At 46.3% G+C, this 121896-nt stretch overlaps 6 protein-coding genes and 1 non-coding gene across 11 annotated transcripts in view; 1 reads left to right on the forward strand and 6 right to left on the reverse strand.

Annotated features, from left to right (window-relative positions):
• The window catches only part of NUDT19 (nudix hydrolase 19), a 7312-nt gene extending 2087 nt beyond the window's left edge, over positions 1 to 5225 (reverse strand). Inside the window, exons 1-2 of the mRNA XM_016220881.2 lie at positions 4509 to 5225; positions 190 to 397 (exon numbers count right to left, since the gene is read on the reverse strand). Of these exons, the coding sequence (XP_016076367.2) occupies positions 190 to 397; positions 4509 to 5210 (910 nt within the window). The 5' untranslated portion in view covers positions 5211 to 5225. The remainder of the gene's footprint in view (positions 1 to 189; positions 398 to 4508) is intronic.
• Positions 5226 to 17922: 12697 nt separating this feature from the next.
• On the reverse strand, positions 17923 to 18850 carry RGS9BP (regulator of G protein signaling 9 binding protein). Its single transcript, XM_087826834.1, has one exon. The coding sequence runs from the start codon at positions 18848 to 18850 to the stop codon at positions 18143 to 18145; it is 708 nt and encodes a 235-aa protein (XP_087682960.1). The 3' UTR covers positions 17923 to 18142.
• A 1115-nt stretch (positions 18851 to 19965) lies between these two features.
• On the forward strand, positions 19966 to 67671 carry ANKRD27 (ankyrin repeat domain 27). Of its 3 annotated transcripts, none has more exons than XM_016221046.2 (29): positions 19966 to 20041; positions 29428 to 29559; positions 34832 to 34942; positions 36899 to 37055; positions 37794 to 37948; positions 38377 to 38436; positions 38524 to 38577; positions 38676 to 38741; positions 38829 to 38905; positions 39597 to 39718; positions 40953 to 41031; positions 41742 to 41874; positions 47402 to 47494; positions 48737 to 48864; positions 49448 to 49530; positions 50397 to 50512; positions 50912 to 51004; positions 52158 to 52355; positions 53452 to 53511; positions 53610 to 53729; positions 55009 to 55053; positions 57325 to 57447; positions 60354 to 60551; positions 61415 to 61534; positions 62348 to 62509; positions 63502 to 63613; positions 64353 to 64431; positions 64620 to 64692; positions 65987 to 67671. In XM_016221046.2, exons 2-29 carry the CDS (start codon positions 29458 to 29460, stop codon positions 66218 to 66220), a joined length of 3153 nt encoding a protein of 1050 aa, XP_016076532.2. In that variant the 5' UTR covers positions 19966 to 20041; positions 29428 to 29457; the 3' UTR covers positions 66221 to 67671. The 3 variants fall into 3 exon arrangements, with proteins under 3 accessions (XP_016076532.2, XP_087683258.1, XP_016076533.2); XM_087827132.1 differs by having other exon boundaries at positions 65991 to 67671; XM_016221047.2 differs by lacking the exon at positions 55009 to 55053.
• Positions 67672 to 70133: 2462 nt separating this feature from the next.
• On the reverse strand, positions 70134 to 77144 carry PDCD5 (programmed cell death 5). The gene is made up of 6 exons (XM_087827133.1): positions 77035 to 77144; positions 75733 to 75770; positions 73573 to 73634; positions 72607 to 72698; positions 70652 to 70723; positions 70134 to 70323 (listed from the first exon to the last, which is right to left on the reverse strand). Exons 1-6 carry the CDS (start codon positions 77098 to 77100, stop codon positions 70273 to 70275), a joined length of 381 nt encoding a protein of 126 aa, XP_087683259.1. The 5' UTR covers positions 77101 to 77144; the 3' UTR covers positions 70134 to 70272.
• A 3901-nt stretch (positions 77145 to 81045) lies between these two features.
• Positions 81046 to 84437, reverse strand: RPL13 (ribosomal protein L13). Its single transcript, XM_016221081.2, has 5 exons — positions 84153 to 84437; positions 83702 to 83843; positions 83324 to 83497; positions 82199 to 82255; positions 81046 to 81409 (listed from the first exon to the last, which is right to left on the reverse strand). The coding sequence occupies exons 1-5, from the start codon at positions 84254 to 84256 to the stop codon at positions 81251 to 81253; spliced, it is 636 nt and encodes a 211-aa protein (XP_016076567.1). The 5' UTR covers positions 84257 to 84437; the 3' UTR covers positions 81046 to 81250.
• On the reverse strand, positions 83555 to 83637 carry LOC148091004 (small nucleolar RNA MBII-202). Its single transcript, XR_015716083.1, has one exon. It is a non-coding gene; the product is annotated as a small nucleolar RNA MBII-202 (small nucleolar RNA).
• A 3974-nt stretch (positions 84438 to 88411) lies between the features above and the next one.
• SPG7 (SPG7 matrix AAA peptidase subunit, paraplegin) lies at positions 88412 to 120740 on the reverse strand. Of its 3 annotated transcripts, XM_016221054.2 has the most exons (17): positions 120546 to 120740; positions 118689 to 118791; positions 117171 to 117260; positions 112592 to 112833; positions 110091 to 110230; positions 108673 to 108775; positions 107126 to 107251; positions 106579 to 106741; positions 106028 to 106201; positions 100110 to 100234; positions 99065 to 99167; positions 97506 to 97616; positions 95599 to 95714; positions 92708 to 92864; positions 91696 to 91862; positions 90949 to 91026; positions 88412 to 89104 (listed from the first exon to the last, which is right to left on the reverse strand). In XM_016221054.2, the coding sequence occupies exons 1-17, from the start codon at positions 120726 to 120728 to the stop codon at positions 88904 to 88906; spliced, it is 2382 nt and encodes a 793-aa protein (XP_016076540.2). In that variant the 5' UTR covers positions 120729 to 120740; the 3' UTR covers positions 88412 to 88903. The 3 variants fall into 3 exon arrangements, with proteins under 3 accessions (XP_016076540.2, XP_016076542.2, XP_016076543.1); XM_016221056.2 differs by lacking the exon at positions 106028 to 106201; XM_016221057.2 differs by lacking the exons at positions 99065 to 99167; positions 100110 to 100234.
• Between the last annotated feature and the right edge of the window lie 1156 nt (positions 120741 to 121896).

The following is a 121896-nucleotide window of genomic DNA, read 5'->3' on the forward strand; positions in this document are numbered from 1 at the left end:
AATGTGTACGTGTATATATAAAGTAACTTAGAACTTCTGGTTATAATAAACATTATGAATATGACTTTGATCTTATTACAATAATGCCACTGTAGTAAAACAGACTGTAAACCGTGCCTCTGTGTTGGGCAATACTGCCATATAGCCCAGTGAATGAAATGGGAATACATTGATGCTTCACTGATTTACCTGGTAAAAGCGAGATGAGCCCATCAGCAGTTAATAATATGATCGGCATCCATCTTTCCACCCCTTCTAATACATGATCCAAACAAAATTTGTGCAAGTCAGAGAGAGAGGCAAAGTTTTCGAGTCTTCTTATTTCATAGAACTGTGGGGGTGCCAACCAAATTTCTTTTGATATGAAACTTTCAGTTGCCTCTAACGGAGATGACCACTGTGGAAGACAAAGGTAGGGTTTCCTAAGGTTTATTCCATAGATAGTACAAGATTTGAGATGGTTAGATCAGTACCTAAGATCTAATTGAAGATATAAAGTTAAGTCATTAGTGTGCCTTGCTAGATTCCTGGGACAACATGAAAAGGTTTGATGAAGAAAGCTAGGTTGATCTCCTTCAGACGTTGATTATTGGGATACTGACCCTGAGAACTAGTAAATAAACCAGGATAGATCACCAAGAGTTGAGAGTCATTCAGCATAAAGGACAGGAGATACTGAGAAGGCGAAGTAGTTCTGGTCATTCCCCAAAGCGCAAAGACTCTGAAGTGTAAACTCATGGCAGCCGACTTGAGAACTTAGTGCCCATTTGTTCCTCCCATAAATAGGTGCCTTGGCTAGGCCCTGAGGATGTGGTGGTAGTGGACAAGAAAAGCTCTCTCAGGCCCTATGGAGCCTTCCATAACCAAACTGTAGCATGCTGTGTACATGTTATAATGGGGTAAAGAGGAGCAGTAGGAGCTTTGAGGAAGGTCAAGAGCATAACTCAGTCTACAACTCCAGAATGTAATAATATCATGGCATCAACCAGCCAGTGTTTGCCCATTTAACTTAAGTGGCCTCCGTGCTGTGACTTACCCTCCCTTCTCAAGCTTTCTTCCATATACATTTGGATTTTTAAAAAAGCTGATTCAGTGAATATGGAATAACCCCAAAAGGTCTTTTTTAACTGGTTTACAAAATACCCACTTACACTGGGGAAAACTGATTCCCATGCCCAAACCCAGGGAGCTAAAATTGATTTCTGCCTTGGATAACTATGGGCCAAAGGTTTACAAGCTTGTATGTGCTTAAACATCCCCTAAGAAACTTGTTAAATCTTCAGTCTATAGGGCCCAGAAATCTATGTTTAACAAGTAGCCCAGATTATTCTTAAATTGGCTGCATTTTGTAAACAAAGCTTGGGCCTCAAAGGACCACCCAATCTTTAAGTTATTTACAAAGTATTCTACTTTATCAGTTCTATGTGAGTTCAGTGACAATTACCAAGATGAAGGGTTAAACAATAGGCATCAACCCACTTAATTCAACCTGTTCAGGTTAGTCCAGACCATAGGTTAAAAGAACTTACCTTATATTAGTTACTGTTTCTAGTAAAGCACTGCTCAAATACTTTATGTAAACCATTTCCAGTCCTTAGATCAACTCTGCATACTGTCATTTTACAGATAAAGAGGCCTGGGCAGCTATTCTATCTAGAAAATCTAGGCTTCAAACTTGGGGTGGAGAGTAGGGACCGGCTCTAAATTCAATTCTGTTTCCACTAGGTTTCAGAGCCTGGGAACTATTGATACTTTAGACCAGATAATTCTTTGCTGTGGGAGGCTGTCCTGTGCACTGAAGGTTGTTTAACAGCATACCTAGGCTCTACCCAGTAGAAGCCAGCAGAAGTCCCTGAGTTGTGACAACCAAAAATGACTCCAGACATTGCCAAATGTACCTGGGTGTGGGATAGGCAAATCCCCTATTAAGAACTACTAGACTAGAGCACATTAAGAATTATTTATTGGAACCTCCCCTTGCAGGCATAAGTGCTATATTACCTTCCCCCAACATAATGTAAAAAATAGGTAAGTGGACAAAATCTATAAAACCACCATTTTGAACACTGGAAAATACAGAATTGTAGTACGTGAAAAAAGAAAAATAAATGAGGTGAACTCAGTAGAGTTCCAAGAGTTGCCAAGGTTTCCTTCCTAAAGGTAATCCCCAGACTACAGCACAAGAAGGGAGAACCTAATCAGAGTGTATGATTCTCACTGACTTGAGGAGACAAAGACCAGGGTTTGAGAAGACCCATAATAGGCGAGAATCTGGAAGGCAATGCACCTGAGAAGAGGGATCCACACAAGGTAGACCTCCAGAAATATGTACTGTACAGAGTGCCCTCGAGTCTTCACTAAATACTTATCTACAAATGCATAAAGTGAAACCACATGACACTGGAAGACAATTCCTAAGAAAAAACAATACCTAAGAGCTTTAAGACTGACAACAACTGGGCTCACCTAGGGCCAAAAATATTTCAAATTCCCTCCAACCCCAGTGGAAAGGCCTCACTGAATAGAAGGGATGTTTAGCAGACCCCAAAAGGGTCACACATTAGAAGTGCAGCTATTAGCCCTAGAATAAGACTACTATAGACCTACCCTAAAACCGCTTTAAAAACAAACCTCAAAAGGATCAAGTTCATTTTCCATAGCTTAACTTCCTGCCACGAAAACTCTAACAATCCTTAAAGGAATATAACAAAATCCAACTGAAAATCACAATGTCCAACATCCAATCAAAAATTTCAAGACCCACCACAAAAGAGGAAAATATGACCCATAACTAGAGGGAAAATCTGTCAACAGAAACGGAGATGATGAAATTAACAAAAAAGGGCCTTAAGCCATTGTACAAGTATGAGATGTAAAGGAAAATATGAACATGATGAGAGAAATCGAATATATTTTAAAGGAACTAAATGAAATTTCTAGAGTTGAAAAGTATCTGAAATAAAAAACACACTGGATGGTATTTACAGATTAGGTACTACATAAAAAAACAGGGAATTTGAAAACAGCAATAGAATCTATTCAAAATAAAGCATGAAGAGAAAAAAAGATTGAAAAAAATGAACAAGTTATGAGTGACCAATGAGACATTTTCAAGTAGTCCAACATACATGTAACTAGAGTCCCAGAAAATAGCAGACTTGAATCTAACCTTAATGATAACTATATTAAATAGAAATGATCTAAGTACGCCAATTAAAAGACTGGAATTGTCATATTGGACCTGGCCAGTGTGGCTCAGTCGGTTGAGCATACTCCCATGCACCAAAAAAGGTCATGGATTTGATTCCTGGTCAGAGCACACACCCAGGTTGCGGGTTCAATCCCCCGTCAGGGTACGAACAGGAGGCAACGGATCCATGCTTCTCCCTCACAGTGGTTTTCCCTCTCTCCCTCTCCCTTCCTCTCTCTCAAAAATCAATAAAAACATATTAAATAAAAAAAAGAGCCCTGGCCGGTGGCTCAGTTGTCATCCCCTACTACACCAAAGGATCATGGGTTCGATTCTCACATACCTAGGTTGGAGGTTCAATTCCTGGCCCTAGTTGGGGCACACGCAGGAGGCAACCAATTGATGTTTTTCTCTCACATCTCTCACATGAATGTTTCTCTCTTTCTCTCTCTTTGCCTTCCTCTCTCTCTAAAAAGCAATGAAAATGTTCTTGGGTGAGAAATAAAAAAAGAGAGAGAAACACACTTTAAAGACACAGATAGGTTACAAGTAAAGGATGTAAAGAGATATACTATGCTACTATGCAATTGCTAATCAAATGAAAGGCAGAGTGGCTATATTTTACCAGATAAACTTCAGATGTCAGAATGTGGAATATTACCAGGGGTAAAGAAGGAGAATTCATAATAATCAAAGGGTCCATCCACCAAGAGCTAACAGCCCTAAACGTCTACGTAGCACCCTACAAGGGCTCTAAAATACATACAGCAAATCCTGATCGAACTGAAAAAAGACGAATCCACAACTATTCGCTGAAGTTTTAAGCATTCAGCACAGTACTCGGTGGAGCAAATACGGAAGACCCGAAAGCCACTATCAAGGAATCTGACCTAATTGCCATTTTTACAAACACTCCCTCAAACACAGAATATTCTTTTTAGGCGCAAAAGGTACAATCCACCAGAACAGACCATACATGTGGCCAAGTCTCAATGAATTTAAAAAGATTTAAATCACACAGATTATGCTCTCGGAGAAAAGAGAATTAGACTGCTGTGGAGGTGAAAGGACTTACTGCGCGTCAAGTGCTTAGGAGGGAGCCTGGAGCCTAACAGGTGGTCTGCTCGCCCCTGGGATCCCCGCAGCGGCGCCCGCGGGGGCGACAGAGTCGAGGCCCTGGGGCCGTGAAGCCGCGGAAAACCCTGGTTTTGGCCCGCGGGGCTGGGGGGCCGCTCAGTCACTTACGGGCTGCAGGCCCTGACCCGGAGGTTGTGGACGGGTACTGGCCGCAGGCCGGGGTCCCGAGAGGACGCCCTACCTGGTAGCCCACCACCTCGCTCAAGTCCGGGCAGACGGGCGGCGGGTCGCGCAGGCAGCACAGGAAGAAGGCCGTGTCGAAGCGGCGGCCTCCGCGCTGCGTGAACGGCGTGAGCCAGACGCTCCAGTCGTGCAGCGCCCAGATGTCGGGGGTGCAATCGAGGTGCGCGCACAGGCGCAGGAAGAGCTGCGGCTCGCGGTGGACGCGGGCGCGCCAGGCGGCCAAGTCGGGCGGCGGCGGAAGGGCGCGGCCCGGCGCGGGCGCGGGCGCGGGCGCGGCCCGGGGCCGCAGCAGCAGCACGCCCGCCTCCTCGAAGGTCTCGCGGATGGCGCAGATGCGGAAGGCCACGTCGTCCGGCAGCGCCGCGCCGGCGTCGGGCGCCGCGGCGGGCAGCACCGGGAAGGAGGTTCTCGAGCGGCGCGCGGGGCCCAGGCCGAAGCGCGGCGGCCCGTGGTGCGGCGCGAAGAGGCGCAGCCAGTCGGCCGAGCGGTCTGCCGCGTCCACCACGCCGCCCGGGAAGACGTGCGCCCCCGGCAAGACGCCCTGCTGCGAGGAGCGCTGCAGCAGCAGCAGCCGGAAGCCCTGGGCGGGCAGCGGGGGCAGCGACGGGGCGGCGGAGCCGGGGTGCGTCCAGCCCGCCGCCAGCACCAAACTGGCCGCCTGCCGCCAGGGGCTTGAGCCCGCGCGCAGGAAGCCGGTCATGGTTTCTGGCCTCCGGTTCTGGCGCGGCAGGCGCTCCAACGCACGGGCCCTGTGACCCCCCAGGTCTTCCGGGCCTGAGGACGGAGGCCGGCGTTTCTTAGGTGGAACTCCGGGCGCTCTGGGCATCCCGGCCATTGGGCCTTTGTAGGCTCCTTCCTGTGGGAGGGGCGCGGTACCGGCGCGAGCAAGCACCGCCCCCGGTGCCCATGTCCCCTGCCAGGCCACTCTCACGCGACAAGGGCTGTCACAGCCACCTTAAAGGAGAGCCTCCCAATCCACACTCGGGACACTGGGCCAAGAGCAGGAACGCTTATGGGCGCAAGTCACCTGCTGGAGGAAAACTGCGATGCAAACCCGGCCCTGGTGATGTTGCTGGAAAAGGGACCTACCTGGCCCTGAGCGGGTCTGCCTAGGGCCAGCTGGTAGTGTCTGGGCTCTTCGTGCAGGGCAGTTTTCAATTTCACAACAGGAGAGTCCAGGTGAATTTTAGAGGACGTTTATTAAAGCTGGGGACAATGAAAAAAGGAGGGGCTGAGGAAATGAGCCTAGGCTGGGCTGCTTTGGCTCACTAAGAAGTCAGAGAAAAGGGAACCTTAGGGAGAGGTTCAGGGGGGTTTGTCCTGGCAGAAGTGCCACTGCCCATTGCTGCCTTGGTTGCAAGCCTCCTGGGTCCCTTAGAATTTAAGAGATGCTGCCTGTGGGGAAAGAAGGGGGACCTGGCTGTGCTCCTGGGAGGCAGAGCAGGCGCTGGACCTTCATTTTGAGGGCTTTTAAAGGCTGGGCAGTTAGGGGAGGATCTCAATAGAATATTCATCAGTTTTATGCTGAGGATCCAAAATGAGATTTATTCTCTTTTTTTTTCTGTAGCGGAAAAAGAAGGTAGGGTGGGTGACATCTCTAATGGACATTTAATTGTCCCTCATACCCAATGAGCAAAGACAATCTCAGTTTCATTCAATGAAATTTCAGTAAGTTCTAAATGTCATTGCCAGCTGTAACAGAAGAGACAAAAGTCCACATGGGTGTGTGTTAATAAGGTCCCTGGCAACCCGAGTCCAAGACTCCCATCTTGGTATGAGCAATTCACAGAAGCAGGAACTTGGCATCCTACAAAGCATAAAGTGACCACAAGCCCCTGCCAAACCACTAATTGGATTTCTGTTATCTGCCTCTCTGAGTAGGGTGACTTAAGCTACTTACCCTCTGGTTGGGGGAGGAGAAGTACAAACCATTTACTCTTAAGTGTCCCTGGTTTAGGGAAGATAGGATTTACTAGATCGCTACAAACTGGCATCTAGATTTTCTAGATGTCTGCAAACTGCTGTTTATCTGTCTCAGTTTCCTGATTCCGCTTGTCCTGGCTTACTAGCCTGTCTCAGTGACATCTACCTGACCAAAACCTGAGAACTAGGACTTTCTCCCTTAAACCCTGGGATGACACAAGTACGTGTTTCCTCTTTTGGGGAGGACCCAAGGGGCGGTGCCTCAGCTTTGCAGGCTCACATGATCCCCACCAACGAGCAAGTGATAGATGAACCAGAATCCACATCATAGATTTCCCACTGCACAGCCAGAATGTGAAAGGTCCTCTTTGTGTTGTAGGCTGCGGAATGGCACCACGAGTCAGACTGGTGGGGTCAGATGGGACCTGAGTTCAGCAACCTCAGTACTTGAGTTCTGGTTAGGAAAGAATTCAGAGCCAAGACTCCAACTCTAAGAGAACATTTATTTAGAAAGTTGCAGAGGTAGAAGTAATTCCTAGAAGAAATGGGCTGAGGAAATGAGTTATGGAGGTAAAGGAAGGGCCCTTGGAGCTTGGGAAAGAGAAAGGTAATAGTAATGGGCCTTGGGGTGGGGGAGGGAAAGGGAAAGGTGAGAGGTGCTTCCGGGAGGGAGGGAGAGGGGAGGGAAAGAGAGCGCACTGGGTCCTCCATCCTAAGGGTTTTAAGGCTGGAGATTTTAGTGGAGATCCCAGGGAAAGATCTCAGTAGAATATTCAGCAGCTTTCCAGATGTGTCCTTTCAGAGTCTGGGTCTCCACTGATTGGTCGACACCAGGGATGGGGTCATTATTCAATGCAGTTGATCCTGAGGTCAGCAATGGCTGGGTTTGTTGCCTTCTGGGCCTGGAGCTGAAATACAACTGAGGCCTAGATATTATCTCTAGGGAGGAAAGGTCAAGGGTTCCAAACCCCTCGACCAATGATAAGCTAGGGGAGGAAAGGTCACCCTGGGATCAAGGTCCCACCCTACAATTGTCTATTTCTAGGCACCCAGGGCTTTCTGCCCTGGTGACCTTGTGTACCTGGCCCATCATCCTTGCTCTGCTCATGCCTGTCTAACCACCTACCACACCTGAGTCCCTGCTCCCCAGGGTAATCTGCCTTGTGGACACCCTGTCAGTGCTCCTGGGGTCACTTTAAGCATCTTAGGTCATTTGAAGATTTCCACTTTCATGGGAGATTTTAATCTGGGCCTGGAGAAGGGAATGTCTCTCTGCTCCACATTTTAGTGGCTTAAACACTCTCACCTCCAAGAGAAACATTACTAGCTCTTAGAATGTTTAAATCTGTCTTCCCTTCTACAACTCCTTATCAGTCGCCAACAGCTTCTCCCACAATTGCTATTATAATTGATCCTACATCCATTTTGTCTTCTGGATGAGATGTAGACTCTACTCTTGCTGAACCTTATTTACAAGCTATCATTTTAATACGGGTTAGTGCCTGGAGGGGAATTCACAGATGGCACCACCAATGTTTAGGTGGCTTTTTGTTAGCATTATTTTCTAAAGGTGCAAATTCCTGTATACTGACTGCATCCCAGCAACAGAAAATGGGGCCACAGGTCGAGAAAAGCACACATGGAGGCCAAGGGAGGACACATGTCCTGGGAGGGTCTGCCAACTTTCATCCACCTTGAGTAAAGAATCCACTGTTGGGGACTCCTTCCTGATCTGCTATACTTCGGCTCTCTGCTCTGGGAATCATTTCAGAATCATAGAGTCTGAAGGAGCACTCTGGAACCTGTAATTTTACCAATCCCCTGCTCCCCAAGGGTTCCAGTGCTATGGGTGATAGGAGGCTATAAAATGTCACAGTGACATGATCAAATTCATATCTTCGAAGGTCGCCCTGATAGCAGTGTGGTGACTCAATTGAATGGGGCTGAACTGGAGGCCCATGGAATGTGCTAGGCAAGAAATAATGAGGGCCTGCCCAGCCAGTGTGGCTCAGTGGTTGAGGGTTGACCCAGGAACCTGGAGGTCAGCGTTCAATTCCCGGACAGGGCACATGCCCAAGTTGAGCATCGACGTAGGATCCAGGAGATCGCTGTTTGATTCCTGGGATCAGGGCACATGCCTGGGTTGTGGGCTCAATCCCCAGTAGGGGGAGTGCAGGAGGCAGCCAATCAATGACTCTCTCATCACTGAAGTTTCTATCTCTCCCTCTCCCTCTCTCTGAAATTAATAAAAACATTTAAAAGGAAAAAAAATAATGAGGGCCTGAATTAGGAGAGTGGCTGTGGAGAGGGGGTGAGGTGGGGAGAAGGGAATGATTTAGAGAGTGTTTAGGAGGTAACTTGATGTAATGTAGTAATGGGTGAATATGCAGAGCAAGGGAGAGGAAGGTTCTAGCTTGGGAGACCAAAGTAACAGTCCTTCAATCCTAGGAGTAATATTTTCAAAGCACTCACCATGTGTGAGGCATTAGCAACTTTGTAAGGATTAGTTGTATAATCCTCACAAAACTCTATAAGGTGAAAATAGTTAGTCCCATTTCACAGATGAGAAATCATTCACAGAGGGGTTAAGAAAGGACACACTCTTCACTGTAAAATAACACCATGGTTTTGTAGGTATAAATGTTTATTTCTACATCAGCTGGTTTTCCCAAAGGTGGCCAAGTCCAGGAGTACGTAGCAAAGTGATACACTTTGGTTGGATCTTAAGCAATGCAGAACGGCCTCCAGAACTGCACACTGCCTGTGGCTCTTAGGTGGCTCTATGATGATGCAGTACCACTTTATGTATGTATCCAGAGATCACATCCTGTAACCTCAGTTATCTGAACCGTAGCCAAGAACCAGAACAGAAGCAAAGGACAGACCCTGAGCAGCAAAAGAGATACAAATATATTCAAATCTAACATGCTCTGCTCACAGGAAAAACTAATTTACAGATATATTACTTGTCTATTGCAGTTAAATTCTTCTAAACTTGGTGACTTAAAACAAAAAACATTTACTATCACAATTTCTCTGGATCAGGAATTCAAGAGCATCTTAGCTAGGTGGTACTGACTTGGTATCTCCCATGAGATTATGGTCAGCAAGTCAGCTGGGACTTGACTAGAGACGGGGGAAGGGTGTCCATTTCTACAATGGCCCTATCACATGGCTATCAATTTGACACACTTTTTGTCCATATTTATAACTTTATTATGACCGAAACACCAGAAGAAAGTCTAAGATATAAAAAACTGGGAAAGCTACCTGTAACCCCTGTCATGAAGGATTAAGAATTAGAAAAAATGGAAAAGAAAAAACCTCCAATTGTGTAGAAAAATGGGCACGAGATCATGAAAAGACAGTTCACTGTGATTTCTTTAAGGTCCTACACCAGCAAGTACCAAAACCTGTCTCCAGATTTTGTTCTGAATGCCCTGCCCAGCCCTGTTCTGCTTGGGCACAGTGCAAGCTACCCGAGGCCTGACAGTAAGTGCACACAGCCATCCACTACTTGTGCTAGCAATGACCATGTGCCATTTGTCACTTTGTTTATGACAGCCATTGCTTACTTCATAGCTAAGGAAAATTGGCTCTGCATTTTTATGTTCTACTAGTCCTCTCTAGCTATCTTCCCAGTAAGAAATTTCCTTCTTTGATTAGAATATGCATATTCCTGAAAGAAAAACACATTACAATCATGTCACATTGCTTCTTATCTACAGCTCCAGGTGGGCTTTTATTTTAATCTCTCATTCAGTGAGCCCCAATTCATTTCTGTTATCCATTATTTATCAGGTTTTTCACTTGAAAAAGGGAGAGAACGTGATCTGCAGGGCTAGCCATGCCATGGAGAGATTACTTTAGCCTGGAGATTCAACAGTAACAGGCGTTTGCTCCACCTGCCTATAAACCAAGGCACGCCACCGCCGTGAAACAAAACTCACCTAGGAATGACCAGCGGCATCCTGTGCACCAAGAATCACCACATAAAACTTATTTCTCAAAAAGTTTTTTGAGAGGAGTTTTTCAAAGGCTCACAACATTTTTTTCTCAAAAATGTATGGGTTCCACCCTGGCTAGTGTGGCTCACTTGGTTAAGCATCCTCCCAGCAGGTTTTATGCCAGGTCAGGGCACATGCCTGGGTTTCGGGCTGGATCCCCAATAGAGTGGGTGCAGGAGGCAGCCAATCAATGTTTCTCTCTCTCTCCCTCTCCCTCCCCCCCTCTCTGAAATCAATAAAAACATATTTTTTAAAAATATATGGATTCCACTTATGTGACAGTTTGGAAAAGGCAAAACTATAGGGACAAAAATCAATTAAGTGGTACCCAGAGCCTGGGGTGGGAGGAAAGGATTGACTACAAAAGGACATGGGAAGTTCAGCCGGTGTGGTTCAGTGATTGAGCGCAGACCCATGAATCAAGGGGTCCCTGGTTCGATTCCCAGTCAGGGCACATGCCCGGGTTGCGGGCTCGATCTCCAGTGGGGGTTGTGCAGGAGGCAGCTGATCAATGACTCTCTCATTAATGTTTCTATATCTCTATCCCTCTCTCTCTAAAATCATTAAAAACATTTTTTTTTAATTACTAAAACATTTTTAAAAAGGACATGGAAACTTTTTTGGGGTGATGGAAACGTTCTACATCTTGACTAGGGTGGTGGTTATATGATTGTATACATTTGTCAAAACTCAAAACTGCATACCTAACAAGGGTGAATGTTGCTGTATTTAAATTATACCTCAATAAGTTTGACTTTATAAATGTATGGATTCCAATCTCTACATCAACCTGAATTTCCCTCTGTAGCCTTAACCTTTTTGTTACATAACTTCTCTCATTTGACAAGTTTATCTAGTTTTAATCTTCAAAATGATTTTTAGCAGATTTCACCTATGCTATAGAAAGTAAAATGTTCTCTTATATATTCTTTTGGAAACCATCCCATTTTTCGGACTCCTAAAGTAGTATAACCCGCCGGTGTGGTTCAGCAGTTGAGCCTCAACCCATGAACCTGGAAATCACAGTTCGATTCCTGGTCAGGGCACATGCCTGAGTTTGGGGTTCGATTCCCAGTAGGGGGCGTGCAGGAGGCAGCCAATAGATGATTCTCTCTCATCACTGGTGTTTCTCTCTCTCTCTCCCTCTCCCTTCCTCTCTCTGAAATCAATCAATAAAAACATTTTTTAAAAAAATAAAGTAGTATGGTAAATAATAACAGCAGTGGCAGCCAACACGTACTGAGCCCTGTGCCTGGAAAAAGTCATCTCCACATTCCTATGAAGTTTACCGTATTATTACTCCCATTGTAAAGATAAAGCAATCAAGCTCAGAGAGATTAAGGAGCCTCTTTAAAAAGGTTGGATCAGAACTCATATGTACCTTACACTATGGGCAGTGCTCTTAACCTCTATGCTATTCTATTTTGATACCGTATTTCAAAGAATGTTTCTGATTCTCTGGGATAAGATTCCAGAAGTGTTTGGGGGGAAGGTTCTGAAATTGTTTCTCATTATAATCGAGACCCTGTCAAAAACATATTTTAATAACATTTTCTAGATGATAAGAGCATTCAAATGTTTTTTGTAAAACAATATAACAACACTAAATAAAAATATTGAAAAAACACCATTCATAATCCCACAACCTTAACAAATATTTTCATTTCTGTATATTTCCTTGTAGATCTTCCCTATATGCCTAACACATATGTACAAGCAGGGGACACTCAACTTCGCCTTCTGGCAGCAGCATTTTTTAATTTTTTTTTTTTTTGGTTAATCCTCACCCGAAGATATTTTTTCTGTTGCTTTTCAGAGAGAGAGAGGGAGGGAGGCAGGGAAGGAGAAAAAGAGGGAGGGAGGGAGAGAAGGAGACTGATAGAGAGACTGGTTGCCTCCAGCACGAGCCCCAACCAGGGTCGGGGAGTGGACCCCCAACCCAGGTATGTGCCCTTAACTGGGAATCGAACCCGAGACCCTTCAGTGCATGGACTGACGCTCTAACCACTGAACAACGCCAGCCAGGGCCTGGCAAGAACATATTAAAAAGATTCTTCAAAATCATTTTGCCAGTAGGAGCCCTCATTTGGCTTATAAGCCTCAAGTTTATATGATTCTAAGCTTACACACCAAAGAACCAGGATGCCCAAGATCTCATATTACAATGAAAACACTACGAATCCTCTGTGGAATGATATGAAAATAGGTAAATGAAAGAGAATACTTTTCCAGAAACTCACTTACTCCTCATTGACACAGGATTGCAAGATGTGGTCAGTCCCTGCTCTTTTGGTCTGTTCCTAAGAGCCAAAGAAACAATATTTAAATATGACTTTGATCTGTGTTGACCACAGCTGAAGATCCCTCATGTGAAGACCTACATTTCTTTCTGGATTCCATACTGCATTAAGAGGTGAGTACAATAAATAAATTTTTAAAAAAGAGTATAATCATATTGTAGAACAGTACTTGGAGATATATAATCCTGCAGTATTTCTGAACACCTCTTTATGTAATGAAATCTGTAAAGGGTGAATATGTTGATCAGGACATTCACTTCAATTCAAACATGCATGAGGATTAGGAATATATATATATTTAAATATATCTTTATTGATTTCAGAGGGGGAAGGGAGAGGGAGAGAGAAACATCAATGATGAGAGTCATCTTTGATCGGCTGCCTCCTGCATGCCCCCAACTGGGAATCGAGCCCACAACGCCGGTATGTGCCCTGACCCCGGGAATCAAACCACGATCTCCTGGATCCTACATCGATGCTCAACTGCTGAGCCACGCCCAGCCAGGCTGAATATATATTTTTAAATCACAATAGCTGATAGCTGAATCATTTCAGGGTACCTTTTCCAACTAAGTTATAAATGCTGTATCTTATCTTTAATTTTTACTTATTATTAATAAACATTTTAGTTAAAAGCATCATTCAAACAGTAGACACAAAGCTTTTAATTCCAACTTGGATCTGATGCTGATACTGGACATAATGGGTCCGTTACTGCCTGTCACCACTAAGTCAATAAGTAGAGACAGGGTTGAATCTTTTGTGAGTGTTTATTTGAATTGTCAGCAACAGGAGAGAGCAACAGGTATGGCATCTTAAAAGAACTTCTCTAACATCTTCCACCAGCTGGCTGATTATACAGGGATAGGGAAGAGAAGCTACAGCAGTGTGGAGGGTATAGCAGGATGAGGGTCTGTGGGGTATGTGGTCAGTGTGTCTGCTTCCAGGATTTTGAAGTCCAATAACAAGGTAGTCAATCCTTTTATGATGTCAAACAGCTTAGCCCGTTCCTGTTATCAGAGAATGGACAGCATTCCTGGGGCAAACTCCCAGAGGGGGTTGAGCACCCAGACACAGTAACCAGGTCAGGGTGTGCCTTCTTTGGTTCAGACAGACAGACATGATTTATAATATCTATGAACATTGTTAGTGCCCCAGCATTCCCTCCCTGCCCCTATCAATGCCACATACAAAACAATCCATGCTGTGCTCATGTTCCCTGACCTCAGGCAGCCAATGTAGTTATAGTTCTGAGGGCACCAGGTTACTTACAGAATAGAATTCTCCCAGCCTCCGTGACAAATGACAGGTTTTCGCATCTGTAATTTGCCATAATCAGTTTAGGTGGTCCCACTGCTGGATACAACAAACTGTTTAACACATACTAGGCTTTCTTGGACTTAGACGTAAGGTCTAAATTTAAATTCCTGATCTAATATAAGTACTATAAACAAGTAGCATTTACACAAATTTGCTTTTAAGTCCGTCCACTAGTTCTGATATGGACTAAAATCACAGTAAGCTTAGTTCGTTCTGATTTTTAAAATTCACATGTAATTTTACCAACAGACTAATTTTAGATAAAACCCACCAAACTGTAAGATTCCATTTCAATATGCACCAAAACCAACAACATAAAACAACAGCAAAAAAACAAACAAAATAACCTTTTGTTGTTTGACTGCATTCTGTTCAATGTTTTAAGCTCTGAAAGGGACATCTGAGTTAGTGAGGGCCCGCCCCCATTTCACAAATGAGGGAAGTGAGGCACAGGGAGGTCAGTGACTTGTTGGAGGTACTTGGAGAGAGAGGCAGACCCCTGCCAATTGCAGCGGGTCAGGCCTTGCCGGAGGAGGTACAGCCCCAAAGAACACAGGGGCCAGTCCCACAGCACTTTACTTCTCAGACTGACACGCAGACTCACACTCGGGGTCTCGCACCCTTAACAAGCATCCAATACAGAACAGAGAACTACATTCTGAAACGCAACCAAGTAGCTAAAAACATACCAGTGTGCACATTGAAAAGGAAAATGCAGCATTATCAGGGTCCTCATGCAAACCAGGACTCTCTTCAACCAGAACTACTTTTTAGTCATTCGACATCACACATCTCATATGTAGCTTACTGTAAACTTTAGGTAAGTCATGAAGTTTATGCTCTACTTTTACTCACCAAAAATGTTTTCCCTTGTAGCATTTAAAAAGTATAAGTTCTTAGAGCATGTAAAAAAAGAATTTGCCAGCAGGCATTTTTTTGCTTCGTACAAACATTATTAGTTGGTGTTTTTAAAGAAACTAATAGCAATAATTCAAAGTTCCCATGATAAGTGCCTTGGCATTCCAAGTTCTTGTTGTCTCACTATCACATAAAGCAGAGCTGTTTTCCCAAAAGAGAAACCAGGGATGTTTCCTCTTTACAGGGATTTAACTTCACAAGAGAATTTACTTCACAATAGCGTTTTACTTTGGAAGTAAAGATCTATCTTCTAACTTGTACCTTTAATTTGGGAAAGCAGATGTTCTCTGCCATAGATTTTAACATTGACCTCTTCATATATATCCTACATAAAACATGTTAAATTATTGTTTTTTTCCGATCATTTGTATCATGGTATAAGATCATACCAAATGGTTTTTAGAGAATTAGTAACTTATATCAAATATCTAAATTAAATCAGGCTTCTACGAGAAAGCAATTTCTTGAATTATATATAGAAATGAAAGCAAACAGAGTAAGGAGACTATTGCTCAAGCGGGAAGTAATTTTGCATGTATCGTAGAGCAAAAGTCCTATTAGGCAATGTGATAGCTACAAATAATGCCAACTATTCCTAATATTTAAAGTTTTCAAACTCAGAGTTGTTTAGGCTAACAGACCTACAACATAAATATGTTTATTGTAACTCAGCCTTTTTTTGCAACACTTCATCACTAATTTTAGAGAGCAGAGGACTCTCAGAATCAGGTACAGATCTGATTGCCCATATAAGAGAATACCCAAGGATCTGCCAAATGAATGTAAAGAGTAACAACAAAGAAATTTGTTTATCCCAGTTGCTCTCTATGGGTTACAGTGGGTTGGGTATCCTCCTGTGTACCAGGAGATCGATGGTTCGATTCCCGATCAAGGGCACATGCCGGGGTTGCCAGCTTGATCCCAGGCAGGGGTTGTGCAGGAGGCAATCGATAGATGTTTTGATGCTTCTCTCTCTCTCCCTCTGCCTTCTTCTCTCTCGAAAAATCAATGAACTATTCTTTAAAAAAAAGAGAGTCACAGTCTTAGAAAGAAAATAATCTATTTAGGGCTTGGTTTTTAGGGATATCTTCCAACACTGGGTCACAAAATGCCCCAGCCTCCTCTTGCCTGCGATGAGACTCTGGGGAAGGTGACAGAGGTTCCATGTTGTGTTGTGTATGGGAAAAGGAAGAGAGGAGTTAGAAAACTGCCTGTGTCATCTCTGAATACACCCTCGCCATCAGGTGCAAAAGGGTTTCATTTGGCCACTATTCAGATTCACCCAGACTGGATGAGGAAGAAGATCCTTTTAATGAGTTATTGTCATAAAACTTTTAGTCGGCTTAAGACTTTATGAGTCTTTTAAAACCGTTATCATAGACACTGCAAACATCTCATATTCTAAGTTACTGGAACCTGTGTGCTGAGGAGGAGTGAGAATGGGCTGGGCTGGGAGGTCGTCCCTAGTTAGGACTGGGTGCCCAAACAGCACGCCTGCTGCTATTTGCCTCTGCCCCTTGGCCTTCCAAGTTGCCCTTGTGAAAAACCACCAATTCTCTCCTCTTGGTCCCTTTTCTCACTTTGGGGGTAAAAAAGAAAAAGAAAAAAATCCTTGTCAGTTTTGAGCCAAACCAAAGCCTCTGAATTTTATTCCAAATTATTACCTTTAGGGAGTTAAATGTATCTCTTTTTTTCTCAACAGATGCTCTCTCTGCAACACAGATAGGAGGTGGCAGCTCTGCTCAGGCAAATCCCAGCCTGAGACCCGGGGTGTTTTCTGTATTTCCGTATTTATTGACCAACAGAAGTAAGGGCCACTTAACTTCTGTCATCTACACCTGTTGTTCCAGTACTTTTTCCTATGACCTCCTGCCTTCAAGATCAATTTTAAAAATAGATGCAAATATATATTTAGTAACCAAAGCATATAAGTAAAGACTGCTGTTTGACTCATTGGCTTGTACAAATTCATGGCCAAATGTCCTTTAAGAAAAAAAACCCAGCTTTGATAGTACACAATGTGGGTATGTGATTTCTCTTTAAAATGGTTATTTTTAAAACACTTCTTAAATTCCAAGTTAAAACTGTTACATTCTCTGTGTGCCAGTGATGCCACTATATACCCTCCCCCCCCCCCAGGGGTCAGTGTTGGGGTCAGAGAGCTGTGCAGCTCCTTCCAACACCAGCTCTCCAACTGGCTGGCAAGCAAATTCCAAGGGATAGACAGGATTAAGGGCTCCAAAGAGGATTCCCCAGCCCTCCCCCAATGGATCAAAAACTCTGGTCTAGTTCTGGAGCAAAAATAAGCCAAAGAGAAGGAGAAAGTCCCTGTTTATATAGCCTGCAGCCCTTCCCAAAGCTTGCACACCTCCCAGACTGGCAGAAGAGAGCTCTTTTAAATAGGCAGTGTTCGCAGTGGGTCCAGTGCCCTAAGGGAAGGTTCTATGACCCTTTTCTGGTTTCCTAAGTAGAGTCAGACCCTGCTCGAGAGAGCACGACCCCAAACCTCTTCTAACTGCTTTTGGTGACTAATGGCTACACTCTGCCAAGAAGCGCCATGGTGCGCCATCGAGAAAGCACTTTGCATGAACTTCTGCACTCTCCTAAATTCAGGTCCCCAAAGGATTAAGGTAATAAATAAAAAAACACCCTTACATCCTGTTGCAATTTGTCTCTTGTCCAGGAACAAACAACACGCCCTCCCGCAGTAAAACAGGCCCCCTCTCCACACTTCATCACCCCCTTTTTCAAACTGCCCCATGTAGAGATGGGAGTCGCCAGCAGGGGTGGTGACACCAAGCCAGTAGGGGTAGTGACACCAAGCTCAGTGTGCCCCAGCTGCACACGCGGTAACCCATTAACTCAGAGGTATCTGGGGTCACTGTGGGCGGTTTTGTATTAATAGAAGATAAAGCTCCTGCATACATTAGCGGTAATACCCTGGCGGCTTAACTCCTCCCTGGCCAGCATGAGGAAATCACGTACTGCTGGTACCTGTGCGCTTGAAACACGCTTGTACACCTACACACACGGCGTTTCAGAACCGCTCCCCTTAGCCACGCCAGGTTCCACTCCCATCCCGAGTCCTGGCGGTAGAGGTCATCCTGGGAGAGGGGTGTCTCTGGGGAAGGAGCTGCGGTGGCGGCGGGCCCGTCGGGCGTCGGTCAGCTCAGCTTTGCCACGCACACCGCCAGGGCCACAGCCGCCAGCAGCACGGCGCTGAAAACCGTGGCAGCCAGGGCCTTGCTCGGGTCGCAGGGCCCCGTGCGCTGTTCTACCGACACAAAGCCCGCCGAGGAGGCGCCGGCACAGGACAGGAGCTCGGCGCCCGCCGCCTGCCGGGCTTGCACCGTCCAACGGGGCACATTGACCTTCATCTCCATGTCGTGGATCATCCTGCCCACCTGAAGGATCTCCCGCTCCAGCTCGCGCAGATCGCCCACGTCGAAGTCGCGCTCCGCCTCGTGCCGCAGGGTGCGGACGCTCAGGGCGCGCGCCGCCACGCCAGCCGCACCGCCGGCCACACCCGTGCGCACCAGCGGCCGTCGCGGCGCGTGCAGCGGGAACGCGGTGCCGAGCGCCAGCGCGCGCCGCATGTCGGCTTCCAGCAGGTCCAGGCAGCCGGAGAAGGCTACCCAGAGGCGCTCAAACTCGGCGCGCTCCTCGGCGCCCAGGCCCTTGTCCCGCAGCGCGGTCGTCAGCGGAGCACCAGTAGCCACCGCCAGCTCCTGAGCCTTCTGGCGCGTCTTCTGCAGCTCCTCACGAAGGTTCTGCGAGTCCGCCGAGCCGCCGACGGTCAGCACCAGGTGGTGGTAGCATGCGGTTGCCCTGTTGAGCGCGTCCAGCAGCGCCTTGCACTCCTCCCGCGCCATGGCGGTGCGCTCCGGCACAACCCGGCCGCCTGCGCCCCTCTCGGCCTCAGGCCTTCAGTGCGGCCGAACACGGCCAACCCCGACTGCGGCCCCGGGTCGGGCCGCTGGCATCCTCCTCATGGCCCAAGGCTAGCTCCACGCTGCAGTGCTGTCGACGGAGCCTGTTCGGGATTCTCGACGTGCACCTCTGAGGACCGGGCGCGGAGAGGGAGCTCCTTTAGCTGCCTCCCGTCCCCTCGTCCATCCTCCCAGATACGCTCCAAGTCACACGCTGAGCCTCTGCGCCGCCCTGGCCTCCATGGTGGTCCCCTGGGTTGTGGTCTCCATCTTCCTCTAGTGCAGTCGCCAGGGCTAGCCCCGGAGCGGCACGCCCCGCCTTAGCAGCTGCCAAGGGCGGCCGGGTCGTGTTTCTTAGGATCCACCCACCCCGCCTGTCCGAGCCGGGCGCTTCCATCCCCAGGACGAGGGATAGGCGGGGCCCGGGGCACGGAGGTCACGTGTTGGCCCCCCATCTCCCCCTCCTCCTCACCCCATTGCAGTTCTGGAATATTCGCGCTTGGCAGATCTAACTCTCTATTTTACGGAAGGGGAAACTGAGGCCTATGTTAAAAAAAAGGGGGGGATGGGTCACTCGACATCTATGCAAGTGAGGGGACTAGAACCTAGGGACCATGACTTCCAGCCCCCCCCCCCCACCAGCGACGGGAGTGATGTGCTTCGTAGGACTGGGCACCTCCGTCCTCCAAAGCAAGCAGTGAAGGGCTATCCCTGGGGCGGCACGGCTCCCGGGTCTCCCCATCTAGATCCAGCCCGCTTTCCAGAGACGAAGCTTAAACCCCTTCCCTAGTGTCAGAGCTGCCCTCGGCCCCACCCTCTTCCGTTCCGGGCACGCGCAGTCGGGGCTCTGGGCCGGTCCCGCCTCAGTAGGACGCGCAGTGCGCCGCCTGAGCCCCTCCCCCTGCTGGGCAGGCTTAATGATTGCTCTGCGCGCACGTCACTCTGGGTAAAGGCGGCCGCTCATTGGGCTGACTCGGGGTTGAGGTACGGCTCCGCCCAACCGTGGAGTAAAAGGGTGGGCGGTGAAGTGGGGCCACGCACTGGGGTGGTGGTCCCGGAGGCCCGAGCCCATGGTCCGGGAGGTGTCGCCGCCGCTCCGGGAAGGGCAGGGAGTGAAACTATGTAGCCTTTTAAGTAAGTCTCTCTCCTATCTGCTCCCGTGCCGCTCTTCCCTCGGGACGGCTGCGCCTCGGGGCCCAGAGGCCGGAGGAGGCCCGGAGCGGGAAGGGGGAGGTACTTTTTTTCCTCTCTGCAGCTGGCGCCTCAGGGCGTCCCTGGGTGGGGCGGTGGCCCCCTGGCGACCCCCAGGACCCCGACCCCTTGCCCGATGGACCGCCCCGCCCGCGCTCTTCCGGTCCTGTCTGCTGCGGGACTTGTGCAGCCTCTCCTTTCCGGGGTGGGGTGAGGTGGGGAAGAATGCGCCCTCTGACCCCACGGTTCTGCGACGGTTCAGCGGGTCCCTGGTCTCCGGAGTTTAGAGTTGGGGGCAGTGGGCGGGACCTTCGCTCCTGAGTTGAGTGGCCTCCTGGATTTGCTGGCGGCCTGGCCGTTAGGGTGGAGGGGAGGCTGTTGGTGGGTGTCCAGGTCTCGGGCCGGGCGCATGTGGGCCCTGGGTAGGGGGCTGATGAAGGCGCAGGGGAAGGAAAAAGGAACGCCTGCATGCTCGCCTCTCGCGGGGTGGGGTCTCCTCGTCCGCCTAGGTAGAGAGTACTCCAGGAAAACTCTTAAGCACCAAGAGATAATACGGACTCTGGGTCTGTTCAGTTCCATTTTGTTGGAAGTGGACTGCCCAGAGGTGCTAGAGCTAGGCCGTGCCCCTCAAGGTGCTGGGGACCTGGGCACTTGGGGCCCTTGCTGGGCCACGAGAGCAAGTGTCTGGTCTTCAGTGAGGATTTAGGACGTTCAAGAAATGAGGGGTAGGCTAGACTGGAGGGACTACTAGTTAGAGCCAGCTGGGGTTTTCTAAGTTTATGGGTTTCCTGGACATAGGCCCCTATTTTAAGTAATGCACCATTGCACTAGCGTTAGAGAAGAGCAGTGGACATTAGTGTTTCTAGGTCACCTCTCTGGTCTAGGTGTTGGGACATTCTGGAGCGTCCAGAGGGCTGGGCCTCAGGGCTTGCTCTTACTCAGCAGTCTGTACTTTAATCCATTGATTCAGTGGCCATTTGTGGCGAGGGCTCAGGTTCTCTCAACCCTGGCCATTCTTTGTGGTGGAGGACCTCAGCCACCCACCTGCCAAATGGGCGCCTTGGTAGAGGTAGAGTAGTTTTCAGGACAAAATAGTGGAAGGAGGGAGAAAGCATCTCTCTGGGAAGCTGTGGGGACAGCAGAAGGAAATGAGGCTGCAGAGGTGAGTGGGAGATCAGATAGGAGAGGCCCTTAATGCCAGGCAGATGTGTTGAGAGTTCATGTAGTAGGGAGTGGAGTAGAAGTCATTTTGGAATCCTGCACAGACCTCAGTGTTGGAAAGATCACTTTGTGGTCTTTCCAGTGAATAAGTTTGAGTGACACCGGGAGGCAGAGCCTGTGGGGAAAGTGCAGTATGGGAGCTTGAACAGATACTTCTCACCAGCCCTAGTGACAAGAAAGCAGCTGAGGCTGTGAAGTTGGGTAGACCCTTTGGGCAAGCTCTTCTGAAATAATCCTGGGGGAGTGAGCTGTAGTATCTGCATAGGGCCTGTGGTCAGGTTTTGATTATGCTTCCCTGTGGCTCTTGGGTTGTGCTGCCCTCATGAGGGCAGACGCTGGGTCTTTGTTACTCACATGTCTGTGCGCTGTTAGTGTGTCTGCGCAGGTGCGTGCGCTGTTTATGAACTGCCAAGATTAGGTCAGTGTTGGGTAACTTCATCTTTTAGAGGAGCAGAGGAACGTGACCATGTGGTGGTAGATACTGCACCTAGGGAGGATTTACACCTGAAGAATCCAGACCTGGTTTGTCCTCAGGTTGCTTCCACATCTGAGAGACACTGAGAAGTGGCCCTTGGAGCTCCTGCCTTTCTGTCCAAGATACTGGCAGGGAGGTGGGTGCTGGTGACTTCACCTACAACTCCAGGAGCAGGGTGATGGAGTGGCATTCTGTGGAGCAGTTGTGTTCCTCCAAACTTTCCTGCTCCCTTGGTGGTCATACCCCTTTCCAGCCATGAGGCCTTCTCTCCCTCTGTGACCCTCCACTGTCCAGCTGTCACTGTGTTTCCAAGCCCTGAGGACACTGTTTCTGTCTTTTAGCCAATGCCTGCATGGCTGCCTAGGGCCATCCCCTCACCCTCCCCTGGTTATGGACAGTGGATTTCCAGCTCCGGGGAGAGATGGTACCTCCCTGGGAACTTGAGCTTCCTCTAACACCCCACTATTATTTTATTCAAGTGGGAGAACCATTAACATGTCTACAGTGAACCAGGCAGCCAGGTACAGCTTGGTGTTTCAAAGAGGAGCTTTGAGAAAAATATGTATGAGATCCATAGATGTTATAGACCAGAAGGACACAAGTGACCATAACACCGTACATTATATCATCAAATTGCTTCCATTTGACATTAAACATAGATGAATAGAAAGTTTTTCCTTTCAGCCTTTTCCTTCTGAATCACATTAAACCAGCTGGAAAATATTGCTCATCAGTTAGAAAATATGCCTGGTCAGGGTCTTTGGTCAGGTCCCTGGAAGGATGGGAATAGCCACAGCAGTGAGATTTCAGCAGGGAGTGCATCTCTGGGAGGTGCAGACTTTCCTATGCTGGATTCTGCTGAGCCAGGCTGCACACTGTCACCAGCTGTCCCTGGCCAGCCACAGTCATCCAGGCTAGCAAGACAGTTGAAGACCACAAAACCACAAGTGTGCACACTGCCTCCTGAAATACCTGGTACTGGCTTGAGTCCTTGCCTGGCTGTGCTGATCACAGTGTAACTTCAGATAATTCATGTTCAGGGATATTTGATCTCTGACTAACTGTACTAGATTTTCTGTAAATGATCCCATTATTTGAACTTAGGCAGGGGCGCAATTTTTAAAAAATATTTTTATTGATCTTTAGAGAGAAAAGGAGAGGGGGAGAGAGAGAGAAACATCCATGTGAGAGTGGAACAGTGATTGGCTGCCTCCTGCACACCCCCTACTGGGGATCGAGCCCACAACCTGGGCATGTTCCCTGACAGGATATTGAACCAGTGACCTTTTAGTTCATGGGACTGCACTCAACCAACTTAGCCACATCTGCCAGGGCAGGGGTACAATTTTTTTTTAAGTTTTATGAGAGGATTCACTCATCTTTTTAGTTTTACAAGAAAAAAGTCAGTTTACTTTGTATGGTATTTTAAAATATAAAACTAATTCTTACAAGTAAACTTGTCAGGGTATTAAATATTATTTTTAATCACTTACTCCTATGTAAGAATTCAACTCTGGCAATAAGCTCCAGATTATATGTGATTTATTACATATTTTTAACCCTGGGACAGAAAGGTCAAGTACAGTACTGGACAGAGCTCTTTGAATATCTATCCTGGACAGAGGGTTCAGTCACTGGCAACCAGGAGGACTGATGTCCAAAAGAAAGCAGATGACTTGGTGCTGAAAACAGTAAGCTCCATGCCATTCACCAGCAATACCTGCTAAGAGTCTTGTGTGTTTCCATAGTTTATGCGTTTGAGCTGAATGTTTTGATGTGGCATTTAGGGGCCTTCTCTTACCTTGCTGCCCCTCTCTGGCCCACTCTGTTTGGATTCTTATTATTTCCCTGAACTCATCAAGTCAAAAAAAGGTTACTCAGGTTTTCTGTGCCCACAAGAACCTTCACCTGCCTCCTGAACCTTTGGTCTTGTTCTGGTCCCTGCCAGGATGCCTCCCCCAGTTCTTGCCCCCAACCTCCTCTCTGCTGTTCCTGTCTCTCTCTCGTCCTCACTTTTCCCAGCACTTTTCTGGGTTGGTTTTACTCTTCTGGTGCACATTCCTTCCCTCCCAGCCAGGTTATCAGTTTCTCCATCAAAGCCATCCCTTGTCACCTTCATTTTGGGGAGGGAAATGTTAGTTTTCTGCCAGGATCTTTCAGGAAGAGCAGGAGTAGCCCTTCGCAGCTTTAGTCCGACCATATCATACCCTGTTTCTCAGGTGGTTTTTGTCCAAGGCATCTTTACTTTTGCACTCTGCCATGTAGAACCACCTGTGTCAGGAACCTGGAAGAATTTTGTTTTCTTGTGTCTCTGGCCCACCAAAATTACATTATTCATTTATTCTGGTAAGGACTCACAAAAGGATTATCTGGACTCGTAATAATTGAATTCAACAATTCAAATACCTAAATTGTTGCAGAGCTGTCTCTGGTGTCTAGGAAGGGATTATATGTAGCTGTTCTCATGCTAGGCTCTTCTCCCTAAGCAGATTTGCAGGGAGCTCAGTCCCCAGGAGCTGCAGCCAGAACAGCTCTGCTGGACCAGACCAAGGGGGTTCCATGTGGGGCCTATGGAGCTGTCTGCCAGGGGGACCTTTCCTTTAGGGGAAATGAAGTGTGGAATCCTTGCATCCATGGCTCATGAAATAACCCCTAATCCAAGCATATTTATTTTACATGATGGGTGTAGTGGTTAAAGGGATAGGCGTTAGAATAAATTTTGACATCTGTATGTAACCTCGAGTTGGCCAACTGAGCCTAAGTTTCTTCCTGTGGCTTGGAGCTAATGATACCTGTAGTTATTGTGAGCATTAGTTATTATCAGTTAACCATAGTTATCAGGAGCATTAAAATGAGATGAGGATACCACAGTGCCTGGACAAATACTGTTCTCAAATGGTGGCTGTTTTTATCAATAATAACTGTAAGAGAGAGAATTAATAATATACTTATGCATACTGTTCTGGTGTTTTCCCAAGGAAGCATATTGGAATATTGTTACATAGCGAGAAAGTAATTCAGTTTTCACTCATATTTCATTCATCTGATTATATCATGGGTAAGTTTGCTTGATGCTCCTTAATAGTTGCTAATTTTCTCTTTTGAATGAAGAGGCCACAGGCTCAAGTGCAGAACCTTTGGCAGACAGTAGTATCTAGCAAGGTTTTAAATAATGTGAATTGTTCTTATAATTTTTATTTTTAAGATTATCTTCTTTTTATGGAAAGTGATACTGGGTGTTTTGTGGTTGTTGTTGTTTTTTCATTTAAGTAGTAGTAAGAATTCTTTTAAAAAGAGATTTTAAAAGGGAGTAGGTTTGGTTTTTTTTTAATATATCTTTATTGATTTCAGGGAGAGGGAGAGAGAGATAGAAACATCAACAATGAGAGAGTCGTCACTGATCGGCTGCCTCCTGCACACTCCTGACTGGGTATCCAGCCCACAACCTGGGCTTGTGCCCTGACCAGGAATCGAATCTCGAGTAGATTTTTAAAGGAAAATGTCAAACGTTAACAATAGAGCTATTGCGTACACCATGCAGGTTATTTGTTGCACAGGTGCCCTGCCTGGGAGAGGGTAACTGTTGGAAAACGGACTGATAGGTAGCCTATGAACTGTTTACCAAGCCATGTGCCCTGGGATAGGATTGTACTGGTTTCTAATTCTCACGAAGGGACCATGTGGGCTAGCAGTAAGTGATGTTACATTGGTATGCAGCATGGCAGAAGTGATGAGGGTGGAATATAAATGGGAATCCTGCAAGACATATTTGTATTCTCCATTGCACAGAGTGAGATGGAGACTCGGAGAGGTGGAATGACGTGGCTAGAACTCTGCTCCTTTTCTGTGCCCATTTTCCATATTCCTCTCTGAGAGCTCAGTGAAACCACACTTATGTGTGATAAGAGGAACAGATCAGGGGCAATGGAGGCCCACTCACAAAAGGAACAAATCTGTACAGGATATATAAATAACATCTAATAAAAGTTGTATGTGGCCCTGGCCAGTTTGGCTGTCATTACAGTGTTGGCCCGAGGACCAAAGGGTGGCGAGTTTGCTTCCCAGTCAAGGGCATGTACCTCAGTTGCAGGTTCCCTGCTCAGGTCCAGGTGTGTGGGGGAGGCGACCAAGCAATGTGTCTCTCTCACACCAATGTTTTTCTCTCTCTTTCTCTCTCTCTCCTCCTCCCTCCTTCTTCCCTTTCACTCTCTCTAGAAATCAGTGGAGAAAATGTCCTCAGGTGAGAATAAAAAAAAAAGTTGTATATGGTCTTTATAGAGAAAATTTAATTGGAGGACATAGAAGAAGATGTACGTGGAAAGACATACTATGTTCGTGGGTGACAGGATTATTATAGACCGGCCAGCATGGCTCAGTGGTTGAGCATCAACCTGTGATCCAGGAGATTGAGGTTCGATTCCCCGTCAGGGCACTTTATTGATTTCAGAGAGAGGAAAGGAGGGAAAGAGAGAGAGATAGAAACATCAATGATGAGAGAGTCATTCATTGTCTGCCTAGCCCGCAACCCGGGCATGTGCCCTGACAGGGAATCGAACCCCGATCTTCTGGATCCTAGGTCCATGCTCAACCGCTGAGCCATGCCCGGCTGGACCACACCAAATTTTGAAGACTTAATAGGAGTAAAAAAAGAATGTAAAATATGTCTTTAATAACTTTAAAATATTGATCACATGTTGAAAATGTAATATTTTGAACATATTAGGATAAATAAAATATATTATTTAAATTTCACCTTTTTTTATGTGGCTACTAGAAAATTTAAAATTACATATGTAACTATGCATAATATGTATGTTATTATATTTCCTACGTATATCTGTTGGATGGCACTGGTCTAGACCATTGAAACAGTAGAGTCTAGAAACAGACTAAACATATATGGGAACTTGGAGTATGACAAAGGTAACATTATCAGCCAGTGTGAAAGGGATAGATTATTCAAAAAACAATGATGGGGCCCTGGCCAGTGTGGTTCAGTTGGTTGGGCATCATCCCATGCACTGAAAGGTAGCTGGTTCAATTCTTGGTCAGGGCACATGCCCAGGTTACAGGCTCGATCCCTGGTACGGAGCGTGCAGGAAGCAGCTGTTCGATGTTATGCTCTCACATCTATGTTTTTCTCTCGCTCCCTCTCCCTTCCTCTCTAAAAATAGTAAGAAATCTTTTTTTTTTTAATCCTCACCAGAGGATATTTTTTCCATTAGCTTTTCAGAGAGAGTGGAAGAGCGAGAGAGAGAAACATCATGAGAGAAACACATTGATTGGTTGCCTCCTGCAACAGAGGTACCTGCCCTTGGTCAGAATCAAACCCAGGACCCTTCAGTCCGCAGCCGATGCTCAACCACTGAGGCAAACCGGCTAGGGCAGAAATCTTAAAAAAAGAGATGGGACAATCGACTTATTGTTAATGTTCCCCCAACCCCAAATTTATATGTTGAAGCCCTGTCCTTAATGTGATGGTATTTGGAGGTGGGGCATTGGGATCTAATTAGTGTTACATTAGTCTCACATTAAGAGTAAGGCTCTCATGATGGAATTAATGCCCTTATAAAAAGAGGAAGAGACAGGAGTACTCTTTCTCCATCACGTGAGGATACAGTGAGAAGGTCTACAGTCCAGGAAGCGGGCCCTCACCAAGAACCAGATCTGTTGGCACCTTCATCTTGGACTTCCTAGCCTCCAAAACTGTGAGAAATAAATGTTTGTTGTTTAAGCAACTTCGTCTAGGCTATCCTGTCATAGCATTCCAAACAGACCAAGACAATTTGCCATATAAAAAAAAATTAAATTAGATGTTTGATTTATACATAACATATAAAAAGAAAGATGAATTGACCGCCTAAAATGAAAATGTTTAAGATTCTTAGAAATTATAGAGACTGTGTTTATGGCCTTGGTATTGGAAAGTATGTGATTTCATTTTAGCCCTAACAAACCAGCCCAAAACTTAGTGGTTTAAGACTGCCAAAATTTATTAACTTTCTACTGTTCTGTGGGATGGCAGGTGGTTCTTCTTCAGCTGGTGGGATGGCCGTACTCTCTGGACCACCTGGGCTGCTGTCCTCTTTGATGGTCTTTCATCCCATGGGCTTCTTCGTAGCATGGTGGACTCAGGGCATTAAGAGAATGAGAATGGAATCTGCAAGGCCTGTTGAGGCTAACACTCAGAAGTCACAGAGCATCGGTTCTTTCTGTTGGCTGGTTACAGCAAATCACAGGCTGGCTCAGATTCAAAGGGTGGGGAAGTAGACACCACTTTCTGATTAGGGGAATGGGTAAGTTACTTTGCAAAGGGACATGCCAGATGATAGCATTCCCTAAAATCCAAAAAGCTCTGACCATTAAGGGAAGGATTGACAAATTCAACTACATTAAAGTCAAACACTTCAGCTTCTGAAAACACCTATTTGAAAGAAATGAAAAGACAAGTTGCAGATTGGGAGAAGATATCTGCAACATCTTTTAGTATCCAGATATATAAAGTACTAAAAATCATGAGAAAAAGGCCAACAACCCATTAGAAAAATGGGCAAAAGACATGATAAGGTAATTTATAGAACATAAGGAAATGATGTTCAACATCATTAGAGAAATGAAAATATAAAAACAGTGAAATACTGTTTTATACTCACAGACTGGCAGAAACAAACTAATCTGATGATACCAGTAAGTGTTGGTTAGGATACGATGTGAGGAAGAGATATGCCCGTGCACTTTTCAGGGAAGTGGAAAGCAGTCCAGCATTGCTGCATCTGAAGAGTGTGCAGTGCCTCCTGGGGACATTCCTAGATAGGTGCTCAGGGGTATAGAGTGTTCATTCCAGCATTGTTTGTAATATTGGAAATGTGGAAGCCACTTAAATATAGGATATTAGATAAACAAGTTGTATCATGTTTACTAAAGACGCTATACAGAAGTCAGTGAATGAATGAGAGCTGTATGGATCAGCATGGACAGAACTTGCAAACGTAATGTTGGTTGAAAAGGGTGTGTTCCAGAATACTTATAGTGTGATGCCATATATGTAAATTTTGAGCCATGTAAAATAATATTCTAGCTTATTTATAAATACATAAGTATTAATGGAATAATTTTGTGAGCAAGAAGGGTATACAACTCCAGGATCTTGGTTGCCTCTGGAAGGAGAGAGAGTGAGATCAGGCAGGCACAGTGGGGGTGCCAGTCTACTCTGATATACTCTTTCTTAAAAGAAAGTCTGAGGCAAATATGGTAAAGTGTTAAGAGTTGGTAATTCTGGGTGGTGGTTTATATTATTACTTTTTACTTTTCTGTGTGCTTAAAATATTTCATTAAAAATACGCGCATATCTTCAAAGTCATAATTTTGGTTAGGTAGGATGTTCTAAAAGGAGCCATTTTTACATTTGCAATGACCTGGAGTTTAATTTTCTGAACATAATTTATATGTTCAACCAGTAAAAAAAAAGTCATCCTAGAATTGATGGGTTATCTTTGATATTTCCTGCTGGAGTGTTAGGTGTGTAGAGTACTGCATTATCAGGGATCATTTTTAGAAATTGCCAGATCAAGACTTTCATGTGTTATATAAATCTGACAGTGGTCATTTACTGCCTTTTCCTCCCTTGTCCCAGGAGTCTCACTTTGCCCCATCTGAAGTCCATATGGCTCTTTATGATGAAGATCTCCTGAAAAATCCTTTCTACCTGGCCCTTCAAAAGTGGCGTCCCGACTTGTGCAACAAGGTGGCCCAAACCCATGGCATTGTAAGTGCATCAACCCTGAGGGCTGTCCTTTTCCATTAGGTGTGGACCAAGCAGTGCTGGTGAGGTGAGAAATATAGCAGGCTTCGGTTAAGTTTAGAGGGAGTCAGCTACAAACCCACTCAGTGGAACAAGCCCCAGACCCTGCTCGGTATCTGAATGAGTACCAGCCCAGGGCATAATCTCTGCATGCTCAGCGCATGTTGACACAGGTCTCATGATATCTACCTCTGCTTGTTTCCATGTTGACCTTGAGGTCTTCTTGGGGACAGAAATCACATTCCTCCTCAGGGCCTCACAAGTCCTGGTGTGTGAGAGGGGTGCTCCCTCTCTTAGAATAAGAGACCGTGGGAACACATTCCCATATCACTTTCAAAGGCATTTCCAACAGGGAAGGAACTGTGGTGAAAGAACGTTTATGATGAGGCCGCAGCCTCAGCCACCTTCAGGGGCAGCCAGGTCACAGGAATGGGGAAGTGTGTAGGAGAGACTGTAGCCCTTGGTGTGGCCTTGCTGCTGGCGAGGAGGCCCCACGCTGCAGGTCTGTCCAGTTCTGAGGTTCTCACTCAAGTCAGCACACAGTGTGTGGGTGCCTCTAGGCTGTCCTCTGCTTGAGGAGTCTCCTGTCTTTTTTTTTTAAATATATCTTTATTGATTTCAGAGAGAGGAAAGGAGAGGGAGAGAGAGAAAAACATCAATGATGAGAGTCATTGATTGAGCCCGCAACTGGGGCATGTGCCCTGACCTGGAATCAAACCCCGATCGCCTGGATCCTAGGTTGATGCTCAACCCCTGAACCACGCCCGACTGGGCTCCTGTCTTCTTTCTGTGTGCTGTCCTCTTCTCGTACTGTGTCCCCTCTTTTCTTGCCATGGGGTGTGACTTCACTCAGGTATGGCGGGAAGCTGTGGATTTGAACCGAAGGAGAAGTCAGTTTATCCCAATGATGTCAGGTTCTCAGCTGCCTCTTTGGAAAATTGGGACTTTCGCTCCACCCAATCCATCCCTACGCCACCAGAAGCCTGATTTCTTGAAGTCCCTTCTGATTTTTATGCTTGGTTTTGTGATTCATACATTTTTCCCAGAATTTATTTTTGTTTGTTTGTTAATCGTCACATGAGGATTTTTTTTTCCATTGCTTTTTCAGAGAGAGTGAGGGGGAGAGGGGGAGGGATAGAGAGAAACACCAATGTGAGAGAGACACTAACCAGTTGCCCTCCTGCACTCGACCCAACAAGGGGCACGGAGCAAACCCACAACCCAGGTACACGCCCTTGACCAGGAATAGAACCTGTGACCCCTCCTTATGCAGGCCGATGCTCCAACCACTGGGACACAACACCCAGAGCTTTCCCAGAATTTTTTTACTCTGGATTTCAGAAGTCATAAAGTCACTATAAAAACAATTAGAGAATACTGCTGTTGCCGGAGAAGAAAATAAGAATCTCATAAAAGCTCACCAAAGACATTCATTGTTATCTGTTCATTTCATACTAGTTATAAATGCTGCTCTAAGCAAGGCTCTGTTTGGTGCTGGAGGTTCAGCAAAAATTAATATAAATCACCATCTTTACCCTTATGGAGCTTAAATTCTAGTGGGAGAGATGGTCAGACTCTGGGCAAATATATGTGAAGTATAGTTGTGTCACAGAGAAAAAGTACAGGATGCAAAGCAATCATGTTAACCGGGAGAGCTTGACCTAATTTGGGAAATATTTTCTTCCCATCTTTGTTCTAAGATATTTTATAAATACTGTCTAGATAACATATGTAACTTTCTTGTACTTTTTAAAAATGCCACACTGTGGCCCTGGCCGGGTGGCTCAGTTGGTTGGAGCGTCGTCCCGCACACCAAAAGGTTGCAGGTTAGATTGCCAGTTCAGGGTACATGCCTTGGTTGCAGGCTTGATCCCCGTTGGAGGCGAGTGCAGGAGGCAACCAGTCGATGTTTCTCTCTCACATCGAAGTGTTTCTTTCTCTTTCTCTCTCTCCCTCCCTCCCTTCCTCCCTCCCTCCCTCCCCCCTTACTCTCTCTGTAAAATCAATAAAAACATATCCCCAGGTGAAGATTAAAAAATAAAATAAAAATGTCACACTGTGGAATGCTGTTACTTCTCAGTAAGCTCTGTGTGTGCTGTCTGTCTCGCTCACCACTGTGTTGCCAGCACTTAACACAGTTGCCTGGTACCTAGTAGGTGGTTTTCCTGCTGCAGGAATGGAAAATCACGCTTGAGCTCACTTTAGTAAAAGGGGAATTTTGAATAAGAACTTTGGTATCTTGGTCACTTTTCTTTTAGATACACTGAAGAATGGGAGATTCTTCTTAAACTGTACCATCCCAAGTTCCCAGTGGTAGCCTAGGCCGCTTACTCCAGCCCCTCCTGAAAGCCATGAGATTCACAAGGAGCTGCTTAGGGCCCACATTGGGCAGCCCTGAATTCCTCAGCCTTGCTTAGTTCCAGAATCAGTGAGGCCAGCTTCTCAGCAGGAATCAGCAGTGGTGGGAAGGAGCTCTCCTCCTCAGCCAAGTCAGATATTATTGGTTAGCTTCTGCCCCCTGATGGCCAGGTGATGGGAACACTGGCTCATCCCTGTCTAATTCATAATAGAGCTCCCTCCACCTCTGGTAGGTAAAGGAAAAGTAGAATATTCCAGTCTCTTCTAGAAGAGCACTCATCCTTTCTGCCACCTCTAAAGGATCCATGTGGCCTTAGCAGGTGAATGCTAAATTTCTTCCCATGGGGCTTGTCCACTGGGCCAAATTCAGTTGCCCTTGAATCTGCCCTGGGGATAAGAGTCCTTTATTAGGCTCTAAAAAATGTGAAATCACTTTTAAACATGCGTGTCCCCGAAGCTTAACTGCCCCTCATACCTGTCCCTGTAAGCCAAGCTTGGAGCCACCTCATCCTCACGTGAAGTGTGTGTGGCAGCTAAGGCTGCAGCTTGGCTGCTTCCCCCACCTGCCTTAGCCTCTCCTCGAGTCTTCCTTCCTTCCATCCAAGCCTGCCTTTGATGGGGATGCCTCCGTGTCCAGGCACGCACCTCCTGCCATCATCTTGCTCTCTGGAAAGCAGAAGCTCTTTACCCCATATTTCCTGTTTCCAATCATAGAGGCCTGTGACACCACACACTGTTTCTAATAGCCACCCCTTTTCTTACAACCATCTAGCTAATTATACACTGTGACTTCTTCAAAGCAGGCTGCACCCCTGGGGCTCTTGTACGTGGGGTGTTGGGGGGAAAGTCCTCCAGGTTTCCTAGGTAGATTGGGGTGGGTCTATTTACCTGTAGGAAAAACAAAAATTATAAAAGGAGATTAAATGTGTTCCTTTCATAGTGGTCCTTTAATTATAGACTAGGTAGGATTTTGAGAGCTAGCCTGGGAGCCTAGCAGCATGTCTTGTAAGTTCCAGAGAACTGACTTTCAAGTAAAATACCTAGACAGCCCAGCTAGGGGCACTGATAGCCACATTCCAGTTCTCAGGATTTGTTGAGTATAGATCCAGCCAACAAACATTTATTGAGTATCTACTATGTGCCAGGCACTGTGCTGGGTTTCCAGGGTTACGTGGATGAGTGGGGAACACAGCACACCATCAGGAAATTCCAGAAACAGGCTGTTTCTAGGACTGAGGAATGAGTGTCAGCACAGAAGTTGTGACGGGTTCCTGTCGAGTGCCTAACCCCACCTGGGGTGGAGTCAGGAGGGTAACCTGGAGTAGCTATCACTAATGCTGATTCTTGCCTTTATCCTTTGCCTTTAAACTTTGAAATGAGTAGGTCCTCAGTTTACGGCCTACTCCATGATGTCTGTTCTAGAAGTAGTCTGAGGCTCTGTCTTGTGAGAGCCCCCAAGGCACTTGATCCCCCTCCCTTGGGCAGCCTCATAGCTCCTCCTACCTCCAACCCCCACCCCACCCCTCAGCAGGACTCAGGACTCTGATGGAGATGGATAGAGCCACCAAGAGCCAGCCACTGGCTTCTGCTTGCAACGAAATGCTCTGGGCAGCATTATCTGCCTGAAAACTAGAGAGTCCCAAAGGCTCCAGAGCTCCATGGTGTCTTTGCAGAGGAAACTGCAGCAGGTGCTGGGCAGTGCTTCCAGGAGGCAGCAAGATAGGGCAGTGGTTAGGAAGGCACAGGAGTCGGAATCATGGCTCTGTCACCCACTGCTGTGTCACCCTGGGCAAGTTACTTAACTCCTTGGAGCCTCAGTTTCCTCTTCTGTACAGTGGAGATAATGCAGAAGCTGTTTGCTTTGCACTGGGCTGCTTTAGGAGATGGGGCACTGAAGGTCATTGTCCTTCCGGGTACTCTTGAGTCTGAGAGTCCTCTGAAATGTGAGTCCCTGAGCCAAGCACAGATCCACATACCAGGGCAGTAGGTAGTATTGAGTCAAGCTCCTTCCCATTGCTGCATTGAGCTGAGAAGCTGGTGTCCTGTCATTGAGGTGGCCACTGTTGGACTAAAAATTCAGATTTCAGATTGAACCTGCTCCAAAGAAAAGGTCTGGCATCCTAAGACATCTCTGGTGGAAGTGACAGCCTACGATAGGAAACTGAGTTTCCTAGACTTGTGTTACAAACTGTGATCACAACTAGCCTGGCCCAGCCAGCGGTCTCAGTGGTTGAGCATCAGCCCATGCACCAGGAGGTCTCTGGTTTGATTCCCGGTCAGGACATTTGATTTACGGTCAGTACATATGCCCGGGTTGTGGGCTTGATCCCAACAAGGAGCATGCAGGAGGCAGCCAATCAGTGTTGATGTTTCTCTCTCATCATTGATGTTTCTATCTCTCTCTCCCTCTCCCTTCCTCTCTCTAGAATCAATAAAAACATATTTTGAAAAATAAAAGCTGAAAAATCTTAAAAAAACAAACAAGCATGGAAGGACACTGTCCTCATGTGCAGTGTTTATCATTTAGGTGGTGGGATTACATGTGACTTTCTAGTTTCACTTTTATGTACTTTCCAAACTATTCTTTCTCTGTTTGGAATTGTGTCTGAGCCTGTCGAGGACTGAGTGGGGCACCTGGTCTAGCTGTGGGGCGGGACCCCTTGGGGGGGTGGGAGCAAGCCACCTCCCTCTGCCTGGGTTCCATCACAATGACAAGTTAAGTCAGCTGGCATCAGCTGCTGCTGTGTTGGCACATGACCCCAGGCACACTCTCTGCAGTAGGTCCCCACAACACTTCCCCTGGAATGTTTTTTGGTACATCTTGGTCTGCAGAAGTAAATGACACATCTCTAATATTCACCCTAATTACTTTTTCCAGGTCTTAGTGCCCTGCAAAGGAAGCCTGACCAACAATATTCAGTCTACTTGTCAGTTTGAGTCCTACATTTTGATACCAGTGGAAGAACACTTTCAGACCCTAAATGGAAAGGTATTCATTTATTTGTGGGTCAACCACCGTTGCTCACTGAGTGTTTGGGTGGGGTGCAGGAGAGAGAATCCTGCTTGTCACCCTTCCGCATCTATGTTAAATGGTGGCTTTGACACACACAGCAGCCTGTGGGATGGGGTTGGAGGGCCTGCTGCCTTTGAGGAAAGGAGATGGTAGAGCTGAGCAGAGCCCTGACAGCAGCCTTGGGGAGAGAGGAGGGGCTGGGCATTTCTCCCTCGGCCCCCTGGGGTTCCAGCCAGTGAGTCAGGGTGTTCTTGGAATGCCTCCTCTTTGAGGTCCTATCAGAGTAAGCTGTTTTATCCCTGTGACATTGAAAGCTCATTGGTTTCTTGGCCACAAGTTGGAGAACAGGGATGAATTTTTAATTTTTTTAAAACTTGGTTTCGAAATAATCTCAACCCTACAGAAAGCTTCAGTAAAGTACAAAGAACTCTCATATGCCCTTTCCCTAGATTGGTGAACTGTTAACATTTTGGCCACATTTATTTATCACTATATATAATACATATTATTATTACTTTTCCTGAACCTTTTTCAGAAAAAGCTTCAGACACCATGTCCTTTTACTCCAAAACAATTCAGTCTGTATTTCCTACATACCTAGAGTGCAGTGATCACACTCAGGAAACTTAACATTGGCAGAATACTATCCTCCAACATCCTGTTCTCTTACAGAGTGTCCCAGTTCCCCTAATACTGTCCTTCTAGATCCAGGGTCACAGAATGCATCTTCAGTTTTCTTCATTTGGAAGAGGCCCTCAGTCTGTCTGTCTCTCATGACATTGACATTTTTGTTTTGCTTTGTGGGCTCTTCCTCGGTGTGGACCTTTGATGTTTCCTCATGATTAGACTAGCAGTTGTGCGGTTTTGGTAGGGATGCCTGCAAAGAGTATTTTATCTTTCTCAGTGTATCATGTCAGGGGCACATGATGTCAGCCTATCTCATTGTCAGTGTTAACCTTGGGGTGTGCATTTTCTTATTTTTTAAGTGTAAACTGGTAGGTTCTGACAGAGGGAGGCTCCGTTCCTAGTTAGGACTGTCCACGGTCTCCTATGGTCAGGAGAGGGGGCCACATTACCCTTCTCACCAGTGTGGGCACAGCTTGGCCTCTCCAACCCGGCAGCCGGGGTTCATGGGTACTGTGTGGGGGCAGCGAGGGATGGGTCATGGGGAGACCTGGACCCCGGCTCGGGGGTCAGCAGCCCTGTGGCTCACGAGGCATGCCACTGTTTCCTGCCAGGGATCTGCTCACCACAGCTGCCAGTCCCTTGTTAGTTTTTTTGTTCTCCTCAGGGTACTCAAACCTACAAGGAGAGCAGAGCAGTCAGGCTGATCATAGCGGGTCTGCCCTGGGCACCCCGGCCCTGGCCAGAGCGGTGAGCAGCAAAGGGGACTGAAGTGTGATGTCCAGCCCCATCCGTGTTGAGCACCGGACACATTGGTCTTTTGTTCAGATAGGAGAACCTTCCTACTATTCCATCCCAGAGGGTGCAGGTTTCTGCTAGTCTAGGGAACAGCTTAGTGCTTCTTCTGTTGCAGCTTTTAAAAAGGATCAGGATACTATTGTAGCTACAACTACAGGGTGAACAAAGAGGAAAGAAAAACATTTTCATATCAAAAAGCAAAATAAAAGAGTAGTGCTCCCCTGGCCAGGTACCTCAGTTGGGTAGAGTGTTGTTGGTATACAGCAAGGTTGCAGGTTTGATCCCCGGTCAGGACACGTACAAGAATCAATCAATGATGCATGAATAAGTGGAACAACAAATCCCCCCCCCCCCCCCCCCCGTATATATCAATAAATAAAAGTGGTGCTGCCCCTACAAACCCACATTGGAGCGAAGAAGGGCAGGTAGGGTAAAGTGCTGTATTGGGTCCAGACTGAGAGGGGTCGATGGTCACCACCTAGTGGTACAGTGACCGTTCTCTTGTTCCAGGATGTCTTTATACAAGGAAACAGGATTAAATTAGGAGCTGGTTTCGCCTGTCTTCTCTCAGTGCCCATTCTCTTCGAAGAAACTTTCTACAATGAGAAAGAAGAAAGTTTCAGCCTGCTGTGTATAGCCCACCCTTTGGAAAAGAGAGAGAGTTCAGGTATTTGGGGAGGGAACCCCTTTCTCATGATTTGGAGAAATGTGTTTGTTGAACCACCTCCTGACATAACTGTTGCAAACATCCCATAAAATAGTCAAGAACCCACTAGGAAGTTGCATAATTGTTTATAGAATTCCCCACAGAACTTAATGAAAAAGTCGTCTTGAGCTAAGGCGTGGACTGGGCTGCTGTGTATGGTTGCAGTTTGGAATTGACACAATTCCAGGAGGCAGTATTCACATAGGCCTCGGTGTAGATGTCGCCCCCTGGAGTTGTGCAAAGTGGTAGCCCTGGCTTTGTCTGTGGGCCTCAGCTTTAGGGCTAGCTCTTAGAGCATTATCACCCATGCAGCCCCACTCTGGTGCCTCTTGGAGATGTCACTACTTTTAATAAATAATCTTCCGTTGCTCCAGGAAATTGAGACAGCAGTGTGCCAAGTGCACTCTGAGGTTCTTATTATCAGGAATCAAGGCTTCAACAGAGCCTCACAGGTCATGCCCACTGTCCCAAATAGTCCAGGTTTTCTCCCAGAAAAGGGTTTCGGGAGGACCAGGCTCTCTGGACCCTGGGTTGTCCCATAACTGGGCTCCCCTTGGGCAATATCTTGAAATAAGGTCATCGTCCCCTTCCCCCTGGAAGACGGGGCCCCAGACCCTGAGGACGCAGGGCAAAGGATGTGGCGCTTCCTCTGTTAGGAAACAATGAAATCTTCAGTCAGCCTGACCCTCTGTCTTTCAGAAGAGCCTTCAGCACCTTCAGAATCCTTTTCCCTGAAAACCATCGAAGATGTGAGAGAGTTCTTGGGAAGACACTCGGAGAGATTTGACAAGAACATTGCCTCTTTCCAGCGGACATTCAGGGAATGTGAAAGAAAGAGCCTCCGTCATCACATAGTCAGTAGCTATGTCTTGCTTTGCCAGACATGCCCGATCCTTGGGCCAGTTTAGAGCCCTGGGGTTCCTCTCAGTTTACTCTGCAGCTTTGCTGCCTCCACTGTTGGGAGTTTTGTTGAAATGTTTCTTTCTAACTATAAAAGTAGTATAAGCCCCTGTAGAAAAGTTGAAAATCACAGAGAGGTATAAAAAATGAATATTATCATCTCTGTTAACTCCAAGAGGAATTTCTTTCTACTCTTAACTCATATACAACTAAAAAGAAAAAGTTGAAAAAAGTCACATAACTGATTTGATAAGCTTGCATTAGCACTTAAAGTTTGTCACCCAGGAAATAGTTTGTGAAATGTTCTGTTCACTCCAGGCATGTCCTGGGTTTTGTGTTATGGCCTAGGATTATGAGGGTGACCTGTTTCTCTGTTGCACAGGACTCAGTGAACGCTCTCTACACCAAATGCCTCCAGCACCTTCTGAGGGACTCACACCTGGTAAGCAGCAGGACTCTCAAAAGAGAGAGTTGCAGTCTGCCCACATGCAAAGCCAAGCTCGTTAACCGTGCTTTTCTTGTCTCCTAGAAAATGCTTGCCAGGCATGAGGCCCAGATGAGCCTGATGAAGCAGGCGGTAGAGGTAAGGGGCCAGGGCAGCGAGGGGATGGAAGGTGGCAGTGCTGCCAGCTTTCCTTGGTGCCTCCCCGTGCCCTGAACTGGGGTTTATTGATTTCACAGATGTACGTCCAGCATGATATTTATGATCTGATCTTTAAATATGTGGGGACCATGGAGGCAAGCGAGGTAGGTTCTAAATCTTCATCACCCAGGATGGAAGCCTTATTCTGTGCTTTCCAGGAAATTTGAAGCTTCGTTAAAATCTGTTGTTAGGATGCCGCCTTTAACAAAATCACAAGAAGCCTTCAAGATCTCCAGCAGAAAGATATTGGTGTGAAACCCGAGTTCAGGTAAGGTGTGCCCTGCAGCAGCGTGGCATCCTCGGAGACAGGGGTGCGTTTCTCCGGAGGCACGCCCTCGGCAGCAGTGGCGCTGGCTGATTTGACTTAGTTCATACTGAGGAGCAGTGCAGTTATGTGTGACCAAAGATAAAGGGCTGGTGTTGGTAGATGATTGTTTGTAGCTGTCACCCTCCTGCACCTGTTTGCCACGTGCCAGCTGGGTGGGAGCTACAGGGGCTGTGGTCTCGCATGATTGGTCTCTAGGTGGGCACGTAACTCACCCAAGTGGGTTCTGCATGGAGACGCTCTCCTCATCTGCCCAGCTGAGGGAACCCTGCCAAAGAGACAGCTCCTTCTGAATTGACTTAGGTTTCATTAGGATAAAAAAGAAGGCTAAAGTATTTATGTTTAAACTACTCTTTTTCCCCCCCATTGGGCTGTTTCATTTTGGGGCTAAGGACATTTGATTTTCCCCCCTAATATTCTGGTGCAGCTATATCCCTGGGCAGCCTGAATGAGACATTTGAAGCTGTTGCGTTTCACCAGTGACTTGAGTCAGATGATTCCCGAGTTTCTGTTTTTATTTTTTGTTACTTATGGTTTGTTACAAGAAATGTAAATCAGAGGTACGTTATTAGACCAAAGAAGATGGGCCCTTACCCTGTGCTCTTAAGTTGTCACTTGCCAAATTCTTTTACAGCTTCAACATACCTCGTGCAAAGAGAGAACTGGCTCAGCTGAACAGATGTACCTCCCCACAGCAGAAACTGGTTTGCTTGCGAAAGGTGGTGCAGCTAATTACACAGTCTCCGAGCCAGAGAGGTTTGTGCTGGGGAAGGGGCCAACAAGGGGTAGATGCCTCCATCCATATGCACAGGTCTGTTAAGGAGCAGTGCTGTCTTAAAGGGCTGGGGTGTGCTGCCAGCCTTCCAGCATGAGCGCCCTGCGGTCTGTTCTGATGAGTGGGTGCCTGCTAATTGGGTGGGGTAGGTGTGTCATGACTGGTGTAAGAAAATGGTGACAGTGGAACAGCAGCCTCAGAAATGAGCCAAGCTGGTGATAGATAGATACTAGGGGTTCAACCATTCTTTCGACTATTCGCCCTCATTTTGTATATGTTTCAAAATTTCCATTATAAAAAGTAAAACAAAATAAGCCAAGAAAAAAGTAATGAGGAGGCATATTTGTGTTTCAGGTAGGGGATGACCTAGGAAGTATATTCAGTGGAATTAGCAGGAGTGCATGTGGTGTACTTCCAGCAGCACTGCAGACAGGGGGGTGGCTGTGTGTCCACATGTGTGGTGGTGAGTTCATAGACTGTCTGGAAAGATGCACAGGAAGCAACAGCAGTACATCTGGGAAAGAAAACGGGGGCAGGGAGGGTAGGGACAGTCGCGGTTTGCTCTTTTGCACTGTTTGAATTTTTAAATGTGTGAATGGATTACTTAAAATTTTAAAGTAAAAAAAAAAAGTCAGGCCCAGCTGGAGTGGCTCAGTTGATTGAGCGTCATCCTGTGCACCAAAAGGTTGCCAGTTTGATTCCCAGTCAGGGGACAGACCTGAGTTGCGGGTTCGATCCCTGGTCTGGGCACATACTAAAGGCAACTGATGTTTCTTTCTCTCTCTCTCTCTCTCTCTCTCTCCGCCCCCCCCCCCCTTTCCCTAAGCATGTCCTTGGGAGAGAATTATAAAACAAAACAAAACAGGCTACTGTCAGCATTAGATTCCACAGTATGTAAAACAGAAATTATCTCAGGAGGAAAAAGGCTGTCAGCAGTGTTAGCCTATTTCACTACATACCAACCTTGCTGGGCTTTGCCCATCAGGAGGGTGGCGAGGCATGGTCTGCTTGGAGTTCCCTTCTTTTGTACATGCTCTGAGATGCGAGGCATCCGACATCTGCTCAGGACACTGTAAAGGAAATTGTGCAATTGAATTTCTCCCTGATGTGTAATCTAACTGGATTGTGGGTTTGTGGGTTGAATGGTGGGGAGTTGATACAATTGTTGGTTCATTTGAGTCTCATGATGACTTTGAACATGTTTTCTCCTTGCAGTTAACTTGGAGACTATGTGTGCTGATGATCTGCTATCAGTCCTGTTATATTTGCTTGTGAAAACAGAAATACCTAATTGGTAATTTTTTTTGGTTAAAATACTTTTTCAAAATGGCAGCACTGTACTGTGGTAGTTTTAGTATAACTCTAGGAAATCGAGCACCTTTCATGAGTCAGGTCTGTGCCTGCCCCGCCTTCATTCGGCAGTGGGTGGCTCTCATTCCATTTGTAGATGAGGAAACTGAGGCCCAGAGAGCCTGTGCTCCTCGTTCTGGAGCACGCAGCTAGTCAGTGGCTAAGCAGGAAGCTGTGTGGCCCCGAAGCTCATCTTCCCATGGGAATCCACAGCTCCCTTTACGATAATCAGCTTTCTAAAAAATAGCCTATTTCAGCCCTGGCCGGTGTGGCTCAGTTGGCTGGGTGTCGTCCCGTGCACTGAAAGGTTGCCAGTTCGATTCCCAGTCAGGGCACATGCCCAGGCTTTGGGCTCGATCCTGGTAGGAGGTGTGCAGGAAGCAGCCAATCGATGTCTCCCTCTCCCTTCTCCTCTCTCTAAAAATCAATAAAAAATCTTTTAATAAATAAAAATTTTAAAGTAAAAAATAGCCTATTCTAGGAAGATAACAAATAGTTTTACTTTTTTCCTAATTGCACACACTCTGAATAGAGGGCAAAGGGGTGGCAGTCATTGTCCTCTGGAGCTAACGAGCTTCAGTCACCTAAGCCGGTAGCATTGTTTCTTCAAGTGTTAATTGTGTACAGCAATAAAACCTTTTTTCCTTTTGTTAGGATGGCAAATTTGAGTTATATCAAAAACTTCAGATTTAGCAACTCAACAAAAGATGAATTGGGATACTGCCTGACCTCAGTTGAAGCGGCAATCGAATATATTCGGCAAGGAAGCCTCTCTGTTAAACCGCCGGTAAGATCCCCTCCTGCCCTGGCATTTCTTTGGAGGATGTCACGGCATTTCTGATGGGTTCTGAAGTTGGTGTGGAGGGAGGGGATTCTTAAATGGTCTCCCGAGAATGGGGCCTCAGCTGTTTATGGACCCCGAGGCCAGACAGCAACCCAGCACACTGAGCATGAGCACCCGATTGGCTGTGAAAGTTTGTGGGTTTTCATTGGGACTTACATTGTTGATATCCTGCTTCACTCATCCTCTGCATCCTCAAAAGCACATGGGCAGAGGGGAAGCTAGAAACAAGGCTTTGGAGATCTTCATCATGATAGGCAAGAAATGAGATTAATGTATGCAATTTTAGGACTCAGTGGCTTTATTATTATTTTCTTGGTTGGTTGGTGAGCTTTGGCTAGCGGAGGTGGTTATATTTCTGTGTGAATTGTGAGGGTCTTAAACCAAGATTGCATTGCTAGCCTATTTCACTACATACCAACCTGCAAAACATGACAATATTCACAGAAATCATGAAGTTGAAATTAATAAAGTGAAGAGATTTCTGTATTGCAACCAAGAGTCCCGAGGATTGAACATTTATTTGATCCTAATTTTCTACTGATGTTAGAATCTCCCAAAATAATAAGTGAAAACATCTGGAAAAGAACATAAGCCTGTCCAGATAGGTGCAGGCAGTTACTTGGTAAAAGCAGTTTCTCTGAATTCATTCATCACTAACAGGTATATGTATTTTCCCTTCTTTCCTGTTCATGTGTACTTTATTTTTGTGTATTTACTTATTTATTCTTATCCTCACCTGAGGATATTTTTTCTACTGCTTTTTCAGGGAGAGGGGAAGGGGGAGAGAGAGAGAGACAGACACACACATCGACTGGTTGCCTCCCGCACACACCCTGACCTGGGCCAGGAATTGAGCCTGCATCCGCGGTCCATGTGCTTGGCCAGAACTGAACCCAAGACCCTTCAGTCCGAGGGCCGATGCTCTAACCACTGAGCCAAACCAGCCAGGGCTCACGTATACTTTAATAGGTGAAATTACGTTGTGTGCAGCATTGTATATTGTTTTTCCCCAAAAAGAACAGTTTTACTTTTTCTTATTAGAAGACTGATACTTGCTTATAAACAATATTTGAAGAAAACAAAAGCCTCTTGTAAACTCACTAGCTGGGGGTAACTTTTATTAACATTTGAGTATTTTTTTTCTTTTTTAACCAAAATTTGAGATTCCACTGGACTGTGGCATGTGGCCCACCGGCCTCATGGTGCTTGCTGAAGAACTGAGTCCTGCTCTTGTCTGGGTTTTGGTTTTATCTTCCACAGGTGTGCAGGTGACATTAGAGGCTCTCCAGCTTATCTCAGATGTGGCTGGTTGTGACTCTTGTGGAAAGGTGTTCCTGATTTAGGGGGAAATCACTCACATTGTAGAAGGAAGGTGTCTGTGCACACCACCTGCACAGGTGTCTGCAGAATCAGTAGCCACTCACTCCATAGTAAGGGAGCAAGGTTTCTTAGTTTGAAAATTATATTTCATGAGGTGCTAGGAATGTGAGTTGTTGTTTTTCTATGTGATCATAGTTTAACATTTTATTTCATGTTTCTTTCAATTTTGTTTCGTGTTTCAGGTGTACAGTTTAGAGGTTAGACAATCATATACTTTCTTAGTGTTCCCCATGATATTTCCAGTACCCAGCTGGCAGCATACATAGTTATTACCCAACCCCCTCCCCTCTGGCAACCACTGGTCCACTCTCTATGAGTCTGTTTCAGTTTTGTTTGTTTGTTTATTTTTTCTTTAGATTTCACATTTAAGTGAAATCATACGGTGGTGTGTCCACTCGTAGATGAGTGGATAAAAAAACTATGGTACATATATACAATGGACTATTACTCAGCCATAAAAGAATGAAATCTTACCACTTGCAACAGCATGGATGGACCTAGAGGGTATTGTGTTCAGTGAAATAAGTAAGCCTAGGAATGTGTTTTTCCCGTGGTGCCTGTGCAGTGGTTTTCTGGGATGTTCCTGCCTTTCTGGTTTTTTCCCTTTCACTGGTCTAAAAGGTCACTCCCTTCCTGGCTCTACCACGATGCAGAGGAATTCCCTGATGTTCCTTGATGGGGTCAGGAGCACCCTTGTCACCTGGAGGGAATTGCCCACGTCTTGAAGGTGCTCCTGTCCCCTTGCTCCCCATACTGTACCGTGGCCATCCTGCTGTCTCATTCTCCGTGTCGGCAGGAAGGCAGCACATGAAGGCCTTTGCCCAGAGTGTAAGGAAGTGGCTGACCAAACAGTGCCGGTTGAATTTCCACACCTACTTTTTTTTCAATCCTCACCCAAGGATATGTTCCTTTCATTGATTCTAGAGAGAGAGGAAGGGAGAGGGGGAGAGAGAGAGAAACACCAATGTGAGAGAGAAACATCAATCGGTTGCCTCCTCTACATGCCGCAGTGGGGATTGAACCCGCAACCTGAGTATGTGCCCTGACCGGGAATTGAACCCTTAACCCTTCGGTGTCAGGGATGATGCTTTACCAGCCAGGGCTCCACACGTACTTTTATTTCAGAAAATGTGGCGGAAGAGGGGGAACCGGTGAAGGTGGAAAGGATATAAGGGGGATAAGTGGTGATGGGGAAAAGGAAAATTTAAAAATGGGGGGAAGAAAATATTCCAGGTGGGATTGGGGAGTGTGAGGAGTGGCCCTCTCGTGCCGGGGTTGGTGTGAGTCCAGCACTTGTTTGCGGTTGCGCAAACCCATTTGACTCTCTGAGCCTCTGTCTGTCCTCCTGCCTCCACTGGGGACTTCACCCCTTACTGGGTGGTTATGAGAATCACATGGAATATTTGAAAGTGCCTTTTTGAATTGTGAGGTGATGCTGGTGCCCTTAGTTGCTCTTCAGTACCCCGCATGTGGGTGTCTGACTCCTGGTTCTCTGGTGTATTCTGCGTGGATGGGCAAGGGGCCGTGGCACAGAGCCCCGGCTGCTCTAGTCAGGGCTATCTGACCCTGGCCTGCCTTTCCGAATGGTAGGTGGTTGGGCCCATCAGATGATGGGCCAAGGTGTGCACCATCCTTACGGCTTGCTGAGGGCCTGTCCCGTGGGTCTTGAGTGGGTCAGGCCTGGGAGATGCTCTTTGCTTTATTGACAGAGCAGGTGCCCTGGCTTCCTGTCTTCTGTGATGCCAGTGTTGGGATTCCCGGCTGTAGTAGCGCCTCTGCCTTAGCTGCCGACTGGGTTCTTTTCAGTAGTGCAGTTCCCTTTAAGGGTACTTTTTTGGTTTGGTTTTGTTTTAAATTTGTTTTTATTGATTTCAGAGAGAGAGGAAAAGAGAGGGGGAGAGAGAGAGAGACATCAATGATGAGAGTGTCATTGATCGGCTGCCTCCCCTACTGGGGATTGAGCCTGAAACCCAGGCATGTGTCCTGAATTGGAATCGAACCATGATCTCCTGGATTATAGGTCGATGCTCAACCACTGAGCCATGCTGACCGGGCCCCTCTAGGAATGTTTGAGGCCACTGTTAATATGTTGTTGTTTGTTTTCTGGCCAAAGAGCCCAAGAGTATCTCCACACAGTAGGCAAGGTTTCTGAACAGCATTAAAGACTAAATATTAGTAAATTGAATCCTGTTTTACTCTTGACTCTTTCTATAATGTAGTTTCACAGAAATTTTCTCTCCAGGATAAAATCATACTTGAGATGACCATAAACATTCTTTAAGCATAAAGGCTGTTGTTAGCTTTTTGAAAATAAACAGTAGTGGGTTGACTCTAATTTCACTTTTGTGGACAAAAAAGCCAGGGAGGAGACCCCTGGAAGCATTACCCTTCTCTTTGCAGGCTGTGGTCTTTCTCACTTTACCAGGTTTCTAATGAGTAGTGTTCACCCTTTCCCCAAATACGTCTTATCTGACACACTGTTTCTTCTGTAGCTCACTCGTCCCTGAAGGTCAGTCCTACAACACTTGCCTTTCTTCATCACTGCCTTTCACATAGTTACCCAGAGTGGAGGAAAGATCCCTGAGTTTACCTGAGCAGTAATGTCTTTGATGTTTTCTGACCCTAAGCTGCTAGCTATAAATCACCAAGTGAAAAAGGTAGAGCTTTATATAGCTTACAGCAGCTGGGAGCAAAAGTTACTCTAATGCTGAGGTATTGGTGTTTGTTTGCCAGGTTAACCCTCTGAGGGCAGTCAGGGTGTGGGAACCTGCTTGGCAGCAGACCCCAGAAATGGTCTGTTCCCCGAGGTGCTGTTGGCTGTCTTTAGCCGTATCTGTAAGTCAGAACTTAGAGAGCCTTATCCTACAGTTCTGTCTGGGTTGGTGAGTTCTTCTGGCAGCAGCTGGCTGGAAAAAAATTCCCTTTACCACCCAAAGACTTTTTAAGGAACTTAATTTGTCACTAGACAGTTTAGTTGCAGGTGCTCAACTGAGCATTAAAGTGCCTTGCTAGAAATTATTTCATAAAGTAAAGATAGGTAGAAGAGGTATAGGGAGGATAAAAGGGGATGGAAGGAGCCTTGACTTGTGGTGGTGAACACACAATACAATATACAGATGTATTATAGAATTGTATACCTGAAACCTATATAATTTTGTTGACCAATGTCACCCCAGTAGATTCAATAAAAAATAAAAATAAATAAAGTAAGGATTCACTTTTAGATTTTTGTATCTAGGTAATTATTACCTGTAATATGAAGACCTGACTTTATTAATTGGGGTACATCCCAGTATCTTATTGGACTTCAGGCCAGTGGCCATATTGTTTGCTATTTTAATAAGTATGTTAAAAAAGTAAGACCCCTGCCCTGGCCGGTGTGGCTTAGTGGTTAGAATATCAGCCCATGCACCGAAGGGTTGCGGGTTTGATTCCCGGACAAGGGCACATAGCTGGGTTGCAGTTTCAATCCCCAGCCCTGGTTGGTGCACATGCAGAAGGCGACCAGTCGATGTGTCTCATATCGATGTTTCTCTCTCTTTCTTCCCCTCCCTCCCTCCCATTCTCTCTCTAAAAATCACTGGAAAAAATATCCTCGAGTGAGGATTAACCAAAACAAAAAAAGTAAGACCCCTCTCTCCCCTGCTGGTTGATACTGGGAAATATAGACCATCCTGTCAAACGGTTGTCCTGCCTGTAGGCTGCAGATGAAATGGCAGGAGATAGGGCTGTGCAGACCAGGACAGGGGTTTGAGAGGAGGAGTCCATCTGGAGGAGAGTGGTATGTGCATGCAGCATTCCCCACTTGGAGATGACACATTCCACACGATGTATGGCCAGCGTGCCTCCACTCTCCCAGGTTCCCACTGGGAAACAGTCGTTAGAGCCACCGCTTTTTGGAGAAAGACAGGAAGCCCTTCTCCCAGCCTGATGAGGGTCGGCTCTCTGGCTCAGTGAGAGGGAGAGCGTGGCACCGCTCACCCTGATCTAGGGAGATGGCAAGGATTGTTCCTGGAGTCTCCTCTTCTGAAGGACCTACGCTGACATTTTCTCACGTGTGATAAAACGGCCTGTTGGGTTTTTCCTGCAGGAGTCTGAGGGATTTGGTGACAAGCTGTTCCTCAAACAGAGAATGAGCTTACTGTCTCAGATGACTGCGACTCCCATTGACTGCCTGTTTAAGGTAAGACACCCAGAAGTCTCCCTGTGAGGAGCACTCCATCTTTCAGCATCTCTGGCATGTCTCCAGAATCCACAGGGTGGTCTGCGTAGTTAAACACTGAAGTGCACCTTGTGCTCAGAGTGGGTGGGAGGAATGCTGAGGTTTTACAGCGTGTGCTATGCTGTAGCTGCGCTGGATGGTTCACCGAGGGCCCTGGGCCTCCACATGTGGAACCCTCTGCCCCCGCTGTCCTCTGTTCTCCATTTGGCAAAATAGTTTGTCCTTAGGCCAGCTTGTGGCACCTCACTGGAGCCCAGCATCCTAGGTGTCTGTGTGCGAATGCACTGGGCTGGGAGCTCATTGCCCAGTGGTGGTCTGATCATGTAGCAGCACATGCACGCAGCTCCCCGCTCAGGTCTTAACGACCCCTGGGAGGCTGCTGAGGTACCCTGCAGTCACCGAGGACTAGGGGAGAGCAGATCTCCCTGAGAGACCACCCAGAGACAGAGTGGGTTCCATGGAGGCCCAGAGTGCCTTCTGGGACAGTGTGCTCCCCAGAACATCTCACTCCCTGGGTGAACACATTTAGGAATCACGGGTGAGCCCTGCAGGGTTGGTTGTTGGTGGGGGTCTCCTGCTAATTGCAGCTGTTTCCTGCCCCCCAAGCGGACACTGTCAGTATGAGGACAGGACCAAGGCTTGTTCTAGTGAGGTGTCAGAATCCTCACTGAGGTTCTGAATGTGTTGCTTCCCTGCTCCTGTTGCCTTGGGGATTTTATCATGTTGTTTTCTTAATTATGGAAAATTTCTTACATTTACAATTACAAAAATAAAAGAGTAGTGTCATGAACAAACCCCATATAGCTGTCTCCCAATCTTAGTTCACCTGTACCCCCACCCACTTTCCCCATCCGCCTAGGTTATTTTGAAATAAACCCCAGAGAGCAAATCAGTTCATCCATCCGTACCTAAATATTTCTGCAAGGATCACTCAAGCACGTAACACCTTAGCCTTAGGATTAGAGTGTCAGCCCTAGGACCAGAGGCTCGATCCCCAGCCCCGTGCTGGAGGCAACCAATCGATGTGTCTCTCTCACAGTGATGTTTCTTTCTCTCTCTCTCTCCCTCTCTCCCACTCTCTCTGCAAAGCAATGGAAAAAATATCCTCAGGTGAGGATTTAAAAAAAAACAAACAAAAAACTTCATGCTTTAAAAAGCAAATTATTTCTTAATATTGATAGTATCTTTGATGTCACTTTTCAGCACATTGCTTCAGGTAACCAAAAAGAAGTAGAAAGACTTCTGAGCCAAGACGACGCAGATAAAGATGCCATGCAAAAGATGTGCCACCCTCTGTGTTTCTGCGATGACTGTGAGAAACTTGTCTCTGGGTAAGAGGGTCCTCGTGGAGGGAGGCTCAGTACCCAGGAAGCAGGACACTTGGGGCCTCGGGGGAACTTTCCTACTTCTCTGCCCTGCGATTTTAAATGAGGCTCTTATCCTGGCTGCACTCAGCTTCCTCTGCTGTAAAGTGGGGACACTAATCTCTGCCTCTTTGGAGCATCACATGGAATAAAGGTCGTAAAAGTACTTGGCATGCTGCTGGGCTGGATACCAGGGTAGGCAGATACAGGGCCTGCCCCAGCCTCAGCAAGTGGGTTTAGGATGGGAGGAATGTCAACTTCCCCAGTAACCGTTTTGGTGTCCCCTTAACCTCGTCAGGCTATTTTGCTGAGTGTCAGGACCTAGAGGGTTGGGGCAGTGGGGAGGGACACTGGAACTAGATACCTCAGTTCTTCACCCTGTGAGCACGGGCTGTATTCTCTCTAGGACACTATAGGAGAGGCCCAGTTTGGATCACACCCCGAGATCTATCTTCCAGTTCCAAGACCCCGGCACGGCTAACCTTGTCAGGAGGAGGCTTTGCCCTGCCCTTCTTAGAGTGTCTTTTTCTCTATCTTTTCTCTGTTCTAGGAGGTTGAATGACCCCTCAGTCGTCACTCCATTCTCCAGAGATGACAGGGGTCATACACCACTCCATGTGGCTGCCCTCTGTGGTATGTGGTCTTGGGTAGGCCTCTGGGGTTTGTCAAGGCAAAGGGATGGAGCCAAGGATGGCCCAGCAGAGGTCTGAGGTCTGGCCAGTGGGGTGTGGTGGAGTTGGGGTGGTGAAAGGGGCTGAATATGGCCCCACCTTTGGCAGCTCCCTAGAAGAGAGGAGCAGACGTTCCACAGGCCTCCTGTGCTGCTCCCGGATGCCAGTACCCACCCCTGCTCTCGCTGCCCCGGGCCGTATCCATGCTCTTGCTGCCCTGGGCCAGTGGTCTGAGCTATGAGTATGTTTTTAGAGTTGGGGTTCTTATGTCCGGCTTTTAAAAAATAACTTTACTGTCTTTTAAAGAGCATATTCAAAGTAGAAAACGCAAACTTGTCCAGTATCTCCTGCCATCCTTCTGTCTCCCAGAGGTCATTTTGATTTCTGAGTATCTGGAATTTCCCCGCGGTTGTGTGCGTATGAATATAAAACACATGCTATTGTGGGGGTCGTGCTGCTCTGTGCTGCACTTTTTTCACTTGGCACTCTGTAAGACCATTCCTCCTTGTCAGTGTATTTTTAATACACAGTATTCCTCCTTGTGAATTGAACTGTGGAGCCTGCTATGGGTGTCTAAGGCTCGCTTCCACTACCTTCTGTTGCTGAGAAGTGGTTGGAGCCGAGTCCCCTGTAAGGGCCACCCCAGAGCGCCAGGCGTGTGCGGAGTCTGACCTGACGTTAGCTCCGGTTCCTCTCAGGCAGGAAAGCACCTCCTGGCGTGTCTGGGGCCAGGCAGTAGGAGGGTAAAATGGCGTTGTGGCTTCACGCCGAGGCGTTTGAGAGCCGCTCCTCTTTCCTTCTCCGTTGTGAAGTCCTTCTGTTCTGTAGGCCAGGCATCCCTCATTGACCTCCTGGTTTCCAAAGGCGCTGTGGTGACCGCCACGGACTACCATGGGTCAACGCCGCTTCACCTCGCGTGTCAGAAGGGCTATCAGGGCGTGACGGTGAGCGGGGGTGACGGTGCCACCCGGTGCGTGATCGGAGGAGCTGGGCTCTGCATTTTGACTCCAGCTGTGCTGGCTGCGCTCCTCTGCCCCACACTGGCTGTGCTGCGGCTGCACAGCAGGGGGCGAGTCTGAGGCCCCTCCACCCCTGGACAAAACTGTGCCGTCTAGTTTCGAAATGTCCGGATAATCTGGGGCTAGAGGGGTGGGGCTGTATAGGCTTTTTTTCCTTAATCTCAACTTTTTGTAAGGAAGGACGAGAGTGATGATAGTGTTTATTTGTAGACTAGGTAAATGAGATTGAAAATCTTGTAAGACTGCAGGCCACACTTGCTGAGGAAGCATGTGCCTGCCCTGCGGCCTTGCTGCTGCTCATCCGCTCTCTCCTCCCCCCGGAAGCTGCTGCTGTTGCACTACAAGGCGGGCGCGGACGTGCAGGACAGCAACGGCAACACCCCGCTGCACCTGGCCTGCGCGCACGGCCACGAAGACGTAAGTGGTCTCGCTGTCCCTGGCCGTGCACCCTTTCTCTCGCGTGAAGAAATGTGAATTTCTCATTAGTTTAGTGTAGTACTGTGTGTGGATAATTACTGGAAAATTTGGCATGTAATTTTTTAAATTAAAATGTTTAAGTTTATTGTAGCTACTACATTGAAATAACAAACCTGAAACGTAATTGCCCATTGTCTATTGTAAAAATAAGTTCTTATCATTCATCCCTGCTACCATCTGATCCTTTGTTCACATTCAATTTCTACCTTTTACCTTTTTATTGTAATATCAAGGCATTTTATAACTTCCATTTTCACTTAATATTGAACAGTGTGTTATTTTTTCCTCACTGTTCTCTCTTCCCCCTCTTCATAGGAACATGCAGGTAGATTTATACATATGTAGGGTTGAGGCTGGGTTAGGCGGAATGTGCCAGAACAAGATCATACCCTCTGCATTTTCGTGTAACTTGCTTTCCTAACTTAGTGGTACATTATGGAAATCCTCTAGGTCAGTACATGTAGATCTAGCCCATGTCTCCTCGCTATGGTAACCAGTTACGTGTGCTGTCAGTGTTAAGACTGCCCCCTGGTTCAGTGAGTTGTGTCAACACCTATGAAGCATTGTTTACCAGGGCAGCTCATTGGGGCACTTGGGCCACATTTTATTGGAGACTGGTCATGTAAACACCCTGTGCCTGGCATGTACCAAAATTCCAGACTCGTAGAAGGAAAGCAGGTGTTTAGCGACAACCACATTGTTGTACAAACAAGTTAGGCACAGTGAGCCCCTCTTATCAGGCAGGGGGCTGAAAACACACTCCCCAAATCCAGGCTCCCAAGGAATCTGCAGGACAAGGGCCAGCCTTGGAGTCAGGCCTTTCAGGGACTGTGGTCTCGAGCCTGCTGTGGCAGTGCCTTTCTGCACATGAATATGTCACAGTTTATTCAGCCATTCCTTATTGACGGACAGTTGAGTTCTTTGAGAAAGTGAGGTATCCTGACCAGGTAACCTGGAACCCTGGAGTTCTAACTCTGTTACTGCACAGTCGCTTGGTTAGTGGAGCTCGATTGAGCTGGGACCTGGACCGAGGCTGTGCAGTGCACAGGGCTTGGCATGTGAGTTAATGGTGGCATTTCCAATTTCCTTACAGTGTGTAAAGGCTTTGGTCTACTATGACGTGCAGTCATGCAGACTAGATATTGGTAATGAGAAAGGAGACACTCCCCTACACATAGCTGCACGCTGGGGTTACCAAGGCATCATAGAGACGTTGCTACAGAATGGAGCCTCCACAGAGATCCAGAACAGACGGAAAGAAACACCCCTCCAGTGTGCATTAAACTCAAAGGTAGATTTTTTTTTTTTTTTTTATCTTGGAGAATGAATATGACTTTAAAACAAAACCAGTGTCCACAGATTAGGTCTTGGCCATGCTGGACAAATCGCATTGGTGCCCTGGGGGCAGGACTCAGCCTGTGCCCTCCCTGTGCACTTAGAAGGTCTCTGCTTTGTAGCAGCCACAGCTGACAGGACTGGGCGGTGCCACCCATGGACTGAGATGCCCTGGAGGAGCCAAGGGCTCCTCTGCCCCTGTACCTCCTACCAAAGGTCCCTTCCCAAGGGAGGTCTGCAGAGGGAAGGAGACAGCTGCCTGTGTGAGTCTGCTCTGGGCTGCTCGTGGGTGCCAGTGGAAAGACCACACTTTATTCCTTTTTTTTTTAATCCTCACCTGAGGATATTTTTTCCATTGCTTTTCAGAGAAAGCGGAAAGGGGAGGGAGGGAGAGAGAAACATTGATGTGAGAGAGACATATCAGTTGGTTGCCTCCAGCATATATACCCCAACCTGGGCCAGGGACCGAGCCTGCAACCAAGGTACATCCCTTGGCCAGAATCAAACCCAGGACCTTTCAGTCCGTAGGCTGACTCTCTAACCACTGAGCCAAACCAGCTAGGGCCACACTTTATTCCTGTGGACAAATAGCCCAGGGCGCTGGACAAGGCGGCCTTTTTTTTTTTTTTTAATTAATTTTTAAAATTTTATTTTTGTTTAAAATATTACAGATGTCCCTTTTTCTCCCCAGTGACCTGTTCCACCCCGTCCCATCCTCCTCCCCAGTCCCTCTCCCCAAAGGCAGCCTTTGAGGCCCCTTCTGTGGCTGGGCGTGGCTGGGTTTCTCTTGTCCTCTGAGCTGTTCCTGGGAAGCACCAGCTCCTCCTGTCAGGCAGCAGGAGCGATGATGTGGCAGAAGGAAGCCCTGAGTTAATCAGCGTGGTCCTGAGTGAGTTCCCACCCAGGCCAGGCTTTGCTTTCTCTGTCTCTCCAAGGGTGTGGCTGAGCTGCCTGCCCTCCGAGGAGATGGGCCGTCAGTGGGTTGCTGTGGGTGGTGATGCTTTGGTGACCCAGCTCATTTAGTTCTTTGCTTGTCCCATTTGTCTGCCTAGATTCTGTCCATAATGGAAGCCCGCCATCTGTCTTATGAAAGGAGGCAACGGTCTGCAGAGGTAAGTGAACGGGTCTGTAGTCCTTGGCCCTACTGGTGACCAGGGCATCCTCTCTGGCCCTTACCTGTCTCTTCTCTCATCTGGCTTCCTTGCTGCAGGTCCCTGTGCCACCCCCTCCACACTCCATGGATTCCATCAGCCAGGGGTCCTCGCGCTCCAGCTTCTCCTCTGTGTCCATCAGCTCCAGACGGGGGGAGCCCAAGAAGGATTACAGAGAGGTGAGGCCCCCAGATGTGAGGGCAGGAGGAGGGCTGCACGGCCCTGTGTTATGGCCCTGGTTAAGAGTCAGGGCCTCAGGGCCACCCAGGCAGCCTGCTCACCATCACTGGGGCAGCCTCATCTGCTGTGGTGGAGGTCAGGGCCCTGGATAGGAGCCCAGACTGTTCTCGCCCTGCTTGCCCTTCGTGGTCTGCTTCCTAAGCAGCTCTTTGCTTTGTGGATAGTGTGTGTGTATATGTGAGAGAGAGAGACTATTCTAAGAAAAGTACAAGTCAAGTCACCTATAGGTCCACTGATATAAGATCATTTTGCAAAGTAAGTTTTCTCTGCCCTTACCTCCCACTCCATAAGCGCCCCTGTTAACCTGATGCAGGTCCTTCCTGACTTCTTGCAGAGTTTATGTAGATATTTACATAATATTTACATAAACTCACACACTGCGTTTTGTAAAAGCTGATATATTGCCTGGTGTGGGTTTTTTCCCATTTAATCTTAGAGCTTGTTCATTGTCAGCCCACAGAGCAGAGCATTGCATGGAGGTGCCATAGCTCCTCTGCTCGTTCCCCTGTGGGTTGGGGACCCTATTGACTCTACCTCAGACCCCTCCTCCTGTTACCCCCAGGCCCCAACCAGCTCGTGGAGGGCCCAGCAAGCTTAGCTCAGTGCAAAAGCACATCAAAGAAAACCAAGAGACACACTCTAGAGTCTAACAGACACCTGGGATCGTTCTTGGAAGGGGTGTCCCCCTTATGCGCCCTCAGCTAGCAGAATATGAGAGCTGAGTATATGTAGTTCTGAAGGGTGGCTGGCCTCCTAGGGAGTGCTTGTGATTCGGGGTGGCCATCTTCTCATTTTGCCACATAAATAGCAGTGTCATTTTACAGACCTTGCATGGTAATGGGTTCCGTGCACATTAGCACCCTCTTAGGATGTCCTGTCTCAGCAGTTTTAGGGATATGTTTGAAAGATACTGAGTCAAAACTACAAATTAAGAGACACATGAAAGCTAAGCTTTCAGAATGATTTTTTAATATTAATTTTTAATTTTTCTTTATTGATTTTAGAGAGAGGGAGGGAGAGAGAGAAACATCGATTTGTGTTCGACTTATTCATGCATCATTGGTTGATTCTTGTATGTGTCCTGACTAGGGATCGAACCTGCAACCTTGGTGTATACGGACGACGCTCTAACCAACTGAGCTACCTAGCCAGGGCTTATTATTTTTATTATTACTTTATTAAAATTATTTTTCTGACATTCTTTTTCCTTTCATTAAGGTAGAAAAACTTTTAAGAGCAGTTGCCGATGGAGATCTAGAAATGGTGAGTTTGTAGAAGTGCATTTTAAAAAGCTTGCTCTCGGTTTAAAACAGCCGTACTTACGTTTCTTGTCTCTGGTTCAGTTAGGATCTGTGAGGCTTCTTTGTTCACTTTCACCCGAAGGAGGTGCATTTAATAAATATTTGGTAATGGTGGTGGACCTTTCCGCCACAAGTAATGAGGCAAGTGGACATAAAGCCACATAGTGAGCATGTCCCTGCCTCTTAAATATATTCTGAGAGGGTGGTGAGATGTTGGCAAGAGACCAGCCCATGTGCAGGTCTCAGAGCATGGGCTCAAGGCCTGGGTGCGCTGTCCAGGAGCAAGGTGAGCAGACAGGGTTGTGGGTGAGGAGGAGGAGGTGGTAGGGGCAAGGACAGAGCCCAGAAGGTATGGCCCTGCAGAAGCTGTGGACACCTGAGACACCTGCTCCAGGAGGCTGAGGTCTGAGGCTTGGAGCCTCAGGGAGTCACAGGCAGGTGCCTGGACGAGCTAGTGCTGACTGACCTGGGTTGGAACCTATTGAGGACGTCCTGGCTGGAGGGAAGGTGTCTGCTTACCCTCACTGGCAGGTGACAGGGAACATCTATGATGAGATCACTGGAGAATGGAGACAGGCTTCATGAGATTCCCACAGGCCATTTCCCTCGCTTGCCTTTGGCTTCCTGAAAGGCATTTATTTTTGTCTTCCACTTTAAAAGGAGGAGTCAAGCCCTGGCTGGTATGGCTCAATGGTTAGAGCATCTGCCTCCAGACTGAAGGGCCCAGGGTTCGATTCTGGCCAAGAGCATGTACCTCGGTTGCAAGATTGGTCCCCAGCCCTGGTTGGGGCATGTGTGGGAGGCAGCCAATCAATGTGTTTCTCTCCCCTCCCTTCTACTTTCTCTCCCCTCCCTTCTACTTTCTCTGAAAAGCAATGGAAAAAATATCCTCAACTGAGGATTAAAAAGGGGGGGGGAGTTAAGTAGGTGCTTAGCAAATTAGGAGCTCTGAGAAAGTCATTGTGAGAGAGCTCTACCATGACTTAAGGAGCGCTTCTCGCTAGTGATTGCGTTGAGGTGGGGGACAGAAATACTGGGATCTGATTAGAGCAGCCTCTGAGGTATGAAGAACCTGAATGTAGTTGTTGGTGTGTTAGACTTTGCCCGGAGGCTACTGTTAATCCATTGAACTGACACAGTGTCTGTATCTGGCTGATGTTGTATTGCTTCTGTCATGAGAAAAGCCCCAGAAGAACCTGCCCCCAGCCTGTCTCAGCTGCCTGGTGGGTGAGGCCCGAGTCAAGGTTTTGGTGTTTCCACCGTGTTGTCCGGAATGTGAAGGGACCTGGTGGAGAGAAGCTTGGGTCAGAGAGGGGTTCCTGGAACCTTCTGTCAGTCCTCTGAGGCATATGGTGACTTCCTCAGTGCTTAAACCAGGCCTAGATATGTATTTAGATTGTTTTCTTTTCTCACTGGCTGCGTGGCCCTGAACTAGTTGACGTCCTGGAGTGACTTTTCTCCCAGGTGAAATGGGAGGGGCTGGTTTTGAAAGTGTACAATTAAGTCAAAGAGGACAGCTCACGAAATGGTCCAGGACTGGGGTTTTCAAGCAGCACCACTCTGCCCCCTTTTGTTTTTGTTTTTTGTTCTGCCTTACCTGAGGATATTTTTTCTATTGATTTTTAGAGAGAGTGGAAGGGAGGGAGTGGGGGGGGAGGGAGAGAGAGGAAGGAAGGGAGGGAGGGAGGGAGGGAGGGAGGGAGGGAGGAAGGAAGGAAGGAAGGAAGGAAGGAAGGAAGGAAGGAAGGAAGGAAGGAAGGAAGGAAGGAAGGAAGGAAGGAAGACATCGATGTGAGAGAGATACATCGATTGGTTGCCTCCCACACACGCCCTGACCGGGGCCAGGAATAGAACCTGCAACCCAGGTCCGTGCCCTTGACTGGGAATTGAACCCACAACCCTGTGGTCTGCGGACCAATGCTCTAACCACTGAGCTACACTAGCCAAGGGCCACTCTGCCCCTTTCTAAGATGGAAGAAAAGACTCTCTAACACAAGCTACAGAAATGGTAGCTTAATGTCTCTATCGCCATGAAAAGGGTTTAGAAAGGCTTGAGCACACGTGAACCCTGGAATCTTCGTGAGCAGCAGCTGTCATTTTGTAATTACTATGGTGGTTGACAAAGTACAGGCCTGGATTTGGGAACAGCTGAGAGAGAGTTTAAGACACACTAGTTTGTACTGGAGCTAAGGAGAGCTTTAAGTTCCTGTTTCTCTTTACTGTGCGACCCCAGGTGCGTTACCTTCTGGAGTGGACAGAGGAGGACCTGGAGGATGTGGAGGATGCTGTTGGCACTGCGGAGCTTGAGTTTTGTCACCCCTTGTGCCAGTGCCCAAAATGTGCTCCAGCTCAAAAGGTTTGGCTCTGCTTCTGTTGATGAGGGTGGCGATGGGAGGGAAAATCCTTCCTTCTCCCCTTGAGAAAGCTGTGCTTCTAGCCAGCTGATTGCTGAGGGGCTGGCAGTGGGCAGCCCTGAGCCGTGGTGGGGTTGGCTAGCTCCGGGCCGGGAGAAGCTGACGCCAGTACAGGATCTGGCTTGGGCCGCCTGCTCCCTGAACAGGCAGGTCAGTGAGCAGGGACATCCACATGTGCCCAGTGTTTCAGCTGCTCTCTGGGCCTGAGTCACAGGCAGGAGTTTACAAGTAGACATGCCAAGGGTCTCTGTCCATGTGGCCGCACCCCCCTGGGGAGGCTGCACTCGAGGTCAGTGCCACTGCCTTTGCTCACGTTGGTACTTCCTCTGTGGCAGACAGATCTCCTGTACGACCCAGTTTGCCCTAATGGCAACAGCTTGCAAAACCACAGAGCAATGTCACAACCAGGGTATTGACACATGTACAGTCCACCCACCTTATTTAGACATCCTGTGTTACGTGTGCTGGGGGGTGTGCGTGTGTGTTTAGATCTGTCCAGTTTGATCCTGTGTGTAGCTTCGTGTATCTGTCACCACATTCAGGGTACAGAACAGTTCATTGACCACGAGAAGAGTCACCATGTTGCCCTTTTATGACCTCACCGACCTCTCTGTCACCCCTGCTCCACCACCCACTAATCTGTTTTCTGCTTCAAAAATGTAATCACACAGCACATAACCTTCTGGGATGGGCTTTGTTCACTAGCAAGATTCCTAGTTGTTGCATGTGGTTAAGAGGTTATTCCTTTATTGTTGAGCAATATTTGTGGAAGGTGTTTGCCAGTTGGTTTAACCATTCACAGAGTTACCCAGCCAGGGCTGTTGTTATTTTCTTTACTGTCGAGTTTTCAGAGTTCTTTGTATGTTCTAGGTTCTAGCTCTTTGTTAGATACGTGGTTTGCAAATACTTTCTTTCGGTCTGTAGTTTGCCTGTAGCTTCTTCACATGGGTTTTTGCACAGCAAGTTTCTAATTTAGAAGCCCAGTTTGTCAGTTTTTCCTTTTATGGATTGTGCTTTTGGGGTTAAATGTAAGAATTCTTTGCTTAGCCCTAGATTTCAAACATTTTCTCTTGTTTTTCCCCCTAAAAGTTTTATAATTTTACATTTAACAGGTTAAGTCCCTGATCCAGTTTGAGTTAGATTTTGTACAGAGTATGAGATTTAGGCTGCATTTATTTTTGTCTACGGATGTCCACTTGCTCCAGCACTGTTTGTTGAAAGGCTATCCTTCCTCCACTGACTTGCTTTTGGACCTCAGCTGACTGTATGTGGTGTGGGTCTGTTTCTGAACTCTCTCTTCTGGTCCACAGATCTGCATGTCTCCTCCACCAGTGCCACACCATCTTGATTACTGCAGCCATAGAATAAGCCTTAATAAGCCATAGAGTGATTCGCCCTCATTTATTCTTCTTGCTAGGATCGTTTTAGCTATTCGAGGGCCTGTGCCTTTTCCTATAAATTTTTGTTGCTGTTTCTTGTTGTTAATCCTCACCTGAGGTTATTTTTTTCCATTTCTTTTCAGAGAGAGTGGAAAAGAGGGAAGGGGGAGAGAGAGCGAGAGAAACGTAGATGTGAGAGAGACACACGGACTGGTTGCCTCCCACATGCACCCCGAGTCGGGGCAGTGAGCAAACACACAACCCAGGTACGTGCCCTCGACTGGGAATCGAACCTGCTACCAGCTGGGGCATGGGCCAACACTAACCACTGAGCAACACTGGCCAAGGCTTGCCTGTAACTTTTTAGTCTGATGAAGTCAACCTTCACAGGGACAAGTCTATCTGAATTTCTACTGATGTTCTTAAGGTGTTCTTCTACAGGATCAGCACAGAACTTGTAAGCTTCCTTAAGCACACACAGCATCATAATGTCACAGGGATGTGTCTTTTATATAATATCCTTAGTCAGCCGCTCAATTCTGTCCACAATGATGCCATGAAGTCTGAGAACATATTCCATGTCTCCATAATAGTGCTATGAGTACTTGAATAAGTTCAAGGCATACCCTGGCCAGTCGTCCACAATCACTATGCCTCGCCCATAGTCTGGCGCCTCCTCAGTGCTCCCAGCCATGTTTCTCCCAGGGAAAGTGGGAAGGTTCATTTTCTTTTCTTTTTTTTATATCTTTATTGATTTCAGAGAGAGGAAGGGAGATGGAGAAAGAAATAGAAACATCAATGATGAGAGAGTCATTGATCGGCTGCCTCCTGCATGCCTCTGACTAGGGATCGAGCTCGCAACCCGAGCATGTACCCTGACCAGGAATCGAACCAAGATCTCCTGGATCCTAGATCGATGCTCAACCGCTGAGCCACGCCCGTCCGGGAGTCATTTTCTTAATTGTCTGCTTTAGAGAGCAAAGATTTACAATTTCTAAACCTAGTTTATCAAAGATTTCTTTTATATTTTTACTTTGTGTCTTATCTAAGAAATCTTTGCCTATCCCAGTATTGCAAAGATTTTCTTCTCTGTTCTCTTCAAGTTTTATAGTTGTAGCTTTTACATTTAGGTCAATGATGCATTTTAATTTTTGTGTTTGGTGTGAGATAAGGTTGATAGGCAGTTTTTCCATATTGGATACCCAGTCATCCCAGCAAACACTTTTTGTTCCCTGTTTAATTGCCTTGGCATAAGGTGTTATTTCAGGGATCGTTTTCTTGAAAAATGGAAGTTAATCCTTTGACTTCCATACCTTTCTAAAGTAGTTGGGATTCCTGTGGGCAGCCTGATTCTGGATGCCGCTGTGATCTTGAATTTGCTGAGGGGCTGGGGGGGGCAGATGGCTTCAGTTCCTTCAGCCTGGTTTCTTAAATATTAACGTTTCCGTTTCCATCTTCTGCACTTATAGAAGCTGGCAAAGATTCCTGCCAGTGGGCTCGGTGTGAATGTGACCCACCAGGATGGCTCCTCCCCACTGCACATCGCTGCCCTGCACGGCCGGGCGGACCTCATCCCCCTCCTTTTGAAGCACGGTGCCAGTGTGGGTGCCAGAAACGCCAACCAAGCTGTCCCGCTCCACCTGGCCTGCCAGCAAGGCCACTTTGAGGTACGGGCTGTCTCAGCAGAGTGTTGAGGTGCTTGTTTTTGCTTAGAACCTCACTTGGGAATGCTGCTGAGGGGCAGGGGCTTGACAGCTGGCCCAGAGGACCAGCACCCTTCCTTCATCCCAGCCCCGAGATTCTGAGATGCACATGGACGGACCACTCAGCAACAGAACAGAATCCTGATGCTCCTGGGGGTGGAGCCAACCCCCCCCCCCCCCCGCCATTCCTATCTGGGTGGCACTGAGGCTGTCATTCTGATTCTGACCCCAGCCCGAGCTCTCTGGTGCTTGGGTGCTGGTCCTCTGGGGCTCTAGCTGAGTGTTAGCGCCTTGACATTCGTCCCCACATCCATTGGTCAGTGCAGACAGTTCAGCGCTTTAGAGTAGAGTACAGCCTCTAGCGGAGGGCCAAGAGCTAACTGTGGGATGACTGCCTTTTTTAAAGTCCCATTTTTAGTTTTGAAAGTTATCCATATTTTTTTCATTTTCCCTTATTCTGATGTAAGCTATTTAAAGTCAGGAACCGTATTTCAGGTCTCCCATCTCTCTCCTAACACCTCGCATAGTTTCCTCACCTGTAAAACTGGAATAATCCAGCTCTTGGTGGGAGAGATGGAACGATTACATGAGTAACAACCAGTGCCAGGCACACAGTCAACCCTTAGCAGATGTTAACCCCCCTTTCAGCTGATCTGCTTCCTCCTGAGGTCAGGCCTGTGTCTAAAGAGCCTTCTAGATAAACTTAGAGAAAAGTAGATAAACTTAGAGAGAAGTAGATAAACTTAGAGAAAAGTCAAAAGGATATCAAGTTAGAGAATTTCTCCTGGCCAGTTTTAATTAAGGTTGAAAATTGTTCTCTGGGCCAGGTGGTGAAGTACCTGTTAGATTCCAACGCAAAACCCGATAAAAAGGATGTGAGTGGAAACACACCCCTCATTTACGCCTGTTCCAGTGGCCACCATGAGGTCGCAGCACTGTTGCTACAGGTAAGGGCCCCACACACAACGCAGGAGCTGCTGACACTGGTCAGTGGTGGCATCTTGTCACTCAGTGAGCCCCTGGCCACACACTGAAGATGGATGCGGCTCCCCCTTGCTTTAAGCTGCCCCTGGGGAGAGCAGCTTTGCACGAAATTTCCATGCAGTGGTTCTCCAGTGGGAAATGGGTCTCAGTGTCTGCGCGGGCTGCAGTTAAGGACACAGACACTAATTTTGCTGCAGGTTTGGCTCTTGCCTCATTTACCTGTAGGGTAGTTTGAATTGTATTGGGTCAAGTTGAACTGTTACCTTTAGTGTGAGCTGCATGTCCTTTGTCACTTTTTTCGTCTCTTGATAAAGGTTATATGTGCCCACTGTAGAACAAAGAATTTAAAGAAACAGGGAAAACCAACTTGCCTGTCATGAATAACCCTGTTACTCAGAGGCCACGCATGGTGGCGGGTGTGGAAAGTGCGCGTAATTTAGATCAGTATTGTTTCCATCTTATTTTCACTTCCAGTAGAAAATTGTTTATTAAAACCGCCATTTTAAATGGTTGCCTAACTCTAGGTGCACCGTATAGTGTTTCTTTGCTTAACTGTTCCTGCTTTATACATTTAGGTGACCTTTTTCTGCCAAAATGATAAATGCTCCAGTGAATATCTGTGTACATAAATCTTTCTTCTCAGTATTAAACCCCAGCATTTTAAGTGAAATTTCAGACATACAGGAAAGTTGAAAGAATTTTACAGTGTCCACCCATCTAGATTCTGCATCAGTAGCCGTTAGCGTTCCTTTTGATTGCACTGTTTCTCTTTCTAGCATGGGGCTTCCATCAATGTCTCTAACAACAAAGGCAACACCGCGCTGCATGAGGCTGTGATAGCGAAGCACGTCTTCGTCGTGGAGCTGCTGCTTCTGCACGGAGCGTCGGTCCAGCTCTTGAATAAGAGGCAGTGCACAGCTATAGACTGTGCTGAGCAGGTGAATGGGAGGGCACCCCAGGCTCCCTCACAGCTCACTCTGGATAATCCTTGTGTGTAAACCAGATCTGAAGTAGCAGGAGCCAGACTTTGAATTGCTATGCCCGAAGTCTGCCAGTGTGGTTGAATACCCAGTCCTTGGTCACCTGGTCAGAAGTGGGCCCCTCAGGAGCCAGGAGTCAATCCTTCAGGGGTAGTTTTCAAAGGCCTGAGTAGAGGTGCTCCTCCCACCAACTGCAGGTCTGGGGCCCTAGTCTGGCCCCCTGATGAGCAGTCAGGTCCTTGCAGGGAAGCAGCAAGTTTAAATAGCATTCTGGTTTCACCCTCCCTGTCCTGGAAATACACCTGTGGTTGTAGCACCACAACGGAGAAATGTGTTCAGTTGGTGGCTTTAAAACTCCTGGAGTTCTGCACGGAGAACTGTGCTGACCAATGTACCACTCTCCCAGTGCACATGTCTGCCGTGGAGAAATGGGAGCAGGCAGCTCTACTGTTCCTGTTTTTATATTGATAACTTTATCCAGTTTTCTACTGGGGGGTAGACACTAATAGGCTGTTAGAAGACACTACTGACATGTTAGAGGCACATAAAGCCAACCTACTCGTAGGCTTATATTAATTTTTAAGTTCCAGACATTTCTTAACGGAAACATTTCTTTCTCAAACGATACTGATGGATGTTGTTACTGAGTACTTACTATGTGCTGGGCCCTCAATAGCCTCTTGATAATTCTAAAATTATAGATCCTATTATTGTGAACCTAATTACACAGAGCAGTGAAGTACCTGGCCCTGAGTACCTAGCAGAGGGTGGAGCTAGGCTCCAAATGCAGGGCTGCTCTCGCCAATGGGCTTTAAGGCCTCAAGGTTTCATCTGTAGTTGCTTCTTAGCTTTTCTGTCCAGCTACACTGACATTTAGATAAAAAATAGGCAATTAACTACTGAGAAAGAATAAAAAATATTACTGTTAACTTTTCCCTTTCAAATTGTAGAATTCAAAAATAATGGAATTACTTCAGGTAGTACCAAGCTGTGTGGCCACGTTAGACGATGTTGGCGAAACAGACCACAAGGAGTACGTTACTGTTAAGATCAGGAAAAAATGTAAGAAGTTATATTCCTTTTGTAATTCTCAACTTGGGTTTATTTGGAAGTTCATGAGTAGTTGCTGGTTTTCATCTAATTGTAAATGTGAAATGTAATTATAATCCTGACTAGGGTGGGATTAAGCACCAAGGAAATGTATATGTTACATCCTAATTTATCAGATATTTTGATACTAGTTTTCTGGTTGGTTGCCATGATATCTCTTAGCATTACCTTGAAGGCCAGGCCTCCACTCACTCACTGGGGAGGAGCAGCCGCCTCTGGTAGTTTCTTTCACGCCTTGTGTTCCAAAGCCAGTCTTTTTTCTAAGCATTTCCTGAACATCAGGGTAAATGCTACCTCTAAATAGTTTTTTTTTGGTTGATGGTAATTAGAACAGCATTTGCCAAACAGACAGGGCTGAAATATTTCCTTCCTTTTTTTAGGAAGCTGTTATAGTTTGGATGCTTTAGTTACAGTGAGCTTGCAGTGCAGCAACATGAATAAAGCCCCCACCTGGACAGTCCCGAGGCGCTCACTGTATTCTGCTGTGGCTGGGGAGCATCAGTGTATTAAGGCTTTATCTTGGTTTCGTGGGGGTTTACACAGTAATAGATAAATGTTTCTTTAAGCACATACAGTGCTTAATTTTCAAAACTTTGTTAAAGAAAATTGGCAGGTTGTATCTGTGCTGTAATTTTAAAACAATTCTTAAACCATTTTGGAAGTTTTCAGATGTTTATCCTTTTATCTACAGGGAACTCAAATATGTATAATCTACAAGATGAACCTTTTAAAAGACAGTTTTACTTTGTCCACTCAGTTGGTCAGTTTAAGTGAGTATAAAATTTGAGTTGATTTCTGTGCTTTTGACCCTATCTTTACTGAAAACCGGGAACAAAGTATGTGCAGCTTGAATGGGTTATAGACAAATATGCTCTCATCAAATGCTGCCACCTTGTGGCCAGGCAGAGTATTTTGCACCACTATCCCAAATATTAAGTGAGTTTGTTTTGGGTTTCAGGGAAAGGATTTCAGGGGAGATTATGGCAAGAGATAAAAGTGTCCCTAATTTTACTGAAGACTCTTTACATGAGGTGAGTTATTAAACACTGGATCATAATCATATTTTTTAAAGTTTGGCATTTTCAAAATTCATCTGTGGTAAACACATTTCTCATTTCATTATTGCCCTCACTGTAAGTTAATAACAATTAAAACTAGCTCTTTAGTGGGATGGTCAAGAGTATAGATGTAATTTTGGTTGTTGTTAATCTTCACCTGAGGATATTGTTTCCACTGGAAGGGAGAGGGAGAGGGGAGAGAAACACCGGTGTGTGAGAGACACATCGACCGGCTCCCCCCAGGACACTCCCCGACCTGGGCCAGGGATCGAGCCCACAGCCAAGGAACATGCCGCTGTCTGAAATCAAACCTGCAGCCCTTCAGTCCAAGGGCCGACGCTCTAACCACTGAGCAACCGGCCAGGGCTAGACGTCAGTTATATTTCCATTTCTGAGTGGAGAAAGGAAAGGGAGGAAAAAGTGGAAAATAGTTATATGCATGGAAAGACACGGTGTGCATGCTTGGTGAAACATCTCAACTTTCATTATCTAAGCAAATTCACTAATTTGTTAACCACTAATATAAAAAAGAAAACAAATTTGTATATAAGTGGGTAAAAAACTTCTCTCAATATGGTATAAAGTTGCTCATATCGACAATTCTGTATGTGGCCATCTTCCTACAGCACTTAGTCATTCAGTTATAAAGAGAAGCCTGCTTTATATTCTATGGTGCTAGTAGGTGACTCTTCTCAGAAACATGACTTTTCTCATTGTTTCTTGCCAACATAATACATGACTATTGATGAAAATTTGAATTTATAGCATATAAATAGGCTTGTTGGGACAAATATGCAAAAATTCTAAATCTTTGTTTTAGAGAATTAAAGTGATTTCTGTTAATATGACTAATTTTTCATATTTAATCTTTCATGGCTTTGCTAATAGACCTGCTGGGTAGGAAACCGGCAAACTGAAATCTGCGTGGGTTCAGACAAGTGCTAGCTTTTCCCTTGCTAGCTGTGGGTGTTAGGCCAATGGCTTGACTTTACTGATCCTGTTTCCTCAGCTGTAGAATGGGGATAACAGTGGCACACACTTGTTAGAATTGTAAAGATTAAATGTGAGAACACGTAAAGCATTTATGCTGAGTCTGCCACCTGGAGCATGCACATCAGACACTCACCACAGGGATGTTAGAATTGAAATTGTCTGAAAAGTACTCAACACATTGGATGGCCTGTATAAGCACTCAAGGGTAGCTGTCATTGTCGTGGTTCAGAGTACAGTACATATGCTAACTATTTGAATTGTACCTTCTCTTTAGCCAGGGAGGCAAAAAGTCACACAGAAGCAGAAGAAGCTGTCAGACCAGAGCAGATCTCAGACTGCTGACAAAGGAGACGGTGATCAGCCCGAGAGGCCTGGGCAGAAACAACCTGCTCCTGGAAACAGGCGAATGCTCCGTAGAAACACTGTCAACGATGCAGCTGTACTGAAGGACCCAGAGACTGCTGGCAACCTAACCACTCCCCAAGAGGCTAGTATTTCCCAGTCTTAACAGTAATAAGGAATTAATTTGCTGCCATGAAGTGAGTCCTTAGCAAGATGTCGAGCACGAATACAGCTTAGAACTAAATGTAATTTCTGTTTGGCTTGAGAGAAAGCAGAAAGTTCCTGAAAGTTTTTCTGTGGCTCGAAGAATACAACAAAGAAAAGGATCACCATCTCTTTCCTCTTCAGAGCTAATGAATATCCTTGAAAAGGAACAGACAAAAATTCCAGTGGTGTCAGATCCTTAGGACCCGGGTATATGTTTCTTCTTAATTTTTTTTAATTGATTTAGAGAGACAGGAAGGGAGAGAAACATCGACTTGTTGTTCCCCTATTTATGCACTCATTGGTTGCTGCTTGTATGTGCCCTGACGAGAGATCAAACCCGCAGTCTTGCATTGGGACAATGCTCTAACCAACTGAGCTACCCAGCTAGGGCTGTTTTCTTCGTAGATATTAGGGTTCCTTGGTTACAAGGAGAGGTTTCATCGCCAGATTCTGACCTCCTCCTCCTGAAAGGTGCTAAACCTCTGTGACGTATATAAATGAACAAACCACAAGCTAAAAGAATTCTTCCATCTGGGATGAACTAAAGAGAAGAAATTTAGGTTTTATGGTACTGTGGAGGCCTGACAGAAAGGTCCCATATGAATGAAGAAATAGGACCTGGAAAATGTTCCTTTGAAAAGCAACACTTGAACCCAAAGATGCCTAAATGCCATTTTGATGTTCATTTTAGTGAAAAGGACATATATGACCTGTTCTACACTATGTGTGTGGGGAAAGGTGGATATGATGTTTCTTCAGCTAGGTATAGATATTTGATCACTGCACACGTGCACCGGTAGCAGTGTCTTTGGAAACATCCCTTTCCGTTAACCTTCCCTTAAATGTCACACCTGAAGGATGATGGTAATAGAAAGTAGATTTGGCACATCCTTTCTTTCTTTTCTTTTTTTTTTTTTAGAGAGAAACACCAGTGTGTTGTTTCACTTACTTATGCACTCATTGGTTGAGTCTTGTATGTGCCCTGACCGGGGATCGAACCTGCAGCCTTCGCATGTGGGGATGATGCTCTGACCATCTGAGCCACCCGGCCAGGGATTGTTTTAGTCTCTTGATTCAGATTCAAAACTTACAGCACAAACCAGGTCAAAGTAACCTTGAGTTAAAATCTATTGCCATTTATTCCTTTTTTATGAATTTCTATAAATTATCTTATTTTTTTATGTTATTAATTGGTATAGATCCACAGACATGGGTTTGTCCTGAGTACATTTTCAAATAACTTTGTAACAGGGAAATGGTTTTGTGCATGTTCTTAGAAATACTTGTGTATGTACAGAAGGGAGGGGCTGATTATTTTTCTACAAAGTAATTTATGACTTCTAATTTTCTAATGTGCCTTGGGTATGTGCCAAATGATGGAAAAGAAACAGTAAACTTTATGATTCTTGAGCGTGTCACGGTGTACTTTTTTTACCTGATGTTTTGCTATGGAGATAACGTGTTTCTAAGCCTCTCTGCTATAAACATGTGCTGTGTGTGTGGAAAAACCTCCCCGCATTGGATGGATATACATTTATTTTTCCGTTATAGGTGTGACTGCGACTGAAACATAAACTGGATCATTCAGAGCAGATCATCACCCACCTACCCTGACTAGGGCTGATGGTACATTAGACAGTGCCTAGGGCCCGCAAAAAGTCTCCTTTCAAAATCGGAAGAACAAAAACGAATATATTACAACTTCTTAGCCTACACGGGAAATGAGCACTGTTGCTTTGCCAATCTGATTCATTTTTCATTTTCCCCACTTTTGAACAAAACAATTCATTGACTTAAGTTGCTGTGGTCCTCAACCATCCTAATTAAGAAGCCATGCCCTATGTAGTTTATCAGCACAGCCATTTCCAACATGCAGTGGTACCACCCAATTGATTTTTTCTTAATTAAAAAAAATTGTTTTTAATCCTCACCTGAGGATACCTTTATCGTTGGTTTTGAGAGAGAGTGAAAGGGAGAGACAGAAAGAGAGGAAATCGATGTGAGAGAGACACATTGATTGGTTGCCTCCCGCTTGTGCCCTAACCAAGGCAACCCAAGGTAGGTGCCCTGAATGGGACTGTCTTAGGGAAGGAGTTTCCTCTTGAGCTGCTCTGGCAGTCAGCAGGGTGAGCCATCTGAAGTGATTTATCTCGATTATATTTAAAACACTTGTTTTTTTCTTCCAGTTGCTTTCCCACTTAAAACTAAACTTGATTTGACAACTCAGAAGTTGCTAATCCCAAATTTCAATTTTGAATGTTTTGAATTCAAAGTATTGTCAGTTTAGAACAACCACTCTCCACTCCCTAGACCAAAATGTGTCCCACCTTTGTCTTCAAGAACTTCTATCCTGTACACAGAACCACTTTCCATTCTCAGGTGTCTTTGAAGCACAAGAATTTGACAGTCTTTAAACACATTCACATCAGTAGCTGCCATTAGGACAGTGCTTATTCTGCAAGAGAAAGCATGTAACAAGACTCGCTGAGAACTGTCTAGTCTCCCACCAGCATTTTTATGTAAATGAAACTAAAGCAAAATTTACCTAATTGGAGTTTTTGGTTTTTTGGTTTTTTTGTTTCAAAATCCTTGAAAATTTACTTTTGATTATTTAACTCTGTTCCTTTAGAAAACCTTGTTGTTCTTAATGGTTCTACTCATTCAGGAATGCTAGACACTTAATTTCAATACTGACTTTTTCCTTGACTATAATCAGTTACAAATTTCTAGTCTCTAATAGAGTAAACTCTCAAATGTAGCTTAAACATCCATCAGCAGTATGCTAGTAAAGCAGGCTGGACTGTAAACCGTACTTCCCATCACTTTTCTGCTACTAATTCTTCTCATCTCATTAAACCCTCTAACTTCCTTTTGGGCTACGTCTCACAGAACCAAGGCATCCAAAAGGTTACACCAAGGAGCTCACTTTGAATTTATGACTTATTTTATGAGCAACGGTTTCATAACCTAGTGGGGGTGAAGCACGATATGAGATGACATTTGCTTTAAGTTACTGCAACTCTATCAGTGAAGAACCCAGAACATTTCTACCAAAATGTTTAACTGTTGTTAAACCATCTCAACTAGATTTTAATCATTAGAAGTCATTTACTTACAAACATGTCTATTATTGTTGAATTATTATTACCAGTATTTCCTAGTTATTTGAGGAATTCTTTTCAATGGAAGTATCACTCTGGCTACAGAGGTTTTTTTAATAGGGGTAATATTTGTTAGATAATTTAATATACCTCAATGCCTTTGAAAAACATACTATAAATGAAACCAAAGCTAGGGATGTTCTTACATTAAATGTAAGTACTATTTGCAGGAAGAAAAATAGCTCACCTGCTTTCAGAACGTGTGTATGAAATACTAGATATTAAAGTTGATTCAGCTTAATCCACGGGGTTTCACTTCCATGATGTGACTCGATGCTATTTTCTTCTGTTTTTAATCCTTACCCAGGGAGTGAGGATATTTTTTTCCATTGACTTTTAGAGAGAGAGAGAAACATCAATATGAGATCGGTCGGCTGCCTCCCACACGCGCCCCGACGGGGGACAGGGCTCGAGCCTGCAACCCAGATATGTGCCCTTGACCAGAAATCGAACCCGCGACCCTCCGGGTTGCAGGCTGGCGTTCTAACCACTGAGCCGCACCGGCCAGGGCGATGCTGTTTTTTCTTACTGAAGATGACTCAGGCAGCTTCTATTTCTGCTACGGCATTTTCCTCCCCAACACTAATGTCACAATTACAAAGGATATGTTCATGCTACTACAAATTTAAAAGTTTTTGGTGCAAAAGGAAAAAATGCAAAATGGAGATCTTCTGTTGATTCAGCTATGGTACTAAAATAACTTTGCCCAGATTGTTTTATTTTACATAACAAGTTTATTTTTCTAAAGGTATATAAACAATAAACAAAGTAAACATTCAATCAGATCTTAACTGCCAAGTATTATTGTCTGGAATTGTCCATTAAGTTCCAGTGTCTAAGCATCTTAAGTTCAATAATCGTCATCATCTTCATCAGAGTCCATTACTTTTCTCCTGTTGAACTGGGGGAGGGAGGATTTAAAGTGTTATTACGTGTTTAATAAAGCATAACTCAGATTTTCTGAGAAGAAATATTTCTACCTACTACAGTAAGACAATTCTGTCTTTAAAACAACTTAGTGTTTTAGATCTAAGGGGAAGGGGAATGACAACACAAGAGCCTTAAAATTAGACCTCTCGATATATGCAGCCTTGCCCCCCAACTTCCATGTGTTACAAAGTGGGAATGTCTATGGGCTGAAACATGTTTTGATACAGTAGATGTATATTCAACAAAACATTTAAAATATCAATCTTTCTCTTTTGCCATGTGCATTTGGGAAAACTTACTTTAACTGTAGTTTTCTTTTCTGTTTGTTGGCTTACTTTTTCAAGGATCTCTATTAAACCTTGTTCTGTTACCTAGGATAACCAGAAAGAAAAACATTACTTTTTTAAAACAAAGAACTGATCTCAGCAGATGGAATCATTTTAGTCTTTCTGGGGTGTGGAGGTGGAGGTCAAGAGGAAAGGAGAGGTGGGACGGGAGGTTGAAACTACCGGTTATAACTACAGGCATAGCTCATTTTATTGTGCTTCCCGTTACTGCGCTTCACAGGTGTTGCATATTTTACAAAGTGAAGACAAAACCCTCCAGCAAAAAGATTAGGACTAGCTTTACTGCAGTCATCTGGAACCGACCTTGCAATATCTCTAATATATACCTATATTAGTTTCAGTTCCAAATAGAATTTGCTCTGCCAGTCATTTGAGGAGGGGGGAAAGTATCCATCAATTAGCTTCCTCAGAAAAACCCAGATATTTAAAAACACCTTTATCACCACTCGCAAACAAAGATAACCACCTACAGCCCTCTGCTGTGTCAGGGATAGAGACCACCTCTGCCCTCGAGACCCTGAGAAGCTTAAATGCGGGAGATAAGTCACTCAAAAATGATGAACCAGTCATTGTCTCTTCCACACACCATTCTTAGTGTAAGACTGAACCCTGCAGGCTGTGGTGGCAGCAAAGGGCTTCCCAGTGCAGATGGGGCGCATCTGTATCTTGAAGGACAGTCTTGCAAAAATATACCCATGAGGGCGTTACAGCAACACACACAATAACCAAAAATGTTAGCTCCTTATTTGCAAAACAAGCTTAATGTCTACCTACACTGGTAGTGTATTAATTTGTGGGGGTTTTTACTGATTTGAGAGAGACAGACAGACATCAATTCGTTGTTCCACTTATTTATGCACTCATTGGTTAATTCTTGTATGTGCCCTGTACTGGGATCGAACCCATGGGGATCAAACTGGCAACCTTGGCATATACAGAAGATGTGCCAACTGACCTTTCCAGCCAGGGCTTAATTTGTATTGTTGAGAAATCTGGTTCCCAGAAACAATTTAAGCCAGCTGACCCTAAAAGTCATTGGGTCACACAGATACCAACAAGGTTCCACAATGTCAGGAAAGAAAAGCAGCAGAGGATCTTAGGAAAGGCAATGAAGATATCTTTTAGGATTTATGGTAGATTACAACTATTCTTGCCTTTAAAAACTACTTCTTTGCCCGGATGCTGTGGCTCAGCAGTTGAGCATCGACCTATGACCCAGGATATCGCAGCTCAATTCCCGGTGAGGGCACAGGCCTGGGTTGCAGGCTCGATTCCCAGCATGGAGCGTGCAGGAGGCAGCCGATCAATGACTCTCTCATAATTGACGTTTCTATCTCTCCCTCTCCCTTCCTCTCTCTAAAGTCAATAAAAATATACTTTTAAAAAAAATTGTTTTAAAAAAAGAGCCCGGGCCGATGTGGCTCAGTTGGGTTGAGCATGGTCCCATGCACCAAAAGACTGCTGGTTCAATTCCCAGTCAGGGCGCATGCCTGGGTTCTGGGCTCTGGTTCTCTCTCAAATTAATGTTTCTCAAATTGATATTTCTCTCTCTCTCCCTCCTCTCTCTTCCTCGCTCTAAAAATCAATAAAAACATATTTAAAAATAAATAAATAACAGTCAACAAGATTTCTGTAACCAGAGGATGGTGAAATTGACCTTTTTTGATTTTTTAGAGAGGAGGGGAGGGAGGGAGGGAGGGAGGGAAACATCAACTTGTCCTACTTATGTATTCACTGGTTGATTCTTGTATGTGCCCTGACTAGGGATCAAACCCACAACTTTATCGTATAGGGACGACACTAACCAACTGAGCTACCTGGCCAGGGTGAAATTGACCTATTGGAAAACATGTTTTGATAAAGTAGGTAATGACAGGTATAACTGCCTCAAGGCTGTCTTAGCTTACCTTTCCATTTAGTTGTCCATATCTTGCCATCTGTATAAGGTAATTCTCTACTCCTTTAGTTTTTTCTGGCTTTACAAGTGCTAAATTACTTACTTAAAAAAGAAAGAAGAAAAAAGGACGTCAAAACTAAATGCACTTATTTATAACTTAAAACTAAGCACCAACATTTCCAAAGCACTTCACAGAATTATTTATGTCTTGAGACTATCAAAGTATGGATGGCAGAAAGTACTGTTACCCTCTTAAAATGAGGAAACTAAAGTTCAGCCATGTCAATCTCAGTCAAGGCCACACAGAAGTAGTGGCAGAGCCAAGACTAAACTTAGGTCCTCAGAGTCTAAGCGCCATGCTTTTTAAAAAATATGTATGATTGCCTCTGGAAAATAAATTATACACTACTACATATATAATCATAGTATCCATCTATGGCTGCCTCTTCTAAGTTGGACTTCAAATTACAATACAGAAGATACTAGTTCATTCCAATTGGCTCATTTAATTTTTTTCTACATTTTTTTTTTGGTTTTCGTCACAAAAAGTTATGAACTAAAAATGGAAAATACAATAAATCCCTCAAGCCATAGAGGGATAAATGGTGATGGAAAAAATTAAATTAAAAAAAAAACACAAATAAAAATAAATAAACAAACCCCTCAAGCTCTTATCACATATGTCAACTACCAGCAACACTCTGTAATTGACTTAAGACTTGTTGCCTATAAATTTTACCTAATAAGCATTCGGGAGACTATCTCCCTGATAGGAAAGAACCAAGCTGGTATATTTAATAATTTAAGTCCATTTCTTTAGGCTTACAAACCACATTTCTTACAAAGAGCTGTATTTTAAGTGTTTAAAGGTTAAATAAATATTTAACCTAGAGATAGCAATAATTTCATATCTCCCCATTCAACTAAACCATGCCAATTTTATGGAAATAGCTTAAAAGAAACTGAAGATGCTTACACCGGGCCCGGGCTGACTGATCCAGAACTTGGGCTAAGATGCTGTTTCTCATTTCTGCTTCTCTACAACAAAAACAGGTCAAGCAAAATTAGAACTAAGCTGTCAGCATTCCTATTGAACACACGAAAATGTAACTCACTTAATACGTTTCCTAAAATAGGTTCCTACACACACAACCTGCCCTATAGTAGGTGCTGTGTGGATGGCAGCACCTATTATTACAGAAGAGTTCACTCTTGCCCTCAAAAGCCAGCTTTATATTGATGTGGGTGTAAACCTACCAAATTGAAAGGGAAAACTACACTTTCATAATTCATGGCGGAGTTTCAGTTCAACCACCATTACCATTTATTAAGTATTTAGTGTGTGAGAGGTGCTAGAAATTTGTAGTGAGATTTCTGGCAATTAAAGGACCAAGTGATTAATCCACGTAATTATCTTAAGACATGAAGAAGCTGAGACCTAAGGAAGCTATAAGGGGATGTAGGTAATTGCAGCCAAGCTAGAACCAAATCCCATGTTTCAATATTCTGTTCTACTTTCTGGGTGGGGAGAGGGAATGAAATTATAACTGCAACTATCCTTACACTCTCCTACTTATCCAAGTAGGAACTAGTTCATGTTCACAGGATAGTGGTTGCAAACTTTAAGTAGCAGCAAATTTTTTTAAGTGAGTCCTTCAAGGAACTTAATACTCAACACAGACAAAAGCAGAAATTCTTTGGCTGAACTGAGCGGGAGCTGGGGCTGGCTGTGCCCACTGTCTGCCCCCATCAGAGGAGCCCTAGGGTTCATGGGACACAACTGGAAGCCCACTTTCATGGGCCATTTCCTTATTGCACCCGACTACTTCAATTCAACCCTGCTGTAAACTACTGTTACTCTATTTCAATGAATCTAAGATACCACTGATTGTAAGATGGGCCATAGTGTACTTATAAGAACAAAACACACCCTAGATGAGGAGTCTAACAGGAGACCCCACACTCAAAGCCAGGCATCAAAGAGCAATGACAACATGCAAGGTAAAGAAGAAATAACCTTGCCATGCAGAAAGGGACAGCAAGTAAGGATGCATGCAGCAAACTTGGCCCTGAGTGGAGGAAGAAAAAAGTTCCTTTGAGAATTTGAACTTCAAGCTTTAGTCATGCCGGTTTGCTGTCTGAATTCACACTGCCAGGATGGAGAGAGGGGGTGGGAACCTCAAGCATAGAATTTAATTTTAAGATGTCTCAGATTAGAAAAGTACCAAAGTGATGGCAGAAGCAAAAGTAAATCCTCTTTGGAAGAATCCAGGACAACAGTGATTGATTATGACACCCACCCCAATTTCAGATATGTTAAAATGTGAAAAAAGGTACATCTTAGAATCAATGAAATTCACATAGTTTCATTTTCTTTTTAGCACTATCCCAGGTGTTTACCAACTTTCTTCCCTCACTAAAACAAGCCATGTATGGGCAGGAACCTTCTCTGCCTTTTCTATTTCTATAGAGTCAACATGGTGCCTGACCTAGAGCAGGTGATCAATAAATATTTGCTGAATAAGTGAAAAAGTAGCATGATGGAAGGAGGGGAAAATGGGGAGCTGTTCAGTGAATATATAGTTTCAATTTTGTAAGATGAAAAAGTTCAAGATCTGGTGCACACTAATGAGAATAGTTAACATGACTGAACTGTACTTACAAATGGTTATTACGGTAAATTTTATGTTACGTGTTCTTTTATCACAGAAAAAAAGGTAGCATGATGGGATAACTAACCATTCATTCAACACACCTGCCATGTGCTGGGATAAAATAACAATAAGAACAGTATAACAGTTAATATTTATCTAGCATTTATTAAATGTAAGGTATTGAGTGTTGTGAGGTTGCTTATGTAGCCCTCACAACATCCCTATGAGGTAATGCCAGTATTATGCTCATTTTAAGGCAACTGCAGTTTAGCAGAGAAACAAACATCAAACAGTAGTTGTACTAACAAGGTAGAGTAAGTGCTGTGAGATCCTACACGTTTATTTAACTAACAAATTAACAGATACCCGATGATTTATGAAAAATCACTATTCCAGGAAAAACTTGGACTTAACACACTATTAAAATAACTAAAGCAAAAAAACCATTTGGTGAAACCACCCTTCAGATTTCTAGCCCATACCTGTGTTTCGCTTCCTGTTGTGCCGCATCACCTGGATCCTGAAAAAATAATTTTACCTTTTAGTAAAGTAATTGCATAGAGGAAAAATAGGAACTATTTTGTTTCTGATGCCTAAGAGGCACCTGCAGTGGTAGATATCAACTTATTGCCAAATAGTTAAAAGCTAGGCCTCCAAGAAGTCAACAAGATAGTTTCCACTTATTAAAATGTTTTGACCCTGCGCATTTCCCAGTTGATTAGAAAGCCATCCTGATACGGCAGGGTTGCAGGTTGGATCCCTAGTCAGGGCACATACAAGAATCAACCAATGGCCCTGGCCAGGTGGCTCAGTTGGTCGGAGCATCATCTGATACACCAAAAGGTTTTGGGTTTGGTTTCCGGTCAGAGCACATAACCTAGGTTGAGGGTTTGATCCCCGGTCAGGCCAAACATCAAGGTTCCTCTCTCTAAAATCAATAAAAGCATATCCTCGAGCGGGGATTAAAACAAAAAGAATCAACCAAAGAATGCATAAATAAGTGGAACGAAATCGATGTTTCTCCCTCTCTAACATCAATAAAAATTACATCAATTAATTTTTAAAAATAAATGTTTTGATAAGCTTCTAAAGTCACAATCTAATAGAATGTTTTAGAATACTAACAACCATTAGGGAGGGGAGTCCCTGTACAACGAAACCGCATTTTTCGAGGTAAGAATAATTTCTGGGAGGGAAATGTGCTGGGTATTGGGACGCTGACTATCCTGTTCCATCCCTTACACGGTGCTCTCCCTCTCTACAGTACAGTCATTACTTGAGTACTTTATCTATGGGATTAGGGGTTAGGGTCTGGCTCCTCCCCCGGACTGTCACTCGCTCACAGGAAATGGGATGCTCCCCACACAGCACCTGGCACACAGCAGGCCCTCAACAAATGTTGGTGGGTTACTTGGGTCACAATTCTAAAAACAATTCCGCTGGAACCAGCAGTCGGAACAGGTTAGATCCCAAAGCTAAGGGTACAGAGACCAGAGGGGCTCAACGTTCTGCTTCTGTCCGACGCCGGCCCGGGGAGACCTTCGGGGCGAGCCGAACCCTGCCCGAGGCCCCGTGCCCGACTCCCCCCGCCGGGGGGACAGCACGTGGTCCCCTTGCCCCGTGAAACCCTACGCGACCAAGAGTAAGGCCCCGGCGGCCTCGGGGACAGCCGCGGGGTTCACCGCGGGCGGGCCGAGCGCCTCCGCCTGGGGCCGCGCCCTCCACCGCGGGCGAGGGCGACGCCCCGCAGGAAAATGGGCCGGGCCCGCGGCGGGCGCGCTCACCCCGTGCTTGGCCTGCAGCTCCGCCAGCCTCTGCTTCCGCAGGGCCTCCAGCTCCTCGTCCGCCATGGCGCGACCGTCCGGGAAGAACAGCCACCAGCCCGCTGCGGCCCACTCCGCGCGCTCTCTCACGGCCCAGCGGAGCGAGGGCGGCCCTGCCCACTGCGCAGGCGCCCAGGCATCACCAATCCAGCCCGGAGCCGTGGGGCCCGACGCAGCCAGGGCGCCTGCGGAGGCCCGATTCCGCGATCGTAGGGGGTCGGCGCGGGGCGGGGCCGCCGGCAGAACCCGGGCTGCGAGGCTCCTTCAGCCGGGCCCCACTCCCCTCCCGGGATGGCGCTCGGAACCTGCGGCGTCCCCCGGGCCAAGGCCCGGCGGCGGGTGAGATAAGATAGAGATCTAAAAACAGGCCATGGTCAGCGAGTAAAATAGTAACAGGCAAAATTTGTTTGTGGTCTGTTCTGTGCTAGGCTTATGTTATCTCCATATACAGATGAAGATCCCGGGCCTTAGAAAGGCTAAGTGGGGTGATGGAAATGTTCTAAAACCGGACTGTGGTGAGGGTTGCACAACTCTTAAATTTACTAAAAAGACATTAAATTGTACACTTTAAATGGGTTAAAGGGGCGCCAGAGGCGGAGATAGAAGAGACTCGCTGGTCACCCTGCGAATAAGAAGCGAAGTTAGAGCAAAGTTGGAGGGTGAGACATGGGCACAGACGGGCCTTTCCCTCCCAGGTTGGAGCTGGGGGACTGTGGGATGGGATGTAAACCTCTGACACCCACTTCCCCACGAGGGCCCGTCGAGGCTGTTGGGATGGGCAGGTGAGGCTCCGTGAACTCCCTGGCGGGGGTTGAGGGGGAGGGTGTGGCTGTGGAGTGGGGGCATTGGTGTGTGTGGAGTGACCTGTTACTCATGCAGGTTAAACACCTGCTGTTTTTTCAATTGTGGCAAAAAATGTACAAAATATACCATTTTATCTATTTTTATTACACAGTTCAGTAGTGTTAAGTACATTCACATAAACTTTTCATCTAATAAAACTGAAACTCTATACCCATTAAATAACAACTCCCCAGTCCCCTCTCCCCGACCCTTAGAAACCACCATTCTATTCTGTCCCTTATGATTTTGACTACCTATCTCACACCAATGGAATCAGAATCATTTGTCCTTTTGTGACTGGCTAATTTCACTTAGCATACTGTCCTCAAGGTTCATTCATGTTGTAGCAGGTGTTAGAATGTCCTTCCTTTTTAAGGCTAAGTATTCTATTATATGTACATAGCACATTTTATCTATTCATCCACCAATGGAAACTTGGCTTGCTCCCACCTTTTTATTTAATCCTCACCTGAGGATATTTTTTCCATTGCTTTTCAGAGAGGAGGGTATGGGGGGAGAAAAAGCGCGAAAGGGAAACATCGTGAGACACATCAATTGGCTGCCTCCCTCACTTGCCCAACTGGGGCCGGGGGTCAAGCCTGCAACTGAGGCATGTCCTTAGCTGGAATCGAACCTGGGACCCTTCTTCCTTTCAAAGTTGGATGCTTTTCTTTTTCTTGCATACTGGCCCTGGCTAGGACTTCCAGTACTATGTTGAACAGATAAGGTGAAAATAAGCATTCTTGTTGTTTCCAGTTTTAGAGTTTTCAGTCTTTCATGATTATGATGTGAGCTGTGGGGTTTTCATACATGGACTTTATTATTTGGCGGTAGTTACTTCTATTCCTAGTTGAGTTTTTTATCATGAAAAGGTGTTAAATTTTGTCAAATGTTTTTTCTGTATCGAGATGATGTGGTTCTTTCCCCTTCGTTCTGTCACTGTGTACTAATTTTCATGTGTTGAAACTTCCTGGTATTCTAGGAATCAATCCCACTTGCTCATGGTGTATATAATCCTTTTAATATGCATCAGACCCCAGTGAAGTGTGCCTAGAGGAGATGGCTAGGTAAAGAGAGCACATGGAATACTACCCAGCTATAGAAAGGGGTAAGGAATCAGTACATATACTCAGGTTAGTTTTCTATGCTACGGAACCACCACAAATGTAGTGCCTAAAACAGCAGGCAGGTTCCTAGTACAACACACTGGGTTCTCTGCTCAGGGGCCATCACATTAGAGGTCCTGGTTGGCGGCAGAATTCAGATAAAGACTTGAGATAAAGACTGAGGTTGTGTTCTTGCTGTTTTGTGGCTCCCGAAAGGGCCTGCAAGGCCTCTGCCTTCCACTAGGTATGTCAGAATCAGGACTGGTATTTCCTCTTCACATTTCTGCCAGTGCTCAAGGAGAAATCCCAGGTGTCCTCTGGGGCAGAATCCCAGGACCATCCTGGAATCCTGCTACCCCAGTGCCAGGGGATAGCTGGTGGACGAAGGACCCCATCACCGTGGCAGCGCTGTCTTGGAGCTGACAGTCACACAGACACACAGGCAGTCCTGGGCAAGGCCCCTGCTCTCTTGCAGGAACCACATCCTCTACCAAAAATGAGTTTGTTCCCTTGTTGTTCCCCAGTTGCAAGGTCTTGGTGACAACCGCAGGCTTCACCAGGGACCCAGCATAAATTTGGAGATCCCAAGGCTGGTCAGCACCACCCACCTTCCAGGCCTCCAGCACCGACTTTAGGGAGCCTTCTTCAGCCTCACCTCCTTCGCTGTGAGACAATACAGCTTCCAGTATAAAGCTCACATAAAGGAAACTGGGCCAGTGCTGGTTGACAGAAAAGTGTACCTATGAACCCACCACCAAGAGCATTCCTAGACTGCAGGGGAATCTCGGATCAGGTCAGGGATTTTAGTTGACCAAGCAGATTCCGGAGAACTGGGGTCTAGCACCTTCCCAAGCCCATCTGATCACAGGATTTAGGCCTACTTCCTACCTGGCTTTGCCAGGTGGCACATCCAGCTTACCTGCTGGGGGGTAAGGGCCCGTCCCTGCTTACTGAACAGTACAAAGGGAGGAAAAGGGCCCAGAAAAGCAGCTTATTCAACATGACACTGTGATGCTGCCACCACTACTGGGCATGGCCAGATTACACAGAAGTGTAGATAAAGGACCATGTGACAGGGTCTTAAAGCATGGGTTCCACACCCAACCACATGCTAGGCTTGCTCCTGGCACTCAGAAGACACTACATTCTGGTGGGGTCTAGCTGGTGGCACAAGGTGGAGAGGCGTGCACAGGTGACTGAATGTGGAAGCCATGTCTGAGGGGAAGCAGGGGTTTCTTCCTCTCACCCACCAAGGCAGAACTCAGTGTAGGGGTGAGAGGCAGCTCTGCCTTGCACGCCCACCTGGAGGCCCCTGTGCTTCAAGCCTGTGAAGACCACAGCCAGGGCTCTGGCACAACAGAGCTACCTATGTTATTCTAACTCCTAACCAGGCCCTCAAGCACAAAGTAACATAGAACAGGTGCCACCAGGCCATTCAGAGGCAGGGACATTCCACATTTCCTTTCACAGATGGAGTGTTAGGGACACAGCTTAGGCTCAAATCCCAACACCTCCACCTCAACTGACTTCTATATAGGACACAATTTCCATGGAAATTGGCACCTTATGAACTGTTTTAGGTATTTAAAGGGCTGCTTCTCTCACACAGCAGACGCTGCTGTGACCAGGGACAAGAATGGGGCCTTATCTGAACATCTCACTTGTAGAGAAACCAATCTCTGGTTTCAAAGAAACCTGGGCACCATGCTGCCATCAAGCATACAGGTAAAGCAGTGCTTGCCCACAAGAGGACCACCTGGCTGGGTACTAGCCTCCCTCTGGGGTGGGCAGTGGAATACTCAGGCTGCCACTTCACGGCCAAGCAGGCAGTCGCTTGAAGGGACAATCAGAGGATGACCTTCTGCACCAGAGCACGCAAGCCCCTACAAGTCTGCTGTGGCTCCTCAGCACAGCAGAGGTACAGACAAGCCCAGGAAGAATCTAGGTGTGAATCAAAGCAAGGCTGAGGCCCTAAAATAACTAGGAACTACTCTAGTTTAAACAACAAAAAAGGCAACGTGACTTAAAAACTAGGATTTTTAATTTTGCCACAGATTAAATTATTCATCAACCAATCAAACAGTAGTCCTAAAATATAGGAAGTAGGATGCAATCTGTCCTCTGGGCTGCCTTGAAGAACGCCCTCATTCCCTGCCCCACCCCCAATTCCTTATACAGACATCACATGGAGACTGCAGGCAGATTTATCACAAGTTGCCAACAGCACTTTATTTTTTCTTTTCGACATCCTGTTCTGCAGCTTCCTTGGCTCTCTTCGCCCTGATGCCAAAGAGCCGGGCATTGGCGCGGGCCATGCGAAGACTGGCAAAGGCCTTGAAGTTCTTCTCCTCCTCCGTAATGACCCTGGCTTTCTCCTTCTTGTAGACCTGGAAGGAGCACAGGAGGTCAAACCCTCACCTGCACTGAGGCCTGGGACAAGGCTTAGAACCCAAATGTCAGCAGAACCTGGAGAGATCTTGGAGGGCGATTCAAGTAATGCTGAAAGGCTACAAAGAGGCCACCAAAGAAGAGATAACCTCTGGATTTAGAAAAAGACCCAAACTCAGAGTAGAGGCAGAAGCAACCTCCTTAAAAATTAAGGATGGGTGGAGTGCTGTGCTTGAACACAAAGGAAGGCTTGAGCCCACTGCCTCTCTCCTAGAGGAACCTCAAGGGCCCAGTCACTTGATGGACAATTTACAAAATCAACAAATACACCGAGCTTTCAAAACAGCCAGGAGGGAAAAAGAACCCAACAAAGGATGCAAAGTGTGGGTCCCCAGTTTCCTCAAAAGATAAGACAAGCCTGGCCAGTGTGGCTCAGTGGATTGAGCATTGTCCCATGTGCCAGGAGGTTGCTGGTTTGATTCCCAGACAGGGTACATGCCTGGGTTGCGGGCTCGATCCCCAGTGGGGGGCGTGCAGGAGGCCGCCAGTTGCTGTTTCTCTCTCTCTCCTTCACCCCCCCAATCAGTAAAAATATATGTATTTTAAAAAGAGATACAGAGAAGACAAGGTCCTCCCCTCAAGGAGTCTGTTAAGAATGCAGGATGTTCAAGAGGGAGCAAAAATTGGGAATCTATAAACTGCCCGCCCAAATGCAGGATGCTCTTGCCTCAAACCAATCCCCACCCCAAGAAACATTCATGTGGCATAATCCCAACACCTCCACTTACGTTCCGTATAGGCATGACTGGTCCTGTCAGCTGGGTGGCCAACTTGAGTTCCTCAGCCTGTATGTTATGAGAAGGGAGAGTCAGCTCATTTCCCTAAAGGCCCCAAGCTTATAACCCTCTAAGCCAGCCCCACATCTCTCCCTGGGTGACTGTCTGCCAAATAATGTCACCAAATTCCTGTTTCTATCTAACTGACAGAGACACCGGCACATGCGAAAGAGCACAAAGCCACTCCCCAAACCAACTCCCAGGAAGCCCATGTGAATGGACACTGTCAACTTCGTTCTAGAAGGTTGTTCTAGAACCCTGGCGAGATAGATAGTTCAGTTGGTTACAACATCCTCCTGATATACCAAGGTTGTGGGTTTGATCTTTGGCCAAGGCACATACAAGAATCAACCAATGGCCTTCACAGTGATTAAGAGCACGGGCCTGTGCACTAAAGGGTCTTGGGTTCAAATGTTGATCAAAGGCATGTATCTGGGTTAGAGGTTCCATCCCAGCCTGGTTGGTTGGGAGCATGGGGGAGGCAACCAATCATTGTGTCTTTTCTCACATCTATGCTTCTCTCTCCCTCTCTTCCCTTTTCACTCTAAGAAAAAAAAAAAAAAATGGAAAAAATATCCTTAGGTGAGGATTAACAAAAATCAACCAATGAATGCATCAACAAGTGGAATAACAAACTGATGTTTCTCTTTATAAGAATCAATAAATAAAAGATTGCGGGGGGAAAAAAGAAAATGTTTTTCTTTAGAAACATTTGTGTTGTATATGAAGTGTTTGAGAGAGCAAAACACTTCCAATTTTAAAAAACCGCCTCCCACGTCAAACAGCTTTTGCAATTGCCCCCCCCCCCCAAAAAAAAGTATCTGAGCACAAGAGTGAACCTTGGCAGTTTTGATGGATTAATTTTGGAATTCTTAGGATCTTTCTTCTGGATAACAATTCTCTACTACCAAGACACGAGGGCCAAATTTTGGGGGATAAAAGGGCTACAGGCGAACGTTTTCCTTTTCACCCTAGCTGGACCCCGAGACGAACGCCACTTCCAAGTCTCCCCACTCTGGCAGTCTCTGAGACCTCCCTAACCCCTATCCCACCAGAATCCCAGAGCACTGTACTCACCGAGCTGTCTCCCTTCTTGGGAGCTGAGGGCTTCCTGGGGAACAGGATGAGCTTGGAGCGGTACTCCTTCAGCCGCTGCACGTTGGCCTGCAGGGACTCGGTGGACTTGTTCCGCCTCCTCGGATCCACCGAGATCCCAATGGTCCGGGCCACTTTTTTGTGGATGCCGGCCACCTGCCCGCGGAGACAGACACAAATGAAATCCCAAGGAGCCTCTAATCTCCACACCCTAATGAAAGGGCTCAGTCGTCAGATGGAAAGGGTTCAAATGTACTTTCATCAAGGCAGTACAGCGATTCCGGAGAATGTCATCATTTGACTGTGAGCCCAGAAGGCAAAATTTAGCGTCTCTGATAATGCGGTTTTATGGATACTCACCCTTAACTCCTCCAGGCTGAAGCCCCTGCCGGCTCGCACTTTGGTGTGGTACCTCACCGTGGGGCATCTCACTATAGGTCGGATGGGTCCGGAAGCGGGGCGAGGGGCGATACGGCGCGCTTTGGCTTGCCGGGCCTTGCGTCTGAGCAGACAGAAGCCAGGTAGCAGTTACCGCGCCGGAAAGCAGATCTCATTCGGGCGTGTCGTCTACTATCCCGCACCAAGGCGGGGACGCGGAGCGCGCAGACAACGCCGCCCGCCTGCGACCCCAAGCCTAAAGTCGCCACCCGTTCGCTCCCAACCACACCATTACAACGTCGGCTCTAACGTGGAGCTGCAAGAGCCCCAAGGTTACCACATGGTTAAAGGGCTCAAGTGCACTTGCATCCCAGGGTACAGCGATACCGGCCCCTGTCGTCACCTGGCTGTGCGCTCCACGCGCCCCGCTCACCTGCGGATTTTCCGCGCCGGCTGGTTAAACCACGTGGCAACGCGCCGCTGCCAGTCCTTGTGGAAGTGGGGCTTTAGGATCATGCCATTTCGGCTGGGCGCCATGGCTGCTGCCTACGGGCCTAGGGAGAAAAGCCAGTCAGGATCCGAGTTCTCCGTCCGGACGGCACACCCACAGAGCCGGGCTACGGCCCGACGCCATCTGTGGCGCGGCCCGACACCGATGGCAGCGGATGGAGCCCGATGGCGCCCGATAGCCTCCACCGCCAGCTGCCTTACGCCGCATACCCACCTTCTCCTAAGGAGAACGGCCACCGGAAAGAAAGTGGCGCCGCAAAGTACTGTGGGATGGCAGTGGGCCCGGCCAATCAGAAGCTGTGGGGCATCCTGACCAATCAGAGCCGGGAATTACGGAAGTGATGTAAGCGCACTCCCAGCCGCCCTCGCTGCCTCTGGTCCAGCCAAGCTCGTGACGCGGGCTGGGCGAACTCCCCGCCGCGCGGGGCCATTGCAGCTTCTACCCCTGCAGGTCTCCGTTTTCCCGACACCTAAAGCCGCGTCCTTCGTGTCCCAGTTTTTGTTCCTTCTCGTCCACTTGGTACATTTGTGCTGCTTTCTTTAGGCACGGAACAGTTGCTGTAGGCGGGCAGCCAGTACTTCACGTGCATTTCCACATGGAATCGTACGTACAGCCGTCTCAGCTCGGCGGAGGGATCGGGTAACTCCTCTGAGGGAGGGCAGCCTGTGGTATGTAGTGGCCCTAAGATCCACTTGGCCGACTGCAGACGTCACACTTGGCGCCGTGTATAGAGACGAACATCTTCGAAAACATTAGGCAGCCAGGCATCCATCTGTAACCCGTGCCCTGCGCGTCTCGTGTTCTCCAGGACGAGTCTGAGGACTCACCAGTATCCCACCGCTCTCTGTACGCCTTTACATCCCAGTAACCCTTTTTCATTCCCACCCTCACTCCAATCACCAGTCTTCCTCCTAGCAAAACCTAACATTTTAAGAGTTTTATGACAGAAAATGAGAAATTTGGAGGCCTGTGCCCTGCACTGAGTAAACAGGTTGCTGATGTCCTATTGGGACAGCCTTGGGTGTCAGAAAAATCAGGTTGGGATTCACTGAGGAATTACAAAGTTTAATCAGGGGGACAGAACACGTGTAACAGATGAGGCATACACAGTCTGTCCAGACAAATACACTGAGCCTACATGGGAAGTTCAAACCTTGACTGTGCCACTTAATAGACAAGTTTAATTATGAAACAGGCAATAGCAGCCATACTTTCTTTAAAATTTCTCAGACCCCTTTCAATGATCTCACCATGGACCAAGATACCTCACTCTTGTCTCCATTCCCAATTTTTCAGATCCAGAGATTCATGCAACTCCTGCCCTAACCCTCACCTCCACCTGAGCTCCAGCTACTCCCCGTTAAGAAGCTCTCCTGGGTCACTGGGTGGGGGTTAGAGGCCTGAAATTGGAAACACTGTTCAGAATATAGTTAGTGGTATAATAAGGTGAAGTTATCATTTGAGGACCTTACTCTGCTTCACATAACCAAGTTAGACACAGAATCCAGTTTTTCATGCTTGAATACTCCATACTTATTTCCTTTGAAAAGTTTGCAAAATAGCAAGCCAAAAAAAGTTCTGATAGGAAAATTCTGCTGAAAACATGCTCAGCTTTCCCACTGGGAAAAGTTAAAGAAGTGAACTGTCATGAAGGAGTCCTTCTGATACAAAGACTTGGCTGGCCCAAATGTTTTAAAAGTCTTTAGGTGTAGTGACAGCCTTTGTCCCTTGGCACAGCCACAGCCTGTGAACAAAAAAGGGCTTTTGTCCCAGAGTTAGGCCTGGAAGGGCTAATGCCCCTGGAAGTAGTGCTCAACTAAGGGGGCGAAGGATTCCTGGATATGTACCCTTGGAGGTGTGGGAGTATATTCTGCACACCCAGAATTTTCTTGCAAGACTGAGCCCCAATTACTCATGGCAGTGCCTGCTAATTGTACACCTGCACCTGACTGACCTCCTCTATCCAGTGCTTTGAGGGTCAGCATCAAAGAAATCTAAGACAGTCAACAATAGCTTCTGGAACCCTTTCAGACACACAGTCTTGATTTGTTTTTAAAATTATCATAACAGCAAAGTGATCTGACAGTGTTTTTGGAGAAAAGAGTCATCCCTATAGCACTTTGCAAAACTTAGCATGTTAATTTTGTCCTATAAATTTGGGCTGATGGTTAACTGAGGCAAAGAGTAGCTTAATAACTCGAACAGGATGATGTTACCCTGCTTCATCACAGAACTCAACACCATCCAGTCTATCAACCTTCCAAAATCATGGCCTACACATAAATCAGATGGAGGCTAACTCAAAGGTTCCTGTAATATGAGAAACTAATGTCAGTGAAAGACAAATAGAAGTACATTATCATAATCATAAATGTTTTAAAAGTTGTTAAGAGAGTGAATCTTAAAAGTTCTCATCACAAGGAGAAAAGACCCTGTAACTATGTGTGATGTCGAATGTTAGCCAGACTTACTGTGCCTATCATTTTGCAATATACACAAATATCGAATCATTGTCATATACATTAATGTATGTCAATTATACCGCAATAAATTTTTTATAAAGCAAAACACATTTATTTATGAGTATAGATCAGAGTGAAGAACAATTTGTATTAAGAACAAGTTAACTTTTTATTTAATGATCTCTTGCGACTCTGATTGTGTTCAATATACATGTTTGTTTAAGGAACATGTGTTTATCTCAGTGAGGAAGTCTCAGGTACCTTAGACAAAGACAGTTCCAGAAGTTATAATCACCATGATATACTAGCTCTGACGGGCAGAGGGTCAGGGTTTCCTTCCCAGCATTAAGCACACAGGTTGCCCAATTTGGTTTGGCTGCTCTAGGGACCATGTACTGTTGTTGAAGCCTCTTCACCTCTAGGATCCTCTTTAAAGATGGTGTGAGCCCTGGCCAGTGTACTCAGTGGTTAGAGCGTCGGCCTGCACACCAAAGGGTCATGGGTTTGATTCCTGGTCAAGGGCATGAACCTGGGTTGCAGGTTCAAACCCTGGCCCCGGTCGGGGCATGTGCGGGAGACAACCAATTGATGTGTCTTTCTCACATTGATGTTCCCTTCCCCCCTCCCTCCCTCCCCCCTCCCTCCCTCCCCCCCTCCCCTCCCCTCCCCTCCCCTTCCCTTCCCTCTCTTTCCACCCCTCCTTCCCTTCTACTTTCTCTATAAAAATCAATGGAAAAAATATCCTCAGGTGAGAATTAACAAAAAAAATTTTTTTAATATAGGAGGTGTGAACATCATCTGCACATGAGAGCGCAGAGGAGGTGTAATTCCTGGCACTCTGAAATGTCATGTGTCTCATGACAGGGAGGTGACATAATTTGACCAGAGCGCCAAAGTCTGCAAACAGCTCATATCAATCAGAGCACAAGCACCGCCCTCCATGAGCCTACTCATACCAGCAAATGCTGGGAAGCAAGCTGTACCTTCCCCCACTATAGCAAGGCAGCCCTTTCATGCCATGTACATCCTATTCCTGGCTAAGCATCTTCTGGCTCTCAGCAAATGATTTCCCAAAAGATATACAGACATGGGTCATTTTAATGAATAAAATACAAGGGATGAGCTTGCCATATCCACCTTTACAGGTTACAAAGGATACTGCCCTCAGGCAAAGATGCCACAGACTTTGGAAATGAATTTGGAGAACTGGGGAAAAGGTGTCCTCAAAAAGCCAGTGCCCTCAGAGCTGCCCCCCTCAGGTGTGTAACCACACCAGCATCTGCCCACCTACAGCTTAGCAGGCATTTCCTTGGCACAATGTGGGAGTAGCAACAGAACAATCATTCTGTCAGGAAATACCCATAATTGCAGTGATGAGAGCAGCAGCAGGTAGGAGCTGCCATCTACTGCCATCTACATGCTGCACACCCCCAGGGAGATGGGAGCTTAGTGCACTTGTCTGACTTGCAGTGATGGGGTAACCTTGGTCCTTTATCCCAGATTCCTACAAAGGGGGCTCTTCAGTTGCTGAAATTATAACCTGCAAACACATAATCCAGTCACCCAGGACAAACCCAACAGCCTCTCTGGGTTAGAGCTGATAACATGGTACAAAGTTGGATTTTCCATCATAAAGTATCAACACTCCTCAAGTATCCCCCACATGGTGCCACCAGACCAGTGAGGAGAGGTTCTTGCATGCACCAGTCTGCATGGCAGTAGATGGCAGTGTTTTAATCCTTTAGAGCCCAGTGCCTGTCCCCTCTTCTGTAACCCCATTGATGAGTGAGGACGGGGACATTCACTCAGTGTCTTTTCATCGTGGATCCTGTTTAGCATGCTGACAAAGTTACAGGAGCTGGGAAGAGCCCCTGCACAAGCCCCAGCATGAGCCTGACTTCTGGGCTGCCCCTACATCCACCCCACACCCACAAGACAAGTGTCATAAACCTAGGAACTACATGTGCACCTGTAACAACCACTGACAACCCTCCCCGTGGGGGAAAATGATCTACAAAAGCAAAACTAAATCATTCACCTCTGCAAAGTCTTTACTAATCACAGGCAGAGAGACCAATAGATCTCAAAAGCCCTTCACCAGGAACCAGTGAGGGCTATGAGGTACAAGTCTCAGGTGAAAAGGAACTTGGGGGCCAGCTAAGTAAAGAGTTCACTCCCTGGGTCCCCACAGGCACCATTAATGAGCTCCAGCTATTTGGGCCAAGACGGTTCCTCCCCTCGAAGTTGGGGCTGCTGAGGTGCCTCCTCCTCCCCAGCATCCTGCTTCTCCCTCTCGGTGTCACTCCATTTCAGAGGTGCGATCATCTTCTTGGGCCCATGAGGTGGGGGCCCGATGAGGGCCTCGATGTCCTCGTAGTTGATCACTTCCTTTTCCAGCAGGGCATTCGCCAGCTAGGAGGGACAGAGGGCAGTGTGTGAACCTTGGAGAACAAGGACACAGATGAACCTTTTGAAAGCAGAGCACAGAGAGAGGGGGCCCCTCAGCCTCCCAGGAAGGGGTGTCTGTGAGCAGGATGCCCCCAGACAGGCCACTTTCCCAGGGAAGTGGCACACACAGGCAGCTTAAGCAAAGAATCGCTCCCTGTCTCAACCTTGGCGATGATTTCCCAGCTGCAGCCTCATTAATTTTCTGCTTCCCTTCCAAATCCCTGCTTATTTTGTGCAACTTCGATTTCCTTTACCAAACAAGATGTGGGTGTCTGTATGGGGGCAGGGGGCTAAAATGCAGAACACCCTGGCTGGAACTTGAGGAGTGCTGGTGCTACAGTGTGAGCTGGGGGGACCTCACAGTTCAGGAAGGGGGCCTCTGCCTCTCTAAATACAGTCATGGAAAACATGCTGAGTGAATCCTGTGAGTGTCCTGTGCCAGCAGTCAAATGCTGCTGCTCAGTCCCCACTACAAGGAATGTTGCCACAGCCACCAGGACTGGTTTCTGTCACCCCCAAACTGGGGTCACCACTTGCTCTGTGTGGCTGCTCTAAGATATTGCTAAGCACTGTACCCCACCGATGATGTGAGTGGATCATGATCACAGGGCAAATGAGGCAGGACATCCTCAGCCCAGCACAGGGAGCCCAAGTCCTGCCCAGCAGCAGCGACAATGTACACATGTGACACCAAAGGACCTTGTTAATGGCAGTTTATGCCTCAGCAGGTTGGGAAGGCCTGACATTCTACACTGCCCACAATTCTGGGGAAGGCTAGTGCTGCTAGTAAGTGGCAACACTTGGAGGACCCCACACGCGCAACTCCCAGCTGGCAGAGCCTCACATTAATGAAACAGCCTGTCCACCAAGAGCTGCCCACCTGTACTAGGGCACTGTAACTTCACCTCTGGGGTCAAGAGGTGACCCCAAACCCAACACATAGTCTTACTGTGAGAACACCAGACCCATCCTCCTCGCACTGCCATGGCAGGCCATCAACAACAGCAAAGTGAGGAACTGTCCTAGCCAAGAGGAGCCTAAGGAGGCATGATTAAATGTCAACGTGGAGGGAAGGGGGGAAGCAGCAGGAAAAGGACATTATGGAAAAGCTAAGGAAATCTGGTTAATGTATCAATATTGGTTCACTAAGTTGTGAAAAATACAACATATTAGTGGAAGATGTTGAGAGAGAGAACTGGGAGTGGGGTATAAGGGAACTCTCTCTACTATATTTGTCACTTTTCTGTAAATCTACAACTATTCTAAACTTTAAAACTGATTTTTAAATTTTCAGGAAAAATTTGAGTAGAAAAAAAATAAACAAAATTTACCAAACAATAATTGCTTCTACTTTGAAGGAACTGGCTTAACACTGACATGTTCATAATAAAATGCTAAAAAGAATGGACAATATTAGGTTTCAGCTGAGCTGGGTGCAACATGTATTTGGTATGTTGTTTTCTAAATTTCTGTGTTCATTTGAGCCCTGGCCAGGGTAGCTCAGTTGGTTAGAGCATCATCCAGATATACCAAGGTTGAAGATTCAATCCCCAGTCAGGGCACGTATAAGAATCAACCAATGATGCATAAATAAGTGGAACAACAAATGGATGTTTCTCTCCCCCCACCTTCCAGCCCCCTCTCGCTAAAAATCAATTTCAAAAAGTTAAAAAAGAAAGTTTTGTGCTCATTTGAAGTATTCCATAAAAGGGTGAGCAGCCGCGTCAGCACAGCGTAGTGTCAGCACCCACACACACAACTTCTGGAGAGACAGGCAGATGCCTGCAGGTCAGAGAGCACCGTCTCACCGCCTGCAGCTTGTCCAGATTGTCCTGCAGCACCTTCTCAGTGTGCCTATAGGCCTTAGCCACCAGCATTCGAGCTTCCTGCAAATGAGAGGAGATCTGTAATGAGAATAGCTGACCACGATTCACAGTGTCATCTATAGGGTGGTTCTGACACCGAAGTACACCAAAGAAACACAGCCTTTTGTGTCTCACAATGACCAGGACAGCTCAGCTGCCAACAGTTTCAGGCCCCCATCCCACCCCTGGGAATGCCCTAGGTCAGGATGCTTGCCCACAGAAGTGACTCACACCTGGAGATGCCCCACCGTCTCCTGGAGATCAAGGACCCTGCATCTGTCCTCCATGCCCACAGCTGCCTCATGCTCATGTACCAGGCCAACTAGAGCTGCCCCACATGGGCTGGACATTGTCCTGGCCCAGTCCCCTGTGGACAATGCAGCATGTCCCTGCTGGCCACAGGGACCACTGACACTGGCTCTGTCATTGGATGCATTTATTTGATATTCTTCCCAGTTTCCCATCATCTACAGTTTCATCAGGAGCCACACAGGTCCTTATCTAAGAACACACACTCAGCAGGTCAGAGTGACAACAGAAGCCAGGAGGAACAGCCACAATGTGGGGGTTCCTGGACAGGGCACAGTGAGAGGCCTCCTCTGAATACAGAGACCTGCCCCCTACTACCACTGTGGGGTGGGATGGAGCAGGGGCTGGTGCAAGGTGTAGCAGTGAGGGCTATGCACTTACGTGGTCCATCATCTGTTGGAGGCCCTGGCTGAAGGGTCGCCGTCCAATGCCTGCAAGGCCCTCCTGAGCCTCAGGGAAGGAGACAGGCCCAATGCTGGGTGCCATCCCAAACTGCTTCACCATGGAGTAGGCAATACGAGTGACCTTCCTCAGGTCATCCTGCGCCCCTGGAGTGTGGGGTCAAGAAAAGGGTTCTTTGCTGGGGGTGCAAAGTCAGAGCACCCTGGGGACCCCACTGGCAAACACCTGGGCCTGACAGCAGATATAGAGTCCCCAGGGGACAACTGTATCCTGTTACTGTTCCTTAAAAAAGAGAGACTCAAAACTTTTAAAAATGCTCTTTTATCTAAAAAATTACTCTGGCCCTGGCGAGGTAGCTCAGTTGTTTAGAGCGTCATCCTGACATGCCAAGGTTATGGGTTCAATCCCCGGTTGGGGCTCATATAAGAATCAACCAATGACTGCAATGCATAAATAAGTGGAACAACAAATCGATGTCTGTCTCTGTCTCCCTCTCCAGCCCCCCTTGTTCTCTCTCAAAGCAATAAATAAAAATTTTAAAAATAAGAAGCTAGTCGGGGTGCCTATTTGCATTCACTTCACCAGCAGTTCTCCAGCACGAGTCCAGGTGTGCACAAGGAACACTTGTCAACACTGAACCCAAAGTCTGGGATCAAGCAGGACAAGTCTCCTGCCTGCTCTCTGGCCATCCCGGTGAAATGACAGCTTGAGAACAGTGAAGTTGCTTGAATTACCAATAATTAACCAGTTAAATGCATTTATAGTCTACATGTTTTTGCAACAAATTATTTTAAAAGTCTTGCTTAGTTTCAAATCTCCTTTGACCACAGCTCATCTTTTAAAAAACACTTAATGAAATTCAAAGTATGTTTGCATCCTACTACTCAAATCCTTTTATCAGATTTACTCCCCCCAGCCTGCCCCCATGCAGAGGGATAATGGATGTAAAAGCACTGTGAGAAGTGCAGACCCTGCAGGGCCAGCTCCTCACCAGAAGTGACTTTGTTGAAGGAGATGGCCTCTGACACGCGGCCACCCAGGGCCATGCACATCCGCTCAAACAGCTGCTCCTTGGTGAAGAGGTGCTGATCTCTTGGGAGCATCTGAGCAAAGCCTAGTGCAGCATTTGTCCGAGGCGTGATGGAGACCTGCAGAACGTCAGGTGGCCCAAGTTAGGGCAGGATGTGGGCTTTAAAGATGAAGGTGGGAAATGTGAGATCTTTAATCAGAGGGCTTTACAGCCATCAAGCAAATCTGCACTATCCCTATTTAATAATAATAAGATACTATTATTAACGAGAAGGTTCACACACTGTGGGTGGTCTTCCTTGCACATTACTAGGTATATGTGAAGTGAAGAAGCACCAAGACAGGAGCTCTTAGGTGAACCAACCAGGAAGTGCAGGACCAACGCCACCAAGGACCGCCCCCACCATGGCCCCCTGACCAAGAGGTTATGTGGGGACATGGAAACTATCCTTGCCTTAGCCTCACCCCAGAGCCCAGCACCAGGTGTTTGTACAGCTCCAGCAGGACAAGGCCTGCTCCTGAGCAACAAGGAGAGACTTGGGCTGCAGGTGCCATTTCTGAGGGTTATGGCAGCAAGAGAACCACCTCACAGTGCCCTGAGAATCAGAAAGGGAAACTTAAAATCTAACACTAAAGTAAACTACAATTTAAAAGGCTAGAAATAACAACCAAACAGCAATGGGAACTTCATCTTTCCCTAGCAAAGTATGAGCCTCATGACAGAGGTTTTCTCATTATAACTGATTTATGACTTTCAGCCATCAAGTAAAGCAAAAATTCTGAGAAGAGGAACTTTTAAATTGTGATGTTGCCCAGCCGGGCATGGCTCAGCGGTTGAGCGTCGACCTAGGATCCAGGAGATCAGGGTTTGATTCTTGGTCAGGGCACATGCCCGGGTTGCGGGCTGCAGCCGATCAATGACACTCTCATCATTGATGTTTCTATCTCTCTCTCTCCCTCTCCCTTCCTCTCTCTGAAATCAATAAAGATAGCCCGGCCAGGTGTGGCTCAGGGGTTGAGCGTCCACCTAGGATCCAGGCAATCAGGGTTTGATTCCCGGTCAGGGCACATTCCCGGGTTATGGGCTCAATCAATGATTCTTTCATCATTGATGTTTCTATCTCTCTTTTTCCCTCTCCTTTCCTCTCTCTGAAATCAATAAAGATATAGTAAAGAAAAAGATATATTTTAAAAAAATAGTGATATTTACTTCACTGTGGATTTTTCTGCATTAATATTTATTTTGTTGATATTGCATTAAAATATTTATCTTGACTACTGAATGTTTTAGTGTTCCATAAATATCACACCCTAAATGACTGTTCCACCTGCCTTACCCTGTGCCCAGTCCCAATCACCTACATAAGCGACTGCTGCATCCCCTTATGTCTGTCACAAAACACTAGATTCAGGCCTCTTATGAGCATATGAAAGGAACTGGCCTATTCAACAGGACATAATTAAACAACCCAGACTAGCAATCTACTTTGTGGCCCCAGCCGGGTAGCTCAGTTGCTTAGAGCATCGACCCGACATGTTCTAGTCCTGATCAGGGCACATTCAAGAAGCAACCAATAATGCATAAGTAAGTGGAGCAATAAATCGATGTTTCTCTTTCTCTCAAATCAGTAAATAACAACAAAAAAACAAAAAGCAATCTACTTTGCTACACTACCACTGATTGTCAGACATTAAACACTAACATACATGCCCCAGCCAGTTTGGCTCAGTGGTTAGAGCATCGGTCCTGGGACTGAAGGGTCCCAGGTTCGATTCCAGCCAAGAGCACATACCTCAGTTGCAGGTTCAATCCCCGGCCCTGGTTTAGGTACCTGTGGGAGGCAACCAGTCCATGTATCTTTCTCACACTGATGTTTCTCTTTCTTTCTCTCCCCCACACCCACCTTCCACTCTCTCTGAAAAGCAATGGAAAAAATATCCTTGGGTGGGGATTGAAAACAAAACAAATCACTAACAAATCACCAGGCTGCCAACTGCTACACTGTTCCCATGTTTAGGCCTTAGGGAAGGCGATGCAGCTCCTTCCCAGCTGGTGAAATCAAACCATCTGCATGGGCTCCCAGTGGCCCCACTGGCTCTGGTGGGGGGTACAATTACAACCCATGCCCTCACCTTTACGGACTGGACACCTGCATCTCAAACATTTACATTTTCCTTAATGGTCATTTAAGGATCTCATGGTCACGAATCCACGTATTTTGGGGCAACTATGATATTACCATTTGATACAAATAAATTTTCATCAAACTCACAAATGTCTACAAGAGTAGTGTTTTTTAAAAAGTGTGGCCTGGCCGGGCGTGGCTCAGCGGTTCAGCGTTGACCTAGGATCCAGGCAATCGGGGTTCGATCCCTGGTCAGGGCACATGAACGAGTTGCGGGCTAGACAGCTGATCAATGACTCTCTCATCATTGATGTTTCTATCTCACTTGCTCCCTCTCCTTTCCTGTCTCTTAAATCAATAAAAATATATTTAAAAAAAAAAAAAAAAAGTGTACTAAACTCATTTCTTTTTAAAGATTAGGAATCATTAGGTCAACGTATTTTAGAGCTGGCAGTTCTTAATTCCAAGACTGACTACAGATGGGAAGCAAGACCCAAAATAATCATGTGGCTTTCAAATGGTCATGCCCATAACTGGACCCAACTGGTTTAGATGTAAGACCTCATCCGGCCCTAGCTTCCCAGATGAGGGATCCTGCATAGTCACCTTCCACCTGTTCCCAGGTTGACCACAGGCTGTGCTTTCTCTTCACCAAGCACAAACACGTGGTGCTCCCACAGTCAGCTTTGTTCAAGGGCCCCATCCTCTAAGACCCCAGACACCTTACCTTCATCACAGCCTCCGTGTGCTCCAGCAGCCAGCCAACCAAAGCGTGGCCTGACTCATGAAACGCAACCACCTTCTGCTCTTCCTTGGAGAGGATCTTGCTCTTTTTGGCCGTCCCTGAAAGAATGCCCAGGCCTCTGAGTTCAGGCCCACCAATAATCCTATGTAAGCATACAGGAACCTTCCTTGCTCGGCCTTGAAAGTTTTTTACCACGCTGTTAAGGCGAGATCCTCAAGGGATGGTCACCGCCTGTGTTTCTGCCCCAAGCTGACCCCATGCACGACTATTCCTCACCATTACTCCAATTCGAAGGGAAACTCATTAGGTATGAGAGGTGCTGGAGGGGCCATGTTTGTCACCCTTCCACAAATGGTGGAAAAATTCAAACAGCTCCTGCAGGCTTTGTGGGTGGAGCTGCAGGGCTTACAGGAACTTAGTGTGGGGTCCACTCCAAAGTTCCAGGTTTCTTGTTGGCTCTTCTCCCAAAACTAGAAGGGGTAACTGCAGCCCCAGTGACTCTACAGCTCTTTCACCCTTAGAGTTGACGACCTCCTGCCTTGGTGACTTTACCTTACATTTCACCTGTTCAAATTACTGATAAGGTTTCACTCACTGTCCCAAATTTTCCAAACACCAACTTTCCATTTTATGCAACTTGAACAAGCTCTAGGTTCAGGGTATTTACTATACCATGCTACTAGGATCATCCACCACATTTGCCATAAGGTTATAAATTCTTCTAAGATGCGTTGGCTGTGGCAGATGAATCATTTCAACCAGAGCTGATTTTATGAGCCTCTAAACATGAGATCACAGCCTCACAAATGGGCTTTACCTAGACACAAACGTGTTCCAGCTCAGGCAGTCCCCACCAAAGTAAGGACAAGGGAGCTTGTCTTGTTCTAAGCACCGCATACATGGAGAGGGGCATGTACCAGGAATAGTATTGTTAGTATTTTCCTTGGTCTTTCCTGCTTTGATATTACTGTAAGTTTATCAATTTCCATGTAAAAATAAATGACTTATGCAAAACCAAAATTTATAGTAAGAAACAACAATTACAGTTCCTTCTATCCACACAAGTTCACCCCTCTCCCAAGCTGCAGCCTAGGCACCTAGTGGAATTTGTCCTAGATTTTAACTCAGACTGAGGGTGATGGGAACGTACTTCTCATAGGGACATTTATGACCGAGAGCTCAATACCTACACACAGGGCCCATGCTTCTCAAAGATCTGTAGGAAGGACCAGTTTCCCTGTTTTAAATTTTTAGCATCTGGGACAGCACTTTTGTTCTGAACCCTGTTCAGGAACAAGATGCACTACTCATGTCTGGATATTGCCCATGGAGTTACGAAAGCTTCTAGGTGCTCTCTCTCAGCTTCAGTCCTGCTCTCCTCTTAGAAGTCCACTGATCCCACTTTGAGCGGTAATGGCTAAGCACTGACAGAAGCACCCAGCCCCTCACTACGCAAACACCTCTCCCATTCTTGTCCCAAGTATAGCACAGGAGCTTCAGCAGAGATGGAGCTGACCGGGAGAGCACAGCCCTCAGCCGACATTCCCCTTGGGCATCAGCAGTGCAGACCCCGGATGACATGCACAGTGGACTGTCCATTTGCAGCTGGCTCTCAGGCACCACAAGAGGGCTAATGGGCTGAGCCCCACTCACATGAGGGTCTTCAAGATCCTTTTATATTTCTATTTGAAAAGTGTCTGCTCTTAAGCAAATTTGCAGTGTTTTAAGTCATACTGTCGAGACCTGACTTATAAAAAATAGAAATACTTCACGCATTTTCCTCTCGTCCAATGATTCCTTGCTGATAAGGTTCACCATGTGACATCTAAACCTGACTTGCCCCCTCCATCCCACCCTCCGAGTTCACTTTTGGAATTCATGCCTCATACCCGCAATGACACGCTCCACAGCGTACTCAAAGTTAAACGTGTGAACAGACGTGTGCCCTTCCCGTGCAGCGTGCAGAGCAGCCTCGTTACAGATGTTGGCGATGTCAGCACCTGTGAGCAAAACAGGGGATGGCAGGGGTGTTGGCTCTGCTCCCTCCGGGATTGAGAGGAGGAAAGGGAAGGATGATCGCATAAACAGATGAAGGGGGTCAAGGGGCGAAGGCGTGGTGGGGGCGAGCACCAGTGCTCCGGCTCTATCAGACCCAAGGAACCCCCTCTTCACATCCACTCGAACACCTTTCAGTCTTTCTGCCTTCACCACTGCTTTACTACATAGCTGTTATCAGCACACTTCCATGTACCATGTGGTGCTTTATTCCACCTAATATAATAACTCATGTGTACACTGATGGATAGGAAATTTGCCCTGGCCAGGGGGCTCAGTTACTTGGAGCATCGTCTTATACACCAAAAGGATGAAGGTTCGATTCCCAGTCAGGGCACATACCAAGGTTGTGGGTTTGACCCCTGGTCCAGGGAGCAAATGGGAGGCAACAGATAGATATTTCTCTCTCACATCGATGTTTCTCTGCCTCTGCCCCTTCCTCTCGCTCTAAAAATCAAAAAAAGTATCCGTGAGAATTAAAAACAACAGATAGCCTGACTGATGTGGCTCAGTTGGATGAACGCTGTATCACACACCAAGAGGTGACCAGTTTGATTCCCAGTCAGGGCACATGCCCAGGTTGCGGGCTCCATCCCCAGTAGGGGGTGTGCAGGAGGAAGCAGGTTGATGTTTCTATCTCTCCCGCTCTCTTCCTCTCTATCTAAAATCAATAAAAAAGAAAACGTATTAAAAAACAAAATAAAAATTAATGGGGTTTCCTGCCAAAAAAATTAAAAATTAAAAATTAAAGGTTGTCTAGTATCCAAAAGATTCTAGTTAAGGACATTAAAAAAAAAAATCGAAAGAAAAAATGTACATTGCCCTTTATATATGGGAAAAATAATTTTGTTTCATTAAAATTTTATGAGTTTATTTAGGCCAAACTGATGACAACTACCAGGAAGCAAAAACTCAACCGACTGAAAAAATGCTTCCCCCAAAATCTTGATTTGTAATGCCTGTGTTTATGAATTAAAACAGACCGTGAGGGAGGGCAGTGGTACACCTGGGCAGTGACAAGGCTTAGCCATGGCAGCACCTGGTGGGAGGAGCAGAATCTCATGATCCAAGATGGACAGGAACAGTAGAGCCTGTGTGGAGAGCCCTAAAGGCAGAAGTTCTAGGACTGCCCATAGTGGGGACACAGACATGGGGCAGTCTAAATGCAGGCGACAGAACCAGTGTTGGGTTTTCCACCAGTGGGGGAGGAAAAGTAAAGGGCTGTGCAGTTCTTCTATCTCCTGCCTGCTCTGTGTGCACAACCTCCCTCCCAACCAGGCTGTCCTGCCCAGAGGAGGGGAAGGAGGGCAGCTGGGGGAGGCCTGCACTAGTGTGTGCATGCAGGAAAGACCACCTGCCCTCTGCCCTCAGGACCAAGAACCAGTTCCCATACCGCTGAACCCCGGTGTGAGCTCCGCCAGACGCTGTGAGTAAAAGCTGCTGGCCTGGGTCAGCTTCAGGCTCTTCAGGTGCTGCTCGAATATCTCCCGCCTTTCCTACCAAAGACAGGGGAGGAGACACAAGTGTGGGCCAGCACGTCTGCCTACGTGGTAGACAGGAGCCACTTGAGAGGCACGCTCCAGAGTTTCTTCAACATTAGTCATGACCATAGTTTGTGAAAACAATTTAGAGTTGCAAGCAGCATTGCAAAATGAAAAGGAAAAAAAGGAAACAGAATAGAAAATAAAGGGCATCAAAATAACAAAGTCATTTTTTAGAACCTTGGATTCACGTACATCCTGATGTGTAAACGTTTCCTACAGTCAGGGAGAGGGACAGCCACGCCTCCAGAAGCCATGTCAGAGGGCAGCCTCACTCCATTTCTTACATGAAGCAGCAGTTTGAGAGGAGAACCCAGAATGAGCACTAGGTGTGCACAAACCACAGCCCTGTGCCCCCACATGTTACCTACAGGAACAGTAACCAACTAGCCAACCGTTAGGTTCACCCTCCAAACCCTGTCCCTACCCATGGTGGTCTCCATCACACACATGATCCTTTTATCACTACACACTGGGTTCCTGCTCCCTCAGGGGCCACCACAAAGGCCTGGCCACCCAGAGGTGGACATCCAACCAGAGGACCAAGATGAAGGAGGCTGGTGGGGCCGAGAGGCCACTAGGTCTTCCACCCCCTTCCAACCTGCTTTCAGGGCAGCTGCACAGCTCATGCTCCACAACTATGTGACAGCAAGGACTTGAGCTGGTCAGGATGAGAATTCTGAGGCTCTCCAAAAAACATGCTACAAAACTCAACTGAGCCCAGTCCATTCAACCCTAGATACTTAAGGATAAAGGGAAAAACAATGCGGGTAAACAAAAAACAAGCTGCAAAACGATGAGAAGAGCGGTGAGCCACAGAAAGTCTGGACAGACAAGCACCAGAGGTAAGCAGCAGCTGCATCTGGGCCAAGGAGGGCATCCAGAGGCCACACAGACCTGCAGTGTGGGGAGGTCGATGAAGACATGTCGGTCCAGTCGGCCTGGCCTCAGCAGAGCATTGTCCAAAATGTCAGCTCGATTGGTGGATGCCAGGACGATGACATGGTCGGTGGTGCCCATTCCTGAGGGACAGACAGCAGCCTTTATGGTGGAGACCCCCATTACTGTGGGCTTCCCCATAGGGTTCAAGACACAGGGCAGGAGAGATATCTTTCCAGAGTCCCTGAGAGAGGACTACAAACACTGACCCAGGATTGATCCTTCCGAGAGCTTTCTACCAAGATCACCGTGAGAGCAAGAACCCGCCAGTTTTACTTCCCCCTGATGGGAACCTGGGCTCTGCTATCCACGGCGATCCTCTAAGTCTACACAGCACCCCTGGAGGGACCTGGGAGCAAGGGCCCTCCTCTTATGCTTCATCACTGCATTTCCTTGAGCCACAGTGACCACCACAGGGACATCTGAGACTTTCTACCTCTAACACCTGGTCTGAAGGCCTGGGTTTTCTGCCCCAGGTTTCTCACAGGAGAATCTAAAAGTCCAGAAATCATCCCAATGACCAGAAACCATCCCAATGAATGGCCCAGATCTGCAACTGCAAAAACATCCTTATGAAGCAATCGGGGATATTAGATGGTATGAATTTATTTTCAATTTAAGTTATATGATGTTTCTCTGAATGTAGAGAAATACATTTGGAGTATGTAAGGTTTAGAACTTTGTATGGACCCCTTGCTCCAGGGCCTGGTCATATGGACCACAGGGTGTAGACCTCCTAGGGTTTTGTTTTTGAAATTTTATGTTTTGATGGCCCTGGCTGGGTAGCTCAGTTGGTTAGAGTATAATCCTGATTTGCCTAGGTTGCAGGTTCAATCTCGGGTCAGGGCACATACAAGAATCAACCAGTGAATGCATAAATGAGTAAAACAACAAACTGATGTCTCTCACTCCCTTCCTCTCTGAAATAAATTTTTTAAAAAAAGGAACTTCACGGCTTAAACAAGTATTAATGTAAAATGGGTCCTAGATTAAAATGGAAAAGGCCAGCCTGGCTGGAGTGGCTCAGTTAGTTAAGCATTATTCCATGAACCACGAGGTCACTGGTTCAATTCCTGGTCAGGGCACATGCCTGGATTTCAAGCTTAATCCTCGGTACGGGGTGTGCGGGAAGCAGCCAATCAATGTTCCTCTCTCACATCAAAGTTTCTCTCTCTCTAAAATAAGATAAAAAATGGAAAAGGCCACATGCACAGTAGGGGTTTCTAAGGACTCCATGGAGGATCAGAGCTTACGTCCTCCCACACTTTGTAACACAGAGGTTCGGACAAACACATCCCTCACACAGGGCACTTAGTGCAAAGCCTTCTTTCTGGCAATCAAACTGTAAAAAGGGGGACTGCCTGCCCGGCTGGCATGGCTCAGCAGTTGAGCATTGACCTGTGATCCAGGAAATCACAGTTTGATTCCCGGTCAGGGCATCAAGCTGCAAGTGACTGTCTGCAGTTTGCTCAGCTGGGCCCAGCGCTCTTAGATGCAGGTGCCATTCCCACATGGTCTGGCGGTTCTGCAGGGCCTACTCTGCCTGACCCATGAGCTAGGGACTTCTCTTCCTCTGAGCTTTTCCCACGACCAGCACAGCATCTGCTCTGCGCTCTGTACTTCAGTGAATAGACACTGCTCTTCCCCAAGGAGTAACAAAGACTCTTCAGACACAGCTGAAGGGCTGAGAATGACCAGTTGTGTCTGTGCACACAGAGGCTTGTTTGCTACTCGCCTAGCCCAACAAGAGGCCTTCAGTCAGGGATTCTGGGCATGAGTAAATCCTAGGGCGGAAGCAGCTCTTTTCATGGCAGCACAGAGAGGTTCAGCTCAGAGGAAGATGCCATCTGGTAAATGCTTCCTGGTGGGCTAAATGCTTCCTGGTGGGCTCAAGCCTTCCCAAAAAGGTGGTCTCTGTCTTCAGTGCAAAAAGCAATAAGGGACAGATGTGCAGTGCCTCCATGGCTCAGTCACAGTGAGAGCCAGTGGGAGTCCCTTCATAATCATCAGGAATGATGCTGTCACACTCAGAAGGGTGCAGAACCACAGGTGAGGTCATGAACTTTAACTTCATTGTAACATCAGAAAACCATGGTTTAGAGAAGGACTGGTGTGAATCCTGCAGCATCCTTCCACAGTCCAAGAGCACGCGGGGGTCCAAGACTTGGACAGTGATCTGACAAACGTGGACATCACTGCATCCAGCAGGGTGGTGGGACTTGATGACAAAGTTTGGACAGTAATAATTATCTGACGACTTTCAAAAGACTTCTCCCCTTTGTCCATTCAATATCACAAAGGTTAGTCATTATTTTAAAGAGACAACCAGAAGCTACAGTTAAAATCTGGCACTTCTGGCCCTGGCCGGTGTGGCTCAATTGAGACTGAGAGGCACCATCCCATGCACCAAAAGGTTGCTGGGCCCATTCCCAGTGAGGGCACATCCCCGGATCGATCCCAGTAAAGGGTGTGCAGGAGGCAGCCGATTAATCTTGCACTCTCACATCAATGTTGCTCTCTCTCTCTCCCTCTCCCTTCCTCTCGCTCTAAAAATGAATACAAATATTTTTTAAAAAAACAAAATCTGGCACTGCTGACAGCAGAGTCATCACATACACAGTGCTGGGTCTCAGGATGGTCTGTCACAGCTGTCAGCAGACCTCAGGCTCCCACACCCTCAGCCCTGGCCCATCTCCACCAACTGCCCACCTGACCCATCAATAGCCAGGACCTGAGAGGTCTTTCAGATTCCTTCAGGACTAGAAAACCACCTCTGGAATAATCAAAGCCACACTGAAGATGAAACACCACTAAGAGATCATGGAAAACTGTTCAAAAGAGAAGCAATTCCATATGTTTCTTAAAAGTTGGAGACCCAGAGAGTAACTTAATTTTTTATTTTATTTTTATTGATCTGAGAGAGGGATAGGAGAGGGAAGAAAGGGAGGAGAGAGAGAGAGGCCTCAATTTGTGGTTCCACTTATTTATGCATTCATTTGTTGATTTTTTAAATGTTTTTATTAATTTTAGAGAGAGCAGAAGGGAGAGGGAAAAAGAGAGAAACACCAATATGTGAGAAAAACACTGACCGGTTGCCTCCCATACCGCAATCAGGGACTGAACCAGCAACCTGGGCATGTGGCCTGACCAGGAATCAAACCGGTGACCTTTTGGTGCACAGGAAGATGCTCAACGAATTGAGCCACACTGTCCAGGGATATTGGTTGATTCTTGTACATGCCCTGACTGGGGGATCAAACCAGCAACCTTGGAGTTTCAGGATGGAGCTCTAACCAACCGAGCTACCTGGCCAGGGCAGAGGGTAACTTTTTAAACTATAAAATAGTGCCTCACTTGAAAAGGTCTCAATCGCCACAGCTGGGCACTGGGTGGAGGAACAGTCAGAGTGGTTCTTGCACATATGACCCCAGGGTAAGGGTCACTGGAACCTGGCCTAGAAAGTACATTTCTGAGTGTGTGTCTCTCAACAGCTCGCTCTACTTACATCTGTAAAGACACTGAGGTTTTGGAAAATTCCTTCTCAGGAAAGCTTGCTGTTCATGTGGAAGGTAGCTCTTTAGCTCTTGTTTGTGCCATAAATAGTCCCTGAGTAAATACTGATGGACAACTGGATGGAAGACAAAGAGGGGATGCAGGAGGTCTGCAAGGCAGCTCCAAGGGGAACCATGCTTACAGTGTAACAACGCACCCCTTTCCTCAGCTTTGTTAGAAATTATACCTTGATTTTAAAACCAGAGAGCTTACAGAGCTTACAAAATGTTTCCATATGCATCAGTCCATCTGACCTGCTCAATAATGTGTGAGAACAGGCCTCACCATGCCCACTGGAGGCCATCTCAGTCAGAATCTCAGCACCAGAGACGAGGCACTAGTGATGCCATGTGCAGTGAGGAACACCAAGACTGCTATGTTGTTCCTGCCAAAAATGCTCAATTCAACCTGAGAACACAGCACAGCATCACAGTGGGGACATCCTTTAATGGAACTGGTCTATTAAAGTGTCATTGTTGCCCTAGCCAGGGTGGTTCAGTTGGTTGAGTGTTGTTCCATGCACCAAAAAGTCACCGGTTCAATTCTTGGTCAGGGCACATGCCCAGGTGGTGGGTCTCGTATTGATGTTTCTCTCTCCCTCTCCCTTCTTCTGTCTCTAAAATCAGTAAAAAACATTAAGAAACAATAATAATAATATATAAATAGAGTGTCATGATCACACACAAAAAAAGAGACAGAACCAGTCCCAGGCTAGAAGAGACCAAAGAGACAGGACAACTAAATATGACGTGTTGGCGCACTGGCTCTTGGACCAAAAAAGGCACATCCATGGACTGAGAGGCGACCTTTGTGGACACCTAGATTCCAGTCACAGACATGTCAGCCTTTGAAAGCTTGAGGGAAGGTATAAAGGAACTCTTCTGACTGCTTCTACAATGCTTTTATAAGTCTGGAATTACTTCAAAATGAGAGGTTAAAAAAAAGTTTCGCCCTTAAGTCACGTACAATCAAACTCAACTGTCCATATGCTAAATAACAGATATACAATCCAAATAGTAAGATCACTTTAAAAGGGAAAATACACAAACAAACAATTCTCTTAGAACCAAAAATACATTGAGAAAAAAGTGTCTCCCTCATCTACAATAGCTAAAATAAACTAGGATTCTGATGAAAATAAAGCTGAAAATGGATCTTACACAGCTGGGACATGAAGAGATATCTGTGTGCCCGTGTTCACAGCAGCATTACACACAATAGTCAAAGTGTCCACCAAAAGATGAATGGATAAACAAAACACAGTCTATCTATACAAGGGGTATTATTCAGTCTTTAAAAGGAAGGAAATTCTAACACATGCAACAACATGGATGAACCTTGAGGACATTATGCTCAGCGAAATAAGCCAGTCACAACAGGATAAATACTGTATGACTCCATTTATACAAAGTCCCTAGAATAGTCCAATTCACAGACAGAAAGTAGAAGGGTGGATGCCAGGGACTGGAGAGTTAGTGTTTAATGGGGACATAGTTTCAGTTTGGGATGAGAAAGTTCTGGAGATGGGTGGTGGTGATGGCTGCCCAACAATAAGAATGTACTTAATGCTACTGAACTGTACATTGAAAAAATGGTTAAAATGGTAAATTTTATGTTATATGAATACTTCACCACAATAAAAATAAATATACCATATCTATACACACAAACACAAAAAGAGGATCTTAACAAAGTAACTCAAAAGAAAGTAATTCCATGTCACCTTTACTGGGTCATTCCCATTAAAAAAAAGAAAAGGAAAAGAGTTGTGCGGAAGCCAGTCCAGAGGTCATTTTCAAGGGTGGCAAACACAGAACCTCCCTCTACGCAACAGACACATCAGCTTCCATGAACGTGCTGCTCCACCCTCCAGCGGTCGCCCTTCAACTGGGACAGCATATAGACACACACTACAACACAATCAACTAGGTGCATTCAAGACTGAAAAGCATTGCTGCGGCCTCACCCGCCGATTGTATTCCCAGTTTTTCTTTCTTTCTTTACTATCCCCTTGACTTTTTAAAACTAAAAGCTGTGTTTCTTGAGTGCAGCAAGATGATGAACAGCTCTTAAACTGACCTTGTTCCTAGTTATGATCTGCTAAACAATGATTCTCTACATGCTGATCTTGCCTCGCCTACAGCAGGTGGGACGGTAGAGACACAGTACAGACCAATGGTTGGAGAAAAATGAAATGCCTGCTAGCATAGGAGTAAGGTTCTGGAACAATGAACCTAAGCAGCACGATCTACATAGAAAACGACTGTTCTGGAAGAGCTGAAAACCCTCCTCCTCGTGCAGAGGCAACCGGGGAGGGTGCTCACCGTCCATTTCCACCAGTAGCTGGTTGAGAGTCTGCTCCTCCTCTGTGTTGGAGAAGCCAGACATGGTGGTGGAGCGCTTCTTGCCCACGGCGTCGATCTCATCAATGTAGACGATGCAGGGGGCCCGGGCGCGGGCCTCCTTGAAGAGGCTCCGCACGCGGGCAGCGCCGAGGCCTGAGGGGACACAGAGGACCAGGAAGCAGACAAGTAATGGGAGATGAACCCTACCCTTGGGCCAGGGGCTAGAGCTGCTCAGTAAGGATGAAATCTGAGCAAGCGTCCACTCATGCAAGCAAAACCAGGCCCCATCCGAGCAGAGGTCAACCTAGAGGATGTTCACCCTCCTGGGACCACAAGTGGAAGCAGCTTCAAAGATATCACCCAATTCTCTACATAAACACAATGCTTCCCAAAAGTCAGGTTTTGTTTTTCCTTCTCTATTCCCCCCATTTCCTCATTAATTCAGCCACCTGAGGGAGAACGCGTGAAAGAAGGGCCATCCTGAACAATGGTCAGGCGAGTTTGTCTGCAGCCACCCAAGCAATGCCTACCTCCAATGACCTCCACAAACTCTGAGCCGGCCATTGCCAAGAAGGGCACCTGGGCCTCCGTCGCCACAGCCTTGGCCAGCAGTGTCTTCCCACAGCCGGGGGGGCCAAGCAAAAGTGCACCCTTTGGGACTTTGGCACCAAGCTGAAGGAAGCGCTCTGGGCTCTAGAAAGCAGCAGATAATGTGACACTAACTACATGCTTTTCAAACATAATTTTCAAGAAATGAATCCCCTGAAGGTCAATTCATGTACTGACATGAAGCAGCTATGGTGCCCATGGTTCTGGGAAAAGCCAGTGTCCCAGAGGCTTTGAGTCCAATCAGTGGTTGACTATCAGCCCTTCTGCTGGTCAACAACTGTGCATTTAGCCTGTGCTGCCAGTTTAACAGGCACCAGCATGTGTGGCACACGTATTCCCTACCTTAGCACAGAGAGCTCACCACGCAGCACACACATCTGATTAATGTAGTTCTCCCCTCTGGGAGAGTGTTCATGCCCATCTCCTCTCAGCAGAGGGGCCAGGAAGGTGGGGCCAAGGTGTGCTTACCTTCAGATAATCCACAAACTCTTTGACCTCCAGTTTGGCTTCATGCATTCCTGCCACATCTTTGAAGCTGACTCCCTTCCCCATCTTGCCATCCACAATTGTGAAACGAGCCATTTTGAGCTGGTTCTAGACACAAAAAACAAAGGGCAGGGCGCTGTGTACTCTCAGAGCTAGAAGATGAGAGCCTTGGTGCTGGCTCTGTTTGTCCTGCCCCTGCATCCCCACCTCCTCACTTCTGGAGGATGTCATGGATGCTCCTCCCACCACCCAGAAGGACCAACCCACACCCTTTCCACTTGTGCAGGCAGATGGCAGTTAAGGTCGCATTTCAGACACACAAGGAGAAATGTTTATTTTGCATCATAAACAGTAAGAAAGCTGTCTAGCATCTATCAATTTGCCTTAAAAAATAAAACCAAAACTCCTCCACACAAACTAGGTAATTTAACAATGTCTTTTGCATAAACTATCTTATATTCTATGTGAATTTTACCACTGCTGCGCATTTCTGATTGTAAAAGTAATGTAAATACAGATGATGTATTATAGAATTGTACACCTGAAACCTATATAATTTTATTAACCAATGTCACCCCAATAAATTCAATAAAAAATTTTAAAAAGTAATGTAATAACACTCATCTAGGAAGTTTTGGTAAAAATGTTAATTGGTAAATTTCTGAAGAGCAATCTGGCAGGATAGCTAAAGGTCTTAGAGAGGTGCATAAATGTCGGCCAATCTACTTTTAGGAAGGCACACAAGACAAATACTTAGAAAGGCACTCAAATGATGCATGTGCATAGAAGTCATCACAGTATCCTTTGAATACAACAATAAAAATAAACGGCCAAAAATACACAAGAATTATCAAATTGGTTGAGTAAAATATGGTACAACCCCACAAGACACCATGCTGCCATTAAAAGCAAGGGTGTTAAGTCTTAAGCTACAGACATAGGAATAGGGTCCTAGTCTAAGAGGAAACTAGGAGGTAATAACACTGCATCTGTTACAGGGCACCTTCTGCTCCCCCTGTCAAAGTTCCCAGCATGGAAGCAGGAGATGCCCTCTGCAGACTTGGTCACACCTCCCTCTGCTAATGTGGCTAATTGGCCACATACAACCTGATAGGATGGGGAAGTGCATGTTATGCCAAATGCCACAACAACAGAATATTTTTAAAGTGTATTGTAGATGTTCTTTTAAACACAACCTTTAAAATCTCTCAGCGTAGCTAGTAGAGAAACCAAAAACAGTCATGCCCAGTTAATGTTGAAGACTGCAGAATAAGCTGCCTTATAAACTCCCTTGGCTCAGCCACCCCACTAGTCAAGGAAAGGGGACCTCAGTGAAAGCTGATTACTGTACACCTTCATCAACCAAGCAGAAGATGAACTGCCAAATTATGGCTCCTGGCTGGCCTCTGCAACAGGTTCATTTTCACTGTATATTTATATTCTGTTATTTATGGGAAAAGCATTCAGCCAGAACACCCACCCAAATCCTAAGACTGTAAGTTCAGTGAGATGTGATTTGTACAACTTACAAAAGCACTGAATCCTCCTTCCCTTCCAGTCATTCCAGCCAAACGAAAAATATACCACAGGATGGCCAAGCCCACCGCTGTCATCCCCAAGGCGTAGAGGGCACTAGTGCAAGAAAGAGAGGCAGTTATAAGCTCAGGAGTGGCAGCTGGGCAGGCAGCTTACAATCTTGCTTTACAAAGTCAGGGACCAGGGGCAACGGACATTTCAAAGACGAGAAGAGCTACCCCTCTGAGAGCAACATGTAGAACAAACGGTTGTGAAAATGGGTTTCCTTGTCCAGTTTTCACCAAATACCCTTTTTCATAAAGTTTTCCAAAACTGTCAGATGGAGTGTGGAAACACTGGAGATACAGTATATATAACCTTGGTGTGACGCCAGAATAGCTGATGCCACACACTCACTCTGTTACCTAGAGCCTTGTGATAACTAACAAACCAACAAGAGCAGGTTTCAATGTTCAATAAATTTTGTTTTCAAAAGGAGGCCATTAATTTTGTTTACTAAGTTAGGATAAGCCTAGAATAATGAGTACACCCTGGTTTAGGCCCTAGCCAGGTAGTTCAGTTGGTTAGAGTGTCATCCTGATACACCAAGGTTGTGGGTTCAATCCCCAGCAAGGGCAAATACAAGAATCGGCCAACGAATGCATAAATAAGTGGAACAACAATTCTGTTTCTCTCTCTCTCTCTCTCTAAAAATAAATCAATAAAAAAAATAAAAAGAGTACACCCTGGGATGTCAGCCCTTCACTTGAAAAGGGGAAGCCCCCAGTCTGCTTTGTACCTATTATTCCTACGACAAACCAGAGGTGAAGCCTCAGAGCCCTGTGCCTTCAGGAGCCAGTGGGTTGTAGAAATTAGAGACACATCATTTCACAGATGTGCTTGCCAGTCACTGAGTCTTATCAGAATTACAAAGCATGTCCATGAGTCAACAGTAAACCTCTCTGCACATGGCTTTCAGCCACTGTTGGTCCCAGCATGCAGTTAGAGCCCCCCAACTATACTGATTAATCTGCTTCCAGTAAGGAGTCTGCAGGTCTGTAGCCTATGGTCTCTATTTCTTTCTGCAACACGAAACCAAGAATTTCTGCTGGATATCCATGCTTCTCCCCTTTCTATTCCATTTTCCTATTTGTAGAAAGCAGCAACCCACAATGTGCTAAATTCATAAATGCAACCAGACAACTAAAGCAAGTGACTAAGACAAATTCCAACAGGCTCACACATTTCCAAATTTCCCAGTACTATGTTGTTCACCCATACATTATTTAACCTCCCACAAGAAGGTCTAGTTAACTGGGGGCTCTAGGTTAACTGTAGGAAGGAAGTTTGAAATTTTTGTTTGTGGTTTGTTTCTTGCATTACAAAGCGAAGCCTGGGTCAGTTCAAGGGCCAACAAAATTGACCAACATACTTTCCAAAGAATCCCGTACGCTTATAGGAAACCGGGATCCTGTCCTTGCCTTCGATATTCAGCTCATCTTCAGCCGCTCGAAGCTTCTCTTCAAATTTGTCGATGTTTGCCACCTGCATTCGGTACATCAAAGCCAGCCTCTGGGGGCAGAAGACAGAGGAACTATGAAAGTGATGAACAGGACAGACTGCCAATACCCAAACATACAGATGTCATTCAGAAACTACTTCCACATCTAAAAAACTTCAGATGTCTCAAATACAACTACAACAAAATTTTAATATATATGCTTTCTTTTATTTTCACAAATAGGAACATTCTAAGAAAATGGACAGATGCATTTGCATGTTAAACTCAGCACCCTGCCCCACTTAACCATGGGTACACTGTGACAAGTCTGCACTACTGGATTGGGGACACAGTCCACTTCCTAAAGTAATGATATGAAGGTGTGTGTTTAACCATTGACTGAATCCGAAATTCAACTGAGTGGGTATCTCTTTTCTCAGTAAACCTTTCCCAGACAGAGAAGAGACTAAGGAAGAGTGAGCCCACAGAAAGTTTCCTAAAGTGAAATCACTGCCTCCCCCAGGTATACAGGCTTCACTGAGAAGGAAGCTCAAAACCAGTCTAGGAATCAACGCTGAGTCCCCAAGTCCCTTCTCAGTGAGTTGACCTGGTCACAGGGATTGATTGCTCCTGGGCTAGTCTGAAGCCTCCACAGAAGAAACATCTGTACAACCCTCAAGTGGCAGGAGCACGGGTGGGACAGAAAATTTCTTGCAGGTAACTGTCACCATGAGAGCAACCAGCCAGGCTCCACTTCGCGGGGTAATAGGCCAGATGGAGAGGCAGACAAGAGGACCCACCAGTCACAACACAGTGACCATGACCTGTGCTGGAACACTTGCTGGCCTCGGTTGCTGAACAAGTCAGAGAAAGACAAATACAATATAATTTTACTTATATGTGGAATCTAAAAAACTAAACAATGAACAAAACAAACAGGCTCATAGATATAGAAAAACTGATAGTTGCCAGAAGGGTGGGAGTGATGGGCAAAAGGTGAAGGGTATTAAAAGGTACAAACTTGGCCCGGCCGGGCGTAGCTCAGTGGTTGAGCGTTGACCTAGGATCCAGGCGATCGGGGTTCGATTCCCGGTCAGGGCACATGCCTCGGTTGTGGGCTCGATCAATGACTCTCTCATCATTGATGTTTCTGTCTCTCTCTCTCCCTGTCCTTTCCTCTCTCTGAAATCAATAAAGATATATTTTTAAAAAAAGGTACAAACTTGTAACTACTTAACAAGTAAGTCACAGGAGTGTAAAGTATAGCATGGGGCATACAGTCAATAATAACTTTGTATGGTGACATATGGATACTGGATTTTTTGTGGTGATCACTTCATAAGGTATATAAATGTCAAATCACTATGTTGAACACCTGAAACTAATAGAATATTAAAGGTCAACCATACTTTAATTTAAAAGACAGCTTTCTAGTCCTGAATGAAAAAAAAAGAGAAAGAATATATTCTGGTATCAATGTTACCTTTCTTGGACCTAACTATGGTGCTGTGGTTACTGGAGAATGGAAGGGAATCAGACACTGGAAAGAGTGATTCATTTGTGCCCAGGGTTTTCACATAGTCAAGCTTATGGGGCCCAGTTTCCATATGCCTCATCTCATTTCCCAGCAGTGCCAGACAACTAGGCCACTGTCACTAGGGTGCATCTTTCCCCATCTTTGATGCCTAACCGCCTACATGGTATGAAGTCCCACACTCCTGACCCCTCTGCAGTATCTGCCACCTCTCTGGCTAAAGCACTACTCTCCAGTTCTGACCATGTTGGGGTTCTCTCTCTCCTGGGGGCAGGGGGGAGTGCCTGAGGTGGGAGATGAAAAAGGTCCCTCATTCCCTTTCTTTCTTGTTCCTGTCTGAGGGCCAGCCTTTGCTGACTTCAGTCTTTTAGCTACCCACTCACAGTGCTCTTTCCTGCCCCCACTCTGACCCCCCAAGAGATTTCTGCTTAGCCAACCCCTAGTCACCTTACTTCTCCTGCATCTGCCAAAGCTACCCTGTCTGCTGACCTCTGGCCAGCACTGCACCACTCGCCCAAACCAACTGAGCAAAACCTCAAGACTGAAACTGGCTCCTACTCCTTAGTCCCTAGTATCTGGCAGTCACCACTGTGGCCACTATGTTACTACTTCCACTACTTCCAACTCTTCCTCTTGGCATGTAGGCATCATGGTAGCTGCAGACCCCACTAGCTTCTCTCTGGAGACAACACTGCCTCTCCCCATTCCAAGCTCCGTCTTAGTGGGCCATCACTCAAAAACCTTCAACAAATCCTCCTTTAAATCAAGATATTCACATCTTCTTTTAAGAAAACCTCAAATAAGACAACTAAGACAATGCGGTGGGCAGGGGCTGAGTGAAAAGGGGGATGCACACATGCCCAGGTCTTCCCACGCTCATGCCCTCGCCATCACTCACAGGCCGCCCGAATACCACAGCTCCAGGGTACAGGTACACTTCCACCACGTCACTCTCAGGCACCACCTGGACCCGCTGCACCTCGCCCTTAGCCAGCATCTCGTTGACAAAGTCATTCCAGGAAATGTTGCCCCCGCTGGTGCTGAGTGCATTGAGCAGGCTCATGACAACGGCGATGACGAACAACGTGCGCAGCCTCTCACGGTACATCTGGTCCTCCCTCTCCTTGCGCTTCCTTTCCTCTGTAAGCAGGGATCATAGGAGTGTTAGATACAGGCTACAGGCCAAGCTTCCCTCTATGTCTTACAACCTTTCATCAGGCAAGCTCAACACTGAGACAGTGGTGTCTCATCTCCCATAAGATCGTACATCTTGGCATATTTTTCAACAAAGTGATTCGAGACAAACACTAGTCACAAGCAATTCAAAGTCACCAACGTTCCATTCAGGGTTCCCACCAGCTTAGATAATATGAAACCATTTTTAAAGTCAAAAAGCTTCCCAGGCCCTGGCCAGTGTGGCTTAGTTGGTTGGGCATCGTCCCTGTCCATTGAAAAGATTGCTGGTTTGAATCCTGGTCAGGGCACATGCCTGGGTTGGGGGCTTGCAGGAGGTAGCTGATCGATTCCCAGCGGGGGTGTGCAGGAGGTAGCTGATCAATGTTCTGCTCTCACATTGATGTCTCTCTCCCCCCAAAAAATCAAATAAAAATCTTTTAAAAAAAAGGGCTCTGGTCAGTGTGGCTCAGTTGGTTGAGTATTGTCCCATGCACCGAAAGGAAGCCAGTTCAATTCCCAGTAAGGGCACATACCCAGATTGTGGATTCGATCCCGGGTCAGGGTGGGTGTGTGCAGGAAGCAACCGATCGATTTTTTCTCTCTTACTCTTTTTCCCTCTCCCTTCCTCTCTCTCTGAAATCAACAAAAACATTTAAAAAACACACACACAAAAACTTCCCAGGACCACCACAAAGTGCAGCTACACAGTAAACCCCTTCACTGAAAACACATTGACACAAGCTATAATGAATTCAGGTATTCCAGGTTCCAGGTTTGATTAGATACTAGACATCGACAGAGTACTTATGACATGTGTAAATTATTAATAACAATAAAACAAATACGTTTTACCACCACCTGCCTTAAGGGATAATACCTTTCCAATCCCTCTGAAGACCCCATGTGCCCTCCACAACTATGTTGTTATTTATCATGAGTAACATTCAAATAAGTTTTGTCATTCATCACAATAACATTTAAAAATACTGCATTTAAAAACTATAGGATAGCCCTGCCTGGTGTGGCTCAGTTGACTGGAGTGTCGTCCCATACACCAAAGGATCGCCAGTTCGATTCCCAGTCAAGGCACATGCCTAGGCTGCGGGTTCAGTCCCTGGTCGGGGCATGTACTGGAGGCAGCCGATCGATGTCTCTCACATCAATGTCTCCCTCTCTCTCTCTCCCTCTCTCTCTCTCCTTTCCTCTCTCTAAAAATCAATCAACACATATTTTTAAAAGTACAAGATATATTGTTTAGTCATGAGACATATATTGGGGACCACTGAATTCTAAACTATTCTCAAAGAACAATTCCTTCTCAGATTCATCAGATAAATTCCCCCCAAATCACATTTCTCAGTTATTAATAGCCCAATTAGGATACAGATAGCTTCAAGCTCACTTCCTAGGGATGGAAAAAAACCGAAGACTCAGATGTGATGGAAACCTCAGGGGAGGTGAGTCAACCTCAGCAGACAGTGGACAGTATAACACTCCAGGAAGGAGGGAATGAGGGAGAAACTTTTTGGGAGGGACAGAAAGCATGTACAGGGGTCACTTCCTTCTGGCCCAGAGCACAGCTGGGAAACAGAATCCTACAGGTGGGCTGGGTTTTAGTGACCCACCAAAGGCCAGAACACAGTCTTCTTCCCAAGTCTCCCAATCAGATAAGTCCCTTCCTTTGATAAAGTGGAGGGGAGATGCTGTATTTTAATTATGTGGTGCTTTCCATGGTCATGGCCCACTTACCCCAGTCCTTACAACCATCAGGCACATCTGTTTATGCAAGGAGGCCCTAGAACTACTCTTGTGGAGCTCACCCGTGCAGTGTGGGCCATCCTCCCCAACACTTCAACTAGATTTTACCAGACTTGTTGTTAATGAAGCCCATCAAGAAATGCAAGCACAATTTTTCACCAGTTCTGCCCAAGGTGGTCCAGACATATCTCAGCAACCAAAGCTTCAGCCATTTAATTGTCCTTCCTACAATCCATGTGTTTCTTCACACACAAACATGCTTGTCCGCTCAAGGGAAGAGCAGAGAGGACTCAGGAGAGACGCAGGGCTCAGCCCAAAGCCTGGGGTGGGAGGTCCACACCAAGCTACACATGTGGTGACTTCTCCAAGGACAAGAGCACAGCTGGAACTCAGTGTACACCTGCTTCTCTCTACACTGCCTAGAGGTATCACCCACAAACACACCACCTTCCTCTCCAACAATCAGTTTAGAGGAATTCAAAAGCTTTTTCTAAAAAAAAAATATCTTTATTGATTTCATAGAGAGGAAAGGAGAGGGAGAGAGAGACAGAAACATCAGTGATGAGAGAGTCATGGATCGGCTGCCTCCTGCACGCCCCCGACTGGAGATCAAGCCCACAACCCGGGTATGTGCCCTGACCAGGAATCGAACCCTGATTGCCTGGATCCTGGGTCGACGCTCAACCGCTGAGCCACGCCTGGCCAGGCTCAAAAGCATTTTAAATCAGCTTAAAACACAAATGACAAAACAGAGAAGATTAGAATAAAGAAATTCAAAAGGTGAAAAAAACACATACTACAAATGAAGCCTACTGAGAAGGCTGTCCTAGTAATCGTTTTGAAAACACGAAGGTAAATCTGATATGTATCTTCTTGTAATAGATTATAGTAATGAATCTAATATTTAAAGTTCATATTCACAAAAGGCAGCTAAATAAAGGCTACCACTTACTTTGGAAAGCAAATTTATGCTCTCAGGTGAGTACTAACTACTTAGAAACCATCTATTTCAAATATTTAATTTTCAATCTTGTTTTCTAATTAACAATGTTGACAGTCATCAAACTAACTACAACACACTGACCTGAATGCAGCTCATGCCAACATCTCCTTCAGAGGCTTTAAATGATCATAATGTCTACTTTTGATACATTTAAGACACTGAACTTGTAAGTCCCTGTTCCTGGCTGGGTGGCTGCAGTGCACAAATCAACTGTTGTTCCTCATTGCTTTGCACATAATACCCTACCACACTCCACGTGAAAGAAGCTTAAAGCAATTCTGTGACTCACAACCATCTGTCCATAGACACATGTCTACAATTGTCAAAAGATACAGCTTGGTGTTAAATAAGACAGCTCTGCAAGAATGTCTAAAAACAGCCCAGCAGTTTAGCTCAGCAGTTAAGCATCAACCTATGATCAAGGAAATCAAGGTTTGATTCCGGGTGAGGGCACATGCCCCAGTTGCAGGCTCAATCCCCAGTGGGGGGCGTATAGGAAGCAGCCAATCAATGACTCTCTTTCATCATTGATGTTTCTGCCCCTCTCCCTTCCTCTCTGAAATCAATAGATTAAAAAAGAAAAAAGAATGTCTAAACACAATAAAAGGGCAGCTTAGATTTGTACTCCAATAAATATCTGTTCTGTTTTCTTCACAAAAGTTCAGTTCTTTTCAAACAAAAACCAGGTGTGTGTGTGTGTGTGTGTGTGTGTACACACACACACACACACACACACACACACACACACACACACACACACACACACACACACACACACACACACACACACACACACACACACACACACACACACACACACACACACACACACCCCCCCCCCCCCCCCCCCCCCCCCGCACCCTTAGCGCACAGGCTGCCCCCAGTTCATTCATTCTCATTATTATCAGCTCCGAGCAGCCACCTTTCACCTTAAAGGTCAACTCAGTTCAAACTTACCTTTTATTTCCCTTCACATAATCATCCAATCCTAACTTCAGAGTAGAGAAGAAATTTAAGATTTGCAGTTGAGTTCACTGTGAACTAGGGCTGGAGGCTGACACAGGTTCACAGTGGTCCTCTTACAGGACAGTGATCTCCTACTTTCTTCAAGACCACACACTGCACTGTCCTCTCCTCTGGGGTCTGCTTCTCAAGTCGGGAAGCAGTTACAACACTAACTAGGTGTGTATGGAGGTGAGTTCAGCCAAGGAGTTCTAGCACCTTCCTCCTGCCCCAGAACTCTGAGTTCAGGTTAGATCCAAGATTCACTTTTTCCATGCAGAGAACAGAAATGCCACCTGCCTTTAGGCATTCTGAAGAGGACAAGAGACACAGGTGCTGATGGAAGCGTCTCTAAAAGGACAGACAGGAAGGATCTAGCAACAGAATTAGAGACTGAGGGCAGGTATACTCAGAGCAAGGGGAGCACACGTGTCTGGGCTTGCCCTACTTTTAAGATAGGTTTCCTGTTGCTTAGACTAGAATGTGCATGTGAAGACAACCAAGCTCGCCATCATTCCAGAACATCCAATAGAGCTACCTTCATCATCTTCAGGAGTCCTCCCCTTGGATTTATCATGGTCCTTAGTCTTCTGTTTCCTCTTCGAGGTGTTAAAATAGTAAGTGCCACCTACAAGGAATAAGGAAAGTGTTTAACAATCAAGACTGGCAGCAACAGTGAAACACTCAGAAGAGTGTGTTCTGGAACAACCAAATCAAAACAGAGACTACCTAAAACCTATATCCCTATGATTTAGAAGTCTGAAATAGAGCATTTCCTTCTATCACTCTTAGTATATAGTATTTAAAATTATAGAATAACAAACTACTTCAACTTATGAAGTACCTTTGTCATTTAAATTAGTCAATACGAGGAAATGAAAATTAGTTATGAACATAAGAAAGTGTCATGAGTCTGTTGGAGGACAATCCCTCTAACATATACAGTCACTTTTAATGAACTTAAATGAATGACACAAGTGGCTTTAGCACATGCAGTAAGGCAGTGAGCCAGCTGTCACCATCACCAAAACAGGACCACATAACACTCCTCACACAAAAGGCTCTGTCTTATCCAAGGCCTGAACAAATCAGTGTTAAAAATGGGGGGAAAGGATTCTTAAAGCTATAACTGAGCTGTACTTTTCTTCACAGGCATTAACAGAAACACAAGTGAAACTACCTTGATGGCCACTTGACACAGATCAGGCTGTTTGAAGGGTGAAGTGTGCGCCACTGAGTGCATGTGTAGATTTAAATGAGAAAACACAGACAGCAGATGTGCAAACTGCTTTCCCCAAGTCACAGCTTTCCCTGACCATGTGTGGACACCAGGCTGTTTAATGTACACTAGGAGTTGGAAGATTTAACTTTTTCCCTATTCCAAATGGATAAAAGGGGAGTAAAATTACAGATTTCAATCCTTAAGATCCTTTGACCTAAGGTCAAGAGAGACAAAGCAGAATGTCAGTTTCACTAAACAGTGCAACTCTATTGTGAGAGCAAATTATTTCCAGTTACCTTCTGGATATAAAACATAGGAGCCACTTTGTAAATCTTTACAAATGTTCTTGGAGCTGGCTAGAGAACATGACAAAACTTTTCAAGCAGCCCAATTACTGCTATACACCAGAATTTAAAAAAAAGGACTCAAGCCCGGCCGGGCATGGCTCAGCGGTTGAGCATCGACCTAGGTAGGATCCAGGTGATTGGGGTTCGATTCCCGGTCAGGGCACATGCCCGGATTGTGGGCTTGATCAATGACTCTCTCATCATTGATGTTTCTGTCTCTCTCTCCCCCTCTCCTTTCCTCTCTCTGAAATCAATAAAGATATATTTAAAAAAAAAAAACAGACTCAAAATAAGCAAAAATGGCATGTTCCGACAGATAATCTTCCCTTTTGCAAATCTCATTTCAAAGCATCTAAGAGCTCAAGATAAATAGAAGCCAAAGGTCCTATTAGTGATTTCATTTTTGTGTCAATGTCAAACCAGCAACATTATCCTAATTTATTCACAAATGGTACAGGCTGTCACTTGTCTTTCAATAGATACATACCTAAAATCTTCCAGAGTCTAACTGGATTCTGGAATAGATGCTGTTTCAGTAACAGTCCATGGATCCCTTCAAAGGTAGGAGTTAGCAGTCGCAATTGCAAACTCTGAAAAAAGAATGATACCCAGAAACAGTCATACCAACATCACAGCACACCAAAGCAATGTGGACTAATTCCCTAATGAAAAACCTTTTCTAAAAGCCCAAATACTTATTTTTAATGTTTATACTGGCCTAAAATGTTAACAGCATTATTTCAAAGTTGTAACATAACATCAAAAGAAAAAAAAAATCAAAATATTAAAAGCAAGTGATCAAGTCGAAGAAACGCTGAACTAAAGGCACGGAGCACTGGCTACCATTCTGTGCCAGATTCACAACTCTCCCACAAGACAAAAAGAGCAGAGGCTCCTAAAGGCTGCGGTCACTGCCCAGACCCTTTGCTCCTGACACCTCCACACAACCAATCATTGAAGATCACTTCCAGGTACTACAGTAGTTTACCAGTCTATACTTACAAAGTTCTGTTATCAAGATGAGCGTTCTCCCACTTGAATGCGTTTAGTATATATATATATATTTTTAATTCTCATCTGAGGATATTTTTTCTATTGAGAGGGAGTAGAAGGGAGCAAGAGAAACAGACAGACATCAACTGGTTGCCAAACTCACCTGACCAGGCCCAAGGATGGAATCTGCAACCCAGGTATGTGCCCTTGACCGGGAATAGAACCCTCAACCCTTCAGGGTACAAGCCGATACTCTAACCACTGAACCGCACCAGTCAGGGGGTGTTTCATATTATTAAGGCCAATTTAACTTTTTCTGTGTCTGTGCTGGCAATTTCATTTATTATTTATTTTGATTGACTGATTTTGAGAGAGAGGGAGGAAGGGACAGAACATCTATTTGTTGTTCCACTTATTGATGCGTACATTGGTTACTTTAAAAATTTTTTATTTATCGATTGATTTTTAGAGAGAGAGAGGAGAGAGGAACAGAGAGAAAGAGAGAGACATTGATTTTGTTGTTCCACTTATTTACCTGTTCATTGATTGATTCTTGTATGTGCCCTGACCAGGATCTAACCCACTGAACTACTTGGCCAGGGCCTCCCTGGTTACTTCTTGTCTGTGTACTGACTAGAGATCAAACCCACAACCTTGGCATATGGAGAGGACACTCCGACCGACTAAGCTACCCGGCCAGGGCCACTTGTTTTTTAATTGCACATTACATGCAATTTCCTTTAGCAATAGAATGAAAATCCTAGTCTATACAATTATTGTTCCATTTAATTTACTACTATTCTTGGCTCACTGAGGACCAGAGGTCATATAAAGGAGGTCATAGAGTGTGGACTGGGCTTAATAAATAACATCAGTGTGTTAGAGCACACACACAAAATTGTCATTCTTCAACGTCAGCGCCAAAGACTGTTTAAACCAGCTTGCTTAGTTTATTACTATTATAGCCATTGGTGAGAGGATTTGCTTAGATTTCACAAGTATGTGTGAGTTGTCTATTTCAGCCCTTATTTTATAGAATAAGCAAAGGGTCAGACTTAAGATAATAAATTATGTTTTCAATTGAACGAAAAAGCAAAAAAATAAAAGCGTAACATATCCATAGTTGCCCTCAGGTTCAGGAAAGTGACCAATAATCTAGAACAGGATTACTGTATAATTTCCTGCTAGAAAACGGTGAAAACCTTATTGTTTTAAATTTTAAAACGCAAGGAAGACAAGCAGAAAATATCAATACACAAGTACGGGCTGGAAACACCCACGCCGGGGCCTGTACGGATGCGCTGCCTCCTCCCCGCCCCGGCCGGAGCAGCATCTACGCGACCGGGGTTACCTGCAGGGCCCGGCCTCCAGCCCCGGCGACACCCATCGGAGTCCTGTGGACAAAGTACGGCCACCTCCTCCCGGCCCCAACGTAGAGGCCTGAGCCCCAGCCCAAGCAGGGGCCCCGCAGCCGCTCGGGACCCGGCCCCGGGCCCTGGCGGAGGGCACGCAGCAGCAGCCACGCGGCCGCCATCTTGGCCCGGAAGCCGCGCCGGAGCGGTGCGAGCCTCCTCCGGGCGCCTGCGCGGCGGGCGCATCCAAGGCCGTGTCCCCTGCGCCCGGCTTCCGGGGTCGTGCGGCCTGTTGGCGCCGGTCCGACCGGGATTTCCTAGCGGGTTATTTTTGAGGTGCCGCGGTGCGGAGTGTTGCAAGAATAGCTGCGGCCTGGCGGGCCCTGGAGGGACGTATCGGGACTCGGCGGCGGGCCGCTGGTGGGGAGGGACTGGCTGCCGCAGGTTCCGGTCACCGAGTGGAGCGAGAGAGCCGAAGGGAATGGGAGCAGAGGCGGCCGATCTCGGCCCGGCCGCGTCTCGGCGCGAGGAGCGAGCAGAGGGCCCTGGACGCGGATGCGCCGGGGTTAAGAGGAACAACACTGAGAAGGAGCGTCGAGGAGTAAGCCCGGCGTGCACACAAGTCTGGAATCTCGTCCTACAGATGTTTGATTTTGAGTAGACAACGACTTCTCAACTAAGTTACCTTTTGGAGGCACGCTGACTCGTTTCTGAAAGTCATTCCCAGCTCTGGTGGGCAGGATCACCGCCTGGACACGAGTCCACTTGCTGCTTTTTGGGGAATGAGCAGTCAGGAGTCTTGTTTAATCCCGGGCTCAGGCTGTTCACCTGGGGGGGAGGGGTCCTGCCTTTGGCAGGCTCCTTCCTCACCTCACCCAACCCACCACTTTTCTGACCCACCTTAGCTCTGTGCTTGAATGTTAGTTCTGAGACTGCTGAACGCTGAGAAGCTTGTGGAGTAGGAAAAGCAAAGACTAAGGTGGATGTATTACAGAGGTAGGGTTAGGATGTGCTTTTCTGTATTCCCTGGATTCCTAAGGACGAATCATATACCATCTTCCTGAGTGCCAACTAGTGCCTGGCTCTATATCAAACATTCTCATTTAATAAACCTCGAGAAGCGAATACCTTTAATATCTATTTTGCAGATGAGGAACACACTCAAAAAAATCTTAAATTGTCCAAAGTCACATCTAAGAAGCGATGGCACAGAGTTTCAGAGCTAGTCTCTCTGGTTTCTAGACCACTCACCATTATGCCTTACATATTGAAAAGTAACATGCATGACTAGTCTATCCTTCCTCCCCTCCCCACTGAAACTAGAAAGGTTTGGGGATATTTTTATTTTAT

The sequence above is a fragment of the Miniopterus natalensis genome, chromosome 18 (assembly GCF_054644295.1).
Source record: "Miniopterus natalensis isolate mMinNat1 chromosome 18, mMinNat1.hap1, whole genome shotgun sequence".
NCBI lineage: Eukaryota > Metazoa > Chordata > Mammalia > Chiroptera > Miniopteridae > Miniopterus > Miniopterus natalensis.

What these genes read in the sequence shown, in the direction of transcription:
- RGS9BP (XM_087826834.1), bottom strand. Translation starts at nt 18,850, where the DNA reads ATGGCGCGGGAGGAGTGCAAGGCGCTGCTGGACGCGCTCAACAGGGCA.
- ANKRD27 (XM_016221046.2), top strand. Translation starts at nt 29,458, where the DNA reads ATGGCTCTTTATGATGAAGATCTCCTGAAAAATCCTTTCTACCTGGCC. An exon ending in GCGCGCACGGCCACGAAGAC is followed by an intron (nt 51,005 to 52,157) that starts GTAAGTGGTCTC and finishes ATTTCCTTACAG; the next exon opens with TGTGTAAAGGCTTTGGTCTA. An exon ending in TGTTAAGATCAGGAAAAAAT is followed by an intron (nt 63,614 to 64,352) that starts GTAAGAAGTTAT and finishes TTTTATCTACAG; the next exon opens with GGAACTCAAATATGTATAAT.
- PDCD5 (XM_087827133.1), bottom strand. Translation starts at nt 77,100, where the DNA reads ATGGCGGACGAGGAGCTGGAGGCCCTGCGGAAGCAGAGGCTGGCGGAG. An exon ending in TCAGTCAGCCCGGGCCCGGT is followed by an intron (nt 72,699 to 73,572) that starts GTAAGCATCTTC and finishes TTCTTTTTTAAG; the next exon opens with TAAGTAATTTAGCACTTGTA. An exon ending in ATGGACAACTAAATGGAAAG is followed by an intron (nt 70,724 to 72,606) that starts GTAAGCTAAGAC and finishes TGGTTATCCTAG; the next exon opens with GTAACAGAACAAGGTTTAAT.
- RPL13 (XM_016221081.2), bottom strand. Translation starts at nt 84,256, where the DNA reads ATGGCGCCCAGCCGAAATGGCATGATCCTAAAGCCCCACTTCCACAAG. An exon ending in CCGGCGCGGAAAATCCGCAG is followed by an intron (nt 83,844 to 84,152) that starts GTGAGCGGGGCG and finishes CTGTCTGCTCAG; the next exon opens with ACGCAAGGCCCGGCAAGCCA. An exon ending in CAGTCATGCCTATACGGAAC is followed by an intron (nt 81,410 to 82,198) that starts GTAAGTGGAGGT and finishes TGCTCCTTCCAG; the next exon opens with GTCTACAAGAAGGAGAAAGC.
- SPG7 (XM_016221054.2), bottom strand. Translation starts at nt 120,728, where the DNA reads ATGGCGGCCGCGTGGCTGCTGCTGCGTGCCCTCCGCCAGGGCCCGGGG. An exon ending in CTGGAGGCCGGGCCCTGCAG is followed by an intron (nt 118,792 to 120,545) that starts GTAACCCCGGTC and finishes TTCTTTTTTCAG; the next exon opens with AGTTTGCAATTGCGACTGCT. An exon ending in TAGACTCTGGAAGATTTTAG is followed by an intron (nt 117,261 to 118,688) that starts GTATGTATCTAT and finishes TATTCCTTGTAG; the next exon opens with GTGGCACTTACTATTTTAAC.